The sequence below is a fragment of the Chlorocebus sabaeus genome, chromosome 18 (genome assembly GCF_047675955.1).
Source record: "Chlorocebus sabaeus isolate Y175 chromosome 18, mChlSab1.0.hap1, whole genome shotgun sequence".
Lineage (NCBI taxonomy): Eukaryota > Metazoa > Chordata > Mammalia > Primates > Cercopithecidae > Chlorocebus > Chlorocebus sabaeus.
This window is the reverse complement of record NC_132921.1, coordinates 32,632,664-32,754,559: the sequence shown is the minus strand read 5'-3', so window position 1 is coordinate 32,754,559 and position 121,896 is coordinate 32,632,664. Positions and strand designations below refer to the sequence as shown.

The following is a 121,896-nucleotide window of genomic DNA, read 5'->3' as shown; positions in this document are numbered from 1 at the left end:
GACCTCAGGTGATCCACCCACCTCTGCCTCCCAAAGTGCTGGGATTACAGGCATGAGCCACTGCACCCAGCCTTGTATTTCTTCTTAAGAGGCAGAGTCTCACTATGTTGCCCAGCCTGGAGTACAGTGGCTGTTCACAGCCTCGATCAGGAATTTGCCCTGCTCAGTTTCTGACCTAGGCTGGTTCACCCCTCCTTAGGCAACCTGGTGATCCCAGCTCCTGGGAGTTCACTATGTTGATGCCAAACTTAGTGCAGACACCTGGTCAGCATAAAGCACTACAGCCCAGAACTCCTGAACCCAAGTCATCCTCTTGCTTTAGCCTCTGGAGTAGCTGGGACTATAAACATGTGCCACCATGCCTTGCTGTGTGTGTGTGTGTGTATGTTTGTATTTTGAGACAGAGTTTCACTCTTGTTGCCTAGGCTGGAGTGCAATGGCGCCATCTCGGCTCACTGCAACCTCCACGTCCCAGGTTCAAGCAATTCTCCTGCCTCAGCCTCCCCAGTAACTGGGATTACAGGCACCCACCACCACGCCCGGCTAATTTTTGTATTTTTAGTAGAGACGGGGTTTCTCCATGTTGGTCAGGCTGGTCTCAAACTCCCAACCTCAGGTGATTCGCCCACCTCAGCCTCCCAAAGTGCTGGGATTACAGGCGTGAGCCACCACACCCAGCCCCAGCTGTATATTTTTAAAGGTTAACTTTTCCCAGGATCTTAAAGGAGTTAAAAAATATTGAAAAATTATAAAGTGGGTTGTTATAATGCACATTATTTTAAGCGTAAATACTTTATTATACTTGTGTTAAGGGGTCTCCAGGACTCCAGATTTGAGGATTTGCTAGAAGGACTCATAGAACTCAAAAAAAGCTGTTATAGTCATGGTTTTGGCTTATTACAATGAAAGGATGCAGATTACAGTCAGCAAAGGAAAAAAGTACACAGGGCAGAGTCCAGAAGAGACCAGACATAAGCTTCCATTGTCCTTAACAGGAAGAATCATAGGGAGAGCACGTACTTCTCCCAGCAGCAATGTGTGACAACATGGAGGAAGTATTGTCAAGCAGGGAAGCTCACCCAAACTTGAAAGGTTTTCACTGGGGGCCAGTCTTCATTTCTCCCACCTCCAGAGGTAAAATGAATACAGCATGGCCCTGGCTCCTGGGTGAACAACAACAGGTTTCAACAAAAATTACATCATTAGTATAAATCTGGGATAAGCCAGGTGCAGTGGCTCATGCTGTAATCCCAGGGTTCTGAGGGGCTGAGGCAGGAGGACTGCTGGAGGCTGAGAGTTTGAGACCAGCCTGGGCACAGAACAAGATCCTGTCTATACAAAAAATTTAAAAACTTAGCTGGATATAGTTGCATGTGCCCATAGTCTTAGCTACTCAGGAATCTGAGGCAAAGAGCCCAGGAATTTGAGGCTGCAGTGAACTATGATTGTGCCACTGTACTCCAGCCTGGGCAGCAGAGTGAGACTCCATCTCTAAAGTAAAAAATAAGACGCTATCTAGGGTAGGCCAAGTCTCTAGGAAGACAAAGACACTCATATCAGGCAGAATTCCAAGAACTCACAGGTTGTATCTCCTGGGAGCCTCAAGGGTCCGTTCTTTCTTTGGAATGTGCAGGGTTGGACACCTCAAGCCTGCTGAATTAACCTTTAACTGCATAATAACAAAACCAGAAGTTAGTATAATTTCACTGGCTTTAATGAAGCAAACTCCCCAATAATATTTTCAATAGCTACTTCTGGAAAAAGTTAACCACTGAAGAAATACATTAAGGCATGTCTACACAGACACACAGTTTTCTTTTGGCCTCTGATTCCAACACGGTTGAGCACAGCACTGCCAGATCCTGTCTTTATTTAAAATTTTGATATTTCATGCTTTGTGGACTTTTTGCATTAATTTTTATTTTTAAAAATATTATTGATCCATAGACTGGGTGCAGTGGCCCTATAGGCGCAGTGGCCCTATAACCCTCAAGCCTGTGGTTTCTCATCTTTCCAGCCTAATCAGAATAGTACACAATCAGGAAGGCCTCTGACAACCTTATCTGTTATTGCATCCTCTCCATTTCTCTTTCATTGTATCACTTCACATTCTAAAATAATCTTATTTCTACCTCGTAATTTCCTGTCTACCCCTTCCACTCAGCTCAAACATAGGCTCCCTGAAGCAGAGAGCTTGTCTGTCTTGCTCACTGCTAAACTCTCAGATGCTAGAAGAGTGTCGCTCACATGGTTGATGTAAAATGTCAGTTGCACTGACTCCATGGAGGTGAAACCTTGTATGGTACAGACACAAAGAGCAGCCACACAGCTGAGGTTTCTCCTGGTGTCGTTTATTGCCAAGCAGCCTCCATGGCTGGGGGATCCAAAGGCTAAAAGGACCGACAGAGATAAGTCTAGATGGAATATTTAAGCTGAAGGATTCCTCTAGCTCTTTCCAATGTTACTTATTTAACAAGTGCTATTTACAGAGTGTGCATCAAGTTGCGCTCATGTCAAAGTGCAGAAACTACCAGTTTGCATATTCAAACTTTGCGTAAATCAACTTAGCTTTGGAGCTTATGAAGAGATACATTGGCTCTGGTTCTTGTCCGTCCTGGGGAAATGATTTATTCTTTTTCAATGGTGATTTGTATTTCTAGGTATCCATTATTAAAATATGAACAATACCTAAAGGGAAAATGTGTGAACAAAGTTATCCAACATTAATATTTTCATTTTCACGCCTGTGCGTCTGAGTGTTATTTCACTTTCTTGTACTTGGCTGGTCATAACTCTCCATTATCCCCAGGCCGAGTGTTGTTCCTGGGGTGTGACTCCCACTCTTGTCCTTCTGGCCTCCTATCTCAGGGCTCCGAACACTTCCTAACTCCAGACATGCCATTGGCCAGGAATTCTCCTTCCTGTTTTCTAGACTTCCCCATGTACACGCCCTCTAAGGGTTTCCATCTCACTTCGTAAGGACTTTGCCTTGTACCCTGAGTGAGATCCAACTCATGGATCTGGAAACAGACAGCATCTCACTCAGGGTACACGGCAAAGTCTTTACAACGGCTTGGCTCCAACAGCCCCATTATCTCCTCCTTTCCAGCCCCCTTGTTATTCCTTGAATGCCTCATGGTCTGACCAGCTTCAGTGCCTCTGCCTTTCCTGGCTTCAAGGTTTTCGCCCTCTCACCTTCACAGGGGGTCTTCTCAGTGAGGGCTTCCCTGCTTGCCTCACTTACATTGCATGGCCCCTTGGCACTCCAGATCCCCTGTCCCCTTTCTTTTCCTCTATGCCATGATCACTGTCTAGCATATTATGTATTTATTTGGTTATTTTTTTCCCCAATCCCCTTGCTAAAATATAAGCCGTTTTATTCTCTAACTTGCAGGGACTTCTTCAACTCCAGCCTGATTCTTTCCAGCACGCAGGGTGGTTTGGATGACGTCTTGGTTTGCTAGGACTGCCATAGCAAAGAACCACAAACTGAGTGGCTTAAAATCACAGAAATTTGTTCTCTCACAGTTCTGGAAGCTGGAAGTCCAAAATCAAGGTGTCAGCTGGGCCAGCCTCTTGAAATATGCAGGGAAGAATCTGTCTTTGCCTCTTCCAGCTTCTGGGGGTCTGCCCACTATGTTTGGACTTCCTGGGCTTCTTGGGTGTGACCACCACCCTTGTCCTTGTGGCCTCCTGTCTAGATGCAGCACTTCAGTCTCTTCCTCTGTCACAGATGGCGTTCACCTCGTGCATCTGTGTCTCTCTGTCCCCGCTTTGTATAAGGACACCACTCATACTGGAGTAAGGGCTCACTCTAATCCAGAATGATTTTGTTTGTTTGTTTGTTTTTTGAGACAGAGTCTTGCTCTTGCTGCCCAGGCTAAAGTGCAATGGCATGATATCAGCTCACCGCAACCTCTGCCTCCCAGGTGCAAGGGATTCTCCTGCCTCAGCCTCCCGACTAGCTAGGATTACAGGCATGTGCCACCATGCCCGGCTAATTTTGTATTTTTAGTAGAGATGGGGTTTCTCCATGTTGGTCAGGCTGGTCTCAAACTCCCAACCTCAGGTGATCCGCCCTCCTCGTCCTCCCAAAGGGCTGGGAGCCACCGTGTCCAGCCCCGGAATGATTTCATCTTAACATTTATATCTGTAATGACCCTATTTCCAAATAAGGTCACATTCCAAAGTACTAGGGGTTAGGACTTCAACATGTCTTTATGGAGAGACACAATTCAGCCCACAGCAGGTGACGTCTGAGGGTGGTTTTGTCCAATGGCAGTTCTGTTCCACCAAGACAAAGATACAGGGCTGGAGTTGTTGTTTCTCTTTGTTTTTTGTTTTTGTTTTGTTTTCTTTTGTTTTTAAATAGAGATAGGGTTTCCTATGTTGCTTAAGCTGGTCCTGAACTCCTGGCCTCAAATGATCCTCCCACCTCAGCTTCCCAAAGTTCTGGGATTACAGGTGTGAGTCACCGTGCCTGGCCAGCTGCCATAGTTGTAAGACACAAAGTCTTCCTTCCTTTCTTCACCCATGTATTCAACGAACACTTCTAAAGCCAGGTATTTGCTAAGCACTGAAGACCAAAAAAAAAAAAAAAAAAAAAGTGATAGGCAGGGCCTCTACCCCGGGGAGCTCCCAGGCTAGTGAGAAAAAGCAAATAACGTCACTATGTGATTAGTCCCAAGAGAGCCCACACAGAGGGAGGTGGTGCCTCCCCTCCAGAGCCATCTGTAAGCACCAACCTGCTGGTGCCTCCAGTAATCTTTGCATGCCCATCCTTGGCAGCCTGGGAGTATGGGGAGGCATATCATTTAGGATTACATTTTTATGCTCTAGCTAAAAGTTTATGGTCTCCTTCTATTTCAACATGTGTTACTCCATAAATTAGGCTGAAAAATCCTCACACATCTAAGTTGTCATCAGACTCAAGCATTTTGCTACTCCTGCTCAAGCTGATCTTAAAGCTTATTCCACAAGTGGTTGCAGAAGTAACTGTCCAGCTCCTGGCTCGCCACTCCTCAAACCCTGGGAACCGCTCACAGCAAGCCAGGCCCCAGGAGCTGCACAGTTTTAAGCGCGAAGTCAGTAAGTGGTCTGTCCCACCCAGTCTCAATGCTCCTCTCCCCTTGAACTTTACTTCCAGTAGTTGGGATCCTGTGTTATTCCTTACAACAAGCCTCTGTCGGTCTGGTCATATAATTCAATCCTTCTCTTGTCTCTAGTGCCCTCATCTTTATTCAATTCCCTATGTTATTTCCAGGTTTCCTGGAGACCAGATTCACCTTACTCATCACAGTCTTTCCTCCATCTCTGATCTTATCTGTAAGCCCAGGTTTTATGACTTGGTCCCAATGTTTGCAGCAGATTCTCCTTGATGCCTGGACCTGCCTGTATCTTGCTTCCAGATTCCTGCTGCTGTGATTTGCTCACCTGTCAGGATTCCCGTTAGGCATTGTTGGGACCTTTCCAGACTTCCTGCTTTCCCCAGGGGGGATCTGCTTGACTTTAGCATCAGGGATTCTTTTCTTTTTATTTTTTATTTTTATTTATTTATTATTATTATACTTTAAGTTCTAGGGTACATGTGCATAATGTGCAGGTTTGTTACATATGTATACTTGTGCCATGTTGGTGTGCTGCACCCATCAACTCGTCAGCACCCATCATTAGGGATTCTTAATCAATGTCCCAAGGCACACTAAAGCAGCACTGTGAACTGTCACTCTTACGCCACCAAATGTGATTATGTAAATCACATCCCTCAAATGGAACACTTATTTTTGTTACCACTGAAGATACAGTTTTATGAACATGATGCCACTTGCTTCATCTGGGAGGTAAGAAATGGGATAAAATGTTTGCTAGAACATTCCAGGCTGGGCGTGTGGACAGTGCACTCAAGTATTCTACCCACATCCTGGTGATCAAGCGAGCCTCATGCTACCCTGGGTGGTTTTATAGATACTTGGAAGCATTGTGAGGCCACAGGAATGGCCGAATTGTAATCCTGCTGACTAGTCTAGTGATGTTTTATGCCTTTTAATCCCTGCATATGTGTCAACAAATATTCTGATATTTAAAGTGTGACTTGAGACTGGGTGTGGTGGTTTACTCCAGTAATCCCAGCACTTCGTGAGGTCAAGGCACAAGGATCACTTGAGCCTAGGAGTTCAAGATCAGGCTGGGCAAATGTAGTGAGATCCCATATCTACAGAAAATGAAAAAATTAGCTGGGCATGGTGGCACACACCTATAGTCCCAGCTACTCAGGAGGCTGAGGTAGGAGAATCGACTGAGCCCAGGAAGTCAAGGCTGCAGTGAGCTGTGATCGTGCCACCGCACTCCAGCCTGGGTGACAGAGTGAGACCCTGTCTCAAAAAAATTACATTAAATTAAAATAAAGTGTGACTTGAAACCTAGACCAAAGAGTTCAAGAAACATGACAGGGTCAAGTTTGTCCTCCCGTAACTCAGCCCTGGAACCATCAATCAGCCAGCCCCTTCTCTCTGAAGTTAATCAGTAGCATGGACTGGGATAGTGCTGGGTACATGGAAACCACTATCGGAAATCGAAATGCAAGTTCCCTTGACCAGAAATTCCACTTTAGGAATTCACTTTCCTGATATACTCATAAATGTATACATATGGACTTTCATGTATATGTATTCACTTTCCTGATATACACAGAAATGAGTCAACTGTGTGGATTTATTCCCAGCAACATAGTCGGAAACAACAAAAGCTTGGAAACCACCTATATGTCCATCTCCAGGAGTCCTCTGGTGGCACAAAACCCTAAGGAGATTTGTCCACGGAGGTATTGGCCCACATCTGGGTCATGGCCGCATCGGAGATTAGTTTGCCAGAACATTTCTGGTGAGGATAGGGCATTTGCACACAGGACAGAGAACGGCTAGCTTGAGGTCAGAAAAGAAAGAACTAGTTGGAGGTTGAGGGAGGTGGTAACTAAAAGTCTCTGTGGGAGAAAAAGGGCATGAAAGGTGTATGTCCAGGAGTGGAACCCTGTCCACTGGGCAGCCAGGAGCAGCTTTCGGTGCTGGGCTGGGAAGAGAGCAAATGGCATAAGAGGGGAGGGTGTCTGAAGGTGGACACAGGAACTGACAGCGAGAAAACTTGATTTTTATCTCCCCATTGTAACTTGGGTGGCTGGGAGACGACTCTTGCAGGAAAAAGAATTTCTCTGCTAAGTGATAGAAGAGGCCACCTCTTCCTGACAGCGGAGACACCTGTATTTACCCTTGATCTTGGCCAAAAGGCCAAGAAGCAATTGGAAATGTCTGTATTTAGCACACATTGTTGGGAAAGCGCATTCAATCTGAGCGATTTCATCCGTTGCATTTTTGCTGCACATAAATTTCTCTAGTTCTTGGCCCCAGCCTTGGAATTTGACTAGTAGCATTTACCATTAAATGATTTTTTTTTAATTGTCCTAAATCCTTGCCTGGATCCATTTTTCCCTCCACGGTTTTCCACAAATCACTCTTAAGATGCCTCCAGCACTTCTCATCTGACTCTGCAGTTGGTCCTTTAAGAAAACAGCTAGTGTGGCCACAGCTAGCTCCTGAGAGAGAGGCCTTGAAAGCCAGGTCCTGCAGGGACAGAGCAAAGTAGCTCAGTTTCCAATGCAGGGAGAGGTATATGTCCACATGCATATTAGGGCATGATTAGTAGCATGCTAAGTTCACACACATACACACAGACACAGACCCCTGAGGCTGGTCCACAGCAGACCGACCACTCTGCAAGAAAACAATGGTACCTCTCTCCCCATCTTGCTTACACTGTAGCTGTAAATGTAGAGTTGGAGAATTGAATTCATTCTCCACTCCCAGACTTTTTCTTCTCCACCTCCTCTTCTTCCATATGGCTCAGGAGCATTAAGCATTTGTTCAAAGCCGACCATGTGCTCAGTGTTCATTTTAAATACATGGCCACATTTTCACATGAAGATTCCCACCAAAATGGGATGTTTATTTTTTGCTTTTGCTTATTGATTGAACTACTTATTCCTTGCCAGTGATTTAAGAGACTATAAGTCATGTACTTCAAAATTCTGCAAGCCCCCAGAAAAGTTTCTAGAAGCACTGCTTCAATGTGGCACCTTAGAAAGGACATGGAATTTGGAGCCAAATACGCTGAGTTCAAATCTTGACCTTCCTACCTGTGCCATCGGAGCCAGGGACTTAGTCACTCTGGCCCTGGGTTACTACTTCCTTTGTAAATTTTGTTTAATAATCTTTTCCTGCAAGAGAATGGATACACTGTGGTATATTCACACAATGAAACACTACCCAGTACTAACAAAGAATGAACTGCTAAAACATGTAGCAACATGATGAATTGTATAGACATTATGTTGAGTGAAAGAAACCAGGTGCAGAAGACTGCATTCTGTATGATTCTATTTACATGAAGTCCAAGAGCAGGTAAGATGAATGGATGGTGTTAGAAGTCAGAAGAGTGGTTATTTCTGAGGGTACAATGACTGGAAAGGGGCGTGAGAGAACCTTCTGAGATGCTGGAAATGCTCTGTATCTTCAGCTGGTGGGGCTATACAGGAGCAAACATATGTAAAACTTCACCGAGCTGTACACTTGACACGTTTTACTGCATGCATGTTAAACATCAGTTTATAAAAGGAAAAGCATCCCTGTCTAGTGCCTATGGGCTATGGTGAGAACCAAGTAAAACTAGATAGGCTTGCAAAACACCAAACACATGTGCATTGTTATTGTTAAGGAATAATGATGGTATCAGAAAGATGTTAGATCCTTGAGGGGAAAAAAAAAAATTGTTCTTCCAGACCAGAATGAACTTAACTAGGAATAGAAACTGAGCACTTCTGGGAAATTACACAATTTCACTGGAAGGATATGATATGTATTATGGGCTGTAATGTTTCAGTTGTTGAGATAGCACTTAGCATTTGTGGAGTGCCAACCCTGTGCTGTATCATCTCATTTAATTTTGCAACAGTCAAGGTGGGGTTGACCCTGCTGCTCTGGATAATACGGCCTCTCGACTGGACTTGGACACTGCTAAGGCTCTGCCGGCACCCTGCTGCCTGTTACTCATGGTGTGACATCTTCTTCCTTAAGCTACGAGTACAAATGACTACCTCTAATAGTTTAAACAATACAGTTAAGACCGTGCCCTTAGTGAGAAAGGAGGTGCAATAAGTTGGTTATGAATCATGCCCAACATAGGGTCTGCAGTTACTGAAATTCTGTAGGCAATTAATTTCTCTTGAAGTCTGGTGAGATATAGAATACTCCCTTTTTCTCATTTGTGAATGGGTCTTTCTGGTCTGTCTGAGAATGAATGCTCTGATCTCCTGCCCCCAAGATAGATTTCTTCAACTGAGTCAAGTTCATTTCTCACTGTGACCTGCCCCAATGCTCAACTCCAAATGGCTTCTTCCTTCTCTAGGCCATCGACAGTCCACCCAACCTGTAAGTCCAGCTCCAGTGAACCTTCTTCCTGGAAGACTTCCAGAACTGATGGTCCTAGCCATCATAAACCTCTCCCTTTTCCAAAACACCCAAGCAGCAGTGGGGTGACTCTAAAGTGTGACTTGCATAGTACACCGAAAGCAAAGTCACCAAAATCTCCTCCTCCAAGCCACTCAAAATAAACATAAAATCTAAACAAAACAGCATTCCGCTATTCAAATGCAGCCTCAAGAAACGTTCCCTAACACTGTCTTCCAGCCAGATGCCCTTTTAAACCCAGGCTACATAGAAATTCTGAAGTCTTCTTAGCACAAGTAAATCTGTTGCATGCACTTACTGTATTTCACACTGTATCTCGTTAGATATTGCCTTGCACTATTCTTAATTATTTCTTGTCCTAGGTTTTGATCTTCAGTGAGACTATAAATTCCACCAAGGCAGAAGTTATGTCATTTTTACTCTGTATGCCCCGTAGGGTTTAGCAGGGGGTTCACGCAGCTGAGATTGCACTAGTTACCAAAAAGTTTTGAGATGCTCTGCTAAAAATATGCTATATACATTCAGCAAATGAATTTTATTCATATTATTTGTGGTAGCACTGCTGATAATAATAATAAATAATTTTTAGTGTCCTTATAATTGTATTTGTTATTGATTTCTCCAGCTGTTAAGTGCAATTTATAAAAAGCTGATTGGACTTTAAACTGCAATGATGCATTTTCCAAGGTAGTTTTGTACTTTTTCATTACATCTTTAAAAACTGTACTCAGCACATTTTGTAGGCTGATGAAATAAACTGCTCAAAAAAAAAAAAAAAAGTAAAAGAAAAAGAAAAACCCCACTGGCATCTGTAGCATTCACATTAAAAAACAGGTTTATTTCCAATCACCTCCCCAGTTTAGAATAAAGCTATTTCCCATTCTGTTCGAATTGCAATTGCAATCTATTTACACACTGGGTAATTAGTGTTTTTCATGGTCTTCCTTGAGTGGACAACTGCGAGGTTAGTATTAACCCCCTCTATAGCACAGGTTCACAGTTCTTTATCCAAAATCCTTAGGGCCAGATGGGTTTTGGAATTTTGATTTATTTTTTTAATTCTGGAAAGGTGGCATGATGCCTAAACTATAGATTTTATAACACTTCCTGCCAGAACTGGGGCAGTGCCTGGTAATCAAAATCATTCATAGCGCTATAGTAAAATCTAGTGAGATAATTTTAAGTAGCTTTACTGCTGTCAGGTCAAGCTTTTCTGCTAAATGAGGGTTGGCATCACACCGTCTGGTTTCGGAGCTTTTGGTATTTTGCAGTTTTGGGTAAGGGCTGGCCAACCCTGGCTATCTCCTCTGGTGTACATGGATCAGGATTGGCTTCGGGATTTGTCAGAGATTTCAGATCCAGTGCCCCAGCAGCATCACATCTTTCATTCACCTGGGTATTACAATTCAATGTAGTCAACCTTTGTTGAGGGGTTTCTGTGTGCTTGGCACTGTTCTAGATGCTGCGAGAGATTTAAAGGAGAATGAGATAGGTCTCTGTATTAGTCAGTTTGAGTTGCCATAACAAAGTTCCATAGTCTAGGTGGCTTAACATTTATTTTTCTTATAGTTCTGGAAGCTGGAAGATCAAGGTGTCCACAGAGCTGGTTTCTGGGGAGGCCTGCCTGCAGTCTTCTCACTGTGTGTGCAAGAAGAGAGCTCTGCTATCTCCTCTTTTTATAAGGACACCAGCCCTTTGGAGCCCATTAAACCTTCATAACCTCCCTGAAGTCTCCATCTGCAAATACAGTCACATGGAGGGCAGGGCTTCAGCAAATGAATTTTGGGAAGATACAGCTTAGTCCCTAGTGAGAGGTGACAACATGCTAGCAGCCCTCACTCTCGGCGCCTCCTCGGGCTCAGCATCCACTCTGGCAGTGCTTGAGGAGCCCTTCAGCCCACCAGGGCACTGTGGGAGCCCCTCTCTGGGCTGGCAGAGGCCAGAGCTGGCTCCCTCTGCTTGCGGGGAGGTGTGGAGAGAGAGGTGCAGGTGAGAACCCGGGCTAGACTCAGCACTGGCGGGCCAGCACGAGTCCTGGGTGGGCCTGGATTCCGCCGCCCTGCACTCAGAGCAGCCCGCTGGCACCACAGACCCAGGGCAGTGAGTGGCTTAGCACCCAGGCCAGCAGCTGCAGAGGGTGCGCCAGGTCCTCAGCTGGCGCTCAGGCCTCAGCTGCCGGACCTCAGCTGCCTCCCCACAGGGAGGGCTTGGGACCTGCAGCCCACCATGCTCGAGCCTCCCCCTGCCATGGGCTCCTGCATGGCCCAAGCCTCCCTGACGAGCGCCACCCCCTGCGGGGCTGCGACGGGTCCCATCTACCGCCCAAGGGCTGACCAGTGCAGGCGCAGCCCCGGACTGGCGGTCAGCTCTGCCCCCACGCAGCCCTGGAGCAGGATCCACTAGGTGAAGCCAGCTTGGTTCCTGAGTCTAGTGGGGACTTGGAGAAACTTTATATCTAGCTAAGGGATTGTAAATACACCAATCAGTACTCTGTGTCTAGCTCAAGGTTTGTAAATGCAGCAATCAGTACTCTGTAACTAGCTAACCTAGTGGGGACTTGGAGAACTTTTCTGTCTAGCACTCTGTGTCTAGCTAAAGGATTGTAAACGCACCAATCAGCACTCTGTGTCTAGCTCAGGGATTGTAAACGCACCAATCAGCACTCTGTCAAAATGGACCAATCAGCTCTCTGTAAAACAGACCAATCAGCTCTCTGTAAAGTGGACCAATCAGCTCTCTGTAAAATGGACCAATCAGCCGGATGTGGGTAGGAATAAAAGCAGCTGAGCCAGCCAAGCCCGTTTCCACAGTGTGGAAGCTTTGTTTGTTGGTTCTTTACAAGAAATCTTACTGGTGCTCGCTCTTTGAGTCCAGACAGCCGGTATGAGGTGTAACACTCACCGCAAAGGTCTGCAGCTTCACTCCTGAAGCCAGCGAGACCACGAACCCGCTGGGAAGAACAAATAATTCCAGATGCACCGCTTTGAAGAGCTGTAACACTCAACGTAAAGGTCTGCAGCTTAATTTCTGAAGTCAGGGAGACCATGAACCCACCAGAGAAAAGAAACTGCAGACACATCTAAACATCTGAAGGGACAGACTCTGGACACACCATGTTTAAGAACTGTAACACTCACCACGAGGGCCCGCAGCTTCATTCTTGAAGTCAGCAAGACCAAGAACCCAGCAATTCTAGACACACTAGCACCCTTTTCCTCCCACAGCTCATGGTCTAGTAGTGGGTGCAGGTCAGATCCCAGGTGACCTGATAGAAAAGAGAAACCACTGAAGAGAGCAGGGTGGCAGGCAGCCTTTAGAATGTCTGGTTAGCCTGAGTAGGTGGCATTGAGTTGGGCTTTCAAGAGAGGAAAAGCTAGAATCCACCACGTGGCTGCAAGAGAGAGCACTCTCAGTGAAGGCTTAGCTGCGGGGAAATGGTGGGGCTGTCTATTGGGGACCAGTGACTGTTAGTTCAGCAGAGGTGGATACGGGCTGCTCAGAGTATTATTAAAATAGCTAAAAGTGACCCCTGTGCATTGGCACTGAGGTTGTTTATTTCTTTACTGCAGTCTGAGACCCATTAGCTCAAAAATCCGCTGACACCATATGCAAATGTTGATACAGTCGATTTTAAATACAGCCCGAACAAGCAAATGTTTAGCCATTTAGAGCCTGCCTGCTTTGCATACCCGGTGCAACTTCACTGCACAGCTGTCCCCTGTTGATACGCTAGGTCGTGGCAGTAGTGAGGTCACGAACTGTGTGGCCCTGGGAGCTCTGAACCCCAAGATGCCCCACTGGGCTGCCTGGTGATCCATCCCCCTGTCCCCAGGAGCGCCTCTCTCCTCCTCCCTTTCTGGATGCTGGCCCCCTCATCTCCATAAGCCTCTGGGGCTTGTGTGGGGTTGAAGAGCGAGACATTTTGCCCCTTCCTGTCTTCTGGTCATTAAGTTAAAGATCACTCCTTTGTGTAGTCCTAGCTACTCAGGAGGCTGAGGCAGGAGAATGGCGTGAACCCGGGAGGCAGAGCTTGCAGTGAGCTGAGATCCCGCCACTGCACTCCAGCCTGGGTGACAGAGCGAGACTCCATCTCAAAAAAAAAAAAAAAAAAAAAAAATCACTCCTTTGATGGTAGGTTTCCCTCTGCCTCTCTGCCAGGCTTAGAGGGATTTGAGGTTGATCAAGGAGAAAGATATGACCACAAGGTGGCAACAGCAAACACAGGTGCTTAATAGAGCTTTGGACAGGGTGGCTTAGGAGGGAGTACCTCACAGCCTCTATAGGCCTCACCACCTGGTGTGGGGGGTCAGTGCCCTTAGAGACAACCCTTTACCAAAGCAGGCAAGAGTGGGGAGATCAGTGCTCCAGCCTCCAGCCTTGTGCACTTCAAACCTGAGAGGCTTTCTAGACAGTTCCTCAGCAGATCCCCAGGTGCAGTGAGACCCAGTTAACTGCAGTGATAACCGCTCTGTAGCACATTCTTGTCATGGTTCCTTCCCCCCAGCCTCCCTTCCTCTGCTTCCTGGATCACCAACCACATAATCTAACTGCTCCCAAGTCCTCATCTCAGGCTCTGCTTTCGGGAGAACCAAACCCAAGATGAGTTCACATCTATAAAGGGAAAGATTTGAACTAGACACCCTCTCAGGTCCCTTTCAGCTCAGGTTTAGGGAAGAAAAATGAATCCCAGAAAGCCCAACCTGAAGTCACACATACAGGGCAAGAACTTAGCCTGAAACTCTCTCGCTATATCTGTTTCCCCAGAACTATATCTACAAAGTCATTTCAAATAAAAGTCTCACATAGCAGTGCTTGGAAGCACTAAGCTAATAACCCCCAGCCTGTATCCAAAACACATGTCTTAGCATTTTATAGGAAAAAAAACTGACATTTGGAGGCAGTTTAGGCTCTCAGAGCCCTTGTCCGGCTGACAGCTTCACAAGAGGCATAAATGGAATCGCATCTTTTTATTGTTCCCTGCACTAACTGCAATAAAATATGCTTTTCCAGTTATCTCAGGGGTCTTTCTAGAGAAGAAGATATTCTTTTTATTAGATGAAATTTTCATCTGTATTCTGAGAGGCTGTTTGCCCTATTTATATAAGGTAATCAAAATATCAGAAGGATGGTTTATAGAAGGAAAAATATTCATCCCTGTGTGTAATTTATGAAATGTGCATGCATTGATGTATTTGATGGATCTGCACCAAATGCTATGTTAGCAAGCATAAAGGTCTGGACAGAGACCACAAAATGATGCCAATAGAGTGAAAATGCCAACAGCATTGCTAAATAGCAAGCCTTAAAGGGCATATTGATTAAGAGTACTTTGATACCAAATTAGATTTTGGTAAGAAATCATGACGGTATGTGATGGAAAAAGTTATTGAGGGACCTGCGCCCAATATTTCAACATAGATTCTTTCTATTTTCCATGTGTCGCCTGGCTGAGAAATAGAGAGAAACAGTATAAAGAGAGGAATTTTACAGCTGGGCCACCAGGGGTGACATCACAAATCAGTAGCACCATGATGCCCACCTGAGTCTCAGACCAGCAAGTTTTTATTGAGGGTTTCAAAAGGGGAGGGGGTGTAAGAACAGAGAGTAGGTACAAAGATCACATGCTTCAACGGGCAAAAAGCAGAACCACTGATAAGGGTCCAACAAAGATCACATGCTTCTGAGGGAACAGGGCAAAGAGCAAAAGCAGAACCACTGATAAGGGTCCAACAAAGATCACAAGGCAAAGGGCAAAAGCAGAACCACTGATAACGGTCCAACAAAGATCACAAGGCAAAGGGCAAAAGCAGAACCACTGATAAGGGTCTATGTTCAGTGGTACATGTATTGTCTTGATAAACATCTTAAAAAACAGAAAACAGGGTTTGAGAGCAGAGAACCGGTCTGACCACAAATTTACCAGGGCTGAGTTTTCCCAACCCTAGTAAGCCTGAGGGTTCTACAGGAGATCAGGGCTAATCTCAGTCCTTATCTCAACTACACAAGACAGACATTCCCAGAGTGGCCATTTATAGACCTCCCCCAAGGAATGCATTCTTTTCCCAGGGTATTAATATTAATATTCCTTGCTAGGAAAAGAATTTAGCGATATGTTTCCTACTTGCACGTCCATTTATAGACTCTCTGCAAGAAGAAAAATATGGCTCTTTTTGCCCGACCCCGCAGGCAGTCAGACCTTATGCTTGTCTTCCCTTGTTCCATAAAAATCACTATTATTCTGTTCTTTTTCAAGGTGCACTGGTTTCATATTGTTCAAACACACATGTTTTACAATCAATTTATACAGTTAACACAATTATCACAGTAGTCCTGAGGTGATGCACATCCTCAGCTTACAAAGATAACAGGATTAAGAGATTAAAGTAAAGACAGGCATAAGAAATTATAAAAGTATTATTTGAGAACTGATAAATGTCCATATTAAGATGAAATCTTCACAGTTTATGTTCCTCTGCCATGGCTCCAGCCAGTCCCTCCGTTCGGGGTCCCTGACTTGCCATAACATTTCTCCCTTTCTTTTTACATAAATGTGCCATGGCAATGAAGTCTTGTTCATTCTCTCGGTTTTGAAGCAAGATTCTTTGACTGGTCCAGCACACTAAAAACAAGTTGATTAAACAGAAAAACATGATTCCAAAATTTACTACAGTGGAACCCCAACAGACTTAATCCAAGTCATCGGGTTTAGTCCAGAAAGACTTTGCCATCTGATCTAACGCCTCAGCTCTAGGCACAATGGATAAATGAGCTTGAGAGGCTTCAAAACTTTGTTTCTTTAATTTAGTTATGTCCAATAATAAATTATCTTCCCTACCCAGAAGATGTCCTTTGACCATTTCCCATGAATGATCAGTCTCATTGTAGGAATATAGGGCAATGCAGAAATCAGAAGTGTTGCAATCGCACTGCATTTGCATGCGATGTTTGAGACTCATTAGCCAATCTCCAAGCCAAATAATAGATTATCTTAAATCATTAATTTGATTAGCTAATTTTTGATCAATGCCCTGTTGATAATTCCACATTTGGGTGGAATTGGCTTGCCAATCATTAACAAAATGAGTCGTTTGAATACATTGGTGTAATGCCACTCTGGCAGTGGTGGCCAGTGCAGTGACTGTAATTAGGCCCATGATCACAGCAATTAAAGTGACAACAAATCTCTTAGATCTTTTGAGAATTCATTGTAACACGTCATTAATTAAATGTACTGAGGGGTAAGATTCCCAAGGTTGGGGTAAAGTTACCAGTATCCAGATTCCTTCTCAAGCTCAAACCAACATTATACTTTTCCTGAAGTCAAAACGGGAGTTAACACAAGTATATAAATGACAATTAATACATTGGACAGTTTGATTGATTGTCCAAATTTTGATATTTCCCACTAACAGCATGTAAGGAGGCTTAACACAACTCTGTATAGGAATAGTCAGGTTGGAGGTAAACAAAGCAGGATGTTTGAATCTAGGTTGATACTGAGGGAGAGAGGCGGTGGTGGCAATGCCCAATGTTCTCCACCATAAAGAAGCAATCTGAGGTGCCCGGGGATGCCGAAGAGGTAGAGGGGCATACCTGGGTTGAGAAGAATTATCATAATGCCAATTGGAGTCCTATAAAGGAAGAGGAAGAGGGTTCAAAGGGGGGATTTATCATGGGGTTCAGAATCACGGATGCAAGGGGTGGTAGTGGGGACAACAGACAGAAAAGTTTCCCCTTCCCATATTCGCAGTCCAGACATGGCAATAGCCAATTTCCAAAGTTCTGGGTGTTCTGGACTCAGAATGGGGAATATCATACGAGGCCTAAGTGGGGTAATGCCCTTTCCATTTTAAGGGAGAGAATGAGCTGAACCTCCTATGCAAAGTACGATGATGATCCTCGTCCTCCCAATAAGAAATAAGTAGCCTCCAGGCATTTCCTTCCGCCAGAGGAGCAACTGTTTTCTAAATAGCCCTTTGGTGCCCAGTCTATTACTAAACCATACGAGTCATTTTTTAATACTACTGCATGTGAGTTAACACAATCTTCCCAAATTAAAGTTTTAGCTGGGCCCTCAATATTTTTAGGACATGGTTTCCCTACAGGTTTATATTGAAAGTATGGGGTATCTCCTATTACTCCCCGTTTCATTTGTCTTAAAGGAGAAAGGGAGAGGCCAGAGACCAAATGTCCCCATTCCCCTGTGGCTGATCTCTTCAGAAGGTAAGCAGCCCAGACTTGAGTTTCTAGATGGATACAACCAGGTGCATGTCTGAGGCACAGAGGAGGGTATTTACAACCCATAGTAACATTAAACGCAGTGCCTTCTTCTCCTGGTTGAGTGGGGCAATGGTCATCTGTAGCTCCAGGCTACACACTGTCGTTAGTACAGATCTCCACAGGAGCATCCATCCAGGTGAGATGTCAAATAAGTGGAGAAAAAGGCACATAAGCCCAATAAGAATAATAATTTACCAGGGCTTTTTCCCAACCCTAGTAAGCCTGAGGGTTCTACAGGAGATCAGGGCTAATCTCAATCTTTACCTCAACTGCACAAGACAGACATTCCCAGAGTGGCCATTTATAGACCTCCCCCAAGGAATGCATTCTTTTCCCAGGGTATTAATATTAATATTCCTTGCTAGGAAAAGAATTTAGCGATATGTTTCCTACTTGCACGTCCATTTATAGACTCTCTGCAAGAAGAAAAATATGGCTCTTTTTGCCCGACCCCGCAGGCAGTCAGACCTTATGCTTGTCTTCCCTTGTTCCATAAAAATCGCTGTTATTCTGTTCTTTTTCAAGGTGCACTCATTTCATATTGTTCAAACACACACGTTTTACAATCAATTTGTACAGTTAACACAATTATCACAGTGGTCCTGAGGTGATATACATCCTCAGCTTACAAAGATAACAGGATTAAGAGATTAAAGTAAAGACAGGCATAAGAAATTATAAAAGTATTATTTGAGAATTGATAAATGTCCATATTAAGATGAAATCTTCACAATTTATGTTCCTCTGCCGTGGCTCCAGCCAGTCCTTCCATTCGGGGTCCCTGACTTCCTGTAACAAAAAGTACCAGACCAAGAGACAGGAGATTTCTTTGGGCTTCTGTTTCTTGCAAAGTCAAAGACAAAGACCAAACAAAATTTTTTCAGAGGCAGGGTCTTGCTCTGTCACCCAGACTGGAGTGCAATGGCACCATCAGATCTCACTACAGCCTCATCCTCCTGGGCTCAAGTGATCCTCCCATCTTAGCCTCCCAAGTAGCTGAGACTTGTTTCCAGACTATATAAAGAACTCCTCCAACTCAGTAATAAGAAGACAACCCAATTAGAAAATGGAGGAAAAGATCTGAATAAATACTTCACAGAATAAGACATATGATGGGCTAAGAAGCTCATGAAAAAATGCTCAACATCACTAGTCATTAGGAAAGTGCAAATTTAAACCACAATGAGATACCTTCCACAGTCACTAGAATTGCCATTACAAGTGCTGACAAGGATGTGGCGAAAATGGAACCTTCATACATTGCAGTGGGAACGTAATATGATGCAGTCACTTGAAACAGCCTGGGCCAGGTGTGGTGGCTCATGCCTGTAATCCCAGCACTATGGGAGGCCAAGGCAGGTGGATCATGAGGTCAGGAGATCGAGACCATCCTGGCTAACACAGTGAAACCCCATCTCTACTAAAAATACAAAAAATTAGCCGGGCGTGGTGGCAGGCACCTGTAGTCCCTACTACTTGGGAGACTGAGGCAGGAGAATGTCATGAACCCAGGAGGCGGAGCTTGCAGCGAGCCCAGATTGTGCCACTGCACTCCAACCTGGACAACAGAGCGAGATTCCATCTCAAAAAAAAAAAAAAAAAGAAAAGAAACAGCCTGGTAACTTAAGTGAAAAACACCATAAGATCTAGCAATTCCATTTCTACATATCTAACCAAGAGAAATGAAAGTGTATGTTCACATAAAGACTTGTATATGAATGTTCATAGCAGCCAAAACTTAGAAATAATGCAAATGTCCCTGAACTAGTGAATGGATGTGTAAAATGTGGTATATCCATACAATAGAATACTACAGAAATCAAAAGGAATAAACTACAGATGCATCCTGTATCATGATGAACCCCAAAAACATGTTAAGTGAAAGGCTAACATGAAAGAGTACATAGAGTGATTCTATTAATATGAAATTTGAAGAAAAGACAACTGTGGAGACACAAGTTGGAAGGTGTTTGCTTGGCACAGGGTAAAGAAGTAGGGTTTTGTGTAAACATGCACAAGAAAACTTTTTGGGGGTGATGGAAGCATTCTAAAACTAAATTGTGGTGATGATTGCAAAGCTCTAAATTTACCAAGAATCACTTTATTCACTCACAATGGGTAGACTTTATGGTATGGAAATTATACCTCAATATAGCTTTTAAAATACTGTCTAAAAGAATAAATTTCTCTAGAATTTTTACATAAAACATTGGCCAAGCTACTAGAAATAAAGCACTGTTTTATTTAGAAAGTAATATCCTGCAGAAAGCTTCTCTGAATATCCCATGGAGATGATGTAATGAATCATGTGAATATGCAGAAGAAAGATGAGCATTTACCAAAAGGTGTTAATTGGTTTGATTTTTTTAAAAAGGGTTTCAAGATCAAGTAAGTATGAGTAACAGAGGATTAAACAAAGGTAACTAGGTTTCATTACTTTAGGGTTTCCTAGAGTTTTAAAATATTTCATTGTGTCTAATGACTCTAGGAAAAGGATGTAAATTTCAGACCTTTCCAGATTTGTTTTTCACAAAAACTGGTGTAACACAAAACATATTTTGATATATGAAAAACACAGTGCAGTGCAGAGGTAGAATGCCAAATTGACTATTGATGAGAATCACCCAGTAACTTCTTAATTTCTTTGACTTCATTTAGCTAACATCTCCAGGTTCACAACTTGAGAGATAGGTCAAGTGTTTCCCACCACAGAGGCAGTTTACTGGTTTGTTGCTTAGACCAAAAGTTTGGAGTTATATTTTATGACTTTCTTTCAAGCCCTACACTCAACATACACATCCATCAGCACATCTTGTTGGCTCTACCTTTAAAATAGAATCTGACCTCTCTCACAGTGCCCAAGATGCAACCCGTATTCGTTTTCTATTGCTGCCTAATGATATACCACAAAACTTAGTGGCTTAAACCACAACAAACATCTGTTATTTCTCAGTTTCTGTGGGTTGGGAATCAGGAACACCTTGACTGAGCAGTCTGGCTTAGATCTCTAATGAAATTGCAGTTAAGTCATCAGCCAGGGCAGCAGTCATCTGAATGCCTAACTGGTGCAGGGGCTGGAGGATCTTCCAAGGTTGCTCATGCACATGGCTGGCATGTTGTGCTGCCTTTCGGTGGAAGGCTTCAATGCCTCCCCACATGGGCCTCTTTGAAGGGCTTCTTGAGCATCCTATCCTTACCAGCATAAGTGGCTGACTGAGCTGCAGTGTCTTTTATGACCTCGTATTGGAAGTTATACTCTGTTCTATTGGTCCTGCAGATCAGCCGTGATTCAGGGAGGTTGGACATAAATACAGGAGAAGATCATGGGGAGTCATCTTGGAGGCTGGCTACCACACTACCACCACCTCTTACCTGGATTATTGTAATCACTTAACATTATTTTTTTCTTTTTTGAGACAGAGTCTCACTCTGTCACCCATGCTGGAGTGCAGTGGTGCAATCTTGGCTCACTGCAACCTCTGTCTCCCGGGCTCAAGTGATTCTCTTGCCTCAGCCTCCCAAGTAGCTGGGATTATAGGCGCACGCCACCACACCTGGCTAATTTTTGTATTTTTAGTAGAGGCAGGGTTTCATCATGTTCGTCAGGCTGGTCTCGATCTCCTGACCTCAAGTGATCCACCCGCCTTGGCCTCCCAGACTGTTGGGATTACCCCATGTGAGCCACCATGCCTGGCTGCAATCACTTAACATGCTTGTTTCTGTCTCCCTGATGTCTATTCTAGACATAGCAGCCAGCAACCCTCTTATATCATATTGTGTTGCTCCTCTCTTGAAAACCCTGTAACAGCTCCCTTTAGTGAAGCAAAAGTCAGCCTTTACCATGGTTCCAAGGCCTTACATCATCTGGCCCCAACTACCTTTCTGATTAATCTATTTTTACTGACTCTACTCCAGCACAAATATTATGCCTCAAATGCACTCAGCAGGCTTCTTCCCAAGGGACCTTGCACTGGCTTTTTCCTCTGCCTTAGATGATTACCCTGCAGATAATCCATGGCTAGTTCATTCAGACTTCTTTTCAAATATCAGCTGCTCAAAGAGGCCTTTTCTGATCATCACATATAAAATGAAACAGCACACCTGCCATTTCCAGTTTATGGCACTTAACCCTTGTTGCCTGTTGAGTATGTGAGCTCAACAAGAGCAAGGGGTATATTTTGTTTTTGCTGAAGTCTCAGGATCTAGAATAGTGCCTGGCACATGGGAGGCACTCTGAAAATATATGTTTAATGACTAAATAGGTGGGTTAATGAAAGTGGCTGTTAATCCCAGTTCTGCCTGCAAAAATGCTCTCTTAACATTGAATTATGTATATGAGAGAGAAGAGAAAGGAAGGAAGAAGAAATGGGCATATGGGTAGATAGTTGTCAGCAAATGGAACTAGTCATAAGTGAGTTAAAAAAGGAGGCAAAGGGGGCAGGAAAATAACAACATGCAATGAGGTAGAGCATTTGGATTTGTAAGTCTGTGAACTCCGAAAACGGTGCAGGTTTATTCAAAGGAAAAAAATTACGTTCAATTAATTACACAAACTCAGGGGAAAAAAGAACAGTTTATCCAGGAGTTAAAAGAAGCATACAAGCATACTGTAGTTAAAAATATTAAAAGACCAAGAAAAGATACATAGATGCTCACGGAACTACGGTGGAAGCTCACTGAGGCATGCCTTGCGCATGGGATGAATGTTTTGAGGCAGCACTTGATGGGTGGACAGGACCTCCTGGATCTTGTCCAAACACATCTTGTTTGCTGCTATCCCTGCTTCAAACTCTCGGCGTTTCTCTTCCTTCTCTGCTTCTTGGGACTGCTGCTGGTAGGCGATTTGCATCTGAAGTTGCTTCCTGTACTCCTGGGCTAAACATTGGCGTCTAAAGTATTAGAAATGTCAAAGCATAAAATTATAAAACTAAGCATTTAGATTTATTTAGAGCATTACAATTAAAATATAATTTGTAAAGTCAAATTAAAATTCCCATTAAAATCAGGATGAGTGGAGAAGAAATAGATGAAAAACTCAATAATGGGTTTCTTACACAATAATCATTAATATAATCCTAGAACAAATACGGATTTTAGAGAGGAAATGCTTCTTCCCTGCTCGCAATGTTCACTGCTATGTGGGAATAGTTCTTGGTTTGCCTCCATCCCTTCCCTCACTCTTCTCTATGGGTAAAATTGGAAAGGATAAGCAAACTGCTCAATTCAACTTTTCCCCTTTCTTTTTTTCTTTCTTTCTTTCTTTTTTTTTTTTTTTTTTTTTTTGAGAAGGAGTCTCACTCTGTCGCCCAGGCTGAAGTGCAGTTGCGCGATCTCAGCTCACTGCAACCTTCACATCCCGGTTAAAGCAATTCTCTGCCTCAGCCTCCCGAGCAGCTGGGATTACAGGCACCCACCACCATGCCTGGCTAATTTTTGTATTTTTAGTAGAGACGAGGTTTCATCATTTTGGCCAGGCTGGTCTCAAACTCCTGACCTCAAGTGATCTGCCCACCTTGGCCTCCCAAAGTGCTGGGATTACAAGCGTGAGCCACTGCACCCAGCCAGCTTTTCCCCTTTCATCTTAGAGGCTGCTCCGTCTGTTTTCTGCTCTGCTCTAAATCAAAGGGCCACATCCCTGCACAGGAGGCCTGCAGTGGTCTCATGCTGCTGGGGACTGGGTAAGTTAGCCTCATCTTATCATTCTGTTCAGTATTAACTAGACAATTTCTTGCATCTATAAGCCATATTTTAAATATATGACAGTTTTTTTTATTTATAGTGTAATTTTTATTGTAATAAAAAACACATTATGACAGGCACGGTGGCTCACACCTGTAATCCCAGCACTTTGGGAGGCTGAGGTGGGCGGATCACCTGAGGTCAGGAGTTCAAGACCAGCCTGACCAATCTGGAGAAACTCCGTCTCTACTAAAAATACAAAAATTAGCCAGGCATGGTGGTACATGCCTGTAATCCCAGGGACTCAAGAGGCTGAGGCAGGAGAATCACTTGAACCCAGGAGGTGGAGGTTGCAGTGAGCTGAGATTGCGCCATTACACTCCAGCCTGGGTGACAAGAATGAAACTCCATCTCAAAAATAAACAAACAAAAAACAAAACAAAACAAAATTACATAGATCATACACCTAATAATCCCAGTACCTTAGGAGGCCAAGGCAGGAGGATCACAGGAGTTTGAGACCAGCCTGGGAAACATAGGGAGACCTGATCTGTACAAAACAATAAAAAATTGGCCAGGCATGGTGGCATGTGCCTGTGGTCCCTGCTGAAGTGGGTGGATTGTCTGAGCCCAGGAAGTTGAGGTTTCAGTGAGCCGTGATCACACTACTGCACCCCAGCCTGGGCAATAGAGCAAGACCTTGTCAAAAAAACAAAAACAAAAACAAACAAACAAGAAAACCCACATAACAAATTTACATATTAACCATTTTTAAGTATACAGTTCAGCAGTTAAGTCTCTTCGTATTGTTGTAAAAGAGATCTCCAGAACTTTTTCATCTTGCAAATCTGAAACTCCCCTCCCCTCTTTGCTCCCCACAACCCCTGGTAACCACCATTCTACTTTATGTTTCTATAAATCTGACTACTTTATATGTCTCATAAAAATAGAATCATACAGTATTTGTCTTTTTGTGACTGGCTTATTTCACTTAGCATAATGTCCTCAAGGTTCATCCATACTATGGCATGTGACAGGATTTCCTTGCTTTTTAAGGCTGAATAATATTCCGTCATAAATATATACCATGTTTTGTTTATTCATTTCATTAATAGACCCTTGGGTTGCTTCTACCTCTTGAATACTGTGAATAGTGCTATGAATATTTCTGTGCAAATATCTCTTCGAGACCCTGCTTTTAATTTTTGGACATATACCCAGAAGTGGGATTGCTGGATTATGTAGTAGTTTTAATATTAGTTTTTTGGAGGAACTTCCATACTGTTTTCCATAATGGTTATATAATTTTACAATTTATAAGCCATATTTTTTTCTTTATAGTTTCTTTCTTTTTTTTTTTTTTAGACCGGGTCTCACTCTGTCACCCAGGCTGGAGTACACTACTGGAACAATCACACAATCACGGCTCACTGCAGCCTCAACCTCCCAGGTTCAGGTGATCCTCCCACCACAGCATCCCAGGTATCTGGGACTACAGGTGCACACAACCATACTCAGCTAATTTTTATGTTGTTGCTGTATTTTTTTAGAGACAGAGTTACACCATGTTGCACAGGCTGGTCTTAAACTCCTGGGATCAAGATCCGCCCATCTTGGCCTCCCAAAGTGGTGGGATTACAGGTGTGAGCCACCATGCCTGGCCTCTTTGTAGTTTCAATGGCTAGAAATATAAGCCACATTTTTAATATCAGCTGTGGTATAATAAGAATTATATTTGATCTTTGTTCCTACTTCTTGGCACAGAGCTCCTACAACTCTTGTAATTTCCTGAGTGGTAAAAGTATCTTTTGTCATTCATAGGAACAACTGATTTTATGCTAATAAGCTGACTTAGGGTAGGGTCCCTGGGTGGCCTCAGGATGGGGTTGGTCACTAGAAAGACCAAGTGATGAGGGGGTTAGGACTTTCAGCCCCACCCACTGACCTCTCAGGAGGGGAAGGTGGGGGCTGGAGATGAAGCTCTAAAACCTCTTGAACAAGGATGTTCTGAGGGCATCTGTGATGGTGACACAGAGAGGTGCTGAAAGGATGGTGCACCCGCAGAGAGCACGGAAGCCCCTATGCTTCTCTTCCACTTAGCTGTTCCTGAGTTGTGTCCATTGTGATAAACTGGTAAACATAAGTCAAATGTGTTCTTGATTTCTGTGAGCAATTCTAGCAAACTGTTGAACCTGAGGAGGAGGTCGTGGGAACTCCAATTTATAGCTGGTTGATCAGAAGGTGGTCTGGGACTAGCATCTGGTGTCTGAAGTGTTAGCAGTTTGTGGGACTAAGCCCTTACCCTGTGGGGTCTGTACTAACCGGGGGTAGTTACGATCAGAACTGAATTGAATTCTTGGACATCCAGTTGGTGTCTGAAGAAGCAGAGAATCTGTTGTTGGGGTCAGAAAACACTCCATCAACTTTTATCAGAAACAAAGATAATGGGATTTTATCAGAAATAAAGATAATTTGGATACCCCTCTATGGTAGATTCTATTTTCCAAAGATGGCCACAGTACTATCTTCCTCCCCATATGTGTACTCCTAATTAGGGAAAAGGAATCAGGCTGGTGGAACCAGGAGAAAGCAAAGAGATAAAGCAGATAAGCTATAGGTCTGCCTTTGTTCATGGCCCAGGACATATAGCCCTCCTGTGCAGATAACATACAAAACTCACAAACTTCCTGCTTATCATCAAATGCTTCGATTTATCATCAAACACCTCGGCTGACAGAAGAATGCAAGCTAGCTCCCTGCTACCTTGGTGTTATCAAGTAGCCCAAGAACCATCCTATAAAATCTCCAGCAAGCCTTTGTTTCCTGGCAGTCAGCTCCTCTCTTGCTGGTTGCCATTGCTTTCTTGCACTGAATTTTCCTACTTTCTCTAATAAATCTGCCTGTACCTACAACTGTCTTGGTAAATTCTTTTACCCCCATGCCACCAGCCTAGTTATGCTCTTCAGCAATGTGAACCTCTACTACCATTTCAAGAGGTGGAGCTTCTTTCTCCATCTCCTTGAATCAGTATGGGCCCTGTAACTACTTTTATGACCAATGGAATATGGCAGAAGTAATGCTATGCCAGTCCCAGCTGTAGCTCTTAACTGGCCTGGCAGCTTCTTCTTCCTAGCTGTTGGTATACTTGTTATTGGAACTCTCCCTCTCAGAACAAGCCACCACATTGTGAGAAGTCCAAATCACATGGAGAGCCCACACATAGGGGTTCCAGGTGACAACTAAAACTCCTAGTTGATAACTGAGATCCCTGACTCCAGTCAGCATACACTGCTCCCTATATGAGTAGGTATCCTAGGTTGAGCCTTCAGATGAATATAGCCTCAGTCATGTGGATCTGACTTCAACGATATGAGATGTTCCAAGCAAGAACTACCTAGATGAGCCTTGTTGACCCACAGAATCATAAGAGATAATCATAAATTGCTTTAAACCACACATTTCAGGGTGTTTTGTTATGTAGCAATAGGTAACTGTAATACCTCTGCCATAATTTTTTCCTTATCTCTCTGCTGATTCAGAAGTTTAGCAGGGAAGAGATGTGATATTTATTGAGTCCTCCCAAATCTCCAACAGGAGACTTTTTAAAAATGAGAAGGAGACCAGGCGCGGTGGCTCATGCCTGTAATCCCAGCACTTTGGGAGGCCGAGGCGAGGAAATCATGAGGTCAGGAGTTCAAGACCAGCCTGGTCAAGGTGGTGAAACCCTGTCTCTACTAAAAATAATAAAAATTAGCCAGGCGTGGTGGCATGTGCCTGTAATCCCAGGTACTCGGGAGGCTGAGGCAGAGAATTGCTTGAACCCGGGAGGCAGAGATTGCAGTAAGCCGAGGTTGCACCACTGCACTCCAGCCTAGGTGACACAGCAAGGCTCCATCTCAAAAAAAAACAATATATATACACACACACACACACACACACACACATATACACACACACACATATATATGAGAAGAAAAGATTTCCACAGCAGAGGCAGTAGCAGGAACTCAGAACAGTAGGACAGATATTGTTGTTTGTGACCCCAAAGTGAGAATAGGATCAGGCACATTAACCATACTTTTTCTAGAAAGAGAAGAGCTTATTTCTATGCACCAAGTGTGAGTAAGTCAAGGGACAGGCCCCAGGAACAGGGAGGGTGACCAATAATCAGAGAAACCAGGTCCTCTTCCTCCACTACACTGACTGCCTGATTTAGGTATCATGGCCACCAGTGGGAAGAGAGTGCGATGGTGTAAGAAAAGCTGCAAGGAGGCAGCCGCGTGTTTCCCCCACTTGAGCTTGGTTGTGATGATCAGAAGGAAACTAATCCCAGCCCTTGTCAGAGGAGGGCAGTGGTATTTCCCAAAGCATCCAGAGTTTTCTAATGCAGTAAGGCTAAACACATCCTCCTGGGGACATTTGTATGGAATCCTGTCCCTATAAGCCATTCTGCTAATCTAGCTGATTAGGCCAGCCTGCTTTTCAGGATTTACTTCATGGAGCAAAAAAAATCTTCTTCCGATTTTATTAGGATTTAAGGTTGGTGCCTATTTTTTAAGTGTTTCAAATTTATTTTATTTTTAAAGATATTCATCCAGCCTAACAACTTATGTGTATAATCATAATATACATAATGGCAATGGAATTTAATTTTACGAAGACAGTTGGTGCCTACTTTTACATGAAATTTTGTAAACTGCTTTGAGCTTCTAGAAGGACAAGTGTAACACTAATGCAAAATAATGTCAATAATGCATGAATTATGGCACATGGTCTTCTATGTTGAAAATCTGTTTTAGTTTTTGTTTTTTTGAGACAGATCTTGCCTATTGCCCAGGTTGGAGTGTAGTGGCACAATCATAGCTGCTGTACTTGAGTAACTCCTGTACTCAAGTGATCTTCCCACTTCGGCTCCTAAGTAGCTAGGACTACAGGTCTATGTCACCATATCTGGCTAATTTTTATTTTTATTTTTTTGTAGAGATGAGATCTTGCTACACTGCCCAGTCTAATCTCAAACTCCTGGCTTCAAGCAATCCTCCTTCCTCAGTCTCCCAAAGTACTGGGATTACAGGTGTGAGCCACCATGCCTGGCCAAAAATCTGTTTTTTAGGTAGCAAATGATGATATAGAAAACAAAATCATACCTTGCAAAATTCTCCTTCTCTTCACAGTTAAGTTCTTTAAGACTTTCATTTATGTGTTTCTGTTCCATAGCACGTTCTTCCTGTTCTTTAGCTTCTCTTTGCACTAAGAAAAGCAAAAGTAATTATATGTCAAATGACTTTCAGACAAGACTTGCCAACATCTTTCTGGGCACCAGAGTCATATTGTCTTCAGAAAGGTAGAGCTGAGAATCATGGCTGGATCTTAGATTGATAAAGTAGAAGTACTCATCTCAATTGAGAAATAAATTGGGTTTAGACTCATATATGCTACAATCTACAGATTTCCTCTTAATCATATTTCATTGAAAATCTATAATTACCCTTTTTCATATAAATTACCAATGTTAAAACACTTCCTACTTTTCTCTCCTTGAAGACAAACAGTTCATTGTCATTCATATTAATAAGAGTTTATTTATTATAATTTATTATTTAATATATATATTTATTATAAAATAAATATTATTTAAATATATAAAGCTCTTGGCTGGGTGCAATGCCTCATGCCTATAATCCCAGCATTTTGGGAGGCTGAGGCAGGTGGGTCACCTGAGGTCAGGAGTTCGAGACCAGCCTGGCCAACATGGCGAAACTCCCTCTAAAAGTACTAAAAGTACAAAAATTAGCTGGGCATGGTGGCACGTGCCTGTAATCCCAGCTGCTCAGGAGGCTGAGGCACAAGAATCACTTGAACTTAGGAGGTGGAAGTTGCAGTGAGCCTGGATCGTGCCACTGCATTCCAGCCTGGGCAACACAGTGAGACTCCGTCTCAAAAAATAAATAAATAAAACTCTTATAAGTTAATAAATATATTTAAGCATCCCAATAGAAAAAAAAGACACAGGAAACAGAGTTTACAAAATAATAAATACAACTGGCTAATATACATCTGAGATGTATATATCTTTGGTACCACAATCTATTTCAGAAATTTATCTTAAACAGCCAGATACAATCCAAAAATAACTATGTATGGAGACAGTAACCTGGAATTCTAAAACAGCAGTAAAAATATTAGAAACAATATAAAGGGTCATTAGTTGTGTTTAGGTAAAATAAGTTATGGCCCATTTTTATAACAGATTTCTAGGCAGTCATTACAAATCTTATAATTGACAAAAAATGACTTAAAATATTTTCAATAAGTGAAAATTATAGACCATAAAACAGTATATACTACATGATTCTAATTTGTGAAGGAAAATTATATATGTAGTAAAAATACTAGAAGAAAATATACAAAGCTGTGAATAGTAGCTATTCCCGGGTGGTAGAATTATGGTTGATTTTGTTTCCTTGTTTATAAAGGGTCTCAATAAATTTTCCATGTTTTTCCAATATTTTACATAACACTTATCACTTGTTAGATATGAGTTCTAAATTTGCCTTCAAAGATATGTCAGTATGTTCAATTCTTTGCCTTCTACTTTTAAACTTAACTTCCTCATAAAGCAACCTTTTTTGATCATCTGTTCCACCCTGACTCATTCAGATTAGCTGCTCCACCCTGACTCATTCAGATTACCTGCTCCACCCTGACTCATTCTGATCACCTGCCCCACCCTGACTCATTCTGATCACCTGCCCCACCCTGACTCATTCTGATCATCTGCCCCACCCTGATTCATTCAGATTACCTGCTCCACCCTGACTCATTCAGATTACCTGCTCCACTCTGACTCATTCAGATTACCTGCTCCACTCTGACTCATTCTGATCATCTGCCCCACCCTGATTCATTCAGATTACCTGCTGCACCCTAATTTATTCTGATTACCTGCTCCACCCTGACTCATTCAGATTACCTGCTCCACTCTGACTCATTCAGATTACCTGCTCCACTCTGACTCATTCTGATCATCTGCCCCACCCTGATTCATTCAGATTACCTGCTCCACCCTAATTTATTCTGATTACCTGCTCCACCCTGACTTATTCAGATTACCTGCTCCACTCTGACTCATTCAGATTACCTGCTCCACTCTGACTCATTCTGATCATCTGCCCCACCCTGATTCATTCAGATTACCTGCTCCACCCTAACTTATTCTGATTACCTGCTCCACCCTGACTCATTCCGATTATCTGCTCCACCCTCATTCTCCACCCTGACTCATTCCATAACCATTTTTCCCGCCAGACCACTCAGCCTGTCACTCTCTTAAATTAGCCAATCAGAATTAGTTTAGCCTGTGTGGTCTAACCCTAGCCAATAGCGGAATGACACGGCAGCAGGGGCCATGTGAGTCAGGAATAAGAACTCCTTCCCCTCCCTGGCCTAGGTGTGCTCTCGCTATTGTTCCATCTGCAACTGAGCACCCTTTCTGCAGAAAGTAAAGATGGCCTTGCTGAGAGATCATTTGTCTCTGTGCTGACTTTTCTTCCTGGCACCGATTGGCTATTTCTAACATCACTGATGAATATAAAAATCTTTTCAGCGTATAAACTTTCTACTCGGTTTCTAAAAGTTCCATCTGCTTAACAATTTTCTACTGCTATTATAATTCCTGGAGTGAAGAATTAATGAATGGGACCAGGATAAGCTTCCTCTTGCGAAGACCACTAGTGTGAAATCCAGTGGTACCCTAATAATAAATGTGTCCATGTGTTTATTGCCTCTCTGGTCCATTGGGCTGGACATGGAAATGGCAGAAATCTGGAGGTGGAAATTCACCCTCTCAACGAACACCCTTCTGTGACCAAGCACTGCTTGAAGCTGAGGGAATACAGTGGCATAGTATAGTAAAATAATAGAGACATAATGTGGCTATAAGATTATAGATAGCCATAAAGTTAACTTAAGCATCTCACAGGGCTGACACTATGTATCACTTAGCAGTACGATGCAACCTAGTCCAGGGATTTCCAAGAGACAAAGGTCATTCAGCACAGATGTAACTTTCAGAAACCTTAAAACAAAGCTTACCCTTACAAGGATAGCTTAAACTACCTTTATGAAAGAAACACCTAGTAACTGACGTGGATTGAATGTAAGTATTAAAAAGGGGAAAGATTCTCCAAACTTTGAGAATAGTCTCCAAATAAAGACCCTCCTGGCCAGTTGGTCATCTGAGATGTGAGCAAGCCACAGTGCCCTGGAAAGAGGATTTATTTTAAATGGGGGAACACAGAGGGCTGCTCAAGGCATGAGTCAATTGAGCTGGCACTGAAGGATGACTAGATTTCTCATATCAAGAGCATCATAGGCAGAGACAACTACATAAACAAAGGTATGGCATTGGGGGAACCAGCCCTCAATATTTCAACGTAGGTCCTTTCTATTTTCCCTAAGTGTCAGCCAGTCTGAGAAATAGAGAAAGAGTACAAAGAGAGAAATTTTACAGCTGGGCCTACAGAGGTGTTATCACATATTGGTAGGACCATGATGGCGACCTCGAGTTGCAAAACCAGGAAGTTTTTATTAGGGATTTTGAAAGGGGAGGGGGTGTATAAACAGGGAGTAGGTCACAAGGATCACACGCTTCAAAGGGCCATAAAGATCACAAGGCGAAGGCAAAATTAGAATTACTGATGAGCGTCTGTGTCCCGCTGTGCACATTGTCTTGATAAACATCTTAACAGGAAACAGGGTTGGAGAGCAGAGAACCAGACTGACTAGAATTCACCAGGCTGGAATTTCCCAATCCTAGTAAGCCTCAGGGTACTACAGGAGACCAGGGTGTATTTCAGTCCTTATCTCAACCACATAAGACAGACATTCCCAGAGCTGCCGTCTATAGACCTACCCCCAGGAATGCATTCCTTCCCCAGGGCTATTCCTTGCTGGGAAAAGAATTCAGCGATATTTATCCTACTTACTTTCTGCAAGAAGAAAAATATGGCTCTATTCTGCCCAACCCTGCAGGCAGTCATACCTTATGGTTATCTTTCCTTATTCCCTGAAAATCGCTGTTATTCTGTTCTTTTTCAGGGTGCACTGATTTTGTATTGTTCAAATACACGTTTTACAATTTGTACAGTTAACACAATCATCACAGGGTCCTGAGGTGACATATATCCTCAGCTTACGAAGATGACAGGATTAAGAGATTAAAGTAAGACAGGTGTAAGAAATTATAAAAGTATTAATTTTGGGAACTAATAAATGTCCATGAAATCTTCACAATTTATGTTCAGAGATTGCAGTAAAGATAGGCATAAGAAATTATAAAAGTATTAATTTTGGGAACTGATAAAAGTCCATGAAATAATCACAATTTATGTTCTTCTGCCGCAGCTTCAGCTGGTCCCTCCGTTTGGGGTCCCTGACTTCCTGCAACAGTATGGGGAAAACTTTCAAAAGAAAAGAGGGACAGATACAAAGGACAAGAGGGAGCTGTATGTCTGTGCCCCACCTTCTCACTCTTCATTCTAATCACCAAGGCACACAGTATTCAAATGATGTACTGTTCCTTTAACCTTGAGAACTTCTCCTCTGTGACTGGAATCTGCTGGTATATAAAACTCTTCATATATATCCAACTAGATAAGCTTTGCAAAAACAGGCCTCCTGCCTTCATCCTTTTTGCATCCCTCATGGTGTTTTACATAATAAGTATTATGGTTGTTAGTATTTTGGTTGTTACCTAAATTGAATTAAGGGCAAGTTATAACAAAACTGTAATTCAGTTCCTTACACTTTTCTTGAACTTGAAGTTTTCTTGTACACATGACCTCATCCACAAGCTGTCTCCTTGCCTCCTTTTCAAGTCTCAGCTCCTTGTCCTTCTCAGCCAACTTCTTTTCCTTGTCTTCCTCTAATATTCTGTCAAATTCTTTCTCCTGAGCTTTTTCTTCCTCACGTCTCTGTGCCAAATATTTATGGTATATCTTCTGTTCTCTTATCATATCTTCCTATGTAACATAAAAATTCATATTGTTAAAATTTTTTGGTGTGATAGTGATAGTAAGGATACATTTAAAAACAATCTTTAAAAGCTCCAATCCCAATCTTTTAGAACTATGTACTGAAACATTTACAGATGTATGTCTGAAGTTTATTCCAAAATACTCAAGAGTAGGGGGGAAATGGGTAGGGATATAGAAGAGACAAGAATGGCCATTAGTTGTCGGTTGTTAAAGTGAGGTGATGGACACATGGGGACCCATTGTGCAATTCTTCGTATTTGTTTGAAATATTTGATAATACTTGTTTGAATAAGTTAACAAAGTGTTTTTCAAAGTAGTTGCCAAATAGTTTTCAAGGATACAGCTTTATTCTCATTTACTTTAATTTAGGTATATGAAATCTTAATCGGATCAACAAAATAAGTCATTTCTACTATTATAGCACTGTCTCTCTGGCTGGTAGTCATTTTGTACTTTATTACAGCAATTATAAATCTTAGCTACACTTTGGAACCACCTGAGGAGCTTTAAAAAGTATTGAGTGCTGGCCGGGGGTGGTGGCTCATACCTGTAATCCCAGCACTTTGGGAGGCCAAGGCGGGCAGATCATGAGGTCAGGAGATCGAGACCATCCTGGCTAACGTGGTGAAACCCTGTCTCTACTAAACATACAAAAAATTAGCCTGGTGTGGTGGCAGGCACCTGTAGTCCCAGCTACTTGGGAGGCTGAGGCAGGAGAATGGCATGAACCCAGGAGGCGGAGCTTGCAGTGAGCAAGATCACACCACTGCCCTCCAGCCTGGGCAACAGAGCAAGACTCCATCTCAAAAAAAAAAAAAAAAAAAAAAAATGTACTGAGGGCTGAATCCCACCCCCAGAAATTCCTATTTAATGGATACCTTTTAAGTTCCCCCAGGTGATAGTAATGTGCAGCTAAAGTTCAGACCTGCTATTTATTTACTGCAAGCATTTTTAGTTGGCTACTGCCATGTTGCAGTAATTATCTGACAGCAATGAGTTCATCCAACACCAAGGTTCTAGATATTATTAAATACCTGATATGGTTTGGCTCTGTGTCCCCACCCAAATCACATCTTGAATTGTAATCCCCATGTGTGAGGAGAGGGACCTGGTGGGAGGTGACTGGGTCACGGGGGTAGTTTCCCCCATGCTGTTCTCGTGATAGTGAATTCCCATGAGATCTGATGGTTTAAAAGTGTGGCTTTCTTCATTCCTTCCCTCCTGCCACCACATAAGACGTGCCTTGCTTCCCCTTCCACTGTGATTTTAAGTTTCCTGAGTCTTCCCCAGCCATGTGGAACTGTGAGTCAATTACACTTTCTTTTTTTAATAAGTTACCCAATGTCAGGTAGTTCTTTACAGCAGTGTGAAAAAAGACTAATACCATTTCCCACTAAAAATAACCAACAATCCTTGGGAAAATAATCAATTATAAGACTGGAGCAGAAACTGAACAGGATGAACCTGGGACATCTTATTGTGTCAGAATCAAGAAAACTATCAAAGTCTATTGGAGGACAGCATCAAAAGAACAAGACAGCCCACTTAAAGGGACTCCCACGATCTAGAATCAGGCAATCTGAGCACCAAAAAGAAGAGTGAACTAATAATCCACTAAAAAACTACTGAAACTTGGCCAGGCACAGTGGCTCATGCCTGTAATCCCAGCACTTTCGGAGGCTGAGGTGGGTGGATCACTTGAGGTCAGGAGTTGGTCAACATGGTGAAACCCCGTCTCTACTAAAAATACAAAAAAATTAGCTGGGTGTGGTGGCACAAGCCTATAGTCCCAGCTACTTAGGAGGCTGAGGCAGGAAGATCGCTTGAACCCTGAAGGCAGAGGTTGCAGTGAGCCAAGAATATGCCACTGCACTCTAGCCTGGGTGACAAGACAAGACTCTATTTTAAAAAAAAAAAAAAAAAAAACTATTAAAACCACAAAATGAGTTTAGCAATGTTGCAGGATACAAGACCAATATACAAAAGTCCTTGTATTTCTATTTGACAGCATCAATCTAAAATGAAATTAAAAATTTTATTTCCAAATAGAAATGTTATCCTTAGGAATAAATTTAACAAAGTGTTAAAATGTATACTCTGAAAACTAGGAAACATTACTGAAAGAAATTAAAGAAGACCTAAATAAATGGAAAGACAGCCTAAGTTCATGAATCAGAAAAAAATACTGTGAAAATGGCAGCACTTCCCAAATTGACCTACAGATTCAACACAATTTTTATCAAAATCTCAACTGGCTTCTTTGTAGAAATTGACAAGCTGATCCATGTAACTTCTAGATACGTGGATATGCAAGGGAGCCAGACTAGCCAAAACAATTTGAAAAAGAACAAAGTTTGAGGATTTACATTTTCTCTCTCTCTTTTTTTTTTTTTTTTTGAGATGAAGTTTCACTCTGGTTGTCCAGGCTGGAATGCAATGGGTGCAGTTTCACTCTTGTTGCCTGGGCTGGACTGCAATGATGCGATCTCAGCTCACTGCAACCTCCACCTCCCGGTTCAAGTGATTCTCCTGCCTCAGCCTCTGAAGTAGCTGGGATTACAGGTATGTGCCACCATGCCCAGCTAAGTTTTGCATTTTTGGTAGAGACAGGGTTTCACCATGTTGGTCAGGCTGGTCTCAAACTCCTGACCTCAGCTGATCCTCCCGCCTCAGCCTCCCAAAATGTTGGGATTACAGGCGTAAGCCACTGTGCCTGGCCAGCATTTACATTTTCTGATTTCAAACTTACTACAAAGAGACAGTAATCAAGACATGTAGATTTGTTATACTGGACTAAGGACAGATATATAGAGTGATGGAATAGAACTGAGTGTCCAGAAATAAACCTTCACTTTACTATAATTGATTTTTGACAAGGGTGATAAGACAATTCAATAGGGGAACAATTAGACAATTATTTCAACAAATGATGCTGGAATAACTGGATATCCACATGCAGAATAATGAATTAGGATCCTTATCTCATGCCATATACAAAACTTAAAATGGATCAAAAGCCTAAATGTTAAAGCTAAAATTATAAAACTCTAACAAGAAAACAAAGGAGTACATCTTTGTGATCCTAGAGTAGGTAACCGTTTTTTAGATAGGACCCCCAAAGCATAAGCAACAAAAGAAAATCTAGCTAAATTGAACTTTGTCAAAATTTAAAACTTTTGTGATTCAAAGGACACCATCAAAAAAGTAAAAAGACAACCTACAGAATGAAAGAAAATAACTGCAAGTCATTTATCTGGTAAGAGACTTGAATCTAGAAAACATAAAGAACTCTTGGCCAGGCGTGGTGGCTCATGCCTGTAATCCCAGCACTTTGGGAGGCTGAGGTGGGCAGATCACCTAAAGTCAGGAGTTCAAGATCAGCCTGGCCAACATGGTGAAACCCCGTCTCTACTAAAAATATAAAAAAAATCAGCCAGGCGTGGTGGCAGGCGCCTGTAATCCCAGTGACTCAGGAAGCTGAGGCAGAAGAATTGCTTGAACCTGGGAGGTGGAGTTTGCAGTGAGACGAGATTGCACCATTGTACTCCAGGCTGGGAAACAAGAGGGAGACTTAAAAAAAAAAAAAAGAGGGGGGAAAGAAAAGAACTCTTACAACTTAATAATAAAAGGACCAATAACCCAACTAAAATATGGGCAAAGGACTTGAATAGACTTCTCTAAGAATAGAGAATAGCCTTCAAATAGATTCCTCCAAGGAAGATCTACAAATGACCATAAGCACAGGAAAAGAGGCTCAATATCATTAGTCACTAGGGAAATACAAATAAAAACCATAATGAGATACTACTTCAGATGCATTAGGATGGGTAAAATAAAAAAGGCAGACAATAACAAGTGTTGGTGAGCATGTGGATAAATCAAAACCCTCATACACTGCTGGTGGGAATGTAAAATGGTTCAGCCACTATGGGAAATACTTTGGCAATTCCTCAGAACTTCAACAGAGTTACCATATGGCCCAGTAATACTACTTCTAGTTATATGTCCCAAAGAAAAATAAAAACATACGTCCACACAAAAATTTGCACATGAATGTTCATAGTAGCATTATTCATAATAGCCAAAAAGTGGAAATAACCCAAATGTCCATCAGCTGATATAATGCATAAACAAAACGTGGCATATCCATACAATGGAATATCATTCAGCCACACAAACAAATAAAATAGCAATACATGCTGGATAAACCTTGAAAACATTATGCTAAGTGAAAGAAGACAGTCAACAGGTCACATAACATGTGATTCCATTCATGTCAAAGTCCAGAATGGGAAAATCTATAGAGACACAAAGTAGGTAGGTGGCTGCTTAGGACTGGAGGTGGGAGGTGAGGAAGAAGGGATAGCAGGATAGTGAAAATGTTCTAAAAATAGAATGTGATGATAGGGGCACTTATCTGCGAAAACAGTAAAATCCACTGAATTGTATGGTTTAAATTGGGGAACTGAATGTTACGTGAATTATCTCTTGAAGCTATTAAAAAAATAAATAAAATGATTTAAATGTGAACAAAAAACTCAACAGGAAAAAACAAATCAAATAAGCAAGTCAATTAGATAATGTGCAAAAACCAGGAGTTGGAGGCTGCAGTGAGCTATGATCATGCCACTGTACTCCAGCCTAAATGACAGAGTGAGATACTGGCTAAACAAAAAGAAAACAAAACAGAAAATGGGCAAAAGACATGAAGAGACATTTCATTGAAGAAGACATACAGATGGAAAACAGGCTCATAAAAAGTTGTTCAAAATCATTAACCATTAGGGAAATTTAAATTAAACCACAACGAGATGTTACTACACATCTATCAGAATGGTTAAAGTGAACAATAGTGATAGCACCAAATGCTGGTGAGGATGTGGAGAAACCAGATTGCTCATGTATTGCTGCTGGGAATGTAAGATGGTACGGCTACTCTGAAAAACAGTTTAGCAGTTTCTTTAAAAAACTAAACATGCAATTACTATATGATATAGCAATTGCTTTTCCAGGCATTTATCTCATAGAAATGATGATTCGTGCCGGGTGTGGTGGCTCATGCCTGTAATCCAAGCATTTTGGGAGGCTGAGGTAGGCGCGTCACTTGAGGTCAGGAGTTTGAGACCAGCCTGGCCAACATGGTGATATCCCATCTCTACTAAAAATACAAAAAAAAAATTAGCCGGGCATGGTAGCCACACCTGTAATCCTAGATACTCAGGAGGCTGTGGCAGGAGAATCACTTGAACCCGGGAGGTGGAGGTTACAGTGAGCCGAGACCACGCCACTGCACTCCAGCCTGGGTGACAGAGCGAGACTCTGTCAAAGAAAAAAAAAAAAAATTGAGAATGAGTTGACAGAAAAACCTGTACTCAAATGATTATAGCAGCTTTACTCAAAACAGTCATAACCTGGAAACAACTCAAATGTCCTTCAACAGGTGAATGGCTAAACAAACTGCAGTAAATCTATACCATAAATACTACTCAAGAATAAACTGGGAGGCCGAGGCGGCTGGATCATCTGAGGTCAGGAGTTTGAGACCAGGCTGGCCAACATGGCGAAACCCTGTCTCTACTAAAAAACACAAAAATTAGCCAGACGCAGTGGCACATGCCTGTAATCCCAGCTACTCAGGAGGCTGAGACAGGAAAAGCGCTTGAACCCATGAGGCGGAGGTTGCAGTGAGCTGAGATCACGGCATGGCACTCCAGCCTGGGTGACAAGAGCGAAGTTCTATCTCAAAAAAAAAAAAAGAATAAAAAGAAGGCTGGGCGCAGTGGCTCATGCTTGTAATCCCAACACTTTGGGAGGCCAAGGCAGGAGGATCACTTGAGCCCAGGAGTTCAAGACCAGCCTGGGCAGCATAGTGAGACCCCATCTCCTCAAAAAATAAGAAAACTAGCTGGGCATGGTGACTTGCACCTGTAGTCCCAACGACTCAGGAGGTTGAGGTTGAAGTTATCAATTGAGCCTGGGAAGCTGAGGCTGCAGGGAGCTGAGATCACACCACTGCACTCCAGCCTGAGTGACAAGGCAAGACTGTCTCAAAAAAAAAATTTTTTTTTAATAAAAATAAAAATAAACAACTACTGATAGATCCAAAAAGTTGGACAAATCTCCTGAGGGTTATGCTAAGTGAAAAAGACTATCTGAAAAGATTACATACTATATGATTCTACTAATATAACATTCCCAAAATAATAAAATTATAGAAATGAAGAACAGGGTTAAGAAGGGGGTGGGGCAAAAGGGAAGTAGGTGTGACTATAAAAGGTCAATATGAGAAATCCTGGTGGTGATGAGATGTTCAGTATCTTGATTATATCAATGTCAACATCCTGACTGGCATGGTACTATAGTTTTGCAAGATATTACCATTGAGGGAACCAGAGTAATGGGTACAAAGAATCTCTCTGTATTATTTCTTAAAACTGCATATGAATCTACAATCATATCAAAATGAAGTTTATCCAGGCACAGTGGTTCACACCTGTAATCCCAGCACTTTAGGAGGCCAAGGTGGGAGGTTCACTTGAGCCCACTCCAGACCAGCCTGGGCAACTTGGCAAAACGCTGTCTCTACAAAAAATACATAAATTAGCCAGGCTAGGTGGTGGGTGTCTGTAGTCCCAGCTACTCGGGAGGCTGAGGTGGGAGGATTGCTTGAGCCCAGGAGGGCGAGGCTACAGTGAACCATGATTATGCCACTGCACTCCAGCCTGGGTTACAGAGTGAGACACTGTCTTAAAAAAAAAAAAAAAAAAAAAGAGAGAGAGAGAGAAGTTTAATTAAAAAACAAAGCACATGTACACTAAGAACCAGGTAAAAACAAGAAAAAGCACCTGTGGGAGAAACAAAACACTCTTAAAAGTTCAATCCAAATTCCAAAGGTACAGGTAGCTAAATCAATACTGAATGCCTTTCCCTACTCTTTTTGCCTGACCAAACTTCACATATCCTTTAAGGTTCAACTCAAATGTCACTTTCTCAGTGATGTCTTCCTCAAATTCCAGGAGTTCTCAAACATTAGTTAGCATCAGAATCACCTGGGGGAGTGTGCTGAAACACAGATTTCCTGTCCCTGTCATGATTTTGATTGGGAGATCCTGATTCTGGAGCCTGTGAATTTCTGTTTCTAACATTTTCCCAGATGGTGCTGATGCTGTTGGCTGGTGGACCACACTCAGAGTAGCACTGTTATATATTTGTAGCCGTCTTCCAAAAGACTGAGAACTCACAAATCCCTTCCAGCAGGTAGCAGGCATGAAAAAAAAAAGTCTTACTCTTTTTTGTTTCTTTTTATCTGCCTCTTCCTGTAAGTCTTGAAGGGCCCTTTGCACGAGCTTCATGTTCAAGTCCTGTTCTTCTCTGTAGTCCTGCTGAATATGTTCTATCCTGTCCTGTAGGGCTTTTTGCAAAATGGTCCTAGTTTCCTGCTTTGCCTTCTGTTTCTTTAGTTTATCCTGTTCATTCTCATGTTTAATCTGTGCGTTGTTACTTTCCTAAAGTAGAATCATAATAAAGATAATGCATCAGTACAGTTGGACCAAGACAAGTTAATGCATTTGATTTAGGAGACAGGAATAAAGGATTTCTGGAAATACACACACACCTGGATTTAGAGAGGCTATAAGAAAGAAAACTTGCCTTTTCATAGTTGAATCAGCAATAAAACTGTGAAAATTGCCGGGGTATGTGTGATTATAATGTAATAAATCGTTGTAGAGTTGAAAACAGGAAAGTATAAAGAGAAACCACTTTTAATCCCAGTACCCATCGTCTACCACCATTCGCTGCCTGTGGGTGTGCTGGCCTTCCACATGTGACTCTTCTATGTACTCTGTACCATACATTTGGATACATTATTAAACAGCACTAAGAGTCCAAAATTGGAAATGTGCCTGTGAACTAGCCCAAGCCATCAGACAAACTGTACAGTAACAGGCCTGCAAACTGTGCTATACCCATGGCGTTGATCACCCTCTAACAAGTATTTTAAAGGCCCACCACGAGGCGCGCCTCCTCTTCCTTCAGCAGCTGTGCTGCCTGCCTTTGTGCCTTGATGCTGGTGATCTGGGCATTCAGCCCCAGGCGTGTGTTCTCCATCAGCTCTTTCTGTCTCCTCGCCTCTTGGGCTTCCCGCTTTTCCTTGGCTAATCGGTCTTCCTCCCAGAGCTTGGAGAACATCTGCTCTTCCACCAGCTTTTGCCTCCTCAGCTCCTCATTAAATGCAATCTGTGCTTTCCGCTCCTCACACACCTTCTTCTGATGGATACAGAACAATTCAACACGGAGCTCCTCACAGCGTTCCCTGAAAGGAAAATTTTAAAAAGACAAAACACAGCCTTTCATGAGGCACTGCTCTATTGAAGCACACATCTGTACAGTCACACAATGAAGCAAGGAAAAATGAAAGACCTGGATGCAGGCCATCGGAGCACAGGAAACATGAGGGAGCAGCAGGGAGGCAAGCACCAGGATGGCACAGTCTGACTATGGAAACTGGAGTCAAGCAAAGGCAGCCCTGACTCCGTTTCCTGTGTGACCTTGGATCAAAAACTCAACCTGTTAACCCCAATGATTGACCTATTCACTTGACTTTGAGAACCTCTACTTTAGGGATGCTTACATTCTTTTTTTTTTTTTTTTTTTTTTGAGACAGAGTCTCACTCTATTGCCCAGGTTGGAGTGTGGTGGCACCATCTTGGCTCGCTGCAAGCTCTGCCTCTCAGGTTCATGCCATTCTCCTGCCTCAGCCTTCTGAGTAGCTGGGACTACAGGCGCCCACCACCATGCCTGGCTAATTTTTTTGGATTTTTAGTACAGATGGGGTTTCACCTTGTTAGCCAGGATGGTCCTGATCTCCTGACATTGTGATCTGCCCGCCTCCACCTCCCAAAGTGCTGGGATTACAGGTGTGAGCCACCATGCCTGGCTGCTCACTTTTTTTTTTTAAGAGACAAGGTATCACTCTGTCGCCCAGGCTGGAATGCAGTGGCGTGATCATGGCTCATTGTATCCTTGAACTCCTGGCCTCAAGTGATCCTCCCACCTTAGCCTCCCAAGTAGCGGAGACTATAATCACATGTCAACATGTCTGGCTAATTAAAAAAAATTTTTTTTGTAGAGACAGGGTCTCACTATGTTGCCAGGGCTGGTCTCAAACTCGTAGCCTGAAGTGATTCTCCTGCCTCAGCCTTCCAAAGCGCTGGGATTACAGGCATAAGCCACCACACCAGGCTGAGATGCTCACTATATATAGACAGGATATCTGGCCAGGCATGGTGACTCATATCTGTAATCCCAACACTTTGGGAGGCCAAGGCAAGAGGATCCCTGGAGACCAGCACTAGCCTGGGCAACACAGTGAGACCTTGTCTCTACAAAATTTTTTAAAAAATAGCTGGGCATGGTGGCACACACCTGTAGTCCTAGCTACTTGGGAGACTGAGGCAAGAAGACCACTCAAACTCAGGAGTTTGAGGCTGCAGTGAGCTAGGACCGTACCAATGCATTCTAGCCTGCACTCTAGGTCAGTAAGACCCTGTCTCTAAAAAAAATAAATTGAATGATAGAATATCTATCTATTCTAATGATAACAATCATTGATAAGAGGAAAACTTTATGTTTGTGACTGCTTTATAGTTTACAGGTAGCAGCTATCATCCCCATCTTAGAGTCAGGGCAACGGAAACTCAGGGAGCCTAAGTGTCTTCCCAAGTCACACAGCCAGTAGTAGGAATATTATTAGCAAAAGTTATTAAGTGCTTATTATCTTCCAGACACTATTCTAAGCACTTCAACACATATGAACTCTTGTAATCTTCATAACAATCAATATGGCAATGAACATTACTGCAAGTTCGTTTTTATTATTTTTATTACCCTTGGTTTACAGATGAGGAAATGGAAGCACACAGCAGTTAAGCATCTTACCCAAGTTTGTCCATTTCATATGTGGTAGAACTGGGACTGAAGAGCTGGCAGTGTGGCCCTGGAGTTTGCATTCCTTGGTGCTTCATTGTATCACCTCTGCCAGCAACTGACAGAGGCAAGACTACCTCTGATCCACAGGCATTCTGACCAAATATCCTAGGTTATTCGTTAATAAAAACACCCCAAAACAAACCCCCGAAATGCCTACCTTAATCTGAGGTCTAATCATTAACTGTGTATAATTACAGGGCATTTAAAAAGAAATTTCATAATGTACCAAAAATACAATCCATAAAAGAAATATTGATAAATTTGATTTCATTAATATTAAAAAATTTTGCTCTGTAAAAGATCCTTTTAATAGGACAAATAAGACAGGACTGCTCAATGACTGGGGAAAAAAAGAAAAAACCATTTAAAACATGAAAAAAAAAAAAGATAAGCTATAGTCTAGGGGGAAAAAATCACATATTGGACAAAGAAGTTCTATCTAGAATACATGAAGAATTCTCAAAACTTAACAGCTAAAAAGAAAAGGTAAAAACTTAACAGCTAAAACAATCTAAATTCTAAAAATCTAATTAGAAAATGGGCAAAAGATATAAAGAAACATTTCACCAAAGAAAATGTACAGATGGAAAATAAGCACATGAAAAGTTGCTAAACATCACCAGCCATTAGGTAAATACCAGTTAAGCCCATGATGAGATATCACAGCACGCCTGTTAGAACAGCTAAAAGCAAAAACAAAATAAAACCAAACAAAAAACCAATAACGCCACCACCAAAAGGACCAGGATGTGGAAAAATTGGATGTCTCATATACTGCTGGTAGGACTATAAAATGGTACGGCTACTCTAGAAAATAGTTTAGTGTTTATTAAAAAAAAAAATACATTTACGGCTGGCAGTCGTGGCTCACGCCTGTAATCTCAGCACTTTGGGAGGCTGAGGCGGACGGATCACCTGAGGTTGGGAGTTCGAGACCAGCCTGATCAACATGGAGAACCCACACCTCCACTAAAAATACAAAAATTTAGCCGGGCTTGGCGGTGCATGCCTGTAATCCAAGCTACTCGGGAGGCTGAGGTAGCAGAATCGCTTAAACCCAGGAGGCAGAGGCTGCAGTGAGCTGAGATCACACCATTTCACTCCAGCCCAGTCAACAAGAGTGAAACTCTGTCTCAAACAAAACAAAACAAAATTTGCATATAATCCAGCAATAGTATATGATAATTATCCTCAATAAATGAGAACATATGCTCACACAAAAACCTGTACACAAACGTTCCTGTCAGATTTACTTACAATAGAGCAAAACTAGAAACAACCAAAATGTCCTTCCGTAAGTGAATGGTTTAACCAAACTGAGGTACATTCATGCAATGGAATATGACTCAGCAATAAAAAGGACAAACTAGCAATACCTCCAACAACTTGGATGGACCTCAAAGGCATTATGTTGAGTGAAAAAGGCCAATCTCTAAAGATCGCATATTGTGTGATTCCATTTATATAACATTCTTAAAATGATGAAATTATGGGGATAGAGATTAGTTGTTGCCAGGGTTAGGAATGATGGGGGATAGGGGTGAGAGTAGTGAGCATGACTCTAGAAGGATAACGTGAAGGAGATTTTTGCAGTGATGGAGTAGTTCTGTATCTTGATTGTAGTGGTGGTTACACAGATCTACAGGTGATAAAATGGCACAGAATTATACACACACCTTGCACGACTGTCAATTTCCTTGTTTTAATATTGTATTACGATTATGTAAGATAGAACCATTGGGGGAAGCTAGGTGAAAGGTAAATGGAATCTCTGTACTATCTGTGCACTTTCTGTAAACATATAATTATTTAAAATTAAAAATTAAAACCAAAACAAAACCACTGGTAATTTTTTCTTGTCATTATTATCCATTTCATTTCATTACTATTGCTGAAAACAATTTCGCTGTATAATAGGGATCACTAAAAATGATCTACTGCAGGTATCAAATATTCTACAAATGCCACTGAATATATCAAAGAGAAATGAATGCATATGCCATCAAAGGACATGTCTATTCATCATAGCTTTATTCATAAGAGTCCCAAACTGAAAATAACTGAAATGACTGTCACCAGGAAAACAAATAAATTGTGGTATATTTACACAATGGAATACAAAAAAAAAAAAAAAGCACAAGAAAAAGAAGAGGAAAATTTTCATTCTGCTTTATGTTAATATACGTATTAAAGCCTCAAGTATATTTTCAGTAACAGGGTCTAATAACGCATCCTTACTCAAAAGTATGTTTGCTAATCTATGTTGAGAAGTTGGCAGTGTTGCAGTCAAAACATTAAAAACAATTTGTTGTCAAATTACAACACTATAGGATACATTTGTTTCTTTAAAAATTTTAACAATTCATCTAACTAGCAAAAACTCAGTTATACAAGTGAAATCTGTAAAATGTTGCTAAATCCATACATCTTAAAAGCATAACCACTTGTGAACCATTTGGTTTTCTTACTGTATTAAGAGAAATTTACTAGGGAGTAGAAAATAAATGAATGGTCCATTGAAAGTCACTTGGCTAATATACCATTTTCCACTCACAGCATCTTTTCCCCCCAGCAACCAGTAGCAAAGATGTCCAAATCCCACTGAGGACAGGGTATGAATGCATGCTTTACACAGGCTTGAAAATCCAAGTCTAATCCTCTTTTGGTCACCTCAAGCTTAAGACCTAGACAAACCCCTACCTGTAGAACTCAGTTATCCATCTACAAGACAAGTAGGGTGGCAAGTTGCTTCTGGCCCTGTGCATTACCACTCTGGGTTTCTTCACTGCCCTCCTTCAGCAGCTCCCCAAGCCCTGAACCTTCCAGTTCCCTCTCCTTTTAGCAGTCTGAATTTACTTTTAGCGGCTGCATCTGCAACTTGTATCCACTACTCACTGCAATGGCTTACTTTTCCTTCTGGCCTCTCGTAGGAGGGTTGAGGGTTTAGGGCTGTCCACATTATTAATAGCGACTTCATGGCAGAAAAAGCAGATGGAAGAAGCTTTTCTCTGCACCATGTCTTGATCCCTCCACAGACTTCATTTTTTTCCTTTTCCCATCTGTTGACCTTTGGATTTCCGGTCTACTCAAATTTTGAGTGCTATGAAAAATGAACTCTTCTATGCCTTCTGTATTCCACCAGATTTAAACTCAGGTATTTTTGGATCATCCATTCTTGAATCTGGCTTAACATGACAGACACCCTGCCCCACTCATACTAGATGACCTAACAAACTAAGTGACACTCACTGTCACAGAGCCTGGCATAAAGTAGGAGCCCGAACATATTTACTGAATGAATGAATGCTAATGGCTATGTTTTAAACACTTCCAAGTAATATTTGGACTTTAAAAATCCCTTCTGAATGTAAGAACCCTAGCCAGTTACTCTAAAATTAAAAGACAGATGAAATCGATGATTTAGGGCATTCCATGGGTCATATCATGTGATCATCACTGCACTGAGAGATGTGTCTGAAAAAAAGGGGCAAAATGCACCATCACTACTATTATTCAACATAGTACTGGAAGTCCTAGCTACAGCAATCAGACAAGAGAAAGATATAATGGACATCCAAATTGCAAAGTAAGAAGTCAAATTATCCTTGTTTGCAGATGACATGATCTTATATTTGGAAAAATCTAGACTCCACAAGAAAACTCTTAGAACTGCTAAACAAATTCAGTAAAGTTGCAGGATACAAAATCAACATACAAAAATCAATAGCATTTCTATATGCTTACAGTGAACAAAGTGAAAAAGAAATTTAAAAAGTAATCACATTTACAAAAGCCGCAAATAAAATTAAATACCTAGGAATTAACCAAAGAAGTGAAAGATCTCTACAATGAAAACCATAACACACTGATGAAACAAATAGAAGAGGACACCAAAAAATTGACAAATATTCCATGTTCTTGGATTGGAAGAATCAATATTATTAAAATGTCTATACTGTCCAAAGCAATCTACAGACAAAATGCAATCCCTATCAAAATACCAAAAACATTCTTCACAGAAATAGAAAAAACAGTTGCTCATGCCTGTAATCCCTGCACTTTGGGAGGCCAAGGTGGGTGGATCACTTGAGACTAGGAGTTCGAGACCAGCCTGGGCAACATGGGAAAATCCCATCTCTATTAAAAATACAAAAATTAGCTGAGTGTGGCATTACACATCTGTGGTCCCAGCTACTTGGGAGGCTGAGGCAGGAGAACTGCTTGAACCTAACCTGGGAGGCAGAGTTGCAGTGAGCTGAGATCCTGTAAGTGCATTCCAGCCTGGGCAACATGCACTCCAGCCTGGACAACCGAGTGAGACCCTGTCTCAAAATAAAATGAAATAAAATAAAATAAAATAAGAAAAGACAAAAAGAAAAGAAAAAATAATCCTAAAATTTGTATGGAACCACAAAAGATCCAGAATAGCCAAAGCTATTCTAAGCAAAAATAACAAATCTGGAGGAATTACATTACCTGACTTCAAATTATACTACAGAGCTATAGTACCTCAAACAGCACAGTACTGGCATAAAAACAGACACTTAAACCAATGAAAAAGAATAGAGAGCCCAGAAACAAATCTACACACTTACAGTGAACTCATTTTTGACAAAGGAGCCAAGAACATGCACTGGGAAAAGACATCTCTTCAATATATGATGCTGGGAAAACTGGATATGCATATGCAAAAGAATGAAAATAGACCCTATCTTTCATCATATACAAAAATCAAATCAAAATAGATCCAAGACTTAAATTTAAGACCTCAAACTATGAAACTACTACAAGAAAACATTAGGGAAAAATCTCTAGGACATTGGTCTGGGCAAAGATTTCTTGAGCAATACCCTACAAGCACAGACAACCAAAGCAAAAATGGACAAATGGGATCATATCAAGTTAAAAAGCTTCTGCACAGCAAAAGATACAATCAACAAAGTGAAGAGAAAACCCACAAAATGGGAGAAAATATTTGCAAACTATCCCTCTGAAAAGAGATTAATAACCAGAATATATAAGGAGCTCAAACAACTCTATAAGAAAAAGTCCAATAATCCAATCAAAAAATGGGCAAAAGATTTCAACAGACATTTCTCAAAAGAAGACATACGAATGGCAAACACGCATATGAAAAGGTGCCCAACATCACGAATCATCAGAGAAATGCAGATCAAAACTACAGTGAGATATCATTTCACCCCAGTTAAAATGGCTTATATCCAAAAGATTGGCAGTAACAAATCCTGGTGAGTATGTGGAGAAAAGGGAACCCTTGTACACTGCTTGTGGGAATGTAATACAACCACTATGGAGAACAGTTTGGAGGTTCCTCAAAAAACTAAAAATAGAGCTACCATAAGATCCAGCAATCCCACTGCTGGGTATAGGTCCAAAAGAAAGGAAATCAGTATATTGAAGAGATAGCTGCACTCCTATGTTTGTTGTAGTGCTGTTTACAACAGCTAAGATTTGGAAGCTACCTAAGTGTCCATCAGCAGATGAATGGATAAAGAAAATGTGGTACACATACACAATGGAGTACTATTCAGCTATAACAAAACATGAAATCCAGTCATTTATAACACCATGGATGGAACTGCAGGTCATTATGTTAAGTGAAATAAGCCAGGCACAGAAAGACAAATATTGCATGTTCTCACAAATTTGTGGGATTTAAAAATCAAAACAATTGAACTCATGGAGATAGAGAAGGATGGTTACCAGAGGCTGGGAAGGATAGTGGGGGGTTGGGGGTGGAGGTGGGGACAGTTAATGGGTACCAAAAAAAAAAAAAGAATAAATGAATAAGACCTACTATTTGATAGCACAACAGGAAGACTATAGTCAATAATAACTTAATTGTACATTTTAAAATAACTTAAAGAGTATAATTGGATTATTTGTAACTCAAAAGATAAATGCTTGAGGGGATGGCTACCCCATTCTCCATGATGTGCTTATTTTACATTGTATGCCTGTATCAAAACATCTCATGTGCTCCATAAATATACACAGCTACTATCTACCCACAACAATTTTAAAAAAGAAAAGAATAAAGGGGCAAAATGAACAAAATATCCTGAGAAGTATAATGGCAATTTTTTTTTTTTTTAGTGACAGGGTCTCAGTCTGTTGCCCAGGCTAGAGTCCAGTGCTGTAGTTGCAGCTCACTGTAACCTCGAACTCCTGGGCTCAAGTGATCCTGCTGTCTCAGCCTCCCGAGTAGCTAGGACTAGAGGCATGTGCTACCATGCCCAGCGAATTTATATATATATATAAAAAATATGTTTGGAATTGGAAAAATATATATATTAATATATATGCTTATATATTTTTTATATATATATTTTTTTGACAGTGTCACTCTGTTGGCCAGACTGGAGTACAGTGGCACCATCTCGGCTCACTGCAACCTCTGCCTCTTGGGCTTAAGCAATTCTCCTGCATCAGCCTCCCGAGTAGCTGGGATTACAGGCGTGTGCCACCATGCCCATCTAATTTTTGTATTTTTAGTAGAGACAGGGTTTCACCATGTTGGCCAGGCTGGTCTTGGACTCCTGACCTCAGGTAATCTGCCCACCTCAGCCTCCCAAAGTGCTGGGATTACAGACGTCAGCCACCGCGCCTGGCCATTTTTTTTTATTTTTTGTAGAAATAAGGTCCCACTATGTTGCCCAGGCTGGTCTCAAACTCCTGGCCTCAAGTGATCAAAGTGCTTGGGATTATAGGTGTGAGCCACTGTGCCCAGCCAAATAACAGCAATTCTTAATGTTCGGACTCCTTAGAAGTATCAGAAGCACTAAAAATATAACTGAGGAATTATAATAACATTATAAATATATAATAGCTCTTGCTCTAAGAGCTGTAGCTTTAGGGAGGGAGACTTTTTAGTATATTTTTGCTTTAGAGGTAAGGAATGTCTTGGTTTGTGATATTAAAAGCACCTGCTAAGCTTCTAATTATATAACACTATAGATCATCTCAGAGGATCACTCTTGGGCATTCCCATACAAATCTCCCCTCTGTAAGTGCACAGTAGTGGGTAGTCTATCAGGGCATAGACGCAAGAGTATCCGACGATGGAAAACCACAATGAAAAGGGATATGGAGGCAACCACAGGACCAGATTGAGTACAGTAAAGACCAGGGATCTGAAAACTGAGGGTCACCATGGGTCTGGGTCAGGAAGTGCCTTATAAGCCCAGGTGATCAGACCCCAGTGATCAGAATACCAGGCAAGGAAACAGACAATAAAGAAGAGAGGAGAGAGAGCCGGGCATGGTGGCTCATGCCTGTAATCCCAATACTTTGGGTGGCTGAGGTAAGTGGATCACTTGAGTCCAGGAGTTCAAGACCACCCTGCGCAACATGATGAAATCCCCATCTCTACAAAAAATACAAAAAATTAGCTGGGCAAGGTGGTGCATGCCTGTAGTCCCAGCTACTTGGGAAGCTGAGGTGGGAGGATCACTTCAGGCTCAGGAGGTGGAGGTTGTAGTCATGATCATGCCACTGCACTCCAGCCTGGGTGACAGAGCAAGACCCTGTCTCAAAAACGACAACCAAAAAAAACCCCCCAGGGAACCCAAGCACACGCAGGTAGAGACTATAGCAGTAGGGGGAGAGCCCAACTTTACCAAAGATTTCTTGGCATAGGAGCTTTTGAACAACTTCCTGCCAACAGCAAGGGTGAGGTTAATACCTAAAGTTCAGTAACATAATCTCCTTTGTTACTTCCATTCTAACTGAGAAGCAAGCACAGAACATTAGAACATAGTTCTCAAGCACACATTGTATTATTCAATGATATGCAATATACTGCCAAGACTTAAAGTTACTACTGTGTATATTCTCTTAAGACTAATTTACTTTAAATTAGCATTCTCAAATCCATTTTAAAGTACCAACTTTGGATTCTGTTTGTGTGTTTTCTGATTTCATTACCTGAATTGCTGGTCTAGCTTTTCAGCCACAAAATCCTGCCTCTCTTTTTCATTCTTCTCTTTTAGTAATTTAGTTTTCTCTCTCATCCTATCTCTTTTCTCCTCAATGGTTTCTTTCTTCAATTGCATTTCTGTAAAATACTCATTTTCTTCTAATGCTAAAAGTTCACGTAGCCTGAAACAAAAAGCCAAAAAAAAAAAAAAAAAAAAAAAAAAACTGTCATGCTACATGCAAAATTTTATTGATTTTTGTTATATTCAATTTCAGAATTATAGGTCTAATTTGTAAGAAGAGAAAGATCATTGCAGTCTTCCATAAAATAAGACTAGTTGGTTTGTTTTGTTTTGTTTTGTTTTGTTTTTTTGAGACAGGGTCTCGCTCTGTCACCCAGGCTAGAGTGCACTGTGATCATGGCTCACTCTAGACTTGACCTCCTGGGCTCAGGTGATCCTCCCACCTCAGCCTCCTGAACAGCTGGGACTACAGCCAGAGGCCCCTATGCCCAGCTATTTTTAAATTTTTTTGTAGAGATGGGGTCTCACTATGTTGCCCAGGCCGGTCTCAAACTCCTGGGCTCAAACAATCCTCCCCCCTCAGCCTCCCAAAGTGGTAGGATTATATGCATGACCCACTAAGCCCAACCAACTGCACCATATTTTATTTGGTCACATATAAATAAGATATGAAATATATATTTTTAACAAAAGAGTAAAATGAACAGGTTTCAATCAAAATAATGAAACATGAAACAATATATTGTTTTTCATCAAAACATAGGTTACCACAAGAAAAATATTAAAAATATTAACCAGCAATAGCTATGGATTTAATATATCTCAGCCATGATCCTTCCTAAATTTGATTTTTGACTGGTCAATCTCAAATTGTGGTTTTAGGAATATTTCATGGTTTGGGTCCCAGGTTTGTGAGCCTTACTTATTTCGTCTTTCTTCAATGTTAATGATAAACCCTTGCACGGCATCCTTGATTCTTGCTCGCACAAGGCTGTCCAAAAACTTGCAGTCATTGTGCTGGTCCCACTCAACTTTCAAGCGATCCCGCTCATTTGACTTAATGGAAGCCAAAATAGCATTATGTTTCTGATGGCTGCGTCGGATTCTTTCTAGATGGTGCTCAGCCCCTTGGCCTTTAGGAGGCTTGGGTCTCTGAAAACAAAAACCAACTATCACTTATAATAAGCCAAAGAATCAACTGCATATTTTCAATTAGTTATGCTCTCAATCAATACTCATACTAAATAAAATTGGATATAAAAAACTAATACATCCTACTACAACTGAATACAGCTTATGCACCTAAAGAGTAACTTGTTTCATTCTCTGAGCCTATACCTAAGATGTCATCAAAACAGTCTCAAATATTTCTAAAGTGCCATTTGGAAAAAAGTTGATGGAAATTACAAAGTTAGAAATGTGAACAGGACTCTGTTGAGATTATCTAGTCAAACCCAGAGACATTAAGTGATTTGCTGAATTTGCTTCAAATAGGGCAGATAAAACAAGAATTAGAGGTCTTCTAATTCCTGACGTTGACATAGCCACCCATTATTCCACATTATTTCTCCTGGTCAGACACCATAGTTATCACATCAAAATACTTTCAATGAAAAGATGCTATTATGTGAATATATAGAATATATGTGTATATACATGTATATATGTTTATATATGTGTGTATATGTATATGGATATATAATGAGTTGTGACAATAAAAGATCTTTTACTAAGAAGGAAGAAATGAAGTGAGGGAGGAAGAAAGGAGGGAAAAGAAAAAAAGCTGGTGGTAGAACTTTATTCCTATTTCTAGGGTGCCCAGAAGTTTTAATGCAAACAGTGTGTTCCTGACCTTTTGGGCTACTTTGAATTTCTGTAAATGTATTGTTTTTACAGAAATGTCCACTAAAAAAGTTAGAAATGCATGTACCATTTGAATATATATAGATACACTTAATGAAATCACATAGACTGTATCTTTTTCCTTTCTGTATTCCTAGCATTGAACATAATGCCTACTACAGTGAGGTTCTCAATAGGAATGAATGAATGAATGAATGAATGAATGAATGAATGAATGAAACAATGTTGCTGGGTGGGCTTGATGCAATTTCTGCACCTCCTGGAGCCACCATGAAATCCATAGTCTTGAGCTTTGTATTTTCAGGAACAGTTTTATCAAGTTATCCTTAGGTGAGTTGTGAGACACTGGGGTGCTGATTCATAGAAACAAAACTCTTAAGAGGCAGAGAGAGAAAGTCAATCTGATCATTTACATTTAGAGTATCACCATCAGGATTACCAGAAATACTCGGGTTACGTGTTTGTAATGAAGTCTCCTGAGGAAAGAAAATCAACACTTGAAGACGGTTTAATGAAAAGATTCAGGGCTCAGGGTAGGCATGAGGTACCTAGATTTAGCTGAACAAGATAAGGCAAGCCTGGGGTGGTAAGGAGACAGAAGATGATGTTGGGGGTTATATCACGGAAAGTAGCTAATCCATGTCAGAATTATTTGGAGCCTACAGCCAGTTAATTAGATGACTGTTCTCCAATACTGATGGCATTTTATTAATATAGATCTGTGAAAATAAAGCAAAGGAGGATCACAGTGGCACCCTGGGCAGCATACACAGCAGGAATTAAGGCTCCCACTGTGGGCTGAGAACAGGAATGAAACACCAAGATAATCTAGAAACACTGGCTCCAGCTGTCAGGACAGGAAACAGGGCTGAGGTATATTTTGGTTGAAGAGGTGAGAAACACCATGAGCAGTACCCATGGGGTCAGGAAGCCTTTTAAGGCTTGGGAATCATGTGAAGGACTCCGGTCTGGGAAGGACCCAATCTCTTGATAAGTTAGGGGTATGACCTGGAGTTCTCAAAAAAGGTGATGCCAATCCCGGCACAGTCGTGGCATTGTTCAAAATCTGTACTGTTCAATATAAATATTATGCAAAATAGATATGTAATTCTTAATTTTCAAGTGGCTGCATTTAAAGAAGTAAAAAGAAACAGGGTAAGTTAATTTTGATAGTATATTTTATTTAACCAATATATCCAAAATATTATCTTGTCAATATGTGACTCTAGGCACACTTCAAGTGCTCAAATGCTTTATGTGACTAGTGGCTACCTATTGGACATCACAGCTCTAAACCATGCTAAAGTCAGGAAAACACAAGATATTTTACTAACTACTTTGGGTTTTCAAGGTCACTGAAGGCTTTTTGTTACTGTAGCATCTCAAATTATAGTTATTAGGATTACAATTTACAGTTCGGTTGTCTTAAAGAACAATGCTTTACATCCTAGGTTTGATTCTGGCCTCTGTCCATTACTAACTGAATTGAGCAAGTTACTTAATCTCTTTGAATCTTAGTTTTCTCACCTGTCAAATGAGCAAAACAAGTATCCTCCTAATGGATTCCTTGGAGACACTCATCAAATAGCTGCTCCTTTTGATGTCCCATTACTTCAGACATTACATTTTTCATATGTTTCTCCTGGGGAATTGTTTAGGGCCTAATTCTCATCTGTTGGTGGCTTTAATTCTTGCAACACAGTTCTGCTACCTCTAACATCTATCTTTCTTATCACACTCAGACACTGGAGGAGCAGATGCACCAACTCTAACCTCCTCCTTTTCCTCTTAATTCTTCTTAAGTGCAAAGTATTCAACAGGCCTGCTTCTCTGGTTTAGTGATTTTGTTTGTTTTTTGTTCCTTATTGGTTCCCAACACAAGTAATAGCACCCAACAATGGCTCAGCCCCTGAGCCCTGTGTTTGGATACAGAACCCAAAGTAGATCTTCTGTCCTTCATGAAGTGTGTTTATAATTATCACCTTGAACCCTACAGCCTACTAACGTGTCCCATCTACTGCTTTCCAGCTCCAGATCTTGCAGTACTCAGACCTAAAGAAGGAGCAGGTCTATAGGTTGACTGAAGTTTGCTCTGTGCACTGTGGAGCATAATACAACTGTATCACTGATCTTTCTTCCATAAAGTGACACCACAGACAATATAGCACATCATTATTTACCGTGTTAACCTTTAGTGGTTTCATTATAATTTTTTTTGCAATTGGATTACAAGTTGAGCACCCCTAATTTGAAAATAAGAAATCTGAAATGCTCCAAAATCTGAAGCTTTTTGAGCACCCACATGATGGCATAAGTGGAAAATTTCACACCTGACCTCATGTAAGGGGTCAGTCAAAATGACACATATTTATTCAGCACCCCCAAGGAGAAAATCAAATTACCTTCGAGGTAATGAAATATAGATAAATTCAGTGTTTAGACTTGGGTCTCCTCCCCAAGATATTACATTATGTATATGCAAGTTTTCCAAAATCCAAAAGAAATCTGAAATTCTAGACATCTCTGGTCCCAAGCATTTCAGATAAGGGATACTTAACCTGTATAAGCTCCTTGAAGGGAGGGCTCAGGCTTCAGTAAAGGATTAACCTTCTAGGATCATTGTATTCACCCCTGTATCTCCCACAATGCTGCGTACACAGCAGGGGCTCAAGCAATAACTCTGCCTACATGGCAGTTTTCTGGTGGGTAGAAACTAGTTTGTAGAAATGAAGGAATCTACATGTATGGACCAATAGTATCTGAGGTTCTCAGCAGGAACTATCAAATTCTGCAGCAAGCATATTTCCCTGCCCTGCTACCATTCTAGCCTTCGAGGCAGGCACCTGTTTTTCCCAGGTCTGAAGGGACACTTCAGTCCAGCAATGGTTACTGGTTGAGTTGGCACAGGAAAGGCGTTGGGTGCTATAACCACTCACAACCTAATTCCCCTTCCCCAGACGATTTTCCTAGGAGTGAAAGACCAGCTCCAAATCATAGGCCAGCCCTGCCCCCAGATCTGTCTCTGGGCTGGGTGCTCTTTCCATAACACACACTCGCCACTGCCTGGGGGACAGACATCCTTCCGGTGTCTTGGAGACTGAAAAACTCTAAAATCCCTAGTGGTGATTCTCCAAAAACAGAACCTAAATATTTTAACTTTGGGGGCAGATGAAAGGCTGTAAGGATGAAAATAGAGGGGGATGAGTGGGTGAAAGGTGGGGTAGATAGGTGAGTGACCTTATCTTCCTTCTTTCAAAATTCAGCCCACTACATCAGGCGACACCCGTTCCCCTCGAGAAGGCCCCGGGTGGGGGGCCGAAATGGGATCGGCCAGGCCTGGAGAGCGCAGAGATGGAGAAAGCTGAAGGGTCCGGCAGACACATCCTGTGCTTACCATGATCACCACTTTGGGGGTGGGGCCCTTAACCTCCCGCTGTACGATGCCAAACCGCTGGCTGTACATTTTCGAGTCTCCTTCGGGATGGGGGCGGCGTCCGCCGCGTTTCCCCCAACCGTGGCGACCTGCGGGACCGCTTCCGCGACGCAGAAGTCTGGTTGCCATGGTGCGCCTCGTGGGGGTTAGGGGCAGGTAGAGGTGGGCGGGTACGACGGAAGTCCGTCTGGTCACCATGGGGGCCGCAGACGCCTGCACTCGCGACTTCCTCTTCCAGCCGAGAAGCTGAGCCTGCGCGGTCCTCACCCCGCCCCTCGGCCAAACCGCACTGACCTTGCTCCCTTCCTCTAGGGTTCATCAGAATGGCAGAAAAATCCTCTAGCCCAAGAAAAATCGAAGCTCTAATTACAATTCCAGTTGACTTTGCTATTTATATCCTGTAATGGTCTAAAGGTACGAGAAAGGTTAGCGAACATTTTTTGGGAAGCTTAAATTTTGTACTATCTCTAGGTTAATCTTGATAACGGTGATAATCACAGGAAAACCTTGTATTTGTGTAATTCTTTACAATTTCCAAGATATTTTCACACACACAACCTCTGAACCTCACAGACTTTTTTTGAGCCAAGGTCTCGCTCTGTCACCCAGGCTGGAGTGCAGTGGCGTGATGAGGGCTCCCTGCAACCTCGTCCTCCTGGGCCTCAGCCTCCAGAGTAGCTGGGACTACAAAGCCTGCGCCACCACGCCCTGCTAATTTAAAAACAAATTTTGAAGAGATAGGGGGTCCCGCTATGTTGCTCAGGCTGGAACTCCTGCTCCTGGGTTTAAGCGATCCTACCCCCTGCCCCTCCCGCTGGCCTCTCAAAGTGGAATTACAGGCTGCGCTACCGCGCGTGGCCACAAATATCTTATACGGTTGATAGAACAGCAAGTATTACCATCCTTATTTTCTAGCTAAGGCAAAGCTCAGGGAGCCTAAGTGCTTTGTCAAACCAAATAACCAGTAATGATAATAATAATAAAGGCTGTTAATAATAAAATCTTCCTGTTTGCCATTGGCAGAAACCAGGGCTTAGACTCAGGATATCCTAGGATGGGGACAGATCAGATGGACTAGTGGGGCAGTGGCACGACCTGGTGGGGCATAATTAAGAGTCTGAGGGTCACAGTGGAAGGATCAGGATGTGGATCAGAAGTCCAGTAACTGGTTTCTGAGAATCAGGATCCAGGCAGAACAGGAAACACAAATCAGGGAACCAGGACGGACCTGCAGCACAGGGAGTAACCACAGTTGCATTTCCAGTCAAGAGTAAGGTGGTAATACCTAAAAGCCAATTAAGAATAACACTCTGGTACTCCCAAAGTGGGGGTGAGCATAGAACACTTGAACACATGCAACAAATCAGTACCTACGTCAAACTGACGTATAGTAAGTACAACTAATGTGTATACCCTCCTTAAGGACACAATTTACTGCAAATTAGCATTCCTTAATCATATGCAAACCACCCACTTCGGCTTTTGCATATGGTACGTTTCTAAATATGAATTCCATTTCCTGAATTGCTGGTTCAGCTTTTTAGCCACGAAATGTCTTTCTTCTCTTTTAATCATCATTTAATAATTCTGTCATTTTGTGTTCTTTTCAATTGCAGTTCAGTAAAACACTCATTTGCATTTACTAAGAGTTTACGTGGCCTGAAACAGAAAAGAAACAAATTAGGTGGTCGTCTCGGTTTCCTGGAGTGTCCAGAGGGGCGGTTCTTTGATCTTCGAGTTCAACGGGCCCCGGGACCGCCCATCGGTCTGGGCGGAACCTCCCCCACCACACCTCCGGGAAGGCGGCAATGAAAACGCGTTGGGCCCGGAGCAGGGCTTGGGAAAATCGGCGGAGATTCGGGGCCGCCCGCTGGGGATTCCCAAGGTTGTGCAGCCCAGAGAGCCTGGTCACAATTTCTGAGGCGATGGGGTAAACCGACCCTTGGCGACACCCGGCTGCACTCGAACGTCCTAGGTCGTCGAGCCCCGCCCTCACCCTGGGCGAGCTCCGAAATTTAACCCCGGTTCGGTTTTGCCTGTTTTACCACTATTTGAAGAGGGGCACTCAGCTTCCCTCTGGCCCTAGCCCAGGTACTGGGGTTTGCGCCGGGCGGATGCGACGCCCCAGGGCGGCCAGGCCACTGGTGATGGGTGATGGGTGACGGGCGGTGCCTCCAGGGTCCCGGTGGTTCCCCGGCCGGGAACTACGGGCTTTCTCGCCCCGGCGCCCCCTGGCGGGCCCACCAGCAGGTTGACGGTGTCCGGCCAGTGCTGAACACCAAGAGCCTCAGCCTTCAGTGAACCCCCCCCCGCCCCGGCGGCCTAGGGAAGTGAATCTCTCAGGGTCCTTGGAAAGAAGTGACCTTGATCTTCCCACCCACTATCCCAGTTTCTCAGAGGCAGTCAACGCTGTTCCCACCAAACCACTCCCAAAAGAAACACTGAGCATGTAAGTGGGACAATAAAAATTTAAAAATAATTTTAAAATAGAACAGCTTAGAGATAGAAACTAAATTATTTCCAATTCCTACTGTGCCCCAAACAAGGTTCACAAAAGGGCTGTCCTCCCAATAATTTTCTGAATTCTATATATTCAGCATTAAATTCCATGATAAAGTTGGAAATCCATTCACCATTTGTAATACATACTGATGCATTTAATAAAATTGCATGGGCCGTATCTTTTGCATTTCTGTATCCTAGTATTAAGTACAGTGCCTACCACAGGCCTGGTTCTCAATACTTGAATGACACAAAAATAGCCAGGACCAGCAAGTTTTTTCTGGGTGGGCTTCATAGAATCTCTGCACTTGCTGGAATCACCATGAAATTCATGGTCTTCAGCTTTGCATTTTCAGCAACATAGTTATATTGAGTTATCCTCAGGTGAGTAGTGAGACCCTTGGGAGCGGATTCATGGTAGGGCGGCTTTGTAATGTGTCACCTTGGTGAGGCTGTTTCCCAGAACTCTCTTCCAGTAAGATGGGCCACAAGAGACATTTTGCTTGATAACTGGAGGGCAGAAGTGAAGCAGCAGCATATTGTTTTTACACTTGGAAGGCTGGTGCTGGGGCACCGGGCGCTGTTGCAGTTCACACATTGTCATGTATCTGCTGGATCACCTCGTTGGTGTGGGCAGCAGCCAGGCCTGCAGCTGCTCCACCTTCCCCAGGATCATCTCTTCAGCTTCTCTAATTCCTGGGCCAGATGCATATTTAACTCTGTGAGGAAGGGCACCAGCTTCTTCTGCAGGACACCCACATCATCGAAGCTGGAGGTGGTGAGAGACTGACATGGGTTCCAGGCCATCCTCGTGGGTTCCAGCTCGTGCTCGTGGGCTCCACTGTGTCCTCGGTCTCCCACACTTTACATCCATCTTCCCTTCCCGAGTGCCTGCCCTGCAGACTTCAAGCTCCAGCATTAGATGCAAAGATAACAGCCTTACAGAGACTGTTTAACCAGCTCCCACAATGGCATGCAGTCAGATCTCTATAATAAATCCCTTAAAGTACATATATACATAATCTTTATCTTAGTGGTTCTGCTCTTCTGATTGTACCCTAACATACATGGTAGGCAGAAGCTTAACTCATGAGTCTAAATGTCAATCAAATAAATTTCATATAGTTCATTGTCAAAATTACCAGAATACTGGGGTTGGGTGGTTGGTTCCTGGGGGAAACAAAGCAGTATCAGTCTACCCAGTCTTGACTAGGGCTGAACTAGTCAGGGTGGAATAAAGGAAGGGGTGGGGAAGGTGGCAGAGGCTGGACTGTATGATAGAACTGGGAAATGGCTCATCCATGTCTGAATTACTTAAAGCTGCAGGGCTGGGACTAGGGTAAGGCAAGGGAGGCACGTAGGATACAAAGTTTAAGGAGGCACTCACTCAGTCCTGGCCCTGTAAAGCTGGCTAACAAATTACAGGTCTAATCTTTTTGGCACTTTATGAATGAAGAATTGGAAAGAGTGAGGTAGGGCTGAGCCAAGACTGGCCCTTGGGCAGGACTCGAAGCAGGAATTCAGCCTCCTAGAAGACATTTGGGCTGAGGGCAGGAGCCAAGCACAAAGGTCATCAGAGGGCAGGAGATGCACGTTCTCAGGAAAGATGAGCCAGGCTGGCAGCTTTAGTTACAAAGACTGCTCTAGCTGAAGAGGGGGAGTCAGGGTAACAAGCAAAATGGACAGCAGCCAGTGGGGAGATATATCCTGTAGGGTTTGAGGAATCTTCCTATGCAGCACCTGGGGTCTGCAGGAAACCCAGTTTCTGTATGAACAGATGTTCTGACAAGGTGACCCCATCTACATCGAGTCTTGGCACTTTCTAAACCATGCTAGAGACAAGAATGTAAGGGATTTATTATAGTATTTATAGTAATCTGTGTTTTGAAGGTCACCGAAAACTCCTGTTAGTGCATACAGGATTACAGGTTACAGTTTAGTGGCTTAAAGAACAAGGGCTTTAAAAGCTGGGTTTCATTCTAGGCTCTACTAACACCAGCTGTTCGACATTGGACAAATTAATGAGTCTCAGTTTTCCCATTCACAAAAATGGGCAAAATCAATGTCTTCCCAAAAAGATTATTTTAAGGATTAAATAAACTGGGTCCACAGAGGAACACACCAAATAGCAGTTCCTTTCCTTATTTATTCAATTACATTTTCAATTGCTGTCTCCCTGAGGAAGTATGTAGAGACACTGCCAGGTCTCATCCAGAAGCCACTTACAATTATTCATGAACATGGCTTGTTTAGGTTGTTTTGTGGTGGTTTTAATTATATTACCTTTCCCCATCCCAGCTCCCCCACCCTTAAAATCCAACTTCTTATACTCAGGCTCTTGGGGAGGAGAAGATGCACCAACTTTCTACTCTTTCTCTTCCTTTCCCGCTTACTTCTTCTAGAAGCTCAAAGTACTGTTAGGCCTGCTCCTCTGGTTTCGTGGTAGGTTTTTCCTCCTAGGGTTGATTCACACACAAGCCCTGGCAACCAATCTAGGGTCCAGCCCCTAGTAGATCAGTGTTGTCTCTCATAAAGCCAGTCTGCAAATATCACCTTGAATCCTACAGTCTGTAGAAGCCTCCAGTCTACTGCTTTCTAGCTCCAGGTTTTTTAAGGTCTTTGGACCTAGGGAAGAGGGAGCAGGTCTGTATGTTGAATGAGGTTTGCTATGTGCGAAATGGAGCATTACAAAACCATTTCCTAGTATTCTGTGTCCTCCATCCACTTCCCCTTCATTATACCTTTATCTTTTTTTATATCTTCTAAAAACTACCATTATAGACAGCTTGTCCATAGTCAGATAATAAGCTCCCTGAAGGTAGGTATCCTGTGTCTCCTGACACAGAATATAAGCTTTGCAGGGCTCATTGTCCTCAATGCTGTGCACCCAGCAGGAAATCAATCAGGACTTCTGTAATTGGCCAAGCACAGATGAAAGGGTTTCCAGTCTGGTGGGCTAGTTTGTAGGAGCAAAGGAATCCACGTGCTTGGCCAATAGTTTACATTGCCAGTGTCTGGGGCTCTATGAAGGGTCTGTCAACATTCTACAGGAGTCAGCATTCCCCTGCCCTCCCAACCATTCTAGTCCTTACAGGCATCTACCCTTTGTCCTATGCCAGGACTATAGGGACAGTTCTGCATGGCATCTGAAGTTAATAACCTCAATAGGCTCAGGAAAGGCTCAAGAGATCCAGCCCAAGCCCCTCCACAGAGGCAGCTCCAGGAAGTACAGGGCAACCAGAGATCACGCAACTACGTGTGAACCCGGCTCACAAAGCCAGCTCAGAACCCAGATCTCCTGCCCATCCCACTGCCCAGGCAAGCCCAGCACCATTTCTCTGATACACATTGCTCAATGTCAGGCAACAGCCCACCCAGAGGTCTCCTGGAGACTCCAAAGGCCTTCAAGACTCCAAATGATTATTCTCTGAACAAGAATTTATATATTAAAGCTGATCCCCATAGATATTTCTTAGGAAAATAGGGACCAGACTCCCTATCTTTTTCTTTCAAATTTCATGACAAGAGTGTCAAGTCTTCCCCCTACCCCCAAAGGAGAGTCCTAACCTGGAATGCTACTGGGCTGGATCTCCGGAGGAATCTTTATGGTCCTACACACATGCCCCTCATTAATTGTGATCAGTATAGTGGGTATGGGCCTTTACCACCCACCACACCATGCCAAACTGCTGGCTATATTTTCAAAACTCAGGGCCCACATCTGGCCAACACCCCCTCCTTCCCCACCCCTCACTGTGTGGGGCACACCTTGGCAACCAGACCGCTGTATCTCGGAAGCGGGTTCCACCCAGGCTGAAAATCTCCGTGATCTAGAGAAGAATTAACACCATAGGTCAATGTGGTTGTTGGGGCTATGGCAGGGTCAGGGCAGGGTGGGGCATCCCCAGCACTGACCACGGGTGTGCCAGCCCCTCCTGCCTCTTCCTCTGGGGCCAATTTGGAGGCAGAGTCATCCTTGTTCTCCTCCTTGTCCTCCTCAGGGTCCGGTGGCTCTTGCTTCACAGATGGCAGGCCTGGGTCTACTGCCTGGGAGAAGTAGGAAACAGGCAGCCATTAGAAGGGCAGAGTTAGCCTGAGGAAAGTCTCTATCAGCCAACCCCTCACTGTGCTGACAAATCCTACCTTCCATCACATTTCAACACAGAAAGGCCATCTCTGCCTATAAACCTTTCCCATTCCCATTCCTCACTGACCTCCGTTTTTCTGTTAGCTGGATAGCAAAGCGGGCAAAGCTAATTGCCTGCGGGAGGTAGGGTGTCTGTTAGACAGGCGGGGTAATTCTGCAGAAAGGTTGCAATCAGCACATCTATTGCTCTGCTTAAGAGAACCATCATGGCTCATCATCACTCTGCTTACAGACCAGCCTGCTACGGCATCAACAGAACATCCATCACTGCCCCCACCTTGCTAGGGCAGCCAGGCACCAATACGGGAGAAGTCAGGACAGCTGTGCCTGGTGTCCACTCGTCCTGGGTATCCGCCTTCTCTTGCTTCACCTGGGGTAAGGCCACAACCCAACTCAGGCCAGAGCACTGGGCCTCCTGCGTGAGGGAGGATTGCAGCAGACTTGGTCTCAGCTCCCTGGCATGAGGCTGGGTGGGGCTGGGAAGGGCAGGACAGGGTGGGGCCCTCACCTGCAACAGGGCTTCTGTGGAAGCTGCAACAGGGCCTGGCACCTGCACAGGACTGCTTGCGCCCTCCCGTAAAAACACAAGGTCAGTGCCAGGCGGGGGCAGCACAAAGCCACCACCTGCTTCCTGCTTCGTTGGAGCCTGGGTATGGTCTGGTTGGGCTGTGCGTGTAGCCAAGGTGGGCTTCAAGGTAGGCCCAAGATGGTGCCGTCTGGCAGAGCTGGGCCTCTTTCGACGACGGTAAGGTGGGGGCGAACCTGCCCCATCTTCAGACTCTGACCAGACACTGGGCAGCAGCCGCTTCTATGAGGAAAGATAGGGTGCTATGGCTACCTGGTGTACTGACCAGTCACATCCACCCTGCCCGGCTCCACATGCCTGCTAATCTCCCATCGGTCCCAGCATGGAATCTGCTTACGTATGAGCCCTTCGTCATTGAGCCTGCTAGTCTCCTATTAGCAACACCAATGCCACCTAGACTCATTAAGCCAAGCACAATGTCTGTTAATCCTCAACCAAAGCTACTGCGCCACCCACCCACCTACCAAGCCTGCCCACCACTCCCAGGCACTGGGGCGCCTGGCCCAACCTATCCCGGCCACCTGACCCTTCCTGCCCCACCCACCATGGCAAACTGCAGGCATTGGCGCCAACGACACTTCTGGCGCTTCTGGTTGCTGCCCCCGAATTTGGGCTTGTCGCAGCAGAAGTCGCAGCGGCCACAGTCCATCCGCCGTAGGCAGGCTGCACAGGCCCCGCACTTGCGGTTCTGCCGGCGGTTCGTGTAGGGCTGCTGGGGTGGGGGGAATGGGTGGTGCTGTCAACTAGGACTAGGAGAGGCCATCCTCAACGCCTATTCCAGTGCTGGTCCTGGTGCTCCTCTAGCCCCATAAGAAGGAGCTACTTGCATACTAGTCTCAGCCTCCTGACTCCCAGCTAGTCACTCCTCAGCATTTACTAGTTCAACATTGGCCACTATCACTGTGCCAGCTGGCCCTCGATACCATTAGGACTGTGGCTGCTCCACTACAATATCCAGTGCTGTATTTCCTAGGCCACCACTGGCTACCAAGAAAATGTCTCTAACCCCCATTTCCAGCAACATTTTGATAACTCTCTATTAGCTCCCATCACTGTGCCTACTGTCTGCTCATCCTGTGTGAACCCCAGTCATTGTGCTAGCTGCTCCTCTGTCAATCCCATCACTGTGTCGATTAGTCCTGCATCAGACACCAGAGTGTTGATACATGTGACATGAGGCACTGTCATTGCACCTGCTGACCCCGTATTAGTCCTCCATTATCTACTCATCCCATTCTAGGACCCATTATTGTGCCTTGCTGTTCCCCAATAGGCTCATTCCAGCATCTGCTTCTTTGAAGTTAACCAAGCGTCCTGAGAGTCTAGGCTTATCCAGGTAGGGTGGGGCCACTCACTAGCTCGTCCTCGTCTACACAGTAATAGATGAATTCGGCAGGTGGCGAGGGGGCCAGGGCTCTGGGGTGCTGTAGAAGCAAATGGGGTGGGGTCAGGGCAGGTACTGGGTAAGGTCAGGGTTGTGCCTTCCCTCCACCCACTGGGGCCTCACCGGCTCTGTGGGCTCTGGGGACTGTGATGGGGGAGGTGGAGGCAGTGGCTGGGCTCCGGGGCGCCTCCTGGCAGCCATCTTGGAGTCACAGCCTCCCTTGCGGCGGGCATGTTTACCCTGGGAAAGACCAGAAAGGGTGGTTTCAGCTTGGTGGCACCAGGCAGACACAGGAACTCCCCACTCCCTAAGTGCAGAAAGCATGCATGGGACAGGCAGACAGAGGGTGGCATGAGGCACTCACAGTTGGGGGAGCCACAGCCAGGGGAGTGCGTCGCTGACATCTCTGATGACGGCGACGCAGGCGGTGAGCAAGGTGCTGGCAGACAGGGGCAGGCAGGCGGGGCCAGAAAGGTGAGCGTGGGGTTAGGCAGAAAAGAAAGACATAAGGTAGGCAAGGCCAGGTTGAAAGAAAGCAGAGGCAGCGACGATTTTAACAGCAGAATGAGCTCTGCTCCCTCCAGCCTGACTCACCCGTAGGCAACGTCTCTGGACACATTTCCACTGGCGCCTGAGACCAGGGCGGGGAGGGCGAAGGCAGATGGGACAACGGCCACAGTCCTCTTGGGTCTGACAGCCCCGGCATACTCCACACCCTCGGCTCTGTTGGAGGGGATGTGGGAGCAGAGGCATGAAGCATGGGGCCAAGCCCACGAGGGCCAGGGGCCGAGGTGAACCTTCGGCTCTTTCCACTTGCCCGACTCACCCTTTCCACAATCCGGAGGCAGCGTCTCCGTTCACACTTGCAGAACAGCCCCGATGCCACATCATGGGGCAGCTGCAGGAGGCACGTGGAGCAGGCCCCACAGTCTTCTGTTACCTGGCAGGCTGCACACTCCCCACAGCCCACACGCTGCCAGGAATGGTAGGGACGAGATCACGGGCCTGCTCCAGAAGCACTGGTCCTCCCATGTCTACTGACCCTACATCAGCTCCCATCACTGGGACTTCTAGTCGCCCATTAGCCTCATCACTGAGGCCATTAGTATGTCTACTGGTCCCCTGCTAACTTCATCACTGTGTCTACTGACGCACTAATGGTAACGGGAATTAATTAACCCATTAATTCCCATTACTGTGTCTGCTGACCTACGGAGAGCACCCTATAAAATGACTTCACCCTGTGGACCTATCATCATCCCTTAGGACTCTACCAGCTCGATCACATCCTGCTCCCACTGCAGAGGTGTGAAGAGAAAGCAGGTTGTGCTTACCTTAAACATTCTCTGTTCTCGGTTGAAGGCAATTCTCTGTGCTGTGGGGAGGAAGAGGGAAGAAGAAAAGTGGAAAGAAAGCAACAGACATCTGACTGATTCACTCACTGCCTGTGCCCTGACTTCCACTATTCAACCTCTACCCATGCCTGCTATCTCCAGTATCCAGCCTCCAACCATGCCAGTAGCCTCTGTCCTGACATCTACATTCAACCCCCAGCCTAGCATGATACTGAACCTGCTCCAGCTCCTATCTCCCGATGCCGCATCCTCTGGGGGTCACTCACCTCGACAGTCTTTGCACAATGTTTTGAGCCGCTGCCTTTGGGTGCCATCCCCTGAGAAGCTGATTCCACAGTTCTCACAGCATCTGGGATGGGAAAGGCAGGTGAGAGGCTCCAAGAGCACCCCCAATCACAACCCTCACCCATCTGGCTCACCTCAGACCAACACTCACCCAGGAGCAGGGAATGAAGCTGGGGCTGTGTCAGTGTCAGCCTTGGTCTCGTCCCTTGGGGCCTCCTTCCTGACCTCACCACTCTGGGGTCCAACCTGACGTTTCCGAGTCTTGGCTGGCCTTGAAGGCTTCTTTCGCTTCTTGCTGGCAACAGCCACAGGATGGGCCTGGAAAGTAAGGGAAGGAGGCATATGGGTCAGTGGGTGGGTGTTGAGTGGCACAGCCACCCCTACCTAGGCATCTCACATTGTGAAGTACCTTGGGGGCTGGATAGCACAAGATGCCTTGTTTGAAGTCGAAGAGGGTGAGATCACACGCAGGGCCCAGGTATCGAGTCAGCTCAACTTTGCTTCGGATCCTGTCTCCTGTGGGGCTAGGGATGGGCCATGATGGGTTAGCACCCAGGTGGAGCCAATGTCATTTCACCCACACAACCTTCCGACAGGGCTGGCAGGATACAGGAGGCAGCCCGGAATTGGCCTGTGAGCCCTGCCCAGCCCCACCTCAACTAACCTTGAAAACATAAAAAATTAATATAAATACCAACACAAATACAAACATCAGAAACAATACAAATATATACAGATGAATATATTTATAACATACAATACTAGTAATACTGAAACTATTTCACGTAAGTAAAAATACACACAAATAGGAACACAAATATATTAAATAACATATAAATATGTTAGCACTGGCCAGGTGCGATGGCTCACACTTGTAATCCCAGCACCTTGGGAGGCCAAGGCGGGCGGATCACGAGGTCAGGAGATCGAGACCATCCTGGCTAACATGGTGAAACCCCATCTCTACTAAAAATACAAAAAAAAATTAGCCATGCATGGCGGCGGGTGCCTGTAGTCCCAGCTACTTGGGAGGCTGAGGCAGGAGAATGGCTTGAACCCGGGAGGCGGAGTTTGCAGTGAGCCGAGATTGCACCACTGCACTCCAGCCTGGGCGAGAGAGCGAGACTCTGTCTCAAAAAATAAATAAATAAATAAATAAATAAATAAAGTTAGCATTATGTACCCAGTATATAATCAAGCAAAGAAAACAACACAAATATGTTTTAAAAACATACAAATACAACTACACACAAATTAAAGTATAAGTAATTGATTTTGGGACCCCCGGTTTCTTGCATTTCTGTATGCCCTGCAAGAGACACACCAATTATCCTTTTTGATAAACTATCTTTCCAAGGATGTTTGTAAAGCAAACAACCTTGGAAGATAAGAGATAGGGTCTCCTTCCATAGTAAAGGGAAAGCATACTTAGTGTCCTAACGTTATTAAATAACTTGATTCTCTAAGCTCAGGGTTCTTTTCCTATAATAATACAACCCTCTTCATGTCATGCTGTAGGAATTGGGATTCAGGAAACTGGCACAAAAATAGTAATACAGTAATTCCCCCTCTCGTCAGGGGATACATCCCAAGTTCCCCAGTGGATGCCTGAAACCGTGGATAGTACCAAACCCTAATGTAATATGTACTGTGTTTTTTTCTACCTGATAACTGAGATGGTTACTAAGCGACTAACAGGCAGGTTGTGTATAGAACATGGATATGGATATGGATATGGACAAAGAGATGATTCACCTCCTGAGCAGGACTGAGCAGGATGGTGTGAGATTTCATCACGCCACTCAAAACGGCACACAATTCAAAACTAATGAATTGTTTATTTCTAAAATTTTCCATTTAATATTTTTGGATGGTGGTTGACTGTAGGTAACTAAAGGTGTGGAAAATGAAATTGCAGATAAGGGGGAGACTTATTCTGGATCCTGCAACTGTTGTAATAAACTGTCTTTGACCTGTAACCCAGGAGTCTTACCTCTCCTACCAACATCCACAAATTTCTGACAAATTCACTATTATCTTGTCCTAAGAATGAAATCTCAGATCCTTCGTAGTTCCTGACAACTGCACTTTTAAGTTTTGAAAGTTTTATACAAGTACATAAATATGTGAATAAATTATAATTAAATACAAACAAAAAGTGATTTGTAATTTGATATTTACCTGGAAAACGGCAACTTAGATTTAAAAAATCAGAACGAATATAGAAACATAATAATTAATGTAGCCTAAACACATGTAAATGCTTATAAACATCTATGCTGATTCTCATTAGTTATGGTAGGTATGTTCTACAAAGTTGCCATGAACATTGAATACAAAACCATTGCTCCTAGAGGAAATACAGGGTTAGGTTCCTGAGAGCATCTGAACTTCTGTTTTGTGTATGTTTCTGTTTAAATACACATTACTTAATATATATTTTTTACAAATGATTATTTGTATGGTCTTTGAATGACTCAAACCAGGGGCTTTGGAGGCCATATGTGTTCTGTAGGTTTGTTTGCCAATATTCTTGTTTAACAAGCCAATCCCATTGGCATTGAAAACCACTCTTCTACACAACCCCCTTCCTATATAACACTTAACAGGTATTTTTAAAATTCTTCGGAAGACTCCTGATCGGGAGAACCTGCATTGCATGCAAGTTTAACATTTTTCATGCCATGTTGCCTTTCGAAATGTGCAAGTCAGCCAGCACTAGCTGATACAACCTTAATATTTTCCTAACCCAGGGTAACGTGACTTTGGCTTTCCTCAACAATGCTGTCCACTATGCTTTATTGATCGTCATTTCATGAATCCACCAACGTAGCTGCTTTCTCATCTCTTCCATAGCTTCAAGACTATAAATGCTTTCTGTATTTTCTGAAGCAGCCTTGTGCACATATTGGCAAATTTCCTTCTTTTTCTGGTTGTACCATAATTCTGATGCATAACATTGAACTTACAGCCAACAGCATTGTAACTCAGATATCCAACAAGGTTTATCTGCCTTGTATTTTCTCCGTAAGGCACGACATGGCCTTCTCACACTCAGAACACTAAACAGCACCTCAGCACTACGCTTGAGGACTATTTTAAAAAGCAAAATCACCAACAAAACATACAAAAATTAGAAAAATGTGACACTAAACAGACCACGAAAAGGACACTTGTTTACAGTATTAAAGCTGAAATAAAAAGGGCTCCTTCAGTCTCAGCTAGAAACACATGCATTGAGTGACAGTTTTTCACTGCTCTGTGTATGTCCTTCAATAATCACAAATGCACTGTGAGTAGTGACTTTTAAGATACAAATACTGTACTAAGTAGGTGAAATTGCAAACATAAAATCCGCTAATAACGATTAACTGTGCATAATTTAAACTCCATCCATAAATTTAACCGCACTATTTGATTTTACCCTAATGAGGCTCTACCCCACCCCCACTCTGCCCACAACCCACCCAGTACCTCTGGTAATAGGTGTCTGAGCGTCCACAGGTGGCCCCTGACTTGCGAAAGACTTCACGGCGCTTCCAGCCAGGGCCCAGGGCCGGGCAGTCCAGCCAGTCCTCAGCCATGGAGGCCACAGAAAGCAGCAGTAGCCTGAAAGGGGGTTGAGGGGATGAGGGAAACTGAGGCTCTAGGAAGGGACAAAACGTGCCCCAGGCCACACAAATCACTGGTATCCATTAGTGCTTGCCCAAGACCTAGGACCTGCCGCAGGCAACCAGCCCATATATGGAGAAGAAACCCCTCATATTCTCACCCCATTCTTTCCTATTCTGGGCCTAGGAGAGCCTCATTCCTCAACCCAAGGATCCCTGTTTATTATTCTTAGTGTCCTAATCCTCTACTCCTCTCTATCCTCAGAATGACAGCCCATCATTTCTCCTCACTGCCAATCCAGAAACTTTTCATCTTCCCCCCTCATTCCTCCCTGTCACTGACCTAAGGGCCTCTATCCCTCTATTTTATCACAAGACCCCCATACTTCCCATCCTCAGCCCTAAAGGGCCCCATTTCTCTTGCCCTCACTACTTGGCTTCAGTAGTCTCTCATTCCCCTCTTCCTCGACCCAGGAGTTCCTAATTTCCTTCCTTCAGTGTTTTAACCATTCCATTCCGTCTCTGCCTGATGTCCTCTTATCTTGCTACCTCAGTGTTACAACCTCGACTTCCTCTGCGAGACACATCTGCTCCAACCCATGGCTCGAACAGCCCCTCATCTTTTCCATTTCTCACACACTGGAAGCCTCCCATGCCTCCCCTTCCTCAGCCCAAGAGCTCCCCCCTTATTTTTCTTCTCCTTCAATGTTCTGGCCCACAATTTCTCCCCAGTCTCAGCCCCCAAACCTTCCTGTTTCTCTCCTCTACATCCAAAAAGTTCCCCACTTCTCCCTCTCACTGTTCTCATTCTCCATTCCTCCCTTATCCTGAGAGACCCTAATTTCTCCCCTCAGCATTCCGAACCCTCCCCCATTCACTGTCCTTGTCCTGGGATCATGCCATCCCTAACTGTCAGCGTTCTGATCCCCTACTGCTCCTCGTCCTCTATATGGGGCCTCCCATTCCTCCCTTTCAGCATTCCAACGCCTCCATTTATCCTGTCATCAGCCTGAGAGCCCCTCATTTCTCCCGCTCAGAGTTCTGAACCCCCATTTCTCTCTCAACTTCAGATGCCCTGATGTCTCCCTTTAGCGTTCTGATCTTCCACCATTCCTCTCCGTCCTCGTCCCAGGATCCCGACACTCCTACCTGTCAGAGTTCTGAGCTCCATTCCTTCCTGTCCTCAGCCTAAATTCCCCCGTTTCTCCTCGTCAGTATTCCGACGCCGCCATTCCTCCCCCTCATCGGCCTGAGGGCCCTTGATTCCTCCCCGTCAGCGTTCTGAGCCACAATTCCTTCCCATCCTCCGCCCGAGCACTCTCCACGTCCAGCCCCAAGGCTGTCTCACCAGTTTGGCACCAGGCCGGTATCTTCCGCCACTCTAGGCCCGTGGACCCATGGCGAGGGTCACTCCTGCGCCTCCCGCCTCGCCCTCCTCCCCTTCTTCCTCCTCCGCGGCCGCCTCCTCTGAAGCGGTAGCTGTCGCCTCCGCGGCTGTTCGTTGCTCCCGGAACCGGAAGTCCGCTGCTTTCCTCTCGGGCTCCGCCTCTGGCTAAGCACCTGCGCGCTATTGCCTCGACGTCGCGTGCCCTTAATAGGGAGGCTCCCGCGCCTGCGGGCTGGCGCTCTGCAGCGGGGCGCGCTCCCCCCTGCCGAAAACCAGTTGCATCTGCGTGCTGACGTTCAACGACAGCTCCCGCCCCATCGAAGGAGGGACCTGCGGTGGGGGCTCTGCTCGCTGACCATCTAGCTTGCGCATGCGCTCTCCAGTCTCAACCTGAAGGGAAGTGGTCGGGAGGGCTTGCGCCTGCGTCCTCCCTTCCCTCCCGCTGTCTCCGAGGCGGATACCCACAGCTGCGAGGAAGCTGCTTCGCGCCTGCGCATTCCCTGACCCAGCCGGCACTCTCTTCTCCCTTCTCTCGCTGGGGTCTATCCTGTGCTCGCCGGTCCCTCCGAACATCAACCCCAGGGCGGTCGTGTCCAGCTCCCTCCTCCCCGCCGAACAGCTGCTGGAGCGCGCGGGGCAGGGAAAGGGGCGGTGACGCACCGCAGGTAAACTGAGGCACGCGGGAGGGCGCGCCCCTGCAGGAGGCGGATCCCCAACGTGGGGCTTGTGGGGGAAAAGGCGGGGCCTGGCGTCCACAGTGGACGACAGCTCTGGGTGGGAGACAGGAGCACGCGTGGGCGGCGTCACCACACTGAATACGTGCTGCGTAGACCCTCTGCCTGTGGGAGGCTGGGAATGTGGGTCCCTGGGCCCTCCCGGGGTGCAGGCGCCCCCCCATCTTATCCAGGAGTCTGGAACAGTTGCAACCGCAGCAATGTGGACACAGCTTCCTTGGTTTCTTCAAAATTTTATTAACAAAACCCAGGGAGAGGAGGCAAGGATGAGTGGACTCCGCAGCCCCACCAGGCACTGAACATGTCGACGGGGACAGACCCTCTGATAAAGGCAGACGGGCGGTCAACCGGTGGATGGGCACAGGGAGAACCAGAGAAACAGATGAGTGGAGGAACGGACACATGGGCACCGGGCAGCTCCCCCATCTGGAATGCAGGGTGTGAGGGGTCCGGGCCAGAAGGCTCAGCGGTCGGCACTGGAGCGCAGGTCGGTAGTGAGGGGATCGTGCTGGATCGTCTGGTGCAGCATCAAGGCCAGCAATCCCGCGCGGTTTGTCATGGCTGTGCGCACATTGCGCTCCTGCTCAAACAGCTCGTCCAGCTTGTACCACTGCCAAGAGAGCGGCAGGAGTCCTAAGCAGGAACAACTGAAGCCCCGCCTGCCCTCGGCCACGTCCGGCATGGAAACCTACCACATGCACCATGAAACCACAGCGAAACCTACCACACGCACGCGCTCCAAGTCCACTTCCGCACGCCGCAGCTTCTCCCAGCAGTAATGGCGATTGCACTGGCGTTTGGGCAGGCGGCAGAAGTCACCCGTGAGCTCAAAGACATCACGTACAAGGGGGCACCCGCATACCTCGTCAGCTGGCACCTGCAGGGAGGCCGGGTTGGAGGGATGAATAATGGTGATAAGGGAGAATAAAAATGGGGGCTCAAGGAGGGAGAAGGGAAAGAATGGAGGGTTCAGGGAACGGTGAGGAGGCATGGAAAAGGGAGGAATGGAGGGTGAAGCAACAGGGAAGGTGAGAGGAAAAAGTGAAGGAAAGGTGAGGTGAGGGAGGCAGGGATGAATGTGGGACAGCGAGGCAGGGAGGAGGGGCAAAATGGGAGGAGCTGAGGGAAAACCTTACTTTGGGGTCCCGTGAGTGCTCGGGGCACAGCACCTGGAGCCGCTTACAGTATGTTTTGCTCTGAGGATTATACACATCACAGAAGAGTCGTGTGGCCCTGGGGGTTTGGAATAGAGAGAGGGTAGTAAAGGGAGGTCCACCTGTCCTTGCCCGTATCCTGCCCCAGTTCCACACATATCCCACTTCTGACCTCCGCCTTAACCCCCAACCTCTCACTTCGCGTGGCACCCTCACTTACCCTTCAATGCGTGTGGGGTACATGGACCCAAAGGATGTCTGGCTCTCATACTGGAGGGATGAGCACAAATGGAGGGAACTGTGGATGTGCGCTGCATGCCCTCCCAAGACACCACCCAGACAACAAATCTGTCTCCCACTGGCCCACCGATGTTCCCACATGGTCTGCCCCCTCAGTCTGACCCCCAACCTTGGCATAGCAGCGCTCCATGTGGCGCAAGGCAACACGTGGGTTGATGGGGTGCCCACAGGAAACACAGAAGATCTGCAGGTCTGTGTCATCACTGTCACCCTCGTTGCTCTGCATGGGGTGGAAGGAACAATAAGGCTAGGAAGGACAAAGTACCGGCCCTGCCCTGCTGCGCCCCTGCTTGCTCACCTCCTCATCCTCGCGCACAGCCTGCTGCTTGGCACGCAGAATGATGGCCTCAAGCTCGTGGAATCGGCGTTCCATTTCCTGAAGGCGAGTGCGGGCACTCTGCTGCTCTCGGCGAATGCGTTCCAGCAGCTTCTTGCCGTGCTCTTCAGCAATGCAAGGACTCTGCTGCCACTGCTGGATGCGCTGGGGGAGGATCTCATAGATGCGGCTGCAGGGAAGGTAGCAAGCAACAGAATGAGTGAGGTGATCAGTAAGTGAGGGTGGGAAAATAGATGCATGACTAAATGGCAAAAGGAGAAATAAACAGGTGACTGGTGGAATGGTGGCTGGATGGACACAGGGGCGGATAGGTGGATGGGTGAGTGGGTAGTGGCTGTTTGGTGACTGAATGGTGGACAGCTGATTGACTAGTAGACATACAGAAGGCAGTGGTCAGGCCCTACCATGTACTTCCTGACTCCCTTGAACCCCTCAGGAATGACTCACTTGGCTGCCAGCTTCATGCCACAGTCATCTGAACAATACTTGGAGCTGGGCTGGGCGGGGCGCACACAGCCGGGCCCCAGGCACTGGGGCAGCGACGCAGGGTCCTTGGCATCAGCCCTCTCTGGGTGTTTCCATTTATCCTTGTGCTTCTGCTTCTGCCGATGCCGCTTGTATCGCTCCTCCTTCTGTTAAGCAAGACAGGTCAGGTCAGGGTGGAGTCAAAGTCAGCCCCAGACCCCAGACTCCTGCTCCATTCTAGCCCTTTCTGGCTCTTGCCCCATTCAGCCTCTGACCTCTGCCTCTCCCTCAACCCCACCCTCTGCCTTTCCACATCCATTTTACCCTCTCCATCACCTTCTTCTCAGACTTCTTCTCCCGACGCTTCACATGCTTCACTTTAACTGCCCTCTTCCGCAGCGCAGGGTCCAGGAATGGGGACTCTTCTGTGTCGCTCATCCAGGGCTGCAAGCAGGGCATGACCACCTGACCCACCTGCCCCGCTCATGACAACCCCACCACCTACTCATGTCCCATATCAGCCTTCCATACCCTCTGTCTCCTCATTACGGATACTCTCTGCTTCTGTAACCTCCACCCTTCCACCAGGGGATGCTCCTATCTGCTCACCAGGCCGTGGTCATCAAAGGCCCCTGCACAGAAGTCCTGATACAGGTCAGGATCCAGAGGTAGGTCCTCATCTGAGAGTGGCTCAGGTGTGGCTGTAGCCTCAGGAGGCTCCTTGACTGCTGATGATGCCACTGCTCCCTCATCTTCACGGATGCGCCCTAACTTCTGTGATGGCTGTGGCTGCTGTTGGGTGGGCAGTGGCCGGCGGGGCCTTGGCAGGGACTCTGAGGGCGTCACTGGTGAGAGCTGCAGGGCAGAATCTCAGGACTGGCCCTGACCGCCCTGCCCGCATGCCCCGCCCCACCCTGGGGAGCTGGACTCACCGAGGAAGGGAAGTACTTGTACGATTCCTGTGCCGGCAGGAGGAAGGCCCAGGTCAGCCCCAGGTGGATGGAGGGCGGCCTTGCCCTAGCCCCACCCACCTGGCCTGGCCTTACCTCCCCAGACACACCTCCCCACTACCCCTTACTACCAGGAATGCTCGCCCCCGTCTTATCTGTACTGACGTGCACGACCACCTGGAAACACCTGACCCCACTCTGTCCACCCAGGGTTGGTGGGGGTTCTGCCAGCCCAGCATACCAGCTCATGCCCCGTTCATCTGGACATGACAGGTCCCTTCCCACCTGTCTAGATACAGTCAGGCCCAATCCCACCTGGCTTAGCCATGCCTAGACTTCACTAACCATGCATGGACCCACCAGCTTTCCCACACCTGACCCTACCCAGCTCTGTCCATGCTCACCCGGGCCCGCAGCTGGCACTGGCGCAGCCGGCACTTCTGCCGGATCTTGTTGGGGCCCCCAAACTTCTTCATGTCCCGACAGAAGTCACAGTGACCACAGTCCTCAGTGCGCCGACATGCCTCACACTCACCACACATGCGGGCTGACCGTTTGATCTGCTGCTGCTGCTGGTGATGCTGGAGGAGGGGGCCCAGAACAGAAATTATGGACCCAGGCAGGGCTGAAACGGAACCACTTTACACATCTACTAACTTTATGCAGCCACTCACCTGGCTGGGTGTGGCCACCAAGGGCTGCGGCGAGGATTTGTGGGGCGAAGCAGAGCCCCGAGCAAGCATGGCCCCAACCCCTGTCCCTGACCCTGCCCGGCGCTGCAGGTCTGGATCGGGGACAGGCCTCTTGCGCCCTCCACCCTCATCCCGGGGCTCACTGCCGTCCCGCTCATTGCCATCCCGCTCCCGTGACTTCTTGTGCCGATAGCGAATCTCTAGTTTGGGGTCTTTCTCTGTGGGGCAGAGAGTAGGGCCAAAGTGAGTGAGCACTGGAGGGCCTGAATGGTCCCAAAACCTCTTTCTTCCTCTTCTCTCCCTTACTATCCCACCCACCTACTCTGCACCCCTGTCCAGGGCAGAGCTGCCTCTTCCCGTGGAATCTTCTATTACCACTCACAATGGAGACCCCATTCCAGCTCACCACAGACGTGTATCACTACTCCCCATGACCCCCCATTATGGCTCCTCCTCCTCCCTTGAAGCCCCACCTGCCTTCCCTGTCCATCCATGGCCCTCACCTCTGCACTCCCGGCAGTACCACTCCCGGATGGCCTTGGCCATCTTCTCAGTGATCCGGATGCAGTCCCCATGGAACCACTCATTGCAGTTGTCACACCCGCTGCGGAGGATGGGGCAGGCGGTGGAGATGTGAGGGGCGCGGCCCATCGGCCTCACCCCACCCTGCCAGTGTCTGCCCCGCCCACCTCTCCCGGGCTCACATCATGAAGCAGTTGATGTCCGGTTTGCGACAGATGCAGTAGATGGGCGCATTCTCTCCATTCTCCGACTTGCTGTCCTCCCCAGCATCTGGAGGCTCTGGGTCTGAACCATCTCCCTCCTGCGGGACACCCCCATTACGGATCCTTAAACAGCCCCCACCGTAGCGGCTTATCCCATTACAGCTCCACCATGGTCAGCAGGGATCCCCACTCTGCCTGCAGATTTCACATCGGGGCCCCCCAAAAACCTCTCCATCACAGTCCCCACTGACCTCCATCCCTTTCCCTGACATCCTATTACTTTGCTCCATACTTCCCATCACGCACCCACCGACACCCGCTCCCTGCGTCCACACTCGCTAATGGGGCATCGCGATCCTCCATCGTGGCGCCTCACAGACCCCGTGTAATTCACTGCGGACTTCCCATCGCGGTTCTCTACGCACCCCTCCCTGTTTACCTCATAGACCCACCTGGCACCCGCACCCACCCCCAGTCGCGGCTGTCCACGGATCCCCGGACACGAACTCCTCGTCACGGCTCACTACAGACCACCCAATGTGACTCCTCACAGTCCCCGATCACGGTTTCCCACGGCCTGCCACCCGGAGTCCCCACTAAACTTCTATTAAGGACTCCCCCACCGTGGCTCACCATAGAACTCCCAGATGGTTCATCATTCTGCCCACAGACTCCCGCCGTTCAGTCCACAGACTCCGGTTACGGCTCACCACAGACCCCTGAGTCGGCCGACAGACCCCACTGTTGCCAACCCCACCAACCTCCACCGCCGAACCCCTCCCTGAACCCGGTACTCACCATATCTCCGCTCCCGGCGCACTCCCTCGCGACCCCCGCCAGCAACCCGCGAACCTGCACAGACCACTCGGCGGCGTCCCAGGCGGTTGCAAAGGCGCCCACAACTACTTCCGCTTCTGGTCACGCCTCCCAGGCAGCGTACTCCTATTGCGCAGGCCCCGTGCGTCGTCTCCGCAAACCAGTAGGTCGCTCGCCTAGAGCCCCCGAAGAACCCTAGGCGCCGCCATCTTGATTATCGTATCCGTATGGTGGCCGAATCCACACGTTCGCCGGGAACATGGCCGCGCTCACATTGTGGCTTTCCCGAGGGCGCCGCCACCTTGTCAGTAGAGTCCGTAAGGCGGCTGCTAGTACGGCCTGGACGTACAGGCAACATGGCTGCACCTACTGCGTGACTTCCTCATAGATGCCGTCATCTTGGAATCTGATTCCGTACGAGGGTCGAATTCGTACGTTCCTAGGCGACACATGGCGGCGACCTATTTGCGGATTCCTCAAGGGCGCCGCCATCTTGGTGGTTGATTCCGTATATTGGCCGCTTGTCAGGCAGAGAGGTTCACAGGTAAAGCAGCCGCTCCCGAAACGCTACCTGGATCAAGTTGTATTCATTCCTCCATTCAGTCTCTTTCCCCTTCCACATGTATTGATGGGGTGTCGGCAGGCTGTGTGCCTTGCGGGGCGGAGGAAACCAGTTCCTCTGTCGTCTCCGACTTCACCTGCCACCACTCTTTCCGGCTCTCACTCCTCCCACTTGTCATTCTTCTGCCAGGCCTGTCACGGTTCGGCTTCTATTTATTTTATTTTTATTTAAAAACAATTGTTAAACTAATATCAAATCTTATTTTACTTCTATAAGCTGCACAATAAGCCTAAGCACAGTTTACTTATCCATTGATTTATTGTTTAGCATTTAGAACATTTTCAAATATTATTCTAAATAAAGTTGCAACGAACATTCTTAAACATAGATCTGTATGCTCATACCTGATTATCTCTTGTGAAATGTGATATACAAAACGGTGTCACTCTGGTTAACAGCTGTAAAATGGAGCCTGGAAGCCATTCTTTCTAATTTTTATTTATTTATTTACTTATTTTTGAGACGGAGTTTCGCTTTTGTTGCCCAGGCTGGAGTGCAATGGCGCGATCTCGGCTCACTGCAACCTCCGCCTCCCGGATTCAACCTATTATCCTGCCTCAGCCTTCCGAGTAGCTGGGATTACAGGCTTGCGCTACCACGCCCGGCTAATTTTTTGTATTTTTAGTAAAGACGGGCTTTCACCGTGTTGGCCAGGATGGTCTGGATCTCCCGACTTCAGGTGATTCGCCAGCCTTGGCCCTCCAAAGTGCTGGGATTACAGGCGTGAACCACCGCGCCCGCTCCGCCTGGAAGCCATTCTAAGGACTCCTTGCAAACTTGCAAAAAGGAAAACAAACCAAAACTAAAACACAAAAGGAACTTGCCTCGAACCCTTGAATTGGTCAAAACTGCAATGACCACACCATCCTGGAAACCAGGTATATTTCACCAGCGCTTCATCTCCTGAACAACAACCAATTAACTATGGACTGGTGCTGGCCAGCCGCCTCCACCAATAATAATTTCTTTAAAATAACTTGTGTAATCCTTAGCTTCCTTTCTGTTTTTCTTAAAAACTCCTACTCCCCTTCCTCTTTTTTGGAGTACAATTTGACTTCGAGCTGAATCTGTGTCTCCTGAATTGCAGTTCCTAATGCCCCAATAAACTCCTGCGTTGCAGCTTGGTCTCTTGCCTCTTCTTGGTTGACACTCCTTAGAGATAGAATTACTTTGTAATTAGCTCTAAATACTGTTCGACATGTTCAAATTTATAGGTGGTCATTGTTTTGGACAGAGCTCCTGCTCTAGGTCCCACCAAAATGGAGTCACTCGTGCTAAAGTTCCATGCCACTAAGCCAAAACTAAATTGTTTATCTGACCTTCCAAGAAAGCAGGAGAAAGAGACGGCATAATAGCTAAATCCCCAAACAAGCCACTTTTAGCTTGAAAGCCACCTCTGCTTTAATCTTTATAAAAAAGTAACCTGAAGCAACCTGATGTTAACCAATCAGCTTTAAAAAAAATGTTCTTTTTCCTTCCTCCTACCTTACAAAATTCACTACTCTGCTATTTCCCAGGAGAAGCTCTCATTCTATTTTCATTCTCTTGCCTCAGCCTCCTGAGTAGCTGGGATTACAGATGCCCACCACCACACCTGGCTAATTTTTATATTTTTAGTAGAGACGGGGGTTCACCATGTTGGCCAGGCTAGTCTCGAACTCCTGACCTCAGGTGATCTGTCCACCTCAGCCTCCCAAAGTGCTGGTATTACAGGTGTGAGCCATCGCACCTGGCCCACACTTCTTATCACACTCAGGTTCCTAGAGAGGAACAGATGCACCAGTTTTCTATTCTGACTTCTTCCTTTCCCACTTACTCCCTCTAAAAAAGCAAAAAGAATTAAATAGGCTTCCTTCTCTGGTTTGGTGGTAGATTATTATTTCTACTTTTTATTCCTACCTGACTCCTACCAACCAATTTCTATCCTGAACAGGTAAGTTTCTATCCATCGTAAAGCTCATCTGTAAATATCACCTTGAATTTTATAGCCTGCAGAAGCTTCCAGTTTGTGGTTTTTTAGCCCCAGATCATGATGTTCTTGGTCCTACAGAAGACAGAGCAAGTCTGAGGTTTGTCATACACAAAAATGGAGCATTATAAAACCCTTTAGTACTGGTCTTTGTTCATGATAATTTTTTTTCTTGATTATCCCTATGTTCTCTTCCAAAAGTTGCCATTACAGACAGCAGAACATTCCTGTAATTTTGTTAATCTGCAGTGGTTTCATATATGAGCAAGTTGTTTCCTCAATGAAATTATAAACTCCCTGAAGGTAAGAATTAAGCATCTCTTGAAGAGTAAACCACACAAGGTGAATTGAGTCCACAGTTTTGTTTCCTGCAGTGCTGTGAACACAGAATTGGCTTCATTACCATCTCTGTAATTGTCTATGTGCAAATGGAGGTTTTTAATGGTCTCTCCGGGTTGGTTTGAAGAAACAACAGAATAGAGGTGCTTGGGCCAACAGTTTAAGTCGCCTTTGTCTGGAGTACTGTGGAAGGCCCATCAATAATCTGCAGCACGCAGCATTCCCCAGGCCTCCTTGACTGTTTCTGTCCTTCAAGGTACCTACCATTCCCATTTCCAAGCCTGCAGGACCAACTCTGCACAGCAAGTTCTCACAGTTCAATTACAATCAAATCAAGCAGGCTCAGGAAAATCTCAAGAGTCACTTAGAGCAGCAGGAACCCAGGAATACATGGCTGGTTAACCACCTATTCAGGCACTAAGTCTCCTGCCTGGGCCAATCCCCTTTTCCATGTCACACACTACACATAGCAAGGGGACAGCTATCCTGGGAGTCTAGGGGAGAATAAAAGTGTTCAAGATCCCAATGATAATTCTCTAGGTATGGAATTTGTGTATTTTAGGTCTGGCCTATGAGAGATATGGGGTGGGGGAGTTAGGGGCCCTCATTAGCTTTCCTCATCTTTCAAATCCTATCATACCCCTTTCCTTAAAAAAGGGGGTTCCTTCTTTCAAAACCCATTTTCTTCTATTAACCAATCTTTGTGCATTTAAAATAAATCTTTCTGAAGCCTAGTGAAAGGCATTGAGTATTTTTTTAAAAACAGCTTTATTGAGATATAATTCAACTACTATGCAATTTACCCATTGAAAGTTTACATTTCAATGGTTTTAGTATATTCACAGACTTGTGCATTTACTGTCCTAATCATCTTTTTCCTTTAATTAATTTTTTTAAAATAGAGATGGGGTCTCACTATGTTGCCTAGACTGATCTTGATCTCCTGGGCTTGAGCAATCCTCCTGCCTTAGCCTCCCAAAGTGCTGGGATTACAGGCTTGAGCCACTGCACCTGGCCTCCTGATCATTTTTTAGAACTTTTTCACTACCCCCAAAAGAAACTTTGCACCATTTAGATACCATTCCCCAAGCCCCTCCCCCTAGGCAACCACTAATCTTTCTATCTCTGTAGATTTGCCATTCTGGATATTTCATATAAATAGAATCATATTATATGTGGTTTTCTGCAACTGACTTCTTTCACTTAGCATGTTTTTTAGGTTCATTCACATTGTAGCATGTACTGGTACTTCATTTCTTATTATGGCCAAACAATATTCCATTGTACAAACATAGCACGTTTTGTTTATTCATTCATCAGCTGATAGACATTTAGGTTGTTTCCACATAATGACTGTTATGAATTTGGCAGCTATGAACATTCATGTACAAGTTCTTGTGTGCACACATTTTCATTTCCCTTAAGTGTACAACTAGGGGTGGAATTGCTGGGCATATGGTATGTTTTACTGACTGAAGAAACTGCCAGACTATTTTCCAAAGTGGTTGCACCATTTCATATTTCTACCAGCAATGTAGAAAGGTTGTAATTTCTTCCCATCCTTTCCAATACTTGTAATCTGTCTTCTGGATTACAGTCAAGCTAGTAGGTGGGAAGTGGTATCTCACTGTCATTTTGATTTGTATTTCCCTGATGGCTAATGATGTTCAGTATCTTTTCATATGCTTATTGGCCATTATATATCTTCTTTGGAGAACTATCTAACCAAATACTTTGCCCATTTTTTTCATTGTGTTATTTGTTCTTATTATTCAGTTGTAATAGTTTTACAAAATTCTGGATACATGTCCTTTATCAGATATATGATACGATTTGCAAATATTTTCTCCCATTCTCTGGATTGTGTCTTCGCTTTCTTGATGGTGTTCTTTGAAGTGCAAATTTTAAATTTTGATGACTCCAGTTTATATATATATATCTTACTTTTGTCTCCTGCGCTTTTGGTGTCATACTAAGAAATTATTGCCCAATCCAAGGTCACAAAGATTCACTTCTAAGTTTTCTTCTAAGAGTTTTATAGTTTAAGATTTGTGTGTGTGTGTGTGTGTGTGTGTGTGTGTGTGTGTGTGTGTGTGTGATGGAATCTTACTCTGTTGCCCAGGCTGGAGTGCAGTGGCATGGTCTCAGCTCACTGCAAACTCCACCTCCCAAGTTCAAGTGATTCTCATGCCTCAACCTCCTGAGTAGCTGGGACAACAGGCACACACCCACTACGCCTGATAAATTTTTGTATTTTTAGTAGAGATGGGGTTTCACCATGTTGGCCAGGCTGGTCTTGAACTCCTGAACTCGTGATCTGCCCAACTCAGCCTCCCAAAATGTTGGGATTACAAACATGAGCCACCATGCCCAGCCTTAAAATTTTACATTTAGGTCTTTTGTTTGAGTTTTCTGTATGGTGAGGTAGGGGTCCAACTTCATTCTTATGCATGTGGGTATCCAATTGTCCCAGCAACATTTGTTGACTATTCTTTCCCCAATAAATAGTTATGGCACCTTTGCTTAAAATCAATTGACCAGGCCAGTTGCAGTGACTCACACCTGTAATCTTAGCACTTTAGGAAGCCAAGGCAGGAGGATCAGTTGAGCCCAGGAGTTCCAGACCAGCCAGGGCAACATGGTAAGACCCTGTCTCCATACAATTTTTTTTTTTTTAATAAGCCAGGTATGGTGGCATGTGCCTGTAGTCCCAGCTGCTCAGGAGGCCAGGAGGTCGATGATGCAGTGAGTCATGATTTTGCCACTGCACTCCAGCCTGGGTGACAGAGTGAGACCCTGTGCCTCCCGCCCACCCCCAGAAAAAAACACACTATAACAATGAAAAGAAAATCAGGCCGGGCGCCATGGTTCATACCTGTAATTGCAACACTTTGGGAGGCTGAGATGAGAGGATTGCATGAGCCTAGGAGTTTGAGACCAACCCGGGTAACAAAGTGAGACCCCCATCTCTACCAAAAAAAAAAAAAAAAAAAAAGCCAGGTGTGGTGGCACGCACCTGCTGAGTGGGAGGATTGCTTGAGTCTGGGAGGTTGAGGCTGCAGTGAGCTGTGACTTCACACTGCACTCCAGCACCAGGCAAGAACAAGACCCTCTATTCCTCCCCCTCCAAAAAAAAAAAAAGAAAGAAAAGAAAAAAAGAAGGAAGGGAGGGAGGGAGGGAAGAAAGGAAGGAAGGAAGGAAAGAAAGAAGGAAGGAAGGCAGGGAGGGAGGGAAGAAACGAAGGAAGGAAGGAAGGAAGGAAGGAAGGAAGGAAGGAAGGAAGGAAGGAAGGAAGGAAAAAATCAAATCAATTGACCATAATATAAGGGTTCTTTTCTGGACTTTCAATTCTATTCTATTGATTTATGTGTCTGTCCTTATGCCAGTACTGAGTATCTATATGTCTTGATTACTGTGGCTTTGTAGAATTTTGAAACTGGGAAATCTGAGCCCTCCAACTTTGTTCTTTTTCAATATTATCTTGGCTATTTTGGGTCCCTTACATTTCCATGTAAATTTGAGGATCGGCTTGTCTAATTTTGCAAAAAAGTCAGCTTGGAGGCAGGAGTTGCGTTGAATGTGTAGAACAATTTCAGGAGTATTGCCACCTTAAAAATATTAAGTCTGACTTAGTAACATGGATCGTCACCCTTTCCTCTTAAAGTGAGCCCTGACTACCAGTCCAGTAGGGCTGGGCTGGTTGGGCCTGGGATTGGGGGCAGCTGGACAAATCTCTAGGGTCTTGGGCCCAGGTCACTAACTCCCTTCCTCCCCAAGCCTCCTTCTCCACACCCAAACCCACACCCAATGCTCCACGATCCCCAAGAGGGAGTATGAGACCCTTCACCTTGCCACACCCTGCAAAGCCAAAAAGCTGTCTTTACATTTTCGGGGCCTCTGGCACGGGCAGCCGCCGCCACATAGTCAGGATCCTACAATCGCAGTGACTACAAAGGCTTTAGGGATACTGCATTCTGGTTGCCAGGGGCTACCCTGGTATTAAGGCGAGTGGCTAGCGGTGCTTTTGCGTCCTGCCGGAAGTAGGGAGGGTCACCATGGGAACCGTGAACGCTGAAACCAGCCACTTCCTTTTGGCTCTGAGAAGCTGAATCTGCGCGATCCTCAGATCAACCTCGGTCTCTCTGGCTGGATATTTATCGGGTTCTGCCTGGAAGACCAACTAACGCCTTTCCTCTTGGAAAAGTCGCAGGTCTTAATACAGCTTCAGTTTATACGTTTCTTTGTGCCTTACAATAGTCATAAAGATCTGGTTAGATCTCCACTCCCTCCGGGAGAGCTCCAGAAGCTCACAGTTGGACCTTTCTTAGCACGTATGGAAAGACCCTTGCTATTTTGCTATTTATCGTACTGGCTTAAAACGGGGGTGGGCAGGCAGGAGCGTCCCTCTCGGAGCGGGCGGGAAAGCGCAGCGGCCACGGTTGGTCCCCCCGGACCCTGCAGCTCCTGCTGTGCCCCTCAGCTGCCATTAGAGTCCCTCCTGCCTTAGAGTCCCTCCTGCCGGTGCCTCCACTGGAGGGACCTAATGGGGACTCTAATGAGAGCCCTGCATCCTACCAAGGAGCCCCCAGAAGTCGGGCCCAGCGTAGGGTCGGTTGGCCGGGTGGAGTGCGTCCAACCTCTGACCCGCTTTTGGGAGGATCAGAACCCCGCGTCCAGGCGGCCGGCGTGCACCTGGAGCACTAGGGCTCTGGTCGCGGCCCGGGCTGTCCCCGAGTCCGCATCATTCCGGGAAGTCCGGCAGCCCGGGGTGTCCCTTGGCGGAGCCCCGCGGCCCTTCACCGCCGCGCGGAAAGCTGGATCGGCGGCAGGAGCAACCCGCAGCCAAGCCGCTCCTGCCCTGAAGGGACTAGACCCTTTGTCTCCACGTCGGGGGTCGGCAGATCGTATGGCTAGATCCTGCAGGCCCACATTTGGGCACAGGCGGAACAAAAAGCACAGCCCAGGGAAGCCACAGGTTGAAAGCGGTGAGGGTGTCAGGCCTCATGAAACTTCACACAACCTGGAGCACAAGGCTAAGAAACCTGCCACTTGAGCCAACTGGTGGCTGTGGCCCAGCTGAGAGCGGAGTAACGGGGCTCTTGGGGCAGGCGACCTAAGCCCCTTTCCTCGATTATCTGTCTGAGTCTGTAACCCCGCAATGGGTTTGCTGCACAAATAAAGACCGGGGCATTACAGTAAAGAAAGAATTTAGGCCAGTGGGGTGGCTCATGCCTGTAATCCCAGCACTTAGGGAGGCAGAAGCAGGAGGATCCTTTGAGCCCAGGAGTTCCAGACCAGCCCGGGCAACACGGTGAAGCCTATCTCTACACAAATATATAAAAATTAGCCGGGTGTGGTGGTGCGGCCTGCAGTCCCAGCTCCTGGTGGACTGAGGCGGGAGGATTGCTTGAGCCCGGGAGATTCAGGCTGCAATGAGAAGTAATGGCACCACTGCACTCTAGCCTGGGTGACAGAGCCAGACCCTGTCTCAAAAAAACAAAGAAAAAAGGAAAGAAAAGAAAAGAAAAGAAAGTCTGACATGAAATCAGTCACACCACATGGGAGATGCAATTTTATTACTCAAGTCAGTCACCCCAGAAATTCAGGGATGGGGTTTTTAAAGATAAATTGGTGGGTAGGGGGTCAGAAAGTGGGAGGTGCTGATTGGTCAGGTCGAAGATGAAATCACTGGGAGTTGAAGGTGTTCTCTTGTGCTGAGTTCATTGGGAGTGTGGTGGCAGAGTGGGGGGCGGGTTACAAGACCAGAAGAGCCAGTTTATCTATCTGGGCGGTATCAGTTGGTACATCAGAATGTGGGGTCTGCAAAAATATCTGAAGCAGTGATCTCAGGTTTTGCAACTGTGACTCCTAAACCGTAATTTCTAATCTTGTGGCTAATTTGTTAGTCCTACAAAGGCAGTCTAGTCCCCAGGCAAGAAGGGGGCTTGTTTTGGGAAAGAGCTGTTTAGGCATTTGTTTCAAACCTAAACTATAATCTAAGTTCTTCCCAAAGTTACTTCTACATACACCCAGGAAAGAACAAGGACAGCTTGGAGGTTAGAAGCAGTATGAAGTCAGTTAGGTCACATCTCTTTGACTGTCATAATTTTCTCAGTTATGATTCTTGCAAAGGTGGTTTCAAGTCAGCCCCTATCCCTTCTACTCTCTGTGGTCCTTGAGTGCTGAGATAGGAGGAAGATAGCAGGTTTGCAGGTTCACAAGGGGGGAGACCTTCTGCTGGAGGCTGAAGCATGTTTATTGCTATTCTTTCCCAGACACCACCTTTCACACCACAACTGAATAAAATTTATTGTCACTATGTGTCAAATTGTCACCCACGCTGTGATATGACTTTGTCCCCTTGCTGTGTCCCCTAACTGACCCTTTCTTTAGGTTTAGGAAGATAAAACAAATGTTTCCAACTTCAGAATGCTTATTCTAGGCTTCCAAGTTATGTCTTAGCTTTGCTTTATTTTTTTAAATTTTTTAAACTTCTTTTTTTTAAAAACTATAATTGTTCCAACTTCTATTGGTCTCAAGCATACAAGGAAATTGTGTGAAAACAAAGAGCCAAAAAAATCATTTTTGTGTAATTCGTTTGAAATAGTTTGAAATAGTTTTTAGTGTTTTACTTTGATATCAGCAGTGTTTTTGTTTGGATTAAAACTATGACTATAAAACCTTTATTCTTAAACATGTTATTAGATGTAATTCTATATGAATTTATAACATATATAGTTATTTTTGCTTATATAACAGGGTTTGATTTTTGAGAAGTAATTTGTAACACTACAAAGAACAACATATGTCAAGGCTTCTGTTTTCATTTGAATATTTTCCTTTAATAAAAATGAGAGAAGAGGGAAGACAATGTTTTCTTTCTATCACTATAGTATTTTAAGATTACTTACAACTCTTCCTTAATAAGGTAACTCAGCACTGCACAAACCCCTGCCTTAGCCTATCAGGAAGAATCTTTGGGCCAGATCTTGGTTTTTTGGGTGTCCAGATCTCCTTTTTGGAACATATTATGTTATTTATAGGAGTGAGCAACACAAGGACCATGGTAAACTTTTCATGGATTATGTAAAATAAAACAAATAAAAGTTGCTGCCGGGAAGTGCTTTACTCAGTTGCCAAGTAAGACAGACACTGGCATGTATAGGACTGAAAAGTATAGCAGATCTAGCCACTGACCACCTACTGAGCACCAACAAGTACTCTGCTAATCTGCTTTAAGTGTGTCCCTTAGTCTGGCCGTAGGGACAATATAGATGGCTCTTGGTGGGAGGACAGTTGGACTTGATCTTTTCCTCTTGTCTTGGAGGAAAAATAGTCCCTGTTATCTGTTTTTCTGAACTTCATAAATTGGATTTTTTAAACATTCATTTGTCTTTCCTGTGTTTATATCTCTTAGATCTGCTCCCCCATAGTTATTTCTGGAAATGTCAGCTTCCTTATTTACACTGTGACGGCTCTACCAGCCTTTCTATTGGTGCACCTGTGCCCAGAAGACTATGTCTTGGTCCCACAGTTACCTCAGGTTCTCCTTTGTTGACACCTTTCCCAGATGTGGACAAAACCTTCCCAACTTGGCCCCAACTCGCATTTGATTTTCTGAGCTTTTTGCCAACCCTCCCTACGCATCAGTGTATGAGCTGTTCTTACGTTGAAAGTGAAAACTCCCTCTTGTGTGTCTAACACTGCTGCCTTGTATCGAGAAAGATGAAATACTATCTCATTGTATTCCTCTCTAATTTAGTCTTGAGGTCTCTCTTTGGAGAGTGGCCATAAACCCTAACACTGCCTTAGTAGGGGTCCAGGGCATTGTTTTTTTTTTTTTTTTTTAGAGGCAAGGTCTTACTATGTTGCCCAGGCTGGTCTTGAGCCCCTGGGTTCAAGCAATCCTCCCACCTCAGCCTCCCAAACTTCTGATATTACAGGCCTGAGCCACTGCACCTATTCTGTCTGGGGAATTTGGTCATGGACGTTTGCAGTATGCCTTTCACATGCTACTTTTTTATCCAGGTGGATGGCCCAATGCCTAAGTGACTGACCTGAGACCAAGTATTCATCTCATAGGAAACTTATTTATGTTGGCAGGTGCTCTTGTGGTTCTTGTCTGACCTGTGTCCAGTTTATTTCTACCATGATAGCCAGTCTAGGAGAGCTCTGACCAAGAGAAAACTTAGGTTCAAGTGTGCCAGTAGAATGGACAGAGGCAACAAAACCCATGAAATAGCAGAAGCATTTTCTTACAGCACCAAAGATGAGAGGAGTAAAAATGAGGGCCAGTAGGAAGGTCGCAGGGACAATACACTCAACCAACAAGTTGGGGGCCAGAGAGAAAGATGGACCCATGGGCCAAGGCCTTTGTTGGGGTCCAGGGTGTTGTTACCCAAGCAGGTCTTCTTCCGAGAGTTCTAAGTGGTGGGTTTAGAGCAAGCAGGCATGCATCCCAAGGGGTTATGCTGTGACTGAGATGTGGTCACTGTGGCATATCTGTGTAGTCTGTGTGGCATGTGGGGTCAGTGGGGCCAGCTGGGCCAGTCTAGTGGGTTGTATCTAGCTGCCCCATGGAGACATGGTCACCAGGAGCCAGTTGTATAAAGCAGATATCTGGATTAAGAACATTCAGAAACTAGGAGTAGGCAGAAAGCTAGAAACTGTATCCAGGGTGACTAAACCAACTTCTGAAATGAGAAAGTTAAACCTACTTTCAAAACGGATGCAGAAGTGACATGATAGGAATTCATTACATCCATGGTTGAACTAAGTGTATTTTATAGTTCATTTATTTTAGTTTACATGAAATCTACTTATATTAGCATATGAATATTCATAGTTATGTAACAACCACCACACTCAAGACACAGAACTCTCTTATCATCCTCAGTGATTCTTTTGTGCTGCCCCATTTTAATCAACCTGTCCCTCATCCTTAGCAGCTGGAAACCACAAATCTGTTTTCTGTTCTCATAATTTTGCCTTTTCCGAAGTATCATATAAAAGGATTTTTTTTTTTTTTTTACATAGGCTCCTTTCACTTGGATGAATGCTTTTGAAACCCATGTTGTTGCATGTATCAGTAGTTTCTTCATTTTAATAGCAGAGTTGTGTTTCTTTGCATGGATGTACTCTATTTTGTTTATCCCATTTACCTATTGAAGGACATTTAGGTTGTTTCTACATTGTGGTGGTTAGGAATAAAGTTGCTAGAAATATTTGTTTACAATTTTTTTGAGATGGTCTTTCTCTGTTGCCCAGGCTGGAGTGCAGTGGCATGATCATATCTCACTACAGCCTTGGCCTCCTGAGCTTAAGCCATCCTCCCAGCCAGCTCTGCCTCCTGAGTAGCTGGGACTACAGGTGCACACCACTACACATGGTGGGTTTTTTTTGTTTTGTTTTGTTTTGTTTTGGTGAAGATAGGGTCCCACTATTTTGTCCAGACTGATCTCAAACTCCTGGCCATAAGTGATATCATTTTGCCTATGGATCATCACTTCAGCTATTTGGTGAAGAAACTACTTTCTCAGTTGAACTACCTTTGTTATGTTTGTGAACATATATAAGTGGATTTGTTTATGGATTCTCTACTCTGATCCTCTATTCTAATTTTGTCTAAAATCACACATTCCTGATTACTGTAGCTTTATAAGAAGCCTTGAAATCAGATAGTGTAAACCTTCTTCAACTTTATTCTTTTTCAAAACTTCATTCATTCCTTTGTCTTTCCATATCATTTTCTATAAAATGTCTTGCTGTGATTTCGATTGAAATTGCATTGAAATGATAGTGTAGGGAGAATTGAACTCTTAATAAGACTGAGTTTTTCTTTTTTTTTTTCTTTCCTTTCCTTTTCTTTTTTTTTGAGACAGAGTCTCTTTCTGTCGCCCAGGCTGGAGTGCAATGGCGCAACTTCAGCTCACTACAACCTCCGCCTCCTGGGTTCAAGCAATTCTGCCTCAGCCTCCTGAGTAGCTGGGATTACAGGCGTGCACCACACATCCAGCTAATTTTTGTATTTTTGGTTTTTTTCTTTATTGTATTTCTATTTTCAATTTTGTAAATGCTCTTTTTGTATTTTAGTAGAGATGAGGTTTCACCATGTTGGCCAGGCTGGTCTTAAATTTCTGACCTCAGGTAGTACACCTACCTTGGCCTCCCAAAGTGCTGGGATTACAGACGTGAGCCACTTCATCTGGCCAGACTGAGTTTTTCAATCTATAAACATGCTATATATCTCCACTTATTTAGGTTTGCTTTTGTTTTTCTTCACTTTTTTGTTTTCAGCATACAGAACTAGCATATATATTGATGTGTGTGTGTATATATATGTGCCTAAAATTTTCATATTTTATGTTACAGTTCTATTTAAAATCTTGATTTTCATATATTCATTGCTTACAGAAATTCAACTGATTTTTGTATAGTGACCTTGCATTCTACAACATTGCTAAACTCAATTATTCTAGATTTTAAAAATTTTACTGCAATTTTCTATGTAGACAACCATGTTATCTGAGGATAGATAGTTTTATTTCTTCCTTGCCAATTGTATGCATTTTATTTTTTCTTGCCTTATGGCATTGGCTAAGACTTCAAGTACAATGGTTAATATAGGTGATGAGAATATACACCCCTACCTGTTTCCTGGCCTGATGAGAAAGAATTCAGTCATCAAGTATGCTGTTAGCTATAGGTTTTTTATAGCAGCACTTTTTCAGTTTATGGATGTTCTCTTTTTGTTGCAATTAGATATTGAGATTTTTTTAATGCTCTTTTTGCATCTGCTGAGATGATCGTTCGTCTACTGATATGATGAATTACATAGATACATTTTCAATCATGAACTAGATTTGCATTCCCAGATTAAACCCCAACTAATCACTACTTAAAACCTTTTCTTGTTTTACTGCTGGATTTGATGTGGTAATATTTCATTCAGAATTTTTGCAGCTATGTTCATGAGAGATATTAAGTTTCTTTACTTGTAATTTCTTTTCCTGGTTTTGATATCAGAGTAATACTGCCTTCATAAAATGCATCGGGCAGAGTTATTTTCCTTTATTTTTGTTTAGAGAGTTTATGTAGAGTTGGTGTTATTTTTAAAAGGTTTTATAGAATTTGCCAGTGAAGCCAATTGGATCTGGAGTCTTTATTGTTTTTTAGTGAAGAATTTTAAATGTAAATTTAATTTTCTTAACATATATAGGACTATTTAGGTTTAGCTATTTCTTCAATAAAATTTGATAGTTTGTGCCTTTTAAAAAATGTGTTCCAGGAAGGGGAGCATCACACACTGGGTCCTATTGTGGGGAGGGGGTAGGGGGGAGGGATAGCATTCAGAGATATACCTAATGTAAATGATGAGTTAATGGGTGCAGCACACCAACATGACACATGTATACATATATAACAAACCTGCACATTGTGCACATGTACTCTAGAACTTAAAGTATAATAAAAAAGAATGTGTCCAATTCATCTACATTGTCTAATTAATAGGCATATAATTATTTGTAATATTCTTGCAATGTCCTGGTAGTACCTGTAGTGACCCTGATATTGGTAATTTTTGTCTTCTCTTTTTTGTCAGTATGACTAGAGGCTTATTGATTGGTATTTTAAAAGAATGAGTTTTTTATTTTTCTTTATTGTGTTTCTATTTTCAATGTTATTATTATTCCCTTTCTTCTCCTTGTATTTTATTTGCTCTTCTCTTTCAAGTTTATTAAGGTGGTTTATCATTAATTTTGAGACCTTTTCTAATCAATGTCTTTCTAAGCACTATTTTAGCTGTATCCCACAAATTATGAACTCTTCACTTTCATTTAGTTCAAAACATTTACCAATTGACATCTGCTTCTGCTTGGACTCATGGGTTATTTAGAAGTATGCTGTTTAAATCTCAAATATCAAGTAGTTTTTCAGACATCTGTTATTTTTAGTTTAATTATTTTATGTTTAGAGAAAATATTTCATATAGTTTCAATTTTTGATAATTTGTTAAGGTGTGGTTTATGGCTCAAAATGCGATATATCTTTATCAATGCTCTATGTGCACTTGAAAATAATGTGTATTCTGTTGTTTGTCAGGTGGGGATGTTCTAATAGATAGAGTGTGTATATATATATAATTATATGTGATACAATGACTCATAATGACCTATAGATCAAGTTAATTAATAGCATTGTTTAAGTCATAGTTTTAAACTGGATTTCTGGAGCTCGGAAGTCCAATCTCTGGGTTGGAAGATGATCTTTAAGTTTGAGTACAAAATCCAATCAAAATAGATCTGTTTTTGTTCCTTGTCAAGTCTATCTGTAAACACTGCCTTGAAGACTACAGTCTGCACACACCAGATTATTTACCAGCTCCAGATTCTAATGTTCTGGGACCTAGAGATAAATATTGTGTTAGTCTATAATAGTTTCATGCATGAGCCAATTCTTTTCTGAATTCGATTTTAATATCCCTGAGTATTTCCTAAAGGAAAGGAGGTTTTCTGGACTATTATACTGGCTAGGCAGAAACAAAGAAATTAGGGTGCTTAGGCCACCATATGTTGTGTCTGCAAGACTTGTGAACACTCTACCGCGGGCGGCATTCCTTCGGTCTCCTCCACAACCACAGTCCTTCCAGTCTTTCATCCTTCCTCCAGTTTCCTAGTGTGTAGGGCCAGTTCTGTCGAGCAGCTCCCAGGGGTGAACTGATAACGAAATGCGGTCGTAAAAGGCTGAGAGACAGAGGCTTGAGAGAAGCCCATAGCTCCATCACATTCCACAAACCACTCTTCAGAGGAGCAGAGCAAGTTTCGGATCACAAAGCTGGGTAACGGCCAGTTCAGAGCCCAGATCTCCTGCCTCCCAGCCCTGTGTCCCTGTTGGGACATAACACTCCTTCACAAGGGGACAGCCCTCCTGAGTGACTTGTAGACTAATGGGCCTTCAAGACCCCAAGTGATAATTTTCCAGAGACATAATTTATGTATTAAAGCTGGCTAGTGGGGGATATTTCTTGAAGGTAGGGTAGGTGGTTAACAGGTTTTATGTTTAATCACCTAAAAAATATTATACCAGAGCACACTCCCCTTATAAAGGGAGGGCTGATCGTGGTCTAGTTGGCTGGGCTAGGCCTCGGGGCGGGGAAAGTCGGAAAAATCTCGAGGTCTTGCACTCTTCCCCAACTCCTGCGTTTACCAGGATCACCACGTTTAGAGTGGAGCTCTTCATCTTCCGCTGCAAGGGGTCAAACAGCTGGCCTTACACGTATTTTTGTCTTTCCTGGGTGCGCCTGGAGCTAAGAAGGTAAACAGTGGCGGTTGGAGATCAGAAGTAGGCTCTGTCACTATGGAAACCGAGGACGCTGGGGCTCGCGCCCTCCTATTGGTGCTGAGTTGCTGAGTCTGAGCAGTTTTCATCTCATGTTAGTCACGTCCCCAGCTGCGTTGCTGGCTGGCTCTCGGGTTCAGCCCGAAAAGTGGAGACGCTGAGGAAGTAGGTGGTGGCGAATACAACATTCTTTCTCATGACACACTCACCATGTGGTTGGAGAAATTACATGAAATAAAACAATTTAAGTATTTTTTTAAAAGTGCCCTTAATAACAGAGGAGTGCAAATCCAGACAGCACCTTCTGAAGGATAAATAATTTACCAGTGGAATGTGTAGGAATAATGGATGCTGTGGGGCACCTGGGTCTACTTCCAGACTCAAGAATGTGTTCCTCCAGTTGCAGGGAGTATTGCTAGCAGAAAGCCTTCAATTGTAAGTCCTCTTCTGAATTGCCTAAGTCAAAGAGAGTTACACAATGAAGGTCACGCCCCTTTCCTGGACAGTTCACGTCCAATCACGCATCAGTGACATGGAGTAGAAATCCTTTCCTGATTGCCTCAATCCCGGACAATTCTTGCAGGTTGTCCCAGCTTCAGAGCTCCATGTGCTGGGCCGTGGATTTCACTGAGACTCATGGCAATTCAACATCTCACTCTGCCCAATTCTGCTTTCTTCCACTCTACGTTTTTCTATTGGTGGTGATTTCATGAACAAAAATGAGAAATTTTCTACTGTGAAGCAGCTATTTTTATTTTTATTAATCTCTTCTTTAAACAGAAAACAGTACCTTTGGTCAGGTTTAAGCCCTAGAAAAAAAAATTTTTTTTCACTCTCTGGTTACTAAGGAAAAGTCTGCATTTCAATCATTGTATGTGACAGACTGCCACGGTTACTACTTGAGACTATCATTAGGGCAGTTACTACTGTAACTACTTGAGACCGTCATTACAAGACTGAACAAAGGGACAAACATACAAATGAAAACTTAAGACAACAGAAACTGTTTTAAAGGAAGGGGCCAGGGGAAGAAGAAGACAGCTCCCTGCTTCTAGTGAGCAAAGGCAGCCTCTGAGCTTCCACATCCCTTCGTATTTATTGGGTAGAAAAAGCAAGGAGGAGGAGGTAACGATTGGTCAGCTGCTTAACTGATCACAGGTTTCACATTATGACTAACAGGCTTCAGATATACCTAATCACAGGAAACACTGTGCTTGGGGTGTGACTGCCCTCAGCATTCCTTCTCGGCAGCAGAGGCAGTTTGACAGTTTGCCAACTTCTACACTTATGAGGACAGTTTGCTGTTTCCTCGCATAGCCTCCAGTGGTATACTGAGTTGATCACGACCCTCAATCTTTTGGCCTGCAACAATTGTACCCCTATATGTGTTGTTTTCCTTCGGCTGCTTTCAGTAATTTTCCTTTACCTTTGGTTTGGGTGGTTGAATTAGAATATATTTAGGTATGGTTTTCTTTTTTTAGTCTATCTTTGAGCCCATTTGGGGTTCATTGAGCTTCTTCAATATATAAATTTATGTCTTTCACTAAATTTGAGACGTTCTAGTCATTTTTTTCCAAATATATTTTTATGCACTAATCTCATTTTCTTCTTCTGAGACTCCAATTATATAGAAGTTAATTAATTAATTAATTTACAGGGTCTCTGCTGCCCAGGCTGACGTACAGTGGTGCCATCAAGGCTTATTTCAGCCTTGACCTTCTGGATTCAAGTGATCCCCCTACCTCGGTCTTCTGGGCAGCTGCGACTACAGGTGCAGGCTACCATGTCTGGCTACTTTTTTTTAATTTTTAATTTTTGTAGAGACAGGATCTCACTATGTTGCCCAGGCTGGTCTTGAACCCCTGGGCTCAAGTGATTTTCCTACCTCGATATTGCAAAGTGCTGGGATTACAGGTGTGAGCTATCATCATGCCTGGTAAACTTGGACTTTTTATATTGTCCAAAAAGTTTTCAAAGCTCTGTTCACTGCTTTTTTCTCTCTCTCTCTCTATCTCTCTCTTACTAAGATAGAGACAGGATCTTGTGCAGGCTGGTGTTGAATTTTTGTAGGTTCAAGTGATCCTCCCACTTCAACCTTGCAAGTAATTAGGACTATAGGCATTCCACTGTGCTTTTCAATCTTCTTTTTCTCTATTTTTCGGATCGTATAATTTCTGTTGACCTATTTTTAAATTCCCCAACTTCTTCCTCTGTCATCTCCATTCCGCTATTGAGCTAATCCAGTGACTCAGTGTTTTAGTCCATATTCACGCTGCTGATAAAGACATACCCGAGACTGGGAAGAAAAAGAGGTTTAATTGGACTTACACTTCCACACGACTGGGGGGTGGGGGCTCAGAATCATGGCAGGAGCCGAAAGACATTTCTTACATGGTGGCAGCAAGAGAAAATGAAGAAGAAGCAAAAGCAGAGCCACCTGATAAACCCATCAGATCTCATGAGACTTACTGCCACGAAAATAGCATGGGAAAGACCAGCCCCCATGATTCAATTACCTCCCATTGGGTCCCTCGCACAACATGTGGGAATTCTGGAAGATACAATTCTAGTTGAGATTTGGGTGGGAACAAAGCCAAACCATATCACTCAGTTTTATGTTAATTACGTTTTTGTATTTTTCAATTCTAAAGTTTCTATTTGGACCTTTTTCATCTGTGGAGAACTTCTGATTTTCCATTCATTTCAAGGGCATTCACCTTTACCTTGTGGAAGATGATTATATGGCTGCTTTAAAGTCTTGTATGACAATTCCAGTGCTTGATTTTTTTGTGATTGGCCTAGAGAAAGGTTAGTAAGAACTTTTTAGAAAAGTCAAATTTGTGTGTCTCTATCTGTAGGTATAGCTTGGAGATGATGGTAATAATTATCATATGAGAAATTTATAACTGTGTAGTGCTCCATAGTTGATAAGTACTTACGCATATAAAATCTGGCTGGGTGCAGTGGCTTATGCCTATAATCCCAGCACTTTGGGAGGCCAAGGCAGGTGGATCACAAGGTCAGCAGTTAGAGACCAGCCTGGTCAATATGGTGAAACCCTGTCTCTACTAAAAATACAAAAATTAGCCAGGCATGGTGTTGCACGCCTGTAATCCCAGCTACTTGGGAGGCTGAGGCAGGAGAATCGCTTGAACCTGGGAGGTGGAGGTTGCAGTGAGCCGAAATCGTGCCACTATACTCCAGCCTGGGTGACAGAGTGAGACTCTGTCTCAAAAAAAAAAAAAAAAAAAAAAAAAGCTTATTTGACCCCCACAAGTGCCTTATTAGGCAAGCACAAGAAAGGTTATATTATTAATTTTCAGTTTAAGCAGTTGAGACTCAGGAGCCTAAGTCATTTGCCACGCTGTACTTCCAGTAGTAATAAATTGGATATTAATAATAAGTCTTCCTACTCTGAGTGCTGAAATTAGCCTTGGGCTGAAGTTAGGGCATAGACTCGGGGAAACTCAGGACGGGAGAAACTAGGCGAAAAAGCTAACGGAGCAGCCACAGCATTGACTGGCTGTGGTGAAGACCAGGCTTCTGAAAGCTGAGGGTCACAATGGACCTGGATCAGGACATAGACTTAAAAATGCCATTAAGCTCCAAGGTTTAGTATTCCAGGCATGGGAACAGGCAGTACAGAACAAGGAACTAACAATCGCGCCTCAGCACAAGTGGGGACCACAGCAGCAGGAGAGGAGAACACAAATCTACCAAGGACCTCTAGGACAGAGACTTTCGAGGTACTTCTTGCCAGCGGTAAGACTGCAGCTAGTACCTAGAATTCAATTACAAAATCGTGCTTTGGTTCCTCCATGCTAACTTAAGGTTGAACACAGAACTCTAGAGCACAGACAAAATCAATATCTGCGTGTGTTGGGGCTTCCTAAGGCCGGCTCCAGTTTTGATGATTTGCCAGAAGGGCACACATGACTTAGCACATAGTCATAATCATGGCTAAGATTTGCTGCAGTGAAAAGATACAACACAAAATGAGCAAAGGTAAAAGACACATGAGGCAAAGTATAAAGGACCACAGGCACAAGATTCCAAGAGTTCTCTCCCAGTGGAGTTGCACAAGACATACTTCCTCTAGCAACGAGTGTGACAGTGTGTGATACGTTATCGGGGTGTCATAAGATACTGTCCCTAAGGCTTTTATGGGGAGCTGGCCATATAGGCATTTCCTGCCTACCATGTACCATGATTCCAGATACCCAGATGGAAAGCGGTTGTTCAGCATAAACCATACTGTCCACACAGTCTAGGCACAGTGAGCCACCCTTATCATTTAGGGAAAGTGTTTTATTTTATTTTACTGTTTTAGAGTCAGGGTCTTGCTCTGTCACCCAGGCTGGAGTGTAGGGGTTTGATCAGAACTCACTGCAGCCTTAAACTCCCAGGCTCAAGCAATCCTCCTGCCTCAGCCTCCTAGTAGCTAGGACTACAGGTGTGTGCCACCACACCTGAACAATTTATAAAATATATTTGTAGAGATGGAGTGTTGCTATATTGCCTAGAACTTTTGGACTTCTGGCCTCAAGCGATCCTCCTGCCTCAGCCTCCCAAGGTGGTAGGATTACAGGCATGAGCCACTGTGCCTGACCAAGGGAAAATTTTATATCAGTGTAGGTACCTGTTTACCAGTTAAGTTCCCAGATGTCAGCCAAGGGCCAACTTTGCAAGCAGGCCTTTCTAAGAATAGCAGTCTCAAGTCTGCTTTGCTAGTTCTTTTCTGCACATTGTGTCATATACTGATGCATATTTTTACCAACATACAAAGGTATAACCAATGTGTATCCACTCTTAAGGCTGTTATTTCTGTAAATTGGCATTTCCAAATTCTTTTTAATATTCTCACTTTAGTATTCTCTCAGTTGCTTTATTTTATTCTTATATTTTAGTTTTTCCTCTCTCATTCTGTCTTCTTGAAACCATCCTCTTAATAACATGCCAGGTTCTGGGCTGAAGGGCAGTCAAGCATTAATCAGGCTACACTTTGGCCCACTTCACTATAATTGCTAACTAACCGAAAGTCACGTAAGCCAGAACACAGACCATGAACTTCCTCATTGTTCCTATAGATAGCATCTTTAGCGTTAGAAGTCTGAAACTTTCCATTCAAGATGTTTTTCAGATTCTGAATTCTTTTTAAAAAATTGTATTATTATTTTTAGAGACAAGATGTTGCTCAGTCACTCAGGCTGGAGTACAGTGGCATGATCACAGTTCACTGCAGCCTCTAAACTGCTGGGCTCAAGTGATCTTCCCACCTCAGCCTCCCAGGTAGCTGGGACTACATGTGTTTACCACAGCACCCAACTAACTTTATTTTATTTTTGTAGGAACAGAGTCTTGTTCTGTTGCCCAGGCTGCTCTTGAACTCTTGGCTTCAAGAGATCCTCTTGCCTTGGCCTCCAAAAGTGCTGGGATGAATCTCTGTCATGGTGGCATGAGCCACCATGCCTGCCCCAGATCCTGGAATCTAGCAGGACAGCTGATGCCCACGAGTCTGAAGACACCCAAAGGAGAACTAACTCAATGCAAGAATGCAATTTCTTTAGTTCCATGACATCACCCTTCATTCTTCAACCAATCAACGATCCCTATACCTTAGCCCACTAGCCATCCAAACCCCTTAAAATCCCTAGACCCTAAACTCCTTGAGAAGATGGATTTGAGGTTTCCTCTAGTCTCCTTGTTTGGTTGCCTTGTGATTAAACCTCTTTCTCTGCTGCAATTCTTGGTGTCTTGGTGTATTGACTTACCACACATTGGCCATTTTACCAAGAACTAAAAATAGAACTACCATTTGACCCAGCAGTCCCACTACTGGGCATCTACTCAAAGGAAAATAAATCATTCTATCAAAAAGACCCCTGCGCCCATATGTTTATTGCAGTACTACTCAAAATAGCAAAGCCTATTTATGTTATAATCAGATTTGTATTACAAATACACTGTTTTATATTACAATAGTTTTATATTATAAATATAATTATGTAACCTATATATAGTACTCAATTACAATTGTTATTGTGTGTGTAACTATGTCTGTGTTGTAAAAATTATTCTACCAAAACAGGAATGGTAAGTAGAAAGTATACGCAGATAATTTTGTCTAACAATTTTGTCTTCCATTTTTGTCCAACAAATGCACTGTTTACCTTTTGCTCCACACTCTCTGCCTCAGAGGGCTGACCTTTGTGGACTGTTTCACGAGTAGCCCTTGACTTTTGGCTTACAGCAGTTTCTATCACTGGGGAAGATCAGCAGAAGACCTAGAGACTGGGAGGTGAATGAGGGAGGGTGGTTGCTGTCCCAGATCTTTCACCGTCAATTCTCTATGGGTTACCAAGCACCCTAGCAAATTCCGCAGCTCCTCTCAGATGGCCCTCTCCCATATAGCTATTCTCAATAGGTTTCCATAAACTTTGCCTTTCAGGCTAGATGTAGTAATAGCTCCCTGGTGTTGCAAACTCTAGAGAACCTACTATTGCTTGTTGCTGTTCCTAAATACTATCCGCACATTTTGCTGGAATTCTGACTGATACATACACTCCTTTTCTTCGAATAGATTAACTCATGCTTTCAAGTATTATAAATCTCTGATTACTAAGTATTGGAGAAATTTCCTACCACAAAGCTCCTACATTGATTTATCTATATTGTTTAAATAAGAGGCGAATGCTTTAATTTGCAATTACCTCTGAGCCTCTCTAGCATCCAGCTCACATTATAGGTGGTCAGAATTTAAGATATCTTTTCATTCATTGTTTGGGTTGGACATTTCATCTTCCCATAAGTAGAAACATTTCAACAAAAATGTGAAGTGTCGTGATAGCTGCATCCTAACTTCAAATGGCGCAGAACAAAATTTTCAAAGAAAATGAGAATACAAAAATCAAAAAGTTATTAATTCATATACAGACAGAGATAAACAAATGAGGAAAATATCAGTTGGTAAATCTTGGTGTTCTATGTAGTAGCACTATTCCATTTTTCTGCAAGTTTGAAGTCTTTCAAGTAAAATATTGAGTGGAAATATTGCTGTGAAGAAATTTTTGACTAGCCTGATTTTTCTATTGTGCATGGCATTTTCTCTTTCTTGCTTTGAAGCTTGCACAAATATCTTTTTATTCTTGAAGTTCATTATGTTAATTAAATTGTGTTTCTGTGTTAAGAATCTTACATTAAAATTTCTCAGAGCCTGGCATTTTTTTCCGGATGGTGTTCAAGTGTGGTGCGGTTGTGTATTTACCTAATAGTTTTTCAAAGTCAGAATTATTAAAGATCTAGAATGAATAGAAAAGATTCAAATTAAGAGTGACTATTTGAGAGTCATTAAAAGTCTGTGAAAAGAGAGGATGTCTGGGAGTGCAGCTGCGAGGCAGCATCATGACATCACAGATGAAACACAAGCACTGGAGAAACACAAGCACTGGGGAAACTGATTCCTCTGTTCAATTCTGACTTCACCATTTGCCAGATGTGGAACCTTGGTCTGATAATTCGACATTTCTGAGCCTCAGTTTCCCCATCTGTAATATGAGATGAATCTCTGTCTTATAAGGTTGATGAGAGGAATAGAGACAAGGAATGTAGACACTTAGTCTACAATAAGTAGACTTATTAAGTGGAGCTCAATAAGTAAGTAATTGGTCATTATTTTTAGTACATTAAGGGCTGGGTTACTGCAACCTTACAAATGCTTTCAGAAATTGGCAGGAGGAAACCACACATGTGTACTCAAGCAAGGACACCACACGGAGATACTGTGTTAAGCAGTTAGGCAAGAATAGAGTCAACTAATCATAGCAAGCCTTCTCTCTTCCCCCTATATTACCTGAATGGAAGGAACACTAGAGAAACACAAATTTTTGCTGCAGCATTGCCTTTCACGCTTAGGTGCATGTCATTATTCTAGAAGAATATGTAGCAACAATATTTGCTTGTGAATTTAAGGCAGTTTTTGCTGCACCTTGTAAAATATCTGTTCCCACAGGTGGCTTTATTTCTTCACAAGTTTATTCATTTCACTGTTCTAGTCTCAATATTAAAATTGTGTGGTACATTGAAATTGTCAAAAGACAGAAGTTAAATTCTCTGCCTCATTGATATGAGCCCATTTGATAAGTTTCTTGCAGAGTTTCTGAGGTAATTGCCTTCTTTCTCTTTAGCTGGGTCTGATTATATAACAAGAATAGGTCCTATAATGAGAGACTTTATGCAAACATTAGACATCATAATTCTTTTCAAGCAATTAATTTCCCTCAAGATTAAGTAAATTGATGCAACAACACTTGATAAATGTTTCAATTAATTAATTAATTTGAAAATGCTTTTATAAACAAACCTAAGCACAGCATTGTTTTTAGTGATGTGAAAGGTATTTTCATGAGGGCAGAGGTAAAGAGTACTCAGAAAAAGAGTACTAGCAGGCCAGGTGCAGTGGCTCATGCCTGTAATCCCAGCACCTTGGGAGGCTGAGGCGGGCAGACCACCTGAGATCAGGAGTTTGAGACCAGCCTGGCCAGCATGGTGAAACCCCATCTCTACTAAAAATACAAAAAAACTAGCTGGGCATGGTGGTGGCTGCCTGTAATCCCAGCTATTTGGGAGACTGAGACAGCAGAATCACTTGAACCCAGCGGGTGGAGGTTGCAGTGAGCTGAGATCGTGCCACTCCACTCCAGCTGGGGCAACAGAATGAGACTCTGTTTAAAAAAAAAAAAAAAGCTATATGTATCAAAATAGTGTGGTAATGGCATCAGGCTGGACATATAGATAAATGGAATAAAATGAAAGTCCAGAAATAAACCCATACATCTAGGGTCAATTGATTTTTGACAACAGTGCTAAAATCACTGGAAATCTGAAGTTTCATCTGGGGAGACAAATTGTGGGGCATGACTCCTATGGCTTATGCTTGAATTACCTAGTTGCTTCTCCACTTATGTCTGGTCCCTGTGCTATAATGACACAGTAAAGTGTGTGCTTTAATGACACAGTAAAGTGTATGCTGTCAATGACAAGAGTTACATATAGCCTCTCAATGTAGATTGGACTTCGTCACAGCATGGTGACTTTGGAGTAGTCACAGTTTTATTTGGCAGCTTAGGGCTACCATGTGTGCATGTGTGAGCAAGTCAAAAGCTGTATAGTCTATTATGAGCTAGCATTGGAAGTCACATAGCATCACTTCTACCATACTCAGAGGTCAAAGCAGTCAGAAACTCACCAAGATTCAAGGTGAAGAGAAACAGACCACCCTCTTGATGGGAAGAGATTCGAAGAGTTTGAGGCCATGTTTTAGAACTACCAGAATGAAATTTTCAGCCATCACTTTGCAAACGAAAGAAATATAAATTATCCATTTAAAACATTAAGAATTCTGAGATTTCTGGAAGCAAGGAAAAGGAAACATATCTATTGTACAAAAAGGACATATTACAGAATGAAACTGCCATGCTAAGAGTGGAACTGAACAAAATAAAAGAATCAAGATCATGGGATCTCAGAAGGGCCAGTAGAAAAAAATATGAAAATTATAAATCAAGATCAGAGAAAATATATTGAGGATATTAACATTTTAACAGAAAAGAATTTTGATATTTAAAAGATAATAAAACTGGGCAAAGAAATACTAGCCAAAACAATATGCAGTATAATGGACTGCTTTATGTAGTAATACCTGAGAAGGCAACATTGAACTCAAATTAATAAATGGAAAACAAAGCAAAGAGAAGGTGAATATATAATGGACTGCTTTATATAGTAGTACCTGAGAAGGCAACATTGAACTCAAAGTAATAAATGAAAAACAAAGCAAAGAGAAATTGAATATTATGGTTGGGATATGGTTTTTTTGTTTGTTTGTTTTTTGTTTTGTTTTTGAGATGGAGTCTCGCTCTGTTGCCCAGGCTGGAGTGCAGTGGCGTGATCTCGGCTCACTGCAACCTCTGCCCCCTGGGTTCAAGCGATTCTCCTGACCTAATCTCCCGAGTAGCTGGGATTACAGGTGCCCGCCACCAAGCCGGTTGGGCTATGTTATAATTTGTTTGGCCTTGCCAAATCTCATATTGAAATTTGATACCCAATGCTGGAGGTGGGGCCTGGTGAAAGGTACTTGGATCCTGGGGACAGATCCCTCATGAATGGCTTGGTGCCTTTCTCACAGGAGCGAGTGAGTTCTCTCTTTTAGTTCACATGAGAACTGGTTGTAGAGAAGAACCTGGTACCTCCTCCTCTCTCTCTCAATTCCTTTCCCACCATGTGATCTGTACACACTGGCTTCCCTTCCTCTTCCATCATGAGTGGAAGCAGCCCGAGCTCCTTGCCAGAAGCAGATACTGGTGCCATGCTTCTTGTACAGGTTGCAGAACTGTGAGCCAAATAAACCTTCCTATATAAATTACTGAGCCTCAGGTATTCCTTGATAGCAACATAAACAGAGTAAGACATTGAATCACAAGGTTCCAACATTTTAATTTGTCTGAATTAAAATATAACCATGATGTTCCTTCTCAATAATGTTGAAAACTAAATGTTAAAGTACTAACCTACACAATGAGCTTTATCACACTAAATTTACCCTCTGTGAAAGATACTGGTTAGACCTATCAAAGAATATCAAGAGAAGGAAAGTGAATACATGTAACAACATGAGCACACAAAATGAATATATTATATGACAAAAAAATTAAATAAATGATCACTCAAACTACAAAGTAAAAATACGTTGCTTTCAAACAATGGGGTAACATGCACAAAAAGATTATGAAATAGAAAAACACAATGCCTAATATAAAAGATAAATTTTGTAAGTATGTACAACAAATCAACCTGAGAGTGAAAAACAAACACATGCTGGAAGAGAGAAATAACTAGTTATTCAAAGAATATCATCACTTGAAAGAAAAAAAATAAGTAAGTATGAAGTTGGCAAAGCAGATAGAGGGATTATAGTGTGACAACTTTGATAAGATCTTGCTGATACTATTTTTAAAAATTTGCATTGGAGGCCTTCCTGTAGGTCACATACCTTTATCACATTTATTCAGGAAAAAAAAAAAAAAGGTTAAAGATATAAAGGAGATAATAGGTCAAATCATATGCCAGTTGGAAGCAGTGCAAGATGGACAAACACTGGTGATATGATACGCTGAGAAGGCACAGTAGCAGCAGATGCAGAAGTCTGAAATTGAAAACACCAGGTTTTCTGTGGCATACCAACCTGAGTGTGCCTGGTCTCATCCACTCTCAGAAGCTAAGCAGGATTGGGCCTGGTTAGAACTTGGATGGGAAAATGCCAGTTAAAATCTGGACTAAAAAAAGTAAGAAGGCAAAATCAAAATCAAATTTCATCAAAGAATCTGTTAGGGCAAGTTTGTCTGACAAAGCAAAAGAGAAATTGAATACATTTATTATATTAAATAATCGGGACTATTATGTGGATCAAGAGGAGAAAAACAATACATTTTTCATTCAAAAAAGAGATTACTGGATTGATGACACTATAGCAAAATATAAAACTAGCATATTTTAATGATTAGAGGGTTGAGACTTTGTGCCCCACTTCACAACCTCTGAGGACAGGAGAGAGGATGAAAGTTAAGTTGATCATCAGTGGCCAAGGATCTAATCAATCATACCTATGTAACAAAGCCTCCATAAAAACCCAAAAGGACTGGGTTTGGAGAGCATCTGGATGGCTGAATAAGTGGAGGTTCCAGACGGTGACACACTGGGAAGGGCATGGAAGCTCCACACTTCTTCCCCCATACCTGGTTCTATGTATCTCTTAATCTGTATCTTTTATAATATCCTTTATAATAAATTGGTAAATGTAAAAAAAAAATCCAGCATCTTTAAAATGTGTGTATCAGAGGCTTCCAGTTTCTGATAATATCCAGGTAACTCCTACTGAACAAATTCTCTTTCACATAACAACTATAATTTCTGGAAGAAATATTTAAAACAGTTACTTTGAGGCACTAGAGAGAGCAAATGAAAGTAAATAGATAGAAGAAACTGATGGGAAAAGCACGAAACAAAAAGTAAAATTGTAGACCTAAATCTATCCATATCAATAGTTAAATTAAATGATAATGAAGAAACTCTCCAAGTATAGCAATGCTCAACTATGTGCTCTTTACAAAAACTACACCTTAAATATAAAGAGATGAGTTAAAAGTGCACAAAAAACTATATTATGAAAACATAAGACGACTGAGCTCTTTAGTTGTATTACTATTATGTAAAGTAGTCTTCAAGATGAAGAGTATTAATAGTGATAAAAAGGGACAATTCATAATGATAAAGGTTATTGTTCATCAGGAAGACATGGCAACCATAAAAGTATATTCTCCTAATAACAGAATACAGGACATGAGTAAAAAATCTATAGCTACCTTCCTGTTTATTGGAAAAAGAGGTCTAAATGCTTTCTTTCTGTGATTGAGAACAAGGTAAGATGCCCACTATATATATTTCTAGTCAATATTATATGGGAGAACTTAGCTAGTGCATTTAAGCAAGGAAGTGAAACAAAAGGCATACAGATAGAAAGGAAGAAGTATAGTTTGTTTTATTCAACTTGAGTATCTTTCTAAAATATGTTTGAATCTTCAAAACAGCTATTAGAACTTGCAGCTGAAATTAGTAAAGGACAGAGTCTAAGGTCAATATATAAAACTCAATAATATTTCTACATACTATTAAGTAACAGTGGCAAAATAAATTTTTAAAATAACATCAAAATATAAAATGCTTAAGGGTAAATGTTATAAAATATGTTCAAGACCTATAAACTAAAAACTATAAAACATTGCTAATAAAAATTGAAAATAGCATAAGACTTACTTATCTATTTAAGGTATATCATGCTTATGGTTTGGAAAACTTAACATTGTTATGGTGTCTTGTCTCCCCAAATTGCTCAAAATTTAAGAAACCCAAATCCAAGTCCCAGCAGGCTTTTGGTGGGGAGGCAGGGGTAGAAATTAGTAAATGGATTATAATGGTTATACAGGAATGCAATAACCCTGTAATAGTGAAGACAACAACATTAGAAGACTCTTGAAAATCTGATTTTGCGGTTTATTACAGAGTCATGCAAATTTAAAAGGGCATAGTGGTGCAAGAATAGAAATGCAGCTTAAGAGAATGAAAGAGCTGAGAAAAAGAAACCTAACATATATGGTTAAGTGGTTTTCAACAAAGACGCCAAAGTAATTCATTGGAGAAAGCACAGTCTTTTCAACAAATAGTGCAGAAAAAAATAGCTATCCATTTGAAAAGAAAAAGGAAAAAAAGATAACTATTTCTTAGATAAGAAAGGATAAACATAAATCATAGAGGGAAAAATTGATAAATGGGACATGATACAAAATTTAAATACCTGACTTTTGAACAACTTTTTAAAGAAAATGAAACTGCAAGTCACAGACTGGTAGAAAATATTTGAATATGTGTATCTGACAAAGGACTTCAATTTAGAAGATGTAAAAACTCCTACAACTCAGTAATAAGAAGAAAGCAACTCAATAAAAGAAACAGGCAAGAAATGAGAACAGACATTTCACAAAGAATAGATACATGCAAAGAGCAGATAAGTGCATGAAAATATATTTTGTTTATTCATCAGGAGAGTGTAAATTAAATTATGAGGTAGCACTATATACTCAGAAAATATAAAAAGACTGAGATAGCAAGTGTTCATGTGGATGGGAAGCAACTGGAACTCTCAAACATTGCTTCTGAAAACATAAAAGGATACAACTGTTTTGCAAAACAGTTTGGCAATTTCTTATAAACATACACTTACTATCTGACGTAGGAATTCCACTCCTACGTACTTAAAAAAAGAATTAAAAGCATATGTTCCCAATGACCCATTGGTGAATAATTATAGCAGTGTTATTTGTAATATCCCAAAATTGGACAGGGATCAAATGTCCACCAAAAACTGTACAAATAAACTAATTGTGGCATAGCCATATGATGGAATACTACTTGGTTAAAAAAAATAGAATAAAATTGGCTACATGTAACAAGATTGATAAAAGAAACCAGACACAAAAGAGTGTAAAACAAGCAAAACTAATTTATAGTTATAGAGAACAAATTAATGGTTGCTTGGGACTGAGAGTATGAGGTGGTGTATGTGTACTACAAAGCAAATACTCTATATTTTGCTAATGGTGATATGGATGTTTAAATTTGTCAAAACATCAAACTGTATACTTAGAATAGATACTTTTTTTTTTTTTTTTTTTTTGAGACAGCGTCTCGCTCTGTCGCCCAGGCTGGATCTCGTGATCAGTGGCGTGATCTCGGCTCACTGCAAGCTCAGCCTCCCGGGTTCACACTATTCTCCTGCCTCAGCCTCCTGAGTAGCTGGGACTACATGCGCCTGCCACCACGCCCGGCTAATTTTTTGTATTTTTAGTAGAGAGGGGGTTTCACCGTGTTAGCCAGGATGGTCTCGATCTCCTGACCTCGAGATCTACTTGCCTCGGCCTCCCAAAGTGCTGGGATTACAGGCATGAGCCACCATGCCTGGCCTAAAATGGATACATTTTAATGCATATCAATTATACTTTGATTTAATATATATCAGTGTATATAGGATTTTTGTCAGAATACTATAATTTTTTAAAGTTAATAAGTTTTATCTGGTTTTCAATTTCTTAAAAATAATTTTGTATTCTTAAATAGATTACAAATTTGCAGAAAAGCAAAAAATAACTTTCTTCTGAACCACTAGAAATTAAGTTCTTTTTTTCTTTTTTCTTTTTTTTGAGACAAGGTCTCACTCTGTCACCCAGGCTGAAGTGCAGCAGCACAATGAGGGCTCACTGCAGCCTTGACCTCTCTGGGCTCAGATGATCCTCGCACCTCAGCCTCCCAAGTAGCTGGGGCCACAGGGGCGTGCCACTATGCCCGGCTACTTTTTGTGTTTTTTGTAGAGATGGGGTTTTGCCATGTTGCCCAGACTGGTCTTGAATTCTTGGGCTCAAACAACCCATCTGCCTCAGCCTCCCAAAGTGCTGGGATTACAGGCATGAGCCACCACTCCTGGCTGAAATTAAATTCTTAATTTTATGTTTCATCACCTCTGAATAACTTAATATTTCCTACAAACAAAAAGCTTCTCTTGCATGACCAAGTTATAATAATCAAAATCAGAATGTTAACATTGATACATTAACTTTGATAGCACTGATATATTAACATTGATAACTTTCATCTTTAGACCTCAGTAGCTTTTTGCAAACTGTCCCAATAATAGTCTTTTAAAGAAAATGATTGTGTTTAGTATCATGCTTTGCATTTAGTTGTCATGTCTCTTTCCTGTCCTTCAGAAAGGAACAGTTCTGCAGGCTTTTTCTGAGATTCATGACTTTGATGCTTTTCAAAATTATAGGCAAGTAATTTTGTAGGAAGCCTATCAATTTGCGTTTGTCTGATATTTCCTCGTGATTAAATTTATCTTTTGGAGTAATATCGCAGAGTGATGCTCTGTTCTTATTGCATTCTATCTGATGGCAAACAGTTTCATGAAATGATTGATGCCTTACAAAAAGTTTATGAGGACAATTTCCTGAAGAAATCAGCAAGTTACCAATGGATAACTTATTTTAAGAAGGGATGAGATGATGTTGGAAATGAGGCCTGCAGTGGCAGATCATCAACATCAATTTGCAAGGAAAAAATTTCATCTCGTATGTGCCCAAATTGAGGAAGACCAACAGTTAACAATAGAAACAAATAGTCAACATGGTAGACATCTCAATTGGTTCAGCTTACACAATTCTGACTGAAAATTAGTAAAGTTTGGCAAACTTTCCACTCAGGGGGTGCCCAAACTGTTGTGCCCAGATCAGCTCCAGACAAGAGCAGAGCGCTTTCAGTGGAAATTCTAAACAAGTGGGATCAAGATCCTGACGTATTTCTCAAATTATAACTGGACATGAAACATGGCTTTACCAGTACAATCCTGAAGACAAAGCAAAATCAAAGCAATGGCTACCAAGAGGTGGCAGTGGTCTAGTTACTGCAAAAACGGACTGATCAAGAGCGGAGGTCATGGCAAGTGTCTTGGCATGCTCAAGGCATTTTGCTTGTTGACTTTCTGAAAGGCCAAAGGATGATAATATCTGCTTATTATGAGAATGTTTTGAGAAGGTTAGCCAAAGCTCTAGCAGAAAAATGCCTGGAAAGCTTCATTGGAGAGTCCTTCTCCGCCACAACAATGATCTTGCTCATTCCCCTCATCAAACAAGGGCAATTTTGTGAGAGTTTTGATGGGACTCTACTTTATAGTCCTTATTTGGCTCCTTCTGACGTCTTTTTGTTTCCTAATCTTAACAAAATCTTTAAAGTGCACCCATATTTCTTCAGTTAATAATGTAAAAAAGACTGCATTTACATGGTTAAATTCCCAGGACCTTCAGGTTTTTAGAGATGAACTAAATGGCTGGTATCATTCCTTACAAAAGTTTCTTGAATTTGATAGAACTTATGTTGAGAAATAAAGTTTATAATTTTTATTATTTATGTATTTATGTATGTATGTATTTATTTATTTGAGACACGGTTTTATTCTGTTGCTCAGGCTGGTGTGCAATGGCACAATCAAGGCTCTCCACAGTTTTGATCCCTCAGGCTCAAAAATCCTCCCACCTCAGCCTCCCAAGTAGTTAGGACTACAGATGCATGCCACCACTCCCGGCTAATATTTTGATTTTTTGAGATAGGGTCTCACTGTGTTGCTTAGGCTAGTCTCGAACTGTTGGCCTCAAGTGATCCTCCCACTTTGGCCTCCCAAGTGTTGGTATTACAGATGTGAGTCACTGCACCCAACCACCTTTGTCCTTTTTTTTGTTTTGTTTTGTTTTTGTTTTTGGAGATGGAGTCTCGTTCTGTTGCCAGGCTGGAGTGCAGTGGCGTGATCTCGCTTACTGCAGCTTCCACCTCCCAGGCTCAAGCGATTCCCCTGCCTCAGCCTCCTGAGTAGCTGGGATTATAGGCGAGTGCCACCATGCCCAGCTAATTTTTTTTGTATTTTAGTAGAGACAGGGTTTCACTATATTGGCTAGGATGGTCTTGATCTCCTGACCTTGTGATCTGCCTGCCTCGGCCTCTCAAAATGCCAGGATTACAGGTGTGAGCCACTGCTCCCAGCTACCTTTGCCCTTTTAAGTCAAACTGATGGTGTTTTCACTAATGATTCTTTCAAAAATGCCATGTGTTTTCTTGTGAGGATTTGATCTCTGCCTAAAGCTATTTCTTCTTCTTCTTCTTCTTCTTCTTCTTCTTCTTCTTCTTCTTCTTCTTCTTCTTCTTCTTCTTCTTCTTCTTCTTCTTCTCCTCCTCCTCCTCCTCCTCCTCCTCCTTCTTCCTCCTCCTCCTCCTCCTCCTCCTCCTTCTTCTTCTTCTTTCAGGCTGGAGTGCAATGGCACGATCTCAGCTCATTGCAACTTCTGCCACCCGGATTCAAGTGATTCTCCTGCCTCAGCATCCTGAGTAGCTGGGATTAAAGACATGTGCCACCACATCCGGCTAATTTTGTACTTTTTAGTAGAGACAGGTTTTCTCCATGCTGGTCAAGCTGGTCTCAAACTCCCAACCTCTGGTGATCCTCCCACCTCGGCCTCCCAAAGTACTGGGATTACAGACGTGAGCCACCGCATCTGGCCTCCTAAAACTATTTCTTAATTTTATCATTGTTTGTCCTGGAGAGGCTGAGGACAAAATGTTAGCACCCTGTCTGGAAATCTCCTTAGCTAGATCATCCATTGCATTAAGGAAAAATTTCTATTTTTCATGTGATGGCAGCTGACCATTTTGCTTTACTTTCAACCAGTACATAACAAGGGCCCTAGGCCGGGCACGGTGGCTCAAGCCTGTAATCCCAGCACTTTGGGAGGCCGAGACGGGCGGATCACAAGGTCAGGAGATCGAGACCAGCCTGACTAACACGGTGAAACCCCGTCTCTACTAAAAAAATACAAAAAACTAGCCGGGCGAGGTGGTGGGCGCCTGTAGTCCCAGCTACTCGGGAGGCTGAGGCAGGAGAATGGCGTAGACCCGGGAAGCGGAGCTTGCAGTGAGCTGAGATCCGGCCACTGCACTCCAGCCTGGGTAACAGAGCAAGACTCCGTCTCAAAAAAAAAAAAAAAAAAAAAAAAAAAAAAACAAGGGCCCTCTTTCCTCCAGCTTCTGATAACATTGTCCTCACTTTCCTTTAGTACTTCCAGGTACTTTCTGCCAATAGCAAAGCCAATATTAGATTCTAACATACTTGGAACTTCCATTCTCAATGTAGGCCAGGTCAGAACACAAGAGCACAAATACTGATAATGGTGTCATTCATTGATTAACATACCCTCTAAGGCTATAATTTATTGTAAATTGCCATTTTGAAATGTTCTTTAATCTATACACTTCAGATTCTCAATGTATATTTTTCTAGATTTGGATTACACTGCCTGAATTTCTCGTCTAGTTTTTCATCCACAAAATCTTGTCTGTTACTTTATGTTATTTTCCATGTACGTATTTTTTAGTTTCTCTCATTCTCGTATTTTTTTCTTTTCCTTTAGTTGTTTCGTCTTTCAATTTCATTTTGGTAAAATACTCATTTTCATCTCCTTCTAAGACCTTTCTTCATGTGCCCTGAAAGAAATAAAGAAATTAAGCAGTTTTCAGAAGGAAGTTCTGTGGGTGGATTGTTTACCTGCGACTCCAACACAAACTCCCCCATGGGAAGGACGAGTTCAGTGACAACTACCCAAGCACAGTGAGACCACCTCTCACATTTTACAATTACTGAGCACTAAGACCTTGTCATCAGAGGGTAGTGGTTAGGTGGTGAGGACACCTTGGCTCAGGTGACAGATTCAGGAGTGGGGCTAGAGACAGGGGTGGGGCTTGGCAAGGGGGTGGAGCCTGAGTGGAACAAAGTTTGGCAAGAGGACTAGAGCCCTTAGGGGTGACTGCAAAGGCCAGGCTCTTGCCAAGCTGGTCACAATCTGTACTGAGCTATGACACCGTGAGCTGCTTGGCCCTTTAGTGAAAAAAACTGCTAGAAACTCAGAAGGCTCAGAGTGTTCTCTCTGCTCCCCTCTCAGAAGACAGAAAAACTGAGGCCCCCAGATGGAAGGGTTTTAGGGTGGTCCTGGTGTCCTCCTCGAGCCATGGATTCAGAACAGCCCCTTAAAACTGGTGTGACAAAGGCAAGGGGCACAAAAAAGTGTGATTCATAAAGCAGGGTTTAGAGGAAACTCAAATCAGAAATGATAAGCAATGCTCACTCCTCAATGGATTTCTAGGAGCGCCCTCCATGCGCAGAGATCTTGGAGTACATATTGTGTAGTATTTGGCTGACTTGACTGATCACAGAGTGGGAATATCTCGACTGAAAGGGGGTAAATAACTCCTTGATGAAGAAGTGGATTCAATAAGAAGGAGAATCTAAGGGGACAAATTCCTGTATAAAATCAAAGTGGTGGTTATCCAAAGGCAATAGATTTGCCTTCCAGAGGAGAATGAGTCCCTCGTGGTGGGGCACTTGGGGTAACAGGCACTTCCAGGCTTGTCTCTGGAAGTCCCAAGAGTTTAGCTCCCAATGGCCTCCATTTTATCTTTCAGTGGAAGGCTGAGGAACCTGCTGAAGGTGAGGGAGTGAGAATCTTTTTATAATTTGAGACTATTTGGTTTATATGGACTGCATTTTGAATCTATCATATAGAAGGTCAAAATCTCGTTATATTTTCCAAATCAACATCAGAAGTTAGTGAGAGATTCAGCATTCTGAAAGCTGAAGTTCATATATAGCTGTCTCAACTCTGGCTCAACTCAGTAGAGCAGGGCTGGAGTGGCAAGGTGGCACAGAAGTGTGGCAGAGCTACATTACGTGAGTTAGAGTTGAGATGTGGCCAAAACGCATCAGAATTCCCTAAAGAGCAGTCCCCAACTTTTTGGCACCAGGGACCAGTTTCGTGGAAGACAATTTCTCCACAGACTGAGGGAGGCAGGAGGGGATGGCTTAGGGATGATTCAAGTTTGTTACATCTATTGTATACTTTGTTTCTATTATTATTATTACATTGCATTATCTAATGAAATAATTATACAACTCACCATAATGTAGAATCAGTGGGAGCTCTAAGCTTGTTTTCCTGCAACTAGACAGTCCCATCTGGGGGTGATGGGAGACCGTGACAGATCTTCAGGCATTTGATTCTCATAAGGAGCCCACAACCTAGTTCACAATAGGCTTCATGCTCCCATGGGAATCTAATGCCACCACTGATCTGACAGGTGGTGGAGCTCAGGTGGTAATGTGGGTGATGGGGAGTGGCTGGAAATACAGATGAAGGTTCGCTTGCTTGCCCGCCACTCAAGTCCTGCTGTGCAGCCTGGTTTGTAACAGGCCACAGATGGTACCATGGAAATAAAAGAAGCCCTGATTTGTAGAATTTCACACTTTCCCTTGGTTGATTATACCCACTATGGCAAATTTAAAGTTCCCAATCTGATGTAACTGAAAGAGTGGAACTGGAGAGATGCACAGTAGTACAGCATTACAGAGCACTTCCACCATAGATGCAACAGACAAAATAACATCAAGAGCACAAATAATAGTAAAATGTAGTATAATCATTAGAAAGGGTGAGCTTTTAGTATTACCTTTGGGATTTTTTAAAAACATCTTTGTTGAAATATAATTCACATACCATAAAATTCACCCATTTAAAGTAAAACAATTCAGTGATTTTAGTATATTCATAGAGTTTGTAACCATCACTACAATCAGTTTTACAACATTTTAATCATCTCAAGCAGCAACATTATATAAATTTGCAGTCACTCCCCATTTACCCCCAAGTGCCCTCCTCCTTGGCTCTGGGCAACCACTGATCACTGCCTGTTGCACCAAGTTACCCTTTGTGGACATTTCACAAAGTCTATTGTGACTTGCTTCTTAGCATGTTGTTTCCAAGGCTCATCCATGTAATGGCATGTATCTAGCCTTACCCATTTTGCTGTATTGTCATCCTTGTTGAAAATCATAAATGTAAAGATTATTTCTGGACTCTCGAGTCTATTCTGCTGATCCATGTGTCTATCCTTATGCCAGTCTCACATAGTTTTGATTACTACATTACTTCATTCCTTATTTTTTCCTAAGTAATATTTCATTGTATGGATATACCACATTTAAATGATCCAAACATGAGTTGTTGGACATTTGGGTTATTTCACTTTTTGGCTGTTATGAATAATGCCATGAACATTCATGTAAACATTGTTATGCAAACATATGTTTTCATTTCTCTTAGGTGTATATCCTGTGGAGTGGAATTGTTGAGTCATATGCTAACTCTGTGTTTAATCTTTTGAGGAACTGCCAAAGTGTTTTCCAAAGTGACTGCACCACTTTCCAATCTACTAGCAATAGATGGGCATTCCAATTTCTCCACATCCTCAACAATTGTCAGTTTTTAAGATTATAGCCATCCTAGTGGGAATGAAATGGTATCTCATTGTGGTTTTTATTTGCATGCTCCTGAAGACTAATGATATTGGGCAACTTTTCATGTGCTTACCAACCATGTTTATCTTTTCTTTAGAGAACTGTCTATTCAAATCTTTTGCCTTAAAAACTTGAGTTGTTTATTGTTAAGTTCTAAGAACTCTTTATTTTCACTGGATACAAGTTCCATATACATATATATATATATATTTTTTATTGGATACAAGTTCCATATAAATATATATATATATATATAGAGAGAGAGAGAGAGAGACGGAGAGAGAGTAGGTATGAGGAAAATATATAGTGTGTGTATATATATGTGTGTATATATATATACCTAGTTTGCAAATATTTTCTCTTATGTTGTGCATTTTCTTTTTTCTTTATTGATGTTGTCCTTTGAAGAACAAAAGTTTTAAATTTTGCTGAATTCCAGTTTTTCTATGTATTCTTTTGTCACTTGTGTATTTGGTGGCATATCTTAAAAAACCACTACCTGATCCAAGTCAGAAAAACTTATATGTTTTCTTCTACAAGTTTTATAATTTTATTTCTTACATTTGGGTTGACGGTCCCTTTTGAGTTTTGTATATGGTGTGAGGTAGGGGTCCAACTTGATTCTTTTGCATATAAATATCTAGTTGTCCCAGCATATTTGTTGAAAAGACTATTCTTTCCCCATTGAATTATCTTGGTAATTTGTCAAAAATCATAAATATATGGGTTTATTTCAAGTTTCAATTCTATTGATCTATATGTATACACATGCCAGTAACACATGGTGTTACTGCATCTGTGTAACAAGCTTTGAAATCAGGAATTTTGTCTTGCAACTTTTTCTAGTCAAATCATTTTGGCTAGTCTGGGTCTCTTGCATTTCACATGAATTTTAGGATTGGCTTGTGAATTTCTGCACAAAAATCAGGCTGGAATTTTGATAAGGATTGCATTGAATATGTAGATCAATATGAGGAGTACTGCCATCTAAACAATAGTAAGTCTTCTTATAATACATTAACATGGTATATCACCTTTGTCTCAACATATATGTTTTAAAATTATATCTTCATATAAGTTACCTTTTCATCATGGCTGTACTTAACTGGCTTATAAAATTCTTGAAAATTTACAAATTAACTCTCAGCAACAAGCCAGCTCCAGCACACCACTGCCTCTTTTTGTTTTTGTATTTTCAGTATACTTCACCAGAGAGAAAAAGGCTAGCTGAACCAGGATGGAGTCTTTAGGTGGGATTCACTGCAGAAACTCAGCCTCCAAAAGGGCTGAGAGTAGGAACCATGGCCATAGATCATCAAGGTCGCATGGCTGATGTGGATAGAAGAGATGGGCTGGGCAGCATTAGCACTAAGAATCACAACTTTAGCTAAGAAGGGAAGCTAGGATGACAAGTGGCAAAGCCAGCAGCCAAATCTTTTGCGAATAGGATAAGAACGAATATCCTTCAGGGTTTGGCATCTTGTGTAGCAAGAACTGCTGGTCTGGAAAGGATGTAGTTTCTCGATGGACAGGGAATTACCTGCAGGTTTTCTGACAACAAAATGATACCTATCCAGGAATAGCCTTGGCATTTTCTAAATCATGGCAGAGGCAGGAAAATAAAGGATTTAACATCTATCTTGCATTTTCAAGGTCACTGAAAACTGTAAATGGGCAAAATCAATATCTTCCTATCAAGATTGCTGTGAGGGTTAAGCTGGGCATGGTGGCACATGCCTGTACTACTCAGCTCCCCGGGAGGCTTGAGCCCAGGAGTTTAAGGCTGCAGTGAGCTACGGTGGTGCCAACTGCACTCCTCCAGCTTCGGTGACAGAGTGAGACCCCGTCTCTAAAAAAACCACCACCACCACCACCACCGAAAAAGCCCCAAAAACTGTTTGAGGATTAAATAAAGGGGGTCAAGAAGAGGAAATTATTATGTAATAGTTTCCGTTCATTTTGGATACACCATTTTCAGTCACTGTCTACTGCCATCATTCATTTAAATCATTTATGAGAATGAATTAGCTTCTTTCAGCAACTTAAAGTCTACCCTCACCCTCATTGTTCATCTGAGACCTGCATCTCTAACACCACACTTCCTATCACACTCTCAGACCCCTGTGGAGAACAGATGCACCATCTTTCTACTCTAACCTTCTCTTCTTTGTCTTTTATTTCCTTAAGGATCCAAACTATTGAGGTGGCCTACACTTCTGATTCACTGGTAGATTTATTTTCCCACTTGTATTGATTCCAACTATAAGTCCTGGAGCCTGATTCTGATTTCTGGGCTGGAAGCTGATCCCCGAGTATGAATATAAAATCTGATCAAAATAGATCCCTTTTTGTCCCTCATGAAACCTATCTGTAAATACCAACTTTAATCCTACACTCTGCAGAAGCCTCTAGTCTAATGCTTCCTAGCTTCAGGTCCTACAGTCCTTGCATCTAAAGAGGAAAGTCTCTTTGTTGACTTAATTGTGCCATGTGCAAGGTGAAGCATAATAAAATCCTTTACAATTGCTCTTTGTCCTTCATAAAATTGAGCATTGCTCTTTTTTCTTCCCAAAGTCACCATTACAGAAAATGTAGTACTTCATTATCCACTGCATTAATCAATAATGATTTAATGTATGAACTAGTTGTTGCAGGTGAGTAGGAACTATATGGGCCAGTGGTATTGGGGTAAGAAGAATTTACCAAGACAGTTGTAGGTAAAGAAAAGCAGACTTATTAGAGAAAGTATAAAAATATGTTGCAAGAGTGCAACAGGCAGATTAGTAAGAGAGAAGCTGAATGCAAGGAGACAAAGACTTGCTAGGGATTTTATACGGTGGTGCTGGTGCTGCGTGCTGGTAACAGCAAGGTCACATCAAGCTAACTTGCATTTTTCTATCAGCTGAGGGTCTGGTGATAGCTGGGTACAGGAAAATTGTGAGTTATTTGCACAGGAGGGCTCCTCTGTCCTGGACCAGGAAGAAAGGCAGACTTATAGCTTATCTGCTTTCTCTTTTTGCTTTCCCTTGGTCCTGCCAGTCTGACTCCTTTTCTCTAATTGAGACTCCACATTTCCCCTGTCCCAATCCCCTGACAGAGCAACAATGACAAATCTTTGGCATGTGGGTGAGGGTCTTTCAACTACTTCCTGCTGACCAGAGGTGTAGAGTTGGCCTTACCTAGGATTGTTGTCAATTAGGAGGTTACATGGGCCTAAATCCCTAAGTTTGGAGTTAAATTGGGCAGGGTGGCGTGGGACCATGGGGGAACAGCATTTGCAGCCTAAAATTTTGTCCTGCTGCATCCAAAGGAGAGTCATGTAGTTCTCTTAGTGGCTGATGCCCTTGCTATAGTAACATTTTGGTTTGAAATTGTTGTATCCTAGAAGACACAAAATGAGATATTGCATTAACAATACATGGTGCAAATAAACTAACATGAGCATTATTATAGGTGGGAGAAGTGGGGCAACCCATGGCCAAACCCAGCTGGAGAAACTTTGAAATAGTTGTGTCAAAAAGGAATTTTGAAGAACACCTTTTTGAAGGCCCTCTAAAATCTTGATGCTCTTTTTGATCTTTTTAAAACTTTCTTCTACCTGACCTGAGGTATTGATGGAAAAGCAACAAGTTTCATTTAATAGTATACAGGTGCCCCCTGCCTCAGTAGTAAGCACATTCCAAGTGGGTTGGTTCTGCAAGACAACGAATTTAGGGCCTGTTGTTGGGCCTTGATGGCTGTGACTGTAGCTTCCCAAGACTGCTGTATTAGAATGGTGAGATAATGAATACAGCACTTAAGCATGGGTATACCTGCCAACCAAAAGATTGCATGGGCTACAGAATTTCCTAGACCATTCCTCTCTATGCTGGGATTGTCAGTGGTGAGTACACCAAATGATAGGATGTTGATTAAGTTGCATTTCTGTTTCCTTTCTCCTGATGACCTTTGGAGGGCCCAACTTATGAAGGATCCTAAATTTGGAACTTGATCAGAGGATATGAAGCCTGAATAGTTATATATTTGAACCCCAGGTATTGCTGAAACTATAGTGCAAGTACCTCTCCATTTAATAGGCAAGTTTAGAAACATTTTGGATTTGCATAAAAAGAAGAACCCAGTTCATTTTAATAAAACTCCTTAGGAGGGACCTTGTAACCAGGCATAGATGTGGTTAGCTTCAGTTCCCGTATAATTTGCATAGAGGGATTGTATGGTCCCCAAGGATCAAATGTGGATGGGTGGTGACCCAAAAAGTAGTCATCCATGCATAAGAGGGTGTGATATGGTTTTGTTCTGTGTCCCCACCCAAATCTCATGGCGAACTGTAATCCCCAGTGTTGGAGGAGGGGCCTGGTGAGAGATGATTGAATCATGGAGGTGACTTCTCCCTTGCTGTTCGTGTGATACTGAGTAAGTTCTCACGAACTCTAGTTGTTTAAAAGTATGTGGCACTTTCCCCTTCTCTTTCTTACCAGGCATGTAAGACATGCCTGATTCCCCTCTGCATTCTGCATTCTGCCATGATTGTAAGTTTCCCGAGGCATTCCCAGCCTTGCGTCCTATACAGCCCGCAGAAATGTGAGTCAATTAAACCTCTTTTTTGTAAATTACCCAGTCTCAGGGAGTTATTTATAGTAATGCAAGAATGGACTAATACAGGGGATAAAAGTTCGGCTTGTTGCGTTATGTGAATGTGGGGCCTGACAGATAAGGTTTTTAAATATGAATGAGATAAGGGAAAAATCAAGAAAAAGCTGTAGACATATTAGTGAGGTTGAGAAGTTGTCCAGTTCTCGACCCCTATTCCCATATATTCCATCCCAGTTGCTGAACTGTTTATAGGCATAAAGGAATCATTATAAATTTTGATGGCATTATCTTTTTCTTTCCCCATCATAGGGAAAAACTGCGGATATGCACATTGAACTCATCAGAGTCTAATTATATGGCTCCTGTTCCCACTTGGTTTGATTATAATTGAGGGTAGAATTGCAATGGGCTGTGTTAAAATGCCTAGAAAAGGGCTGGATCCCTTGGATTTTCTGATGCAGAGGTGAGCCTTACAGGCCATCTCTGGTGCCTTCCCAATCTGGTCTGTCACGGTGGATGACTGCCACGAGGGATTGATTGGCCTAGGTTCCCCTCCTAAACCTGTGTTTTTGGTGTGCCTGTAAATGGTGTAGTTGAATCCAGAGTATCGGACTTGTTAATAATTTCTTCTATAGATAGTGGGGCTGCTAGGAGTATAACGTTATCCTCGAGTGCCTGTCTGCGTGGGCATATCCAGCAGTTAGTGCTGTGCGTTATGTTAGCAACCTGACATTACTGGAAGGAGTAAGTGCCTGGCTCCAGCCGTGGAGACAACAATTAGCCATGATAAAATAAAAACAGAGCTACATTTAAAGAAAATGACAATATATAGTAAACTCAGGGAGATAGGAGAGAAGAAGGGCTGTAAAGAGTATGAGAAAAACAGTTAACCAAACACCTAGTACCTCAGCACATTGATGTTGTGGTGTGGGGGTAAATGACATTACTAGGATAAATATTTAAAAAATTAATCTGGGTGGTAGTCTTGGAGGTTCCCCTGCAAGTATCAATTGCATACTACCTCTCTTATAAAAGCATCAGTATTGGCCAGGCGCGGTGGCTCACGCCTGTAATCCCAGCACTTTGGGAGGCCAAGGTGGGCAGATCACGAGGTCAGGAGATCAAGACCATGGTGAAACCCCATCTCTACCAAAAATACAAAAAATTAGCTGGGCTCGGTGGCGAGCACCTGTAGTCCCAGCTACTCGGGAGGCTGAGGCAGGAGAATGGTGTGAACCCGGGAGGTGGAGCTTGCAGTGAGCCAAGATCGCACCACTGCACTCCAGCCTGGGCGAC

The 121,896-nt window shown here is 43.3% G+C and overlaps 3 protein-coding genes across 54 annotated transcripts; all 3 read right to left on the bottom strand.

Moving 5' to 3' along the window:
• Positions 1-15,055: 15,055 nt before the first annotated feature.
• Positions 15,056-57,901, bottom strand: CFAP53 (cilia and flagella associated protein 53). 2 transcript variants are annotated; one of them, XM_007974047.3, is made up of 9 exons: positions 56,720-57,901; positions 52,385-52,614; positions 51,449-51,622; positions 41,522-41,825; positions 40,798-41,016; positions 33,280-33,496; positions 28,622-28,724; positions 22,452-22,684; positions 15,056-18,584 (listed from the first exon to the last, which is right to left on the bottom strand). In XM_007974047.3, the coding sequence occupies exons 1-8, from the start codon at positions 56,954-56,956 to the stop codon at positions 22,456-22,458; spliced, it is 1,713 nt and encodes a 570-aa protein (XP_007972238.2). In that variant the 5' UTR covers positions 56,957-57,901; the 3' UTR covers positions 15,056-18,584; positions 22,452-22,455. The 2 variants fall into 2 exon arrangements, with proteins under 2 accessions (XP_007972238.2, XP_007972239.2); XM_007974048.3 differs by having other exon boundaries at positions 15,056-16,134.
• A 51-nt stretch (positions 57,902-57,952) lies between these two features.
• LOC103222426 (methyl-CpG-binding domain protein 1) lies at positions 57,953-72,144 on the bottom strand. 50 transcript variants are annotated; one of them, XM_037982303.2, is made up of 17 exons: positions 71,977-72,144; positions 70,492-70,626; positions 67,427-67,541; positions 67,169-67,335; positions 66,999-67,081; positions 66,712-66,752; positions 66,204-66,350; positions 65,972-66,100; positions 65,742-65,816; positions 65,501-65,617; positions 65,349-65,417; positions 64,538-64,705; positions 63,916-64,215; positions 63,685-63,777; positions 63,176-63,307; positions 63,029-63,090; positions 59,209-61,885 (listed from the first exon to the last, which is right to left on the bottom strand). In XM_037982303.2, exons 2-17 carry the CDS (start codon positions 70,599-70,601, stop codon positions 61,846-61,848), a joined length of 1,848 nt encoding a protein of 615 aa, XP_037838231.1. In that variant the 5' UTR covers positions 70,602-70,626; positions 71,977-72,144; the 3' UTR covers positions 59,209-61,845. The 50 variants fall into 50 exon arrangements, with proteins under 50 accessions (XP_072862403.1, XP_037838231.1, XP_037838239.1 ...); XM_037982311.2 differs by lacking the exon at positions 65,742-65,816 and having other exon boundaries at positions 59,209-60,163; positions 61,814-61,885; positions 64,538-64,702; positions 71,977-72,143; XM_007974026.3 differs by lacking the exon at positions 65,742-65,816 and having other exon boundaries at positions 59,209-60,163; positions 61,814-61,885; positions 63,685-63,822; positions 71,977-72,142.
• An 822-nt stretch (positions 72,145-72,966) lies between these two features.
• On the bottom strand, positions 72,967-78,295 carry CXXC1 (CXXC finger protein 1). Of its 2 annotated transcripts, XM_073006322.1 has the most exons (16): positions 78,171-78,295; positions 78,006-78,091; positions 77,352-77,470; positions 77,151-77,251; positions 76,630-76,865; positions 76,360-76,536; positions 75,938-75,964; positions 75,615-75,860; positions 75,342-75,449; positions 74,988-75,172; positions 74,502-74,709; positions 74,313-74,423; positions 74,124-74,173; positions 73,886-73,982; positions 73,474-73,626; positions 72,967-73,359 (listed from the first exon to the last, which is right to left on the bottom strand). In XM_073006322.1, the coding sequence occupies exons 2-16, from the start codon at positions 78,006-78,008 to the stop codon at positions 73,213-73,215; spliced, it is 1,968 nt and encodes a 655-aa protein (XP_072862423.1). In that variant the 5' UTR covers positions 78,009-78,091; positions 78,171-78,295; the 3' UTR covers positions 72,967-73,212. The 2 variants fall into 2 exon arrangements, with proteins under 2 accessions (XP_072862423.1, XP_007972205.1); XM_007974014.3 differs by lacking the exon at positions 78,006-78,091.
• Positions 78,296-121,896: the final 43,601 nt, after the last annotated feature.

What these genes read in the sequence shown, in the direction of transcription:
- CFAP53 (XM_007974047.3), bottom strand. Translation starts at nt 56,956, where the DNA reads ATGGTGACCAGACGGACTTCCGTCGTACCCGCCCACCTCTACCTGCCC. An exon ending in CCCCCAAAGTGGTGATCATG is followed by an intron (nt 52,615 to 56,719) that starts GTAAGCACAGGA and finishes TTTTGTTTTCAG; the next exon opens with AGACCCAAGCCTCCTAAAGG. An exon ending in ATAAAAAGAAACAAAAAAGA is followed by an intron (nt 33,497 to 40,797) that starts GTAAGACTTTTT and finishes TATGTTACATAG; the next exon opens with GAAGATATGATAAGAGAACA.
- LOC103222426 (XM_007974015.3), bottom strand. Translation starts at nt 70,601, where the DNA reads ATGGCTGAGGACTGGCTGGACTGCCCGGCCCTGGGCCCTGGCTGGAAG. An exon ending in TCCAGAGACGTTGCCTACGG is followed by an intron (nt 65,618 to 65,971) that starts GTGAGTCAGGCT and finishes GGTCTTTCCCAG; the next exon opens with GGTAAACATGCCCGCCGCAA. An exon ending in CCCCAGAGCCCACAGAGCCG is followed by an intron (nt 65,418 to 65,500) that starts GTGAGGCCCCAG and finishes TTGCTTCTACAG; the next exon opens with CACCCCAGAGCCCTGGCCCC.
- CXXC1 (XM_073006322.1), bottom strand. An exon ending in AGTGCCAGCTGCGGGCCCGG is followed by an intron (nt 75,965 to 76,359) that starts GTGAGCATGGAC and finishes CTGCCGGCACAG; the next exon opens with GAATCGTACAAGTACTTCCC. An exon ending in AGAAGAAGTCTGAGAAGAAG is followed by an intron (nt 75,173 to 75,341) that starts GTGATGGAGAGG and finishes CTTGCTTAACAG; the next exon opens with AAGGAGGAGCGATACAAGCG.